This window comes from Cydia fagiglandana, chromosome 16 (assembly GCF_963556715.1).
Source record: "Cydia fagiglandana chromosome 16, ilCydFagi1.1, whole genome shotgun sequence".
Lineage (NCBI taxonomy): Eukaryota > Metazoa > Arthropoda > Insecta > Lepidoptera > Tortricidae > Cydia > Cydia fagiglandana.
In genome coordinates, this window is record NC_085947.1 from 57,326 (window position 1) to 172,568 (window position 115,243).

Below are 115,243 nucleotides of genomic sequence, written 5' to 3' on the forward strand. Positions count from 1 at the left end.
ATTAAGCTCTATTTTTTGGTATCATTTCTATCTGCGTATTTTGTTTGGTTACGGAGATATTAAATTTTTAGTGTTCCTTTAATATTTCTTATTTTAAAAAATTCATAACTCACTCATTTTTCAAGTTTTTCATAGTTTTACTTCACAGTAAAATCTGTCTTTGTTGTATCTATAAAATAGTTTAATACATGTAAATAGTTTTCTTACATCTTCATAGTTTAAATTAATAATTTCTTCGAAATTTAGCGGTGCCTGCAAAAACCATAATAGCAATCATTCTAAAACTTATTTATCTTCATTTCCACTCGTTAGATTTCTCTTGTTTTAAATTCATTTGATAGATCTTTTTGTTTTTAACATTTTCTTTAGATAACCCTTTCTTAAAAACTCTTCGTTGCATTAAAATTAATATTTTTCTTAAAATTTAACCTATTTTGTAATCTCCTTATTTCTCGATATATATAATTACATTAGAAAATGAGTAGCGAAAGTGTAAATAGCCTCAACATGTCAGAGCAGTTTGACAATCTCTTCACCACACCGCCGGGCACACCTGCCCAGCGAGAACGTTCACCGTCGCCTATGCGTGACACTAACATCCATCCGGTGCTTGGATTGCTCGACGAGCTCGCTGGCGATCTCGAGTTCGAATCTAAACAGATACTCGAAAACCTCGAAACTACGACAACCCACCGCAGTATAACTGTTGAGAACAAGAGGCAAATTAAAATCGCCGCCAAAAATATCCCATCTATATTTGCGAGTTATGCAAAGCAGATGCGCGCACAAATCCGGGGCATCTTAACACAAACTCCTACACCTACCGACCGTTCGTCGAAAGGGGTTCAAACAGACCCTAATGTCACACTGCAAGATCAGCCTTCACTGTCGCCGCTGCTGCCGCCGTCGCCGCTGCTGCAGCCGGCGACAAAGAACGGTGGCTCGGCCCAATTGCTTGAAACATCGAATACTTCAAATGATTTGATTAATTTTGACTCCCTCGATGTAAATATAAACATACTGACAAGAGAGAAAGAAACGCAAACGAATGTCTTAGTGCCTCGTAATCTCATAGTGGAAATTAAAGATAGCGTTGAGGACTATCTGCGCAAAATTGAGGCGGAAATCCTAAATATTAACAGAAATCTTATTTCCGATCGCTCGCACAAAAGCGTTACGGTCGAGAACAAGAAGAATATACACACTTCGGGAAGAAAAATATCATCCATATCAAGTTATTGGGCCAAAGAGCATATAGAGAAGTGCAGCGGCTTAGCTAATACTACAATCACAACTGATAACGTCACCATTAATAACAATAACCTAACCACTACAACTCGCAAAGATAACCGCACCATCCAAACGCAGACGGACTTCATGCCCGCACAGCAGCTGCTAACAACACCGCCATCGCCACCACCGCTGCGGGTGCCGCTGCCGTTAACACCACCTAATATTGAAACGCTTATGAATAATATAAAAAATGACACAGCCAACCTAATAAAGAAGGAAATTTTGTCTCTCAAGCGTGACATACGTTCGTTGACCGAAAAACCCACTACAGCATCGACTAAAACTACATACGCTACCGTGACGGGTAGGTCCGCAATACAGGCGCCTGCTGCTGTATCTTCGGAACCTACACAGATGACCACGAATCCGGCGATTGTCATCACTTCTAAGAAGGCCGGCGAAGGTGCTGCCGAAACTTTACAGACATGGAGAAAAGTAGTCTCCTTCCGTGATACGGACTTTGCCCCAACCGCTACAAAGTTTATATCGAATGGCAAAGTCCGTATTGAATTTAACACAAAAGAACAGCGTGACATAGCGTTATCAAAGACTAACGACGTCAATGCGGAGGTTGCCGCTGAAGCTTCAAAGTCACTTCGCCCCATGATTACTTTAAAGGGTATATCCGAAGATGTTCCAACAAAGGATCTTGTTGACATTATAATAAGTCAAAATCAACCGCTCAAAAATGTAATTAATGAAAGCAATAAGATTTCATTCCACTATAAAAAAGGCAACAAAAATCCTCGTTTGTATAATGCTGTACTCATGACGACGCCATCCACTTTTAAGGCCTTTATTCAACTAGGTAAAATCAACATAGATCACCAACGGGTGCATGCAGAGGAGCACGTACCTATCTTGCATTGTTTTAAGTGCATGCAGTATGGCCATACGCGAAAGCATTGTAAGGCTACCACAACCATCTGTTCACATTGTGCATCGTCTGACCATGAATATAAATCATGCCCGAACCAAAAAGATCAGACCAAAACAAAGTGCCACAATTGTGATGCATTTAATAAACAAGTAACTGAGGACCAATACAAGCTAAACACAGCACATAGCGCAACATCAACTTTTTGCCCCCGAATGCGATCTATGTTACAGAGAATAAAATCGCGCATTGATTATCAATCTAATTAATATTTAACATATTAAAATTTCACTCAAATGTAACTTTAATCTTTAACGAATTATATAAGTTTGTAAACAGTAACTCTTTTGTGGTAATGGCTTATTGACGACAACACTTGTAACTTTAGTGTATCCTATCTGTAAAATATCTTTGTTATTGAAACTATTATTATTATTACACCATTTTGCTTTGCATGAGAACTGTAATATTGACTGGCTTACGCTGATCAATATTGCAGTTAATTGTTCATCACATATGTAACATATAAACACTAATTTTGTCAAAAGCTTAGAATTAAACTCTCTAATCTCTTGCAAGGGGGCGGTGGCCGAACGGCCACCCGCACTCACTGACTGTCGTGAGGTGGGTGGTCGGTCGGCACTTAGCGCCCCCCCTTAAAACTATCTATGCATCTATTTCTTTATCACATGAACACTAACTTATCAATTGAAATTACTCGCTTAGTAATATCCAATCTCTTGCAGGGGGACAGTGGCCGGGCGGCCGCCCGCACTCATTGTACTCTGTCATGGGGCGGGCGGTCGGGCGGCAGAACTTGTCCCCCCAAAACTTCTTTTTAGGATAGCTGGTCGCCCGTATTTCTAGCGAGGGCCAGTTATCCCTAAATTAAAATCAAACAAACACTCCAGTTACACTCAACACACATCTAATAAAAACACATTACACTCAACATGAAGTGGGGGAGGTTTTAGTCCGTAGGCGGCTGGGCACCATACCCAGCTGAGTCGGACATAACCGTCGGTACGGGCCGGCGGTATACATGAGTATTTCCTCCCTCACCGCAAAAAAAAAAAAAAAACCTAACCTAACCTAACCTAACCTAACCTAACCTAACCTAACCTAACCTAACCTAACCTAACCTAACCTAACCTAACCTAACCTAACCTAACCTAACCTAACCTAACCTAACCTAACCTAACCTAACCTAACCTAACCTAACCTAACCTAGTCGCGCGCCAAGCGCCAGAGCATACGCATCGTTTCCGCGTCGCTCCGCGCTCTAAAATTCAAAACTCTCGGTTTTTTCTCTCAAACCCTTATGTGTTATACATCAAAACGCGCGCGCTGACTCGGACTATACGATTGTGCAAAATTTGTGAAATCGGACCACTTAGTGAAGCACAGTGAGCAAAATAGTGACAAACTTTCCGTTGCTATAGATCTTAACTCCTGTGAAAAGTGAAATATTAGTGATAGTGACACAGTTTTTATATGTGAGTGATCCCTAGTGAATCTGTCATACGGATATGACTTTGGATTGGATCGGACTAAGTAGGCGTAAGTACAATCAACCCTCAAATCTCTAAGTGTCGGAAGGAAAGTGACTTAATCGCCTATTACTCGCAAAGTAGATCTTTTACATACTATTTTCTATATATTAACCAAAGCGACTATATAAACTCTATAATCTGTGCAAGTTTCATAATTTTCCTGATGAAAACCCCGAAGATTTCGAAGAAAAACTAAAACCACGTGTTTTGGAAAAATCTAGTTCCCGATAAGTGAGGCTAATTTTGATATTAGAATTGGATTTCTGAATCCACTAGGACTGTATAGCAGAAAACAGAACTCAGATTGGTGTAATAGTTCTCGAGATATTCAAGATTTACTAACCTAAACACTTATTTCAAGAAACTTTCAACTTTGACATTTAATTCTTCGAGAATTTGAGTGATGACGCATACTTTTTTTATATAATTTTAATGTAACTGTTATTGGACAATAATCATACAAAATTTCAGAATTTTCTATCTACTAGTTTTAGTGTAAAGTAATATATAGTAGCGCCACTCCTTAAAACAGCGTGGTTTGACGTAAATATCATTTGAAAATTCACTTTTTTGTCTTGCACTTTTTTCCACATTTTTTGATCTTGATTACTTCTACTTCATTAAAAAATAGGTTTAAGAATAGTTTTGATGCTTGTTGTCCAGTTAGATTATCTGTAATTAGAGTGTTAAGATTTTATGATTTCAACTGACTAATTTTGAATCCCGTATAAGTGTGGCTAATTTTGATAATAGGATTTGATTGTTAAACTTATTAGAAACATATAACAGAAAACAAAACTCTGATTGGTGTAATAGTTCTTGAGATATACGAGATTTTGTAACCTTATAACTTATTTTCATGAAACTTGTAAATTTGACATTTAATTTCTCAAAACTTTGAAAGACGACGCACACTTATTTCATACTGCTTTAATATATCTGTTATTGGACAATAATCATACAAAATTTCAGAATTTTCTATAGATTAGTTTCTGTGTAAAGTAATATCTAGTCGCGCCACTCCTTAAAACAGCGTGGTTTTACGTAAATATCATTTGAAAATTCACTTTTTTGTCTTGCACTTTTTGACACATTTTTTGATCTTGATTACTTGACCCCGTTTAAAAAATAGGTTTAAGAATAATTTTGATGCGTTTTGTTCATTTAAATTATCTATAATTAGAGTTTTAAGATTTTATGATTTCAACTGACTAATTTTGAATCCCGTATAAGTGTGGCTAATTTTGATAATAGGATTCGATTTTAAAACTTATTGTTAATATATAACAGCAAACAGAACTCTGATTAGTGTAATAGTTCTTGAGATATTCAAGATTTTGTAACCCAAAAAGCTTACTTCAAGATAATTGTTACTTTGACATTTAATTTCTCAAAACTTTGAAAGACGACGCACACTTATTTCATACTGCTTTGATGTATCTGTTATTGGACAATAATCACACTAAATTTAAGAATTTTCTATAGATTAGTTTCTGTGTAAAGTAATATCTAGTCGCGCCACTCCTTAAAACAGCGTGGTCTTACGTAAATATCATTTGAAAATTCACTTTTTTATCTTGCACTTTTTTCCACATTTTTTGATCTTGATTACTTGTACTCCATTAAAAAATAGTTTAAGAATACTTTTGACGCTTGTTGTCCATATAGATTATCTGTAATTAGAGTTTACAAACTTTATGATTTCAACAGACTTATTTTTAATTCTGTATGAGTGTGGCTTATTTCGACAATAGGATTTGATTCCAAACTTATTAAAAACATATGACAGTAAACAAAAATCTAATTGGTGCAATATTTCTCGTGATATTCAAGATTTTCTAACCTAAACTTATTTTCATGAAAGTAGTAACTTCAACATTTAAATTTTGAATCTTTGAGAGACTACTTGTACTAACTTCATATTTAATTTGCAAATCTATTAATACCATTCAATAAATATCATTCAATACGGTAAATTCTGCCAAAATGTCCGACTTACACTCGTCAACCCACTCCCCCGCGCATACGCGATCACGCACCCGGGCCATAGAAGGTGCAGAAGATGGATCATCACAGAATCGTCAATCACCTCAACCCGGCTGCTCGGAATTGTACAAAGAAAATACACACGCTAAATCGCCTCCAGAGGCCATTGATTCTCCTACTCGATCAAGAACAAGCTCATACAGCTCGGCAACCAACGTCGCAGCGGCACAACGAAATGATGAGCTCACTCCCGAGACGGATCGAGAATTAGATTCGGGTGCCAACAGGACATCCACTGTGACACACACCGCACGAGACACCTCGGAAACAGAACACGAGCCAAACAAGGATTTGTCTCAAGAAATGACACTCCACTATAGTGGTATAGAGTCAGGTACACACTCCTCGCTTGAAGATCCACACGAGCTTACCGACATGATGAAATACTTTGAGAAGGTAACTCAATGGTGTGACGAAATAACCTCCACCCTATTACCAGGTAAAAAATGCAACCAACGGAGCGTCACCAGAGAAGCAAAAGAAAAAGTACTCAGTATAGTAAACTCCATCAAATCACTCACCTGTCAGGTCCGAATGGATAACACGCTGAGGGCATCCTCGTCGGATGCACTCCAAAACAACGGAATACCACCGCCTACTCCCACCAGCCAAGCGAGACGAGATAAAACTATAAGCGGCGTTCAAGAAGAGACCATCACCACACTCATACAAAATACTATCAAAATTGAATTCCAAAAGATCAAGGATGACTGGAGAAATTGCACAGTGAGTGGTACTGCGCGACAAGGTGGAAACGGACAATCATATGCCACTGTGGCAGCAAGCACAGATTTTCGTCCCAAAGTTATCACTCGCACTACCACATCACCACCGGACATTCCTGTAAATAAACCGGCTCTTGTACTTACCGCTAAAGCCGCAGTCAACAGCCCCGTTGAGACCCTGGAGATGTGGAAGAAGAGCATCTCGTTCAGGAACTCTACTTTCGCCCCTGCTAACACAAAACACGTGTCAAATAACAAGGTACGTGTTGAATTTGATACACCGGAGCAGCGCGACAGGGCAATCTCTATGACGAACGACTTAAATTGCGAGGTCATCGCTGAAAAGTCCAAATCCCTGTCGCCTATGATTATCCTAAAGGGCGTATCGGAGAACGTTAAAGCAGATCAGCTAGCGAACGTCATCATCGGACAGAATACTGAACTCGCCGCAGTCATCAAAGATGAGCGAGACTTCACTTTACACTTTCTGAGAGCAAACAGAAACCCAAAGCTGTATAACGCAGTCTTCAAGACAACACCCGAGATCTTCAAGACAGTCATCAAAGTCGCTAAATTAAACGTAGACCACCAGAGGGTGTATGCAGGTGAATACATACCACTACTACAATGTTACCAGTGTCTACAGATTGGACACACCCGCAAACGATGCACTCAAAATGACACTGCCACTTGCTCTCACTGCGCAGTTACTGGGCACGAATACAAGCGTTGCCCAGTAAAAGATGACTACAACCGAATCAGGTGCTATAATTGCGCCTCTCATGCCGCAAAAAACAATCTACAGACCAACACTAAGCATAGTGCCACTTCGGCTTCTTGCCCTTACATATGCTTGATGTCTACAAAAATAAGAGGAAAAATCAATTATGGACCATAGAAACGTTACAAGAAACGGCAATACACTCAAAACAGGAACCTACAACTGCTTACAAATAAACGAAGGACATGGGCGAAACGCCCATCAGGAAGTAGTAGTATACTTACATGACAAAGATACCGTGTGCGACTTTGTGTTCCTCACAGAACCTTACACCGCCAATAAAAAGATCGTCAAGTCTCCTCCAGGATACATCGTGTATCAATTCCCTACTGACGCAACACCTATTAAAGCTGCACTATTAGTAAAGGACTCCAGTATCAGCACCCTGGGTTATACAAAATATTCCGACTCACACATGTCAATAGTGCAAATTAGCGAAAATACAGGCACACAGATATACCTAGTCTCTATATATATTGAACCCAGGACTGATCCGAACAATACTCTAGTTAAACTAGAAGAGTTTCTGCAAGAGACCCGAGGCGCAAAGCACATAATCGGAGGTGATTTCAACGGGTGGCACAGTCTATGGGGAAATCCAAAGAACAACCCCAGAGGCTGCGCAATAGCGGATATTATAGCTGCACATGACCTCAAGACATGCAACATCGGCCGCACCGCCACATTTGAGACCGTCACACATCGGCAACCTAGAACGTCAATTGTGGATGTCACCTTCGTCACTAATAATCAGCATCGCAACCCGATCAAAATAAAAAACTGGAAAGTTGACAAGGGCATATGTCCATCTTCAGATCACAACGCAATCACCTATCAGATCACCACAGCTTTCAACAAAACAGCGAAATGGAACAGAAAGATAAAATTAAGCACCTTCAAATACAACACAACTGGAGTCAAATGGGAAGAATTAACAGAGGACATAAAAAAAGAGCTGGAGGGTAAGATGCCTAGCACTGAGGACATAAATGAAAGTAATGAGGAGGAACTGGATGGCATAATAGCTTCAATTACCGGAGACATACAAAAAATGTGCGATGACCTGCTACCAAGATCCATCAGGCCGCCGCAGAAACCGCCATGGTGGAGCGATGACCTAAACAACATAAAAAAGGAAGTCATCAGAAACCACCATACGTTGAGCAAGGCTGCTCACCGGAAACTTCCGCTTGCTGAAATATTAAAGGAAAGAGAAGAACTACGTAAAAAGTACTCAGATGCATGCAGCGTTGCGTCAACCAACACCTTTAGAGACTTTTGTGAACGACAAACAAAGGAGGACGTATGGTCAGTTACAAACAGGATCATACGAACCAGACCCATGGCACAACCACCGGCAACCATGATCTTACCTGATGGGACGCACACGAGGGATAGCAAGGAGACCGCGAACGCACTGCTCAATAGCTTCCATCCCGACGACACTGAAGACACCAGCCTGCAAAGTAACATAAGAAACCACGTATTAGTACCACCGGATACTCCTAATGAGCCGCCATTCACCATCGGTGAGGTCATTGGAGCCTTAGAAACTATCAATCATAAAAAGGCGCCCGGCTCTGATCACCTCACCGCAGACATATGCCTCCAAGTTACAAAGATGTACCCGGAAACCATATCCGCTATAATGAATCGGTGCCTGCAAACCGGCTATTTCCCTGACTACTGGAAATCTACTACTACCAAAATCATCCCAAAACCCAATAAAGAGGACTACTCTAAGCTCTCCTCCTACAGACCCATAGGACTAGTCAAGGTTTTTGGAAAACTGCTTGAAAAACTCATAATAAACAGACTAGTATACCACATGCACAAACATCAACAAATAGTTAACCGACAATTCGGCTTTAGATTACAAACATCCACCACCCATGCCATCAAACATGCACTTGAAATAATAAATCTGGGAAAGGAAGAGAAAGAGCAGGTATTAGCTGTTTCCTTGGACATTCGAGCCGCCTTCGACAATGCCTGGTGGCCTGCCATCTTCCAGCGTCTCCGGCGCGTCGAATGCCCAAGGAACATATACATGATCTTACAAAACTACGTAACTCACCGAGAGGTACAGCTCGCTTTTGCTGACTATCACGCCCAAAAATTACTTACCCGCGGTTGCATCCAGGGCTCGGTTGTAGGCCCTGTGCTATGGAATTTGGTCCTGGATGATCTCCTTGACATGGAGCTGCCGGCGGGATGTCACTCGCAAGCATATGCGGATGACGTCCTACTGGTCTGCCGTGCGGGGAGCGTCCAGGAACTTGAGACTAACACCAACCTAGCTATCGAAAAAATCACAGCATGGGGGGAAAGCGTAAAGCTTGACTTCGGTAAAGAAAAAACACAGGCAATCGCATTCACTGGTAGGGCTTCGCAGACGAAAATCAACATATACGGACAAACAATACCATTCGTAAAAGATATTAAATATTTGGGAGTAATAATAGATAACAAGCTGGAATTTAAAAAACACGTCATACACACATTAGGTAAAGCCAGGAACCTATACCAGAAAATGCAATTGTTCATACGTCCCACGTGGGGAGTCCATCCTGAAAACATACGGACAATCTACAGACAAGTCATCGAACCCATCATGACATACGCCGCGTCCATATGGCATAAAGCTCTCCAATACCAGTACATAAATAAAAAACTACTCTCGCTACAGCGACTTATAGCAATAAAAATAACACACGCATTTAGAACAATAAACACACCAATTGCAATAACTTTAGCTCGACTCACACCTCTGCCCGCAAAAATTAACTATGTCGCGGAATTAGAAAATACCAAACTGAGAGGCGTGTCTACCCTTTTACCTGAGGACCTACAAATAGATTCACCCGTCCCACCCTCCGATATGTTACATCCAGCTCATAGGGAGGGCATAACTTATCAGGAATTACAGGACCAGATGGAAGTGGAACGGGCCCTTAACGGCCGACCGGATGGTGCGTGGACGTCCTACACTGACGGAAGCCGCCACGACAATAAAGTCGGGGCGGCTTTCGTCACTGTCGGACCAAACCACTCCCACACGATCAAAAAATATAAATTACATGATTGCTGCTCTGTGTACCAGGCTGAATTGCTCGCGATGCTACGGTGTCTCCAGCACCACACCAACACTCTGAAACTACCACTTGACACCACCACTCGCATCACACATATAATCCTAACTGACAGTAAGTCCGCACTACAAGAGTTATCAAATCCATATAGCTACAACTCCATCGCCAACCAAATCCATAAACACATACACACACATAAACAACAGATAGACACACATTTTTACTGGGTGAAGGCACACTGTGGCATCGAGGGCAATGAACAGGCTGATCGGGCGGCCAAAGCGGCCGCAAATCTAAAAAAGACTCCAGACTTCTCCATAATACCCATCTCATACATTAAATACCATCTAAAACAAAAAGCACATAAAGCGACAGTAGAAATGTACGACACACCATCAAATTGCCAATACACAAAAAAGATTTTTCCGAACTACGAATCAATCAATAAATACCTAACAAACAATAGTCTTACCTTCGAGACTACCCAAATATTCACCAATCATGGATACCACAAAGAATACCTAAACGAAAGGAAAATTACAGATAACAATCACTGTCCGTGTGACAATCTCAGTAAACAAACAATCATACATCTAATACAAAGCTGCCCCAAATTTATCCGTAAAAGACTAGACTATGAACTAACATGCCTCCTTCTAAACATTGACCACAACAGACTAACTGACGTATTAGACAACCGAACAACAACTGAAGCCTTTCAAGATTTTATAAAGCACATAGTACGAAACTTAAAGAACTTTAATAACACTTAATGAATAAATGTGACAAATGCCATAACATACCGGATTTGACTAAGATTAACTCTGTAAATACTAGCTGTAAGTACTCTTTGTAAATACTTCTTGAAAAAAATATATGAAAAAGAAACAAATAAAAAAGAATATTTATAAAAACAAAATTAAAATAGAAAAAAAAAAAACAGAAGATTGAAACAAACTATAAGTCTAATCATTTGTATAAGTATTTTAGATTAAGAATTTTAGATTATAAATTACACTATAAATATTACTGTCTGCTGCACCGGGGCTTCACCGATTGTTGCTCTTGCACGGCGGCGAAAATTGTAAATATTTTTATTGTTGATTCTCACTCGTGTTACTTCGCCACAAACCCAAAATCCCTTCCACATTCTCCTACTACCTCTCCACTCACACACTAATACAGACATTAGGTATTCTACACAAAACAACAATGCTACAACATAAATTCACCACACTAAATCATTTAAATTCCCACATAAATCACACCCCATGGACAACGTGTATACCAATAGCACCGCGTTCCTGGTACAACTAAACCGCACAGGGTGAAGGTTTTAGTCCGTAGGCGACTGTCGATGGCATTCCATCCTAGGGCGGAATGCCATCTTCAGTCGAGTCGGGCATGCCACCAGGACCGGCCTGGTGGTATCCAATGAGGATTTCCTTCACCCACGCAAAAAAAAAAAAAAAAAAAAACCTAACCTAACCTAACCTAACCTAACCTAACCTAACCTAACCTAACCTAACCTAACCTAACCTAACCTAACCTAACCTAACCTAACCTAACCTAACCTAACCTAACCTAACCTAACCTAACCTAACCTAACCTAACCTAACCTAACCTAACCTAACCTAACCTAACCTAACCTAACCTAACCTAACCTAACCTAACCTAACCTAACCTAACCTAACCTAACCTAACCTAACCTAACCTAACCTAACCTAACCTAACCTAACCTAACCTAACCTAACCTAACCTAACCTAACCTAACCTAACCTAACCTAACCTAACCTAACCTAACCTAACCTAACCGAGTCGCGCGCCAGCCGTGGTCCGGGACGGTCGAACTGCGCCACGCTCCGCCACTTTGCGCCATAGTAATGCGCCATTCGTGTGCGCCACGGAAATATAAAACTTTAGTGAAGTGTGCGCCACGGTGCTAACAAAATTGCGCCATTGGCGTGCGCCAGTGGTAAATAGTTTCGCGCTGCGGTTCAAACAAATTTGCGCCAATCGTGTGCGCCAGGGAAACATACACAAAGTGCAGTGCGCCACGGTACGACCTAAATTGCGCCATTCGTGTGCGCCAGCGGGAAACATTCTAAGTGTTTGCGCCACGCCACTGCGCCGCGCGCCGCTGCGCCACTCACCGCTGCGCCACTGCGCCGTGTGCCGCTGCGCCACTGCGCCATCGGGCCGCGCGCCGCTGCGCCAACAGCTTTGCGCCGTGCGCCGCTGCACCACTGCGCCGGCTGACGTGCGCCATCTCGACTCCAATTCTACGCACGAAGAAACAAACCAGGGAACACTCATCCTGGACAAATCGCGCCATCTGAAGAACGCCACTGCGCCACTTTTCTGCGCTGCGCCTTTGCGCCAAATTGGAGTGCGCCATTGCGCCAAATACAGCTGACAGGGTCTGTGACTCCCAACATTACATTTAGATTTAAGAGACTAGAGTCTGCGACTCTAAGTAAATACAAAACCAGACCTTTTTCGACCCTACCGGCGAAAAACTACCTTTACTTGTTTATTGTTATCTTATATTTTATTGTCCGTTTTTTGACTAAAATACACTAAACCCCCCCTTTACAGGGGTTCAAGTGATAAGACACTACCTCCAACTAAATGTTCAGGACTCCCCCAAAGAAAATAGAGTCTACGATGTCGCCCACGAAGCCGGAAAAAATAAACCCACGACCATCAGTGAGGAACAGCATCGGGGAATGGGAGCAGGGCAGGACCTTCCACCTGTCACCAAGCCCACAGTTAGTGGAGCCCGCGAGTACGGACGCGACATCAAAACCAGCTCCCGCGACCCTCCCGGCGCCGAGCATGGGTACAAATAGCGCACAAAAACAGTCACAGGCTGGGCCCCCGAAGTTCAAACCATCCATGTCCCCAAAAACCGCGGAGGCTAGACGACTGCTGGAAACAGCAAAGAGTCAAATGGATAAGTCCGGGAACATAAAAAGAGAAATAAAAGCCTCAGTAAATGAGATTATAGAGAAACTATACAGGCTGGTGAAGGAAGTGGAACAGGAGAAGAAACGATTGGAGAAACCGCAACCCTGTTCTACTGAACAGACCTCCAAAAACTCGGCTGGAGCGGACACTGACACCTTCCTGTTAAAGCTCGAAGAACAAACCAAGCTCATAGAAGAGAACGGCAGGAAAATGGAAGAGCTGAGAGCCTCGATGGAGACCCAAAAGGAGACCATAGAAAGGATGGCGACGACCGCGACATACGCGAGCGTAGCGGCGGCGTCCCCAAAGACGACGCAGGGTGCGGCCTCGACCTCAAGAAGAGGCACACTGCACTCAGTGGTCGTAACCTCCACGGACGAACTCGAAACGGGAGACGAGGTCCTAAACAAAATAAGAAAAGCAGTAGACGCAAAGGACGGCTGGATAAAGGTGGAGAGGGTCAGGAAGGCGAAGGACAGGAAAGTTATTATGGGGTTGGAGACTATAGAAGAGAGAGAAAAGATAAAAGAAAGGTTAAGGAAAGAGGGAACGAACCTAGTCGTCGAGGACGCGCAAAACAAGGACCCGCTTTTGATCCTGAAGAGCGTCCTTTCTATAAACTCTGATGAGGATATAGAGAGGGCTCTAAGAAACCAGAATAAGGGCATCTTCCGCGACCTCGACATAAAGGACAGCAAGGTAGAGATCAAATACAGGAGAAGGACGCGGAACCCGCACACCTGTCATGTCGTAATATGCGTCTCACCAAAAATCTGGAAAAGGGCAATGGAGGTGGGAACCGTCCACGTGGACCTTCAAAGAGTAAGGGTCGAAGACCAGACACCGCTGGTGCAGTGTACGCGCTGCCTGGGCTATGGCCACGGCAGGCGGTTCTGCACTGCACCGGCGGACTTATGCAGCCACTGCGGTGGTCCCCACCTGCGCAACGAATGTGAAGACTACATCGCGAAGTTGCCGCCGAAGTGTAGGAATTGTGTGAGGGCCGACATAGACGACACCGAACACAATTCCTTCAGTTCGGCCTGCCCGACGCGGAAGAAGTGGGACGACATAGCGAGGTCGAGCGTGTCATACTGTTAAAGGCACCCCAAAGACCCACTGCCAAGAACTTACGAGCTTGGACCACTCTGTCAAAAATATTAGAACATACCTTCAAAAATTGCAGTTAATTAATAGATATTTTACAACAAACAGACAAAGCACAGTTAATGCAAACTGGGATCAGTTTCTTGGAAAACTGAACCAGGTTTTGTTGAACACACAAGTGATACACAAAAAAGAATACAAATGCAAAGCACAAAACATGACATGGTGGTGTATTGAACTCGATCAAATGGGGAAACTCGTAAACCGCATCTGCGACACAGTGGTGGAGAGAACTGCGACTTATTTAGCCATAGAAAAGAAAACGATTACATGTATACTGATAAATAAAAATGAAAATAGGTATTAAAAGTATGCTTGTTAAATATAATGGGTATATTTTAAAATAAGCATACAACATTAAGTAAAGTAATAACATAAATAACAATAGCCGAATTAAGCACAACTTGTACTGTTAGAAAAATGTAATAGATTGATGTCCCTGTTTCCTGCGCCAATGTAATGCGCCATTAATGTGCCTTAGTCCAGTTAAGAGTAGTGCGCCAATTCGTTGCGCCATTTGTGTGATACCCTAAGTATAAGAGCGTAGGCCTATAGTTTTAAATACCTATAAGAAACCAGCATTGTAAATTTGGAAATAAAAATCAAAAGTTGTTTTTTATTAAAGTTACAACCCCAAAATAACTAGTAGAGTAGTTGTAGCAAGGAACTCCCACCTTGAAAAGATATGAAAGGCGATGAAAGACAGAAAGACAAAGTATGTGGAATGAAAGTACGAGAGGCATGAAAAGCGAGAACTGGTATGTAAGAGTAAAATAGACGAACACAGGCTCCGATCATGTTGGAGGTAGAAGTTAAAAAAAAAAAAAAAAAAAAAAAAAAAAAAAAAAAAAAAAAAAAAAAAAAAAAAAAACCTAACCTAACCTAACCTAACCTAACCTAACCTAACCTAACCTAACCTAACCTAACCTAACCTAACCTAACCTAACCTAACCTAACCTAACCTAACCTAACCTAACCTAACCTAACCTAACCTAACCTAACCTAACCTAACCTAACCTAACCTAACCTAACCTAACCTAACTCAAAACCTAACCTAACTCAAAACCTAACCTAACTCAAAACCTAACCTAACTCAAAACCTAACCTAACTCAAAACCTAACCTAACTCAAAACCTAACCTAACTCAAAACCTAACCTAACTCAAAACCTAACCTAACTCAAAACCTAACCTAACTCAAAACCTAACCTAACTCAAAACCTAACCTAACTCAAAACCTAACCTAACTCAAAACCTAACCTAACTCAAAACCTAACCTAACTCAAAACCTTACCTAACCATTCTATTTGTAAAATCGCCACATGATGCGGTAGAAAATCTTAACAGCGCCATTTAACTTAGACGCTTGTATTGATTAATGCCATCTAGCGGAAACACATTATTAGTACATTTTGAATTATTTATTTCCCGTTGAGTCAGATTTTTAATTTTAATATGTATGTTGTCTGCCCGAGATCTGTAATATGTATATCTCAAAATAGTTATTTGTTTTACAAGGGGGCAAAGTTGTTATTTAACCTCTCGTGTGCTAATATTGATACCCGAGGAAGCAGAAGATTCCAAAATAGAACCACATAGTTTTCCATGGAACACTCTCTGTTAATAATTCTACTCATCAATAGGTGGCAGTAGTAGTCCTTTATTTGTCGCATTCTTTTCATACATTATTAAATTGTAAAATTGGACTTAATCGCGAAAGTAGGTACCGTGAAATGGTGTTACTGTGAATCAAAGTAACCACCCCATTCAACTGTATTTCAATTGCATTCAATTCATTAGAATTACATATAAAACAATAAAATTAACTGTAAATATTATTTAAATGCATTTTATTGCATTCAATTCATTAGAATTACATATAAAACAATAAAATTAACTGTAAATATTATTTAAGTGTGCATATTTACCTCCGACGTTTCGAGGACGGCGTTGTCCCCGTGGTCTAGGAGAAGACTGGCTTAATTTGATATCACACCACGACATCGTTCTTAGAAACGTCGGAGGTAAGCTAAGTCTTAAAACTTAAATAAGTCCTTAGGAGATTAAAGCCCCGTTTTTCAATTTTATAATGTGTAATCGTGAAGGTTTAATTCAGTGTTTCGTTTCATACTTATAGGCTCGTAGTAGATCGAATCCTACTTTATTAATGTGTTGTTTAGATGTAAGATATAGAGAAATATAAAGTACTTAATTAAGTAACCTACCTAATGTATTGTTTGTCCGAATTTTCGTTAGTCATAATATATAGGTACCGGTGGCGTAATAATATTATAGGCGCCAATCAGCCGCCAACATTTGGCCGCTAACTAGTAACTTCACACTCGTAGTCATGATATGGTTTTTCACAGAAACGCGTAGATTTTCAGGATTGACATAAAACAAACCTAACCTAAACTATCTATAGGATAACCGTGCGAAAATCCTAAAAAATTAACGGTTCCAGAATTATGACTAATTAAAATATGACAATGATTACATTATGACTTTCAATAATTATGTCAAACAAAGGGATCCGTTTATCAATATAGGCATTAGGGTAATTTAATTTTATAACATGTATGTTGGTTTTAAGGTCTATCTATGGGCCATTAGTTGCCTGAAAATAAATATTTTCATTTAACAAGAGAATACTAAGTAGGCGGGGTGGAGACATTTATACTCGTACACTGAAACATACTTACCTCAAGAATCACTCTATTTATATGTAAAAAAAAACGCATGAAAATCCGTTCAGTCGTTTTTGAGTTTATCGCGAACATACAGACAGACAAACAGACAGATGCGGCAGGGGACTTTGTTTTATACCATAATGGAGCAATAATATTGATGTTTAGTGTAGTGGCGAGGGATATATCTTGAGGACTTGAAATAATAAAACGTGGGAAGGTACAGAAAGTTATAATAATTAATTAAATATTAACATGGTGTAACGCGAAGCTTACCCAGATAAGTACATCAATAAGCCCGTATAATTAGTTACTATTAAGAAAACTAGATGGCGCTAGTAGTCCTCGATATCAATGTAAACAATAATCAAATTTTACATTTCCCATGTCTTTAAAATTACGAAACCTTGTGTTTAGTGTTGCCTATTATTTGTAACAAATGTGTTAATCGAGTTTAGTAAAACCCAGTCAACCTATGTGTAGTTCATCAATATGTTACTAGCTGTTCAGCCTCTGAAACCTTTGTTTATACAATACGGAAACCATGTAATATGCTGTTAAATAGATTTTGTCCATAATGCGCGAAATTTGCGATGTAGGTACCTGCAGGCGTATTGAGATCGTACGTCGCGATGGATGATTATATTTATTTTGCTGTCATAAGGACCCGATGTAGCTAATATTGTCGACGACGACCGATTTGGCCTAGTCAGTAGTGACCCGGCCTATGAAGCTGATGGTCCTGGGTTCAAATACCGGTAAGGTACCGGCATTTTGCCACGGCGCACTTTTTGGATTTCGGTATGAGCCTTGATCTTCAAATACAAATAACTTATTGAAAAAAGTGGTGGTTGCTCTGAAAGACTAAGAATTGTTATTAGATAAAAGTAGTTTACAAATGCCTAAACTAGAATTTCCCGTGTTTCAGGCAGAAAAAGGGCAATATTTTAATTAATTACTTACTTAATTATAAATTATGACTATTATGAGCATAGTACCTCGGTACCTACATGTAAAATCTTCTCAAATGTTACCAGAATGCGTACCCACTTACTGTATTTTTTTTATGCTAAAACACTGATAAATCCACAGTTAAAGTAAGTAAATGTGTTGTTTTATGGAGCGTCGATTATATTTATACTTACAACTAATACTTTTAATTTTACTAACTAAAAGTACCTAGTTAAATAAATAAGTACAAATTTCTAGCGTTCTTACCATGAGTCGGGTGGGCATATCAGGGGGCCGATTTTTGAAATTCGATCGCTTGATTTCGTCACTCGAAAATAGGTGGAAAACGGTGAAATGCAGATTTTTGAAATACGAGCGACAGAAATTTGGAATTTATTGGTATTGACCACTCGTTTTAAATTCTATTGGTAGAATTTTAATGCCTAGTAGTGGAGATATTATTGAACGAAATACACGAAATCGGGCGGTCGAATTTCAAAAATCGGCCCCCAGGCCCATACACGTGGATCAACACCGGATGTAGCACAACCCATGAACATAGGTCATTTGAACAAAAACGCGTTCAATTTACTCTGCAGATTGTGGTGCGGGCGAGACGGTCTCTCGGTCAGTCGTCAGTCGCACGCGTGTCTCGCGACATGGCGGACGCAGCTCCAGACGCGGCGCCGCCGGCGCTGCGCGCGCTGATCGACGACGTCGCCCGCGGCCAGGAGTACCACGACCACCGCATCGCCGTCACCCCGCTGTCCACCGGCGGCGCGAACTACACCTCCGAGCTCTTCCTCATCACCGTCGCGGCGCCCGGCCGCGACGACCTGCGCCTCTTCGTCAAGGTCGCCAACATCAACGGAAAAATGCGCGACGCCGCGCCCATCACCAAGTTCTACGAGACCGAGAGATTCGTCTACGGGACGCTGGTGGACATCTACCGCAAACTGGAGGAGCGGAACTCGGTGCCGGCCGAGCACCGGCTGTACTTCCCGAAATACTACGGCTGCAATCCGAAAGTGTTCGAGGAGACGATCGTGCTGGAGGACCTGGGCGCGCGCGGGTTCGGCACGCACGACCGGCTCGAGTCGATCGACTGGCCGTACGCGGCCGCCGCCGTGGCCGAGCTGGCCAAGTTCCACGCGCTGTCCTTCGCGTACGAGCGCGACCACCCGGAGGAGTTCGCGCGCGTGCTGCAGGAGCGGAGGTTCGAGTTCGGGTCGGACGAGGAGAAGAGGAAGGGCGTGTGGGAGGGCATGGTGCGCGGCGCGGTGGGCGCGTGCGGCGAGCGGCACCGCGCGCGGCTGGCGCGCTACCTGGCCGAGCACGCGCCCCGCGTGCTCGACTACTACGAGCCGCTGCGGCGGCCCGTGCTAGTGCACGGCGACTACCGCCCCAGCAACCTCATGCACAGACTCAAACCAGTGAGTTTCATTTCACTATGTACATTATTATTATACGTACCTACACCTACTTAATTACTTATAAGACCTATATGCTTGTTTGCAGTAGGAATTATTGTAATTGGCGTGCAGCTAATATTAATTTACTGCCCAAACATTATGTCATTGCTAATAGGCTAGGCTATATATAGGACGACTAATAATTTATATACATACAACAACTCAGCATATCGCCTACTAAACGGAAAAATGTCGCCACCATTTCCGTTTAGTTGATAAAGCAAAAATTTGCAAAATATAAAGAAGACCAAAACTTGGGCAGTCAGTACGACAACAATAGTAATATACCTCACTGATTTATACATAAATTAATTGGTTTATTAGAAAACACGTAACAATTGCCCCAATGAGGGCGCCACTGGACGGTCGACTCCGCGATTTCGTCGCTTTGCTACAGGTAGCTAAAAGTACATCCGTTCCACCCCAATTTTGGGGAAAGCCATGGCCATATATATCTGTGCTGATCGTAACAGACGCGTTTTGTTAGAGAGTGAGTCTTCTGTACTAGCACTATTATTTATTCTGTGACATAACTAATTCATTATAATCCATTACAAATAACTCTAATAATATTATAATTAGGTAATGAATACTAAGTAGGTAGGTAGGTTATTAGGTTCAAAACAAATAAAACAAGAATCGTCAACATTTAGCCAACCACCGACCGGCGGAGGCGGACCATTGCCGAATAACGTAATGAGCCGGACCCGTTCGCTGACGCTGTACGGACAGCGCCATCTATACCAGCATTAGCATCTGACAATTCGAAGCAAGAATTTATGTTAGAAAGTTGCAATTAGTAAAACCCACTGAACATGTTTTATGTTTATTCTAACTTATTTTAAAGACTCAGAACACGTAACAAAAAATAATGATTCCAAAAGCACTGCAATAATAGGAATACTTATGTACTTATACCTAATAAATAAACGTGCACTACCTATATATACGAGTATGTGCAGTACCTATGTTGATTAATATTTTGAATCTCAACAACTTTTCAACGGATTTCCTTCAATCTTCCCAGAATCTAATGTAATGTAGCTTGCATATGTATCGGAACGGAACAGACGTCTAATATCTTAAAATTTTAATTCAAGATGTTAATTTCTTAACACGGAGCTATTGGCTAATAACTTGAGACAAATGTGCAATTTCATTGAACTGTTTTAATTAAATTAGTTTATGTAAGTAATTTCAACGATATTCAAAATTTCTCTCAATTATAGTAAGTACATGACATGAAAAATATTACTTTTTAGCAAGCTATTCGTCTCTAGATGGCGTAAGCTGTTCGATTTATCAGCGGACGGCGGAGTCGGGCGCAGATAACTACGCTAGTAAAGTTCTATGCTATGCTAGTAATGTTGTTGCTATAGAACCAGCCCGGCTGGCCCGCACTCGGACAGATAGTGTCGCCATTATAAACAGTCTGGTTGTAATTGTGTGTAGCGATCGAAGTGTGCAATAATAAGTGAAGACTGGTGATATGTTGGTGCATGATGCAGGAGGGCGCGGTGGAGGTGGTGCCGGTGGACTGGCAGACGGTGCGCGCGGGCCGCGCCGCCACCGACCTGCTGTACCTGGTGTTCGCCGGCTCGGACGCGGCCTTCCGCGCGCAGCACTACACGCGGCTGGTGGACGAGTACTACGCGCAGCTGCAGGCGGCGCTGCGCCGGCTGCGGCTCGACCCCGACCTCCTCTACCCGAGGGCCGACTTTGACTATGAACTTCAACAGGTACCTACATACCCTATAACTACTTATACATGCATCAGCGCCCTATCACAGAGTTACATTGTTTACTCTCTGAGGTTAGGTATTGCTAGAAGTTAGAAGAGCCAGCCTTAGCAGCCACGAATAAGTACATATTGATGATTGGCCTATCTACTCGTAGACGCAGAAAACCGCCTGGCTGACTATATAAGCGGCTTCTGCGCTCCGAATCAGTAGCTGTAGCTGGGGATGTAACCGGGACAAAGAGCTATTAAGAGAGCTGGTTATATGTAGTGGCCCTGTGGTTGGGATTCTTTAGCATTTGTATAATTTACAACGGGTGGGTATTAGACCGCAGACTGGACGCAAGAGGCGCGCCGCGTGCGTCCATCAGTCCGTGGCCAAGCTAGGTACTTAACACCATCGCAGTGATTGGGTCGCGTAGCGAAGAGCAACTATATTATCTAATAATGATAAACGTCACACGGCCACGAATGGTCTCCATTTTCCTCTCGACCTTGATTCGCGAACTCTGCGAATCTGGGCCGATGGCTCAATTGACAGTCAAACCTATAAGTTCAGCCACTCACTATTATTACCTCACCTAACTTGTAATGGCGTGCTTGCTGATGCTTACACAACGCCATTAAATAACTAGGTAGGTACAAACGTAAATATTATTTTCACCTCAGCAGCTCGAACAAGGGTACTTTGCTTCTTAAAAACAGTGAGCAAAATCGCATTTTGCTCACTGTGTCATTTTGTCTCACTCAGTGAGCAAAATCGCATTTCGCTCACTGATTGAGACAAAATGACATTCAAGTGACCTTTATAGTCAAATGTCATTTCAACATGCGGGGTCTAATACAACTTCGATATACTTGGGTTCTATTATCTCTGTCCCTCTAATAGGTATGTTCTCACTGCTTAGGGTGAAAAATTTTGTGTACTACACGAGATCAAAGTTATTTACATCTCGTGCGCTTTTGAATCCCTTACTACGCTCAAGATTCTAAATTAGATTCACTCGCTACGCTCGTGAATCTTTTATAGAATCTTTCGATTGCACGGGACTCAAAATAAGCACTCGAAGAAATATCAAACTTTGATCTCTTGTCTTGTCAGTACAAATAACTATATAATACTGTCTATGTCTATGTCAAATATAGGATAGAAACAGAAGGATAGACTTGTATTGCAAGTATGCCAAGTATTCAAGAATATATTCATTTCAAGAATGCTTAGTAAAGCAAGCTATAGTTAAGTAGCTAATTTAGTCAATAGGGCATAGGAGTCCCAAACCCGGTTTCACCGAAATCGAAAAAACCGGCTAAACCAGGTTTACAGATAATAGCAAAAACCGGGTTTTCACTTCCGCGTTACATCCAAAGCTGTGTTAATGACATTTCTTTATTCTTTATTCTTCCATAATTGCATACATGTAGTAGGTACAAAAGATATTATATATTATATTAGGATCTTACATGCTACCCGATTCGGGTGTTGCAATATTTACACTAATTACTTATTCTAACATTATACACATAAAATATACATATTTACAACTTATACTAAATTTAACTACAACTATCCGCTACAAATTCATCGACAGAATAAAAACATTTTTCTATTAGGTACTTTTTAAGTTTCTTGATAAATATTATTATACTTTCCTCGGACTTAATATAGGCAGGGATTCTATTATATAAAGTAGCCGCAGCATAATTTGGGCTGCTTCGAAACAATTGGGTACTAGATGCTTGTATTACTAGATTAAGTTCTCTTCGGCGACTTTGAATTCGTCTGAATATGTGTGAATTTTTGCGCACGAAAGTTGCTAGTTCTAGAATGTACATGCTAGATAATGTTAGGATTTCATATTCTTTGAAATATGGCCTACAGCTGGCTGGGCACCTAATTTTAGCCAGTATACGGATGCATTTTTTTTGCATAAGAAACAGTTCATTTGCATCAGTGCTGTTCCCCCACATTATGATTCCGTAGCGCAAACAAGAATGCGCGTAGGCGTAGTAGGCTGACATAGCCGTCTTAAAACTTGTTGTTTTTCGTAAAGTATTTAATACAAAAAGAAATTTTGCCATTTTAGTTTTAATTATTGCAATATGATCTTTCCAGTTAAGACAAATTGATTCAAATGAGTGCGTTTAGTGATTGCCAACACGGAAACACAAACCTGCCTGCCCACTCAAACAAACATCACGCTGACAACTGATAATAATGAACCTTAACACGTAGCAATAATGTTTACAAATAGGCAGTTAACTGTGTTGACTGCATGAATACTGCCTCTACTTAATACCTAACACTATTAGATGATGACTAGACGATTATTTACTCGTTAGACAAATGCTCTTGTTGCTTTAGAACGCCGATTGTTGGTATCTACTTACTCACCCAAAGATTTTATATACAGCGTGGATAAATAAGATAAGTCGGGCCCTGGAGGGAAACTACCTTAAATCCTTAAGCTGCCTTAAATCATTTTACTTAAAGGAGACATTCCTTTATTTTTAAAAAGAAACAAAACTGCATTGCAGGTAAAGTAATTTAAGGATGTCTATGAATAAAATATCCTAGCCGGTCGGTACCTCACTGTACATGTGTGGGTCATGGCCACAAGTGACGGTTAAACACAATGAGTCGATGACTGGATAACTTGTTTTCGTGATGAAATACTTGTGAAATACTCGTGTCTGACATCAAAAACGAAAATTTGCTCTGCAGTGTTGACTGAGTAAGTAATAATAACTCAATCAATCAATCTGTCAATCTATCTGTCTGTCTGTGTCTGTTAGTCAATCTGTGTAAGAATGTCCTATAATATTTATTTATTTATTTATTTATTATTTATTTAATAACTTAGGTTTAGGATGGTTTAGAGAAGAATAGCTAGGTATATAGAGTCTACCCAATATAGCAATCCGAGTTTCCTTCTCCACCTGGATCCATGTATTATGTAGACCCTAAATATGACGAAGTAGAATTTTAGGAGGAACCTAGGCTTCTCCAAAAAGATCCCGACAGAAAGAGAACCTACAAAGACTACAACGCTACACTACAACTAGTTACAATTGTTACGTTTGATTTCAGAGCCTGCCGTACGGGCTGCTGATCTGTGTGTTCGTGCTGCCGCTGGTGACGGTGGAGGCGGCCGACGCGCCGCGCATGGACGAGATGGGCCTCGACGCGTGGCAGGTCAAGACCAGCGCGCTCTTCAGCGACCGGCTCAACGGCGTCGTCGACGACTACGTGGCCTGGGGCGTGCTCTAGCGGCGCGGCCGACACTCTCAGACTGCTGACCGACTACCACTTGATAATGTGATTATGTGATCTCACATTAGTTGCTTACTTAAATGACACCGCGATCGATCTGCCGCGAGCAAACAAGAGTACGGTTGGTATAGGTAAAGCCCTTAGAGTAATATAAGTAAAGAAAGAGCGGTACTCCATCCATACATCGACATCTAACGTCAAGTAGTGGAACTATTAGTACCGCTACTTGACACCAAATGTCACAAGTGAGACTGACGAAAAATGTACTACTAAAACAATTCTAGGTAATATTATAAGCAGACGGAGTTGAAAATATACTTCCAGTTACTCCGTTTATAATATTAGCTGAAAATTGATGTTGAGTATTAGAGTTTTCGTTCGCCGCGATAGCTATAGTCAACTAGCAGTACTGATAAATACCGCTACTTGACACTAAATGTCGACTACGAAATAACTCGCGTTTTGGTAAAAAAACTGATGTATGGAGTTACCACACTTTCTTTTCTTATATTATGGGGTTTACCTAAGTTTTCTACCTATAAGTAGGTATACCTAAATCTTTATTTGCGATATTCGCTACTCACAGGCCATCGCCCGTTAAAAATCGTGCACAAAATGTTTAGAGATTATTTTTTATAGGCTTTATTTAGTTTCGCCTGTCCCCATGTCTGCCCTTGTCATTAGGTCTGTGTAATCAATTCATACTAAGAGCCAATTCATACCTATGACCTAATAGTACAAAGTATACCTACTTATGTTACTTCTTAGGTTCCGATCGAGCTAGAGTTAGCTTATCTACCGATATAACTTCTAGGTAATATGGCACCAAATAGAGTCCTGATGGCCGACCGTGGAACCATGGGTGTCGTATAGATAATAGAGAACTTTTTTGTAAATAAAACACAGTATTGATAATATTTTGTCCCTTTTATTATCTCAGGAATTGTTTTGTTTTCATATAATAATATCATAAGTTACAGTGAGTACAGTGTCGGCGGGTATCGGGGCTCGCCGCGGCTGCGCGTTGTACAACATACACACAGTATACATACTGTACTAGTCCGTCCAGCACACGTGACACGGCACGGCTGTCGACACGGGAGGTTACAGAGGTATATCCTTTTATTCCCGATCAATTGCAAGGGCCTCCGCACACCGTCTTTGCGCTGACAAATCATTGGCCCGCAAACTCCGGTGTGAAAGGGCCCGGACAAGTCAATCATTATTGGGTACCGTTCGCTGCCACACGCGTAGACGCTTTTACTCGTGAAGTTGCGCAACGGTCAGCGCTGGAGCCCGACCGCAACCTCAATCGGAGGAAAAGCGCCTGACCTCAGCGTCCCTCCTACCATCGACCGGCCAGCGCCAACAGAGCATGAATACAATGCAATGCAATGACAAGTTTAACAAAAACACAGCCTTTAAACAAAATTGATACGTAACATTATTATAATTAGGTCGTCATTGGTGCAACTACATCCTACACCACGCTCCGTCCGTTGTTCTACAGGCATCGTGCACAGATCCGGCCCGCGGGGCCTACTCTACACCCGCATCCAACAATTGGTCGCACACACTAACGTACACATTATGTATACATATATAAACATTAATTTATCATAGTCAATATCATAAATAGGTATGTAGTATATCTTCTCTAAGTTGCCTCTAGAACGACAGTGCATAAACAATGAACCGTTTGTTATAAAGTATTGATATTGATAGGTTGTCGCGGCGTCTATTACGGCCGACGACAAGGAGTAGGTACAGGTAGAGCAGGTTTAACTAAACAGCATTATATTATTGGCCTCGACGCACGATCGATCCTTAGTAGCGAAAAGGAACGATTTTACATGTATGAAGATAGGTACATGCAGGTGCGGGCCGTTCCCAATTCTAACTGAAAACATAACATTCTTCAAATCCTGGGACAACCCATCACCAGCCTAAAATGACATAAGTACTACTTTTTAAACATTATCTAGCTACTACCCTTACGATTAAGTCTCTTTAGAATCAGTATTGGGAACGGCTCGACAGAACACATCCAGCATGTATGATGCAAAATACAGTCGTTATATACAACCAAATAGTTACAAGTACCAATACGCAAACAAGACTAGGCGATATGGCGAAGGCAGGAGCTCTGTCGACAGCGGTTGTCTAGTGTCCGGCGACAATGACATTGAACCCATCTTAAATATATGGGTCAATTTTTGAAGAGGGTGTTTTTTCGACATTTGTATGGCAATTTTTTATTTTTGAAAAATCTGATTTATAATCATCATTTTAGGAAGGGTTCTTAACAACAAAAAATATACTGTAGGAGGCACCTCTGCACTTTTTATAGTTAGCTAGATATGGACGTTTAAAGATCGACATTTGTATGACACTATTTTGCCATTTGTAAGGTGCTTTTGACATGTATAAGGCATTTTTTCGACATTATATGGCAGTATCAACATGTATATGCCACTATTTATTATTTTTGTTGCATTTATAAGACCCTGACGACATTTTTATAACACCTTCTCGACATCTGTATGGCACTATGTCGACATTTGTATGCCACAATCGACATTTATACGGTCAAAATAGCCGTATAAATGTCGCCATACAAATGTCGCGACATGTCGCCAATAATATTTTTTTGCGATATTTCCTACACAATACAACCGATTCACTTATTTATTTTACTATATATTGTAACACTATATTTGCAACTATTATTATAAAATAAACATTTTTATTCCAACTATGTACCAACGTATTAAGCGTCCATACAAATGTCATTGTAGTCGTACCAAAATATATTGAAAGAGATTTTTATCTGTTTTTAAATAAATTAAACTGTTTCCGGGTCTACATTTGATGTCAATCGATGCCCAACTAACCACACTATTGCGTTGTACATTTAATCTAACCGTTAATCAATAGACAAAGAAGATTATAGGGGGTATATTGAAGTCATAACAAAATAGGTGCCGCGCGGGACAGCGATAAAAAGGCTTCCCTTGTTTTATTAAATAACGCATTAATTTATTAATATGATTAAATCAATTCTCTAGAAAATGCTCTTTATAGAAATACAAAGTTGTTTACAGTACGTTGCCTACATCCAAAGCTATGATTTTTTTTATTGCGCGATGCCGCCACTGGGACACGTGAAAAACGGCAAATTTCGCCGTTTTTGGAACTTTAAATGCGATTTTGTCAGGAACAAATAATATTTTAGATACAGTTGTGCATGATTTTTAAAGCTTATAATACACTGAATAAAAATATATACATACCCAGTCTTTTAGTCCTATGGACTTCGAGTTTTAGCCGTGGGACATCAAAAAATGCCTATTTGAAAATTGACCCATATAGGTATGGTGTCTAATAGGTAGCTAGGTACTCTATCCCTACTTGAACCAACGCCAACAAATTGTGATGAAATGAGGACAATATTTGTCAAGCCACTAACTTGTCAAGTTCTAATTTTAGAGTTTGATTAGTTTATCAGTCAGCTTCGGCCTTCGCGTCAAATTAGGAGTCAGACACTAGATAACCGACGAACTCTATAACATACATTAACATTACACTACATACAACGCTAAATCACAAGATTATACGATAGTTATTGTATCATCAGAACCTCCCAAACCGAGTTGATATGAGATATATTGTACTATAATTTAGCCTCGAGCTTGACACAATAGCTTCTGCCGCCGCCCGCGCCGCGCCGGTGACTCCGCTACCTCGCTCACTTTAACTATAATGGCGACGACGGTGCGGTGAATTTGATAGGTCTCTATAGTCCGCTAGAGAGGTTTTATTAAATTCAGCCGCCCTATCAAATAGGTACCTACCGCAATGTAACGAAACTGCCATGCGAGTTCTCGCGCCGTCACATTGCGGACAATGTAACTAATCTGTGTTACTGACCGATACAGTCGCACGTGTGTATATCAGGCGTTAATCAATGAAGTTTAATAAGGTCATCTAATATAACATTTGTTACTGGTCATTCTGCCGGACATCTCTACGCGAAGTGTTAGCGAAGACCACTTAATATGTCCATATTAAATTATACTGACATAGGATCAGCACAATAGTCATGGAGCAATTACACATTAGGTCTCGTTTACTAACAACGAAACGTTTTCAAAAGAACGGATGCTGTGTTGATATAATAGCGACGCTAACGCGCCGCGCCGATTCGGTTCGGTGTTATCTACAAACAGTTTGTATTCATGCAGGCATTAAGTATCTGCATCGGTATTAACTGCCTCAAACTATTTAGTTCGCGTAATATCGCGTTAAATATTGTTTCTGTTTGTAACTACAAGGAATACCGCGTCTTTGTGAATTGAATTTACTTAACTTATACCTGTAGTTAACATATGAAATATAAAGAAACCAGGCACAGCACGGCGTGGCGGCATCGGCAGAAGTATTTGCTAACTTCCAATTAGAAGCCTTATCGAACAAATTACCGCCTTCTTAACAAGAGCTTTACTTCCTTTGGGTCCCTCTAGGATTCTTTCATAAACTAAAATAATAAGATGAAGAAAAATATACCATACCTCCTGTTTATGTAGAAGTAGATCGACTTTTAAACTTATGTAATCGGAGGATATATCTATAAATAAACCTCGAGTTCAAGTATAGACTTTACTTTATCTTATGAAAGAAGTCTTCAGAATCAATGAAATAATAATAAGAGCAAACTTTTAACTGACCATCGGTAAACCGTATGTTTTACAATAAAGTTTAGAAATGGTCAATTAAAGTTGTGGACAAGGGTAAGTACTCGGCTGTGGGCCTTTTACAACAATCAGTAGGTATATGTATTGCAAGAAACTTCGCTTCACAGAAGCACGAACGGTAAACTTACGATATATATTTCGTTGCATATATAAAAAGCTGCGAATAAGAAACGACGTATTTATAATGTAGGTACTAGTATAATAATAAACATCGATATTGCAAAATGAAGGTTCGGCGCCCCTGGAACTGAGACGGCAGAATTTATAGCCTTATAGCAGTGTCACTGACGCCCAATCTGACGATGAGCGGGCTCAAGGTCAACGAGGCCACGGAACAGGGTTGTCACCTATTCGATGCTACGATATAAACAAGACAACCCTGATATGATACGATTGTAAAATAAAAATATATTTTTTTACTTACAACAAATGTATTTGCTATTGGAAATACATGACGATTTCATTCAATTAGTACACCAATTATATTTTAATTATTAATTGGCTACCTGTCCTAATTAAAGACACTACTACAAGTGGATAGAATAAAATTACCGTCGCAGTTCCTCGGTGCGTTCTGCATTTAACCTAGGACGATAACATTACAACAACGAGGGAATCACTGTGTACTTTACAGGATCAGAGTTAACGTGAAAACATAACACGCTCGCAAGTGCCAGCCCTAGGTATGTGTTCACGCGAACATGTCGGTACTGGGGTCGATATAAGTGCTTACTTTACATTCCTTCTACTCTATAATAACCCATCTATTCTCAACAAGTATCCTCCCGCTCGGCCGCTAGCGAACAAACGTAGTGATGCGGTAATACTGAACGTTGGACTACGCCCGACCGACTCAAGCTTACATTTACCTGTATTTATCAAATTTACTATATCATTTTAGCTTTAAATACACATATACACGTCAACGTCAAGAATTAAAGTTCTGTTCGCTATAAATGAAAGGTACATTGTATACTAGATAACAGACGGGTCGGCGGCGCGTGAACGTACATAGGTACTATAGAAGCAATTGACTATGAAGGCGTCACAAAATATACGCTCTAATTCACAACATACAATAAACGTTTTGAAAATATCGCTCTACAAGTATTATAATATAAATAAACTTTGGAATATCAAGAATATGAAGGAGCCGGCGTCCACGCGGCCGCGACCAAACAACAGCGCCTAAAGAAGAGATAACAACGGTAGGATACACCTTATACATACACTGTATATGTAGGTATAGTTCCAAGTTACACGTTAAACACCTACCACTGCGGAGCGGCCCGTGCATGCCCGTGCGTGCGGTGCAAGCGTTAAAGCTACAGTAAGCGTAACAATTAAACTACCTACTGAGCGCCCGCCGGCCGCCACCTTCTAATACTACCACATACAAACTTCCCACTTGTGATACTGATCATGCTACGAAAACGGGGCCTAGCCAAGATAACAATCGTTGATAGAGCACGCCATTCGAAACTTAAATAATGTGTGGAAACAGTCACTTGATTCTTTTTAGCATTCATCATCCCGATACATTTTGTCTTTTCGTTTGGCGTTTATCAATGAACGACTGTCATATTGACTTAGCCCCCAGCCTAGTCAAGATAACATTGATCGCCAAAGGCTAATCGAAAAATAGAAACGTATCGGGATGACAGATGATGAAAGGATGTTACGTGATCAACTGATCATCTCCATACATTATGTTTCGTGTGGCGTGCTGGCGTAGTGTGTGCGTAGTGAAACGCTGTCTGTAATAACTGCTTTTTGACAATAGCCAGAGCATCTCGTTAAAACTTCTTGGATTGGGTCCCTCATTTGCTGAAAACGAATACCTCTAAACACTATAAAATGTGGTGGGTTTGTATGGGCGGCGGTCGGCGGCGCCCCGGTGAACTCAGCCGATATGTGATCAGAAGCGGGACAACCTCAATTATTGCAACACCCTCTCGCTCACTCAACCGCACCACGGATAGATGAATATACAGCAGGGAGAATTCAATTAATAAACTGTTATAATGTTCATAAAAGGCCTCAATTTCGTTGTAGATTACGCTCCGAGTCCCAAAAACTAAAGCGCAACGTCATTCGTTTTATCTAACTCCGAAATTGGATACTAGATGGCGTTGCGCTGCGATTGCAAGACCAGAAGCCACCGAGCAGCGCCATCTACAATAATAAAAGTTTATTGAATGACTCCTCCCTGATAACGTCGGAAAGGCACTGCAGTAGGTACCTACTGATGTGCCAGCGTCCTAACCGATAAAAACGAGATATCCATCATTAACAATTTATTGAGCATTCGGTGCGATCTTTTGATGCCGAGTACGGTACGAGTACTGCCAACAGTACGAGTACAAGTAATAAATAAACCGGCCGCCTCTCTCTCCACTTTACAGAGAAAACATTTACACGCTATCATAACTTCAAATGCAACCAAGTCTGTACTTTAACAAAATACAAATTATTTTTTACAAGTTATATTCTCATAATCAAATAAAATAAGTATAATAATGTACATCTACCTAAATACTTATATGTTACAAGGTTAAAATTAATTACTCTCAAAAACAATTAAAATACGTAAGTAACTGTATATTTCCATTCCATACAGATACCTATTTTTATTGCTCTTGAGTATATATGTATTACACCGGTACTTTCGCAATATTTCCACTTGAGATGAGAAATGTCAAGAAGAAATACTATGAGGCAGTGATAAAACCAGACAAGATGCCCTCGCCTCGCGGCCGACGGCCACGTTCACCTGAACGTGGCAACAAACATACAAGCGAATAAATCGTAACAATACATGATATACTTCTATGTAAACGGCATACAAGAAAACGCATATAAAACAATATATCTTTACAACGAGACACATTTACAATAACTTTATTTATAAATTATTTAAGCTTGCTCTTTTATACAAAAAACAAATCAGGTGACGCCCGTGAGCACACATCATACACAAGCATAGTCCTCATAAATATGTACACACATCATGATTCTATTTCGTCATAATATTGTACACATATTGACATTGAACAAGTAGTTTAGATACGAGTATATGTATGCTGCGGGTGAAACGGCGTGTTGACATCATAATGATACAGTCAGCAGCACAAGTTGCTGAGCGGGCGAGGTGTTCAAAATTACCTTGACACGCTCTTATTCCCTTAACAATAAAGTCGAGTCAAGATCATTTTAAACACCTCGCCCGCTTGGCAACTTCTGCTGCTGACTGTACAAGTGGAGAAGTTTAGGCCTTAACTATACACAAACATACTTACAACATATCTGAACAGTCTGTACTTACTTGAAAACAATATCTATTTGGTAGAATTTTGAAACTAGCCAATAGTCAAATTACGACTAGTATAGTCAGTAGCAAAAATAGCTGAAGGGACGAGATGTTCAAAATGATCTTGGCATGATTTTATTGTTAAGAAAAAGAGCATGTGTAAATCATTTATGTAGAATCTCGCTCGCTTAGCTACTCCTGCTGTGTAGTACCTAGCTACTCCTGCTGTGTAGTACCTAGCTACTCCTGCTGTGTAGTACCTAGCTACTCCTGCTGTGTAGTACCTAGCTACTCCTGCTGTGTAGTACCTAGCTACTCTACATAATATATCCACTTGTCAATTTGTACAGACCCACGTACAGTACAGACATTTCAGATACGATACATTTGAAACAGATTACGCGATTTTATTTCTATGATCAATAAATCATCATTAAAATCCCATTGCGTGATAGTTTTGTTGGTAAAGGTATCAATGTAATTTATAGATGACATGTTACGTTCATAGAAAGAAAACAGCATAGTCCTAAACAATCAAGTAAATACAAAACACAAGTAAATACAGAACTGGGTTCAAGTGCAAGGAATCTAACGATAAATAAGTGCTCGACGGCCGAAGTGAAGGCAACTCTTATGCGCCAGCATTACGGTTGCTTTCGCTTTGGCCAAGTTGTCCTAACAGCTTCGCATGGGACCCCTAATATAATTTAATGATACATGACTAGCGCGCGGAATTCCTCGTTCAATTGGCCGACATTTCGGGGCAGAGGACCAGTCAAGTGGCGACGACCATTTAGTACATTTGATACTTCTGTCAAATATGCATTCCATCTTGGTACTTAAAATCCTATTCGAGCGTATAATACCTACAAGTCTAAGTAGGAAAAAAGAGCACAATTGGAATATTTCTAAAGTCCCCATTTATTACAGGTTTTAAATACTTTTCCTCCCCATGTTCAAAATTGGAAGGTAAAACCGAGGGGATGTTCCTTATCAGCAAGCATCTCAAGCCGTGTGATGGTTCTATAATGACGAATGACGATAGGACGTATTTTTCAAATCCACAGAACTGGTACGGCGACCGTTAACATTTCCTGAGAATATCATACATGCCGTTCAAATGTCTTATTAGAATCTAATCTAATAATTAGATCAAACAAATTAAATGAGCACTATGTATGTGACCATTTCCCTGAAAGATTTTATCAAGAAGACTAGACACTTAAACGGTAGATGGAGTATGGAGGAGATCGCCAGCTGTTTGATGAATATACCATATGCTGTCTCATTCAATACAATACAGTCAAACGTCAGTTTACCCGTGGCGGGCCTTATTGTATTTACAATAAGGTTTACGAATTCTCAGTAGATGGTACAAGTAAGTATAGTCGAGGGTCAATTTAATCGCGTGAATGATATTCTCAGTAAGTGTTGTATCGCCGCCGCCGCGCCGCGCCGCGCCGGGGACGGCTCGTGTATCCTCGAGCCTCGCCACCGGCACCGGGAGGCGGTCACTTGTCCTGGCGCGAGATGGCGAGCACGCGCTGCAGCTCGGCGTCCTCCCGGCGGCGGCGGCGCTCCGCCTCCTCGGCGAGGCGCGCCGACTCGGCCGCCGCCCACGCCCACTGCTGCTCCTCGCTGGGCGCGCCGCCGGGCCCGGGCCGCACCGTCTCCTCCTTGCCTCGCTTCTTCTGCTTGCTGCGCCCGATCCCGCCTATAGTGTGAACGAGACTCTTGGCGTACTTGACCGGTTTGGGCGACTTCTCCTTCTTGGGCAGCGTGTTCGGCCACGTCTCGTTAAGATTTTTATTCTGGTCGCCGAAATCGGCCGCCCAGTCGTTTTTGGCCCAGTTGTCAGTTTTATTGGCCCAGTTGTCGGTCTTGTTCGCCCAGTTGTCAGTCTTCCGGCTGGAGGCGGCCCAGCTGTCCGTTTTGTTGTCGTTCCACGCGTCGCTGGAGGCGGCGGGCTTGGCCCAGGCGTCGTCGGCGGCCCAGTCGTCGTTCCAGCCCCAGTTGTCGTCGGCGGGAGGGGCGAGCGCGGGCTTGGGGTCCGGCCTGCCGGAGAAGGGGTCGGGCGGGGCGGAGACGCGGCCGCCTCGCTCCGGCTTGGGGAAGCCGTTGAGGCCGCCGCCGAACAGGTCCTCGGGCTGGAAGATGGCGGCGGAGCTGCTGCGCGCGAACGGGTCCTTGCTGTCCGCGGCGTCCTTGAAGGGGTCCTCGATGTTGAAGGGGTCCTCGTAGCGGTAGTCCTTGAAGGGGTCCTCGGCGAAGTCCAAAGTCTGGACGAAACAAGCGGGTGAGCGAGTGTTGTGGTGGCGTCGGGAGGGGGGGTGGGGTGGAGGAAGGGTAAGGGTGGGGTGGGTAAGTGTACGCACGTGTCCGCTCCGGGCTGCGTCCGCTTAGCGCTGCAAGTGGGGACAAGCACGAGCCGAGTTAGCATGTTAGTGCACAGTGTTAATGATCACGCCGCACTCCTGGTTCAAACGGATTAGCATCCTCGACACCCGCCGAGTTGGTATAATGATAACCACTCCCATTGTCTCGACCGGGAGCCAATAATACCACAATTAATCTCATCCTGAAGGGAACTGACTGATTTTAATGGCCATATATTTTCAGCAAGACACCCAAAATCTCAGGTGGAGATGTTTAGCCGATAAAACACCTAGGAGACCATGCTAGAGCAAGACATATCGCAATAATTCTAGAGATTATTAAAAAACCCGACTATGTATAACCAACTACATGTCTTTAAGTGGAAGTCGTTATAATGGTAAGTATCGAGATAACCAATCAAATGATTAGTTAAGTTAAAAGTTTAGTAGGTTAGTCTCCAGGAGTGAAGGCGTGCGCGCAGTACATACCAACAAACACAAGCGACCAATCGTCGACCCTATCTCGTGGGAGTAAGGTCTACAATGGTAGAGTGTTGTTGTCGGTACCTACGGTCAGATATTTACATATAAGACGCAGAAATGAAAATTAGAGAAGATATTAAAATAAATAAAATGGGATGAGGATTAAATATATACATTCAACTACGTTTTATACCATAATATATATATGTACAGTAATTTCGTGCGACTAGATTACAGCAATGACACCTCTATATGATGGCAGAACGGCCAAATAAAATAAACTTATATTATAGTACCTTTGCGGTACGGCTTTTAAGCAGTGTTGGCCGAGTGGCGGATCTCACGTCCGACTTTCAATCCGGAGGTCGTGGGTTCAAATACTTCAAATCCTGGCTCGTACCAATGAGTTTTTCGGAACTTATATACGGAATATCATTTGATATTTACCACTAGCTTTTCGGTGAAGGAAAACATCGTGAGGAAGCCTGCATACATCAGCCGCGAGGAAATTCAATGGTGTATGTGAAGTCCCCAACCCGCATTGGGCCAGCGTGGGGACTATAGCCCAAACCCTCTGGTGCTTGAGAGGAGGCCTGCGCCCAGCAGCAGGACATATACCTATAGACTAAATATTTTTTTATAGTACTTTTAGTATAATGCAAATAAAATATTTCTGATTCTGAGTTTTCTTCTTCCTCGCGTTATCCCGGCATTTTGCCACGGCTCACGGAGCCTGGGGTCCGCTTGACAACTAATCCCAAGAATTGACGTAGGCACTATTTTTTACGAAAGCGACTGTCATCTGACCTTTCAACCCAGAGGGGAAACTAGGCCTTATTGGGATTAGTCCGGTTTCCTCACGATGTTTTCCTTCACCGAAAAACGACTGGAAAATATCAAATAATATTTCGTACATAAGTTCCGAAAAACTCATTGGTACGAGCCGGGTTTGAACTAGACGTGCGCGCCGCCGCGGCGCGCCGCCGCCATAAGGAGTCAGCGCGCCGCCGCCGCCGCCGGTAGTTTAAAATTCGCGCCGAGACAAAGCCCGCAAGAGTACAAATTTAAAATCAATGGACATAAAGCGCGTGCGACGTGCTTAGCTTTAGCGTTCCCACTGTTACGTTTTTTTTTAATTCATTGTATGATTTATTTTAACCCATAAATCGATAACGTCCACTATAATGGACATCCCAAGAAAAAAAATTCTGCAACAAATATTAAAGCATAGCATTACTTTCCTCTGGTAGCGTACTTACACTACCAGGAAACTACTACTACTACTAATACTACTTGAATAATATGTTATTTTTAAGTATGTATGAGTATATAAGAAAATATTGGGAACCAGTGTGAACATAATCTTTTTGTCAAAGTCCTACAGAACGCAGAACTTGCAAGGAAGCATCCGACAGACTGACATTTTACCCATTTTTTTTTTATATGACAGTATTAAGCAGCGTTAATATAAAACGTATAATAGGTTACTAACTGGTCTGTTTATTACGTGGCAATATGATTTACATAACAATGTTTTTTGTTTATGGGTAAAACAAGTGTAAAAAGTGTAATGTCCAGTATTTTGCCCGTTGTAGTTTGTAGTCGACAACACGGCACTTTTGCTAAGTCCAATATGTTAGACGTTGCCAAGTATGCGAAGAGTAAAATTATTAAATTTTCTGGTAGTTTTTGTGATAAATAAATTAAATAGAGGGATGTTAGGTGTTTCAAAACATTTTAAAAAGCCATTACTTGCCGTATTACGTAATGAACCAAATAGATAAAAATATATTTTTATAGATTTTTTCCCTATGGATGTGGTGTGTGTGTGTGTGTGTGTGTGTGTGTGTGTGGATTTGTTTTTATCAAGAGACATACCCGATTTCATTTGAGAAATTTGGTAGGAAATTTTTGATAAAAGTGCATGCATTATTGTAAAACCATTGCTTGGATGTTACTGCTTCCTAGGATAACCCGCTGTTTGATTTAATGTTAAATAAATGACGTTAATGACTGGTAAAATTTTACCACCTACGAGCTATAAAGTTATTCCAAAAATACAAAAATAGTAGGTTTTACTTCAATTCATTACATAAGTTGACATTATCAGTAAGTGTATTTCTAATTAAAAAATGCAATTATTCTATATTTATTTATAAAAAACATGAATTGGACTAAAAAAAACCTTATGCACGTAAAGTAGGTAGTCTATACTCGGCAACGTCCAAAATACTGGACGTATTTTCATTACGCGGCGTGTTTTTTTATTTACACCGATCCTGGCAACGTCCAACATACTGATATATGTTTTTTTCATGATATTTCTACAATAAACCAAAAAAACGATATAACACAGTTTTTTTGAGTTTTTTCCCGTGTTGATTTAAGAGTTAATCTTGGTTTCTCGTTATACGTATATTGAAAAGTTGAAAATCCCACGCCGCCGGCGTTACGCCGCCGCCGTGGATTTTTTCGTGGCGCGCCGCCGCCCGATTTTTTTCGACCGGCGCGCACGTCTAGTTTGAACCCGCGACCTCCGAATTGCAAGTCTTACCGCTAGGCTACCAGCGTTTACTTAATTTCTGATTCTGAGTCTGATTCTGAATGTACGTACATGCGTATTGATTTAACTTTCTATTAGTATTAGAGGTACTATACAGCCAGCTATAAGTATTTTGATCCGACAATATTTGACAATGTCGCTGCTGCGATGAACCTTATAAAATGTTTATGAAGTGAAATATATTTTAAATTCTGTAATTTACATATACGGATACATATACGGATATTACAAATGAAGGCAGGCAGGAAAGTTTAAAGTAATAATGATAATAAATCATACTGACACAAAAATAATAATGAACATACACAGTCGTGCTTCACGTCAAACAACGAGCAAACCAAACGATCAAAGCGACTGAACACCGCAGCAATGGTTCCAGTACAATGAGGTCAATGAGATACGAATGTCGTTCAAAAAGGAAATCCGCGAAATGTCTCAAACCTGCCTTTTTGTTATCACTCAATCAATCCAGTGACTTTTTTTTTATATTTCCATTTTTTTTATAATATAGGAGGCAAACGAGCAGATTTTTATAATATAGGGGTCACCTGATGGTAAGCGATTACCGCCGCCCATGGACACCCACAACACCAGAAGGGTTGCAAGCGCGTTATTGTGATAAATTGCTCATTTTCTATCTAGATTTAGTTATAATATTCAACACGTGTCCACAACCTACATATTCTTTATTATTAGGAATGTTGTTCATATTAAGCATCAAAAAAATTGATCTAATGTTGAAAATGCTAATGAACAGTCCTGTCCTGACTGTTATAGTAACAACGAGTAAGTAGATGTCGAATTTTTTAGAATTCGGGTTGTTTTACGGTACCGGAGACGTTTTAACTAAAAATTCAATTAAATTAGTATATTTGTTAGCTTGCACCTTTAACCACTGTGTTTGCAAATTAAGCCCCAAAATGCATCCAAACAGAGAAAGTAAAATGTATAAATAGCCAAGCGCATCGACATTCAAGAGTGGCATAATCAAATGGCAGTAACACATGAAAAGCGTTGAGACACCACAGCCAGCCAGCCAGTTACGATGATAACCGAGATGTTCGTGCCGCGAACATTATAATTATATTACCTAACTTGCGAACGTTAAGCTTTTTTAACTACATAAAATTTGCACGTGAACAAACGACATTAAAGACATATTTAAGTAACCATTCGTACACCATACTTATTATGTGCAATGGAATAAGGTTTACTAATGATCACTGTGTTGATGTGTCAGTGCGCGTACTTGTAGGTACCCATATGTAGTTACGTACATTTTACTTTCTCTGCCGCACAAACAGTAAGAAAAACAATCAATAATTATTAAATAGATAATAACAAGCGTAGCCGTCGACCGCCGTCCGCATGCCGCTAACTCTATACTAGACTAGGAGGGGAGGGGGGAGGGGAGGGGCAAACATAACAAAATAAACTCTGTAAACAAACTATTAGCGTCAAATTATAAACAATTATCGAAATAGGATAATTCAAAGTGATAATACTTAATGCTGGACTTATATTGAGAACTTACTTGTAAGTAAAAACTGGGTTTATTTATCTAAATTTAGTATGTATTAAATTTATCCGATTTCGAGCATATGGTACGCATAACACATTTTCTAATAAAATAAATTAAAATAGGAAAATTTATCAAAAAATACATTTACCTAATTATAAACAAAGTTAAAATTTTGTTTCACAAAATAAATGTATGTATATTGTTATAAGTTAAATAATGATTTAATGATTTTAAATTTATTTTAATACATCTACATTAACTATGAGTATCTGAACTGATCTGTGATCAGTATGTGTGTACAGTCAGCAACAGAAGTGAGTGCGGGCGCGGTGTTCAATTATGTACTTTACATATATAAAGTGTGTAAACACAGCTGTGTTACATGTAGGTATAGCTTGTGTCGTGCCTTGTGGAAATCTAATAAATAATTTCGGTTTTAGTGCAGATCATAATCAACATTATCAATCAGCATTACATTCATAATCAACATTATTCGCATGCCCTTATCCTTATTGTCATTTTCTTAAGGGCGCCTCATGCCTTTTTCTTCCATGCCTCTTTGTCGCCCGTAATTCTATCATTTATTTACACTTCTTTTCATATTAAGGCTTGGCCACACACAGAGCGCGACTCAGCGCCGCGTCCGCGCCGCGTGATGCCGACGCGAAGCCTGGTCAAACAGGGCGCGCGCCGATCGCGCCGGCCTCACGCTCTCAACACGCCCTCAAGGCGCGCGTGAACGCGGCGCGGCCGCGCGGGAACGCGGCGCACCGCTCGCTGCCTAACGTCCGATCCTACTGATGTGACCTTGCGCGACGCGGCGGGCCGCCGCGTTCGCTCGGCGCAGCGCTGCGCACGCGCCGCGCGGACGCAAGGGGCCGCGCGGCGCGGGGCGCGACAGAAGCGGGGCATGATACCGGCGGGACGCAGTCTGTTTGACGTCGGTAACCTGTTAGCATGTGCCGCGGTCGCGCGGCGTGGACGCGGCGCGGACGCGGCGCTGCGTCGCGCTCTGTATGTGGCCAAGCCTTTAGGTATCTTTCACACAGTTCATCCACCTTTTCGTTCCCTTTCACATTCACACATTCACGTAAGGCTATATTCGCGAATAGTTATGCAAAATTTATGACATTCGTGTTTTTCACATCAAAGGAAGCGAACCACGAATTCGCGGAGTTTAAGCGACCACGCTCAACTGGGAAAATTAATTCGTACGTAAACCACTCGCGCTTCGAACGCGCTAATGAATATTCGATCGCCACTCACACGAGGGCGAACCGCAAACTTTCGCACGGTATACTAAACTTCGTGCAGTACGTCAGCGGTCCAAATAAAATATTTAGAGAACAGTAGTAACTTAGCAAGTAGAAGTTACGCCGCGTAGGGTCACCCGTCACTCTCGATGCTGACTGTACTCGTGTAGTGTGCGCGTGTGTGTGGGGGGGGGGGGGGGGGGGGTGCAGGCGTACCTTGCCGGGCGGGTTGGGGCGGGGCGGCGCGGGGCGGGGCGGCGGGGTCTTGTGCCGCTTGGGCGGCAGCGACGGCGTGGGCGAGCCGCGCGGCGGCAAGTGCAGCACCGCGAACGGGTCCGCCTCCCACGACGCCTGCCGCCACACACGAGTGCGTTACCGAACGTGTCGCTTCAGGTTAACGCGCGTGACGAGGCCCGTTGAGCCCTCGCGGGTGCGATCGCGGCCGGGCGTTGCGATTCCAAAAAGTAGAAAAGCGAGTGGAGCCGCCGGGGCGACGGCCGGCGAGCTCCCGGCGCGCGGCGCGGCGCGGCGAGCGGCAGAACGAGGCCGTTCATACATTTTGTCGAGCGCGACGTATGAATGGCCTTAACTTGCCGCTCGCCGCAAATAAATATTAACGTCTCGATGCATCGGATCGGTATTCGAATCCCTTGACAGTGAACGTAACGCCGGTCGCTCGGCCGCAAAGGACCGTACATTAAATTAGCAATTAATGTTACGGCAGGCCTCGTACCATATGCCGCCGCGATCGCAACCGCAAATGAGTACGGACCATTATTTCAAATCGGCTTTCTATTTCTATTCAGTCGGCGAAAGCCAAATAGCTCCCACAGTAATAAAAACGTGATCAGTAGCAACACATGACGCCACGAGTAGCGAGTACTTACATCGACGGGCTGCTTATTGTCGGCGGCGGCGAAGGAGTCGCCGGCGAAGGGGTCGCCGCCCGACGCCGCGAACGGGTCCCGCCCGAACCCGTCCTGCACAACAATAGGATTTTCACCTCAGCAGATCGAACAAGGGTACTTTGCTTCTTAAAAACAGTGAACAAAATGCGATTTTGCTCACTGAGTTATTTTGTCTCACTCAGTGAGCAAAATCGCATTTTGTTCACTGAGTGAGACAAAATGTCATTCAAGTGACCATTATAGTCAAATGTCATTTCAACATGCGGGGTCTAATACAAGTTCGATATACTTGGGTTCTATTATCTCTGTCCCTCTAGGTCTAGGTATGTTCTCATTGCTTAGGGTGAAAAATTTTGTGTACTACACGAGATCAAAGTTATTTACATCTCGTGCGCTTTTGAATCCCTTACTACGCTCAAGATTCTAAATTAGATTCACTCGCTACGCTCGTGAATCTATTATAGAATCTTTCGCTTGCACGGAACTCAAAATAAGCACTCGAAGAAATATCAAACTTTGATCTCTTGTTGTACAAATAACTATTATCTAATTGAATCGTTACGTAATAGACGTTATCGGTTAGTAAATGTCTCGCACCTGACATAGGCCTGAGGGCCTGCCGCCCCTCTCGCCCGCCGCCGGCGGGCGGGCGGCGCTAGGCCCCGTTATAAAATCTACTCGACCAATTCAAGAAGGCTCCGTTTCCATACATGTTACTAGCGATCGGTCACCATCTCGAGCGAGTCGAACTATCATTCATCACTTAACGAGTGCTACAACATAAAGGAGATATTAATATCTAGGATCGTGAGCCTAAAAGCGGTTCAATAACTTTCACATTACGAGCGAGCGAGCGCCTCACTCGGTGTCGCAACCGCACAGTCTCGCTCGGCGCCCCTCGTTTCCCTTCCCGCGGTGCTCGTCCCTCCCCGCGGTGTACGCACCTGCGCGGCGGCGGCGCGGGGCGCGAAGGGGTCGCGGGGGTCGCGGGGGGGCGGCGCGGCGGCGGGCGCGGGGCGGGCGTCGTCCTTGAAGGGGTCCGCGAAGCCGCCGTTCATGGCCGAGAACGCGCCGCCGGCCGGCTCCTCCTCCTGTCAAAACAGTTTATACGTCTCAGTTGTATACTGGCCCGTTTCACATGTAGCGGAATGTTTAAGGGTCGGTTGCACCAAACTGTTCGTATCGTTAAAGAGTTCGCTAAATTTTTATGTATGAAAGGTGTCATAGTAAAGGGCCGGGGCGCGCCGGCTGACGTTGATCAGTCTGTCAAATGTGGTCGGTGCAACTGGCCCTAAGGCGAGTAGAGTGAACGGCGACCTCCCCGGCGCCGACGAGGCGGTCGAGGCTGGCGCTGTCGATGGCGGGGCGGAGCGCCAGCGCGGCCTGCGCGGCCGCGCCGCCCGCCGCCAGCGCCTCCACGGCCTCCTCGATCATGCGCAACTGCTCCTCCAGGTGCGTTATCTTGATGTTCGCCTGCAAACATTCATACGCGGTCATAACTAATTTATAGTCGGTTACACCGAACCGTCTATCACTGTTAAAGTAAAAATTTTCGCTAAATATTGTTATGTGGAGAGTTTCACTAGCTAAGTGGCTATTAGCGGTGGCTAAGTGGCATGATCATATCCGTGAGTGAGATTGGGCCGTTATTTGCTAAGACCGTTGTGTGGATGCCCCCGCGCAGCGAGGTGAGGAGCATCATTTCGAGCGGCTCACAACTAGCTCGTTGCCCTTCTGTGGGCCGGCGCCCATACTGCAGCTTTAATGCATTTACAACACTTTCTCTTAATTCGCAAAAAGAGTAGAGATTTATAGTTGGTGACGATTAAATACACGAAATCAATGAAAATAGAACTTATACTCGTTGAGTAAGAGTTGGGAAGCTGGCAGAATGGCCACCTGCTCGCTTCGCTTCTCTACCTGGCTGACTTGCAGCACGGTGCGGCTGTGTGTGTGCGTGAGCTCGTCGGCCTGCCGTCTCGCTCGCTCCAGCTCGTCCTGCAGCATGCTCTCTCGCTCGCGCAGGCTGTTGGCGGCCTGTCGTCGCGCCGCCACCTCGGCGGAGGTCTCGTTGGCCGCCGCCTCTTGTGCCGCCACCTGGGACCTCAGCTTCTCTACCTAACGACACAAAAAACACAATACGAGTCAAAACTTCTTATAAAGAAATCACAATGAATTGAATGAAATTTAGTAGTAGTTGTAGTTTATTAAAAAAAAAACTTATTTTGGTCAAATGCCTTGTATATACCAAGGAACACAGGTGTTGTTTTTTTATTGTAACATCCAGTAATATTTATTGGAAGACAATTACAATATTTACAATATAAATATTTTAATAAACTAACCTGTGCCTTGAGATCGTTTAACCTCTTTTGTGCCTCCCCTTTTTGGTTTTCTAACTGTTTCAGCGTTGCCGTCAACGTGTCCAATTCACTCTGAAATGTTTAACCACATTTTTAGAATGACTTTAGATACATTTTAGAACGGTTTGTAGTAGTCTAGTAGTAGTGTGTCAGGCTTGCGTCGGTGTCACGGCCTCGACGCTCCTGACGTGACTCAGCATAAGTCATAACGTGCTTTAAATTTTAAATGAAAATGCCCTTAAGCAGCGCGGTGATAGGTACGCGAATTCAACGCGACGCGGTGCGGTGCGGGTATTCGCTAATGCGACAACACTGACCGTCAATTAACTTCAATATTCTTCCATAGATATCAACTGTTAGTTTCATCTGCGCCGCACTGGTTCGCGTTCGCATCTTCATCGGGCACGCTGGTGAGCTAACACAGTGAGTTACCTGCAGGCCGGTGGCCTCCTGCGTGCTGGCGGCCAGCTCGCGGGTCCTCGTGGCGATCTCGGCCTCCAGCGCGAGCCGCTCGCGCGCCAGCGCGTCCACCTCGCGGGCGATGGCTTCCATCTCCGGCGTGGGCTGCGGGCCCAGCGTCGGCGCCTCCACCGGCTGAAGCAGACAATACAATACTAAACAACTAAGCCATCACAGACCCCTTGACTCCTCCGGACGCGACATCACATCCGAACGGTTCCAAATAACAACCCATGCTCAATTCCTAATATTAACTCTCAAGGTCGTTTTTCGACTGGCAAATTTAGAACCCTGGGACTCCATGGGTTAATGGAGACGATAAAAATTAAAGCATGAAGTTGTAAATCTCAGAACCTCAAAATATGCCGCAAGAAGACTTCAAGTGTATGGTATCAAAGTTTTTTTGCAAAGATAAGCAATATACAGTTCTAAAAATTACCATTTCCAGATTATTCTCAATATCGACCTTGCAATACCTGCATATTTACGCCGCTCTTACACCAAGACTTGTAATACAAATGAACGTATTAATCAAATGACGGCCGTTTTCACGGACTAAATCGCTTTTACGAGCGACGCTATCTCGGTAATCGACGAGCAGACCATTAAAACAATACACTGCGACAAATTAATGAATCCGGAATACTTGTACCGCTTTATTATAGGTTTGGTTTTAACAAGAATCTCTCGCCAGTTTCGCCATAACACCGGTTTTTGTTCTAATGCAGTTTTCGAACATATTGTCGAGTGTCGAGACAGACGTCGATAATCTTGAACACGAGTAGTCGCGGTTCAACCAGATGATCATCGATATCATATCAATCTCCGCCGAGGCGGCTCGGCTCGGTGTCAGGCGATCACTACGAACAGCGACACTCTATTACTGACAATCGGTGGATCTTCCGAGGTGCGGTCCAAATATTGCTGGCTAGAATGATTTGGCCATTAAAAAATATGTCATTTTTATTGTTATTTATCTTTTTTTATTGGATATAGTTTTGAGGTCTCTAATATTGTTTGTGGTTTTTACACAAAACAGATAGGTACAGAAATCAATCTCCATACAAAGTGCGCTCGAGCAACGCACACATAGACACGGCTCACGGACACGATATCTCGGACCGGTTGGGACCACTGCGAGCGCGAGTGCCATTCGCTTGAGACACGCGTCTGTGAACTTTTTTGTGCAATAACAATAATGGAGAAACAAAAAAAATAGTTATTATAACTGTCCAGTGGACGGTTGTTTAAATTCAACATTAAACGGTGAATTGTCGTTTTTTAAGCTACCAGTGGTTTCAGAGAGAAAGCGAATGCGAATTTATTACATTGTACGTGAGAATGCGAATTTATTACACTTTAAAATATAATAATCGTGCATTTCGCCAATCTCGAAATCATCACAAGATATTTTCTGTGGCAAATTTGTAATAATTGTAATATAACAATGACATTAAAATTAAAATACCTATTTGGGTTATTAATGTTATTATTAATTTATATTTCCATTCTTCCCGTTTCATTCTCAATAATAAATCAAACAACTAGATACGAGATACGATACGATAGATACGAGTGCCACTACCAGAATAGTTTTTTGTGCATAAGCCATAGTTCGCAACCCTAGACCGACCGCCGAGCGTAGGTATGAAAAGTAAAGTACATACATGTGATTGACTTCTGTACCTATCTGTTTTGTGGTTTTTATTTCTCGGCGGTTAGAACAAAAAGTAAGTAAGTAACTAGTAAGTGTTAAAAATTTTTTTCAAGCTTACAGCCAAGTTAACGAAAAACGTGCTCTCAGGAAGTTTTAGATGCCTATAAAAAATATGGAAAGAATTTTCTGGAATCAATTGTTACTGGGGACGAAACTAATGTTTTTTACTATGATTCCCTCATGTCGTGGTGAACAGCGGCCTCGAGGCGAAGGTAACGCAATCCACTACAAATACCATGGCTACCATGTTCTGGGATTCTCACGTAATACTGTTGATAGACATATTATATAAGAAAGTAATACCCACAGACTTAAATATACCCTAGATGAAGCAAATATCACGATTTGTATTGAAAGCAAGCGTGCCGACTTTTTACCACCTACTGTGACGTCACAGCCGCAATTTAGTGATGGGAAATCCTAACCGATTCAAAGACACCAATGCCCCTCTGCCCCGCTACGATTCAACTGTCTTGCTCACACTCATAGATTTTATATCTGCGGTCTCGCTCGCTCACTACCCGCTCCCCCGCGAACCACGCCAAAAATCACAAATCGATTGCCGTAAATGACATCGATTTTCTGACAGACGAATGAGAAAGACAGACGAATGATAAAAACAGACGAATGACCTTCTTCCCAACTTTTCCCTTCATTGAAACTGGTATTTTCAAAATCTATGACTGGATCATGTGGAAAACAAAAATAATGAAAGTTTTTTTTAACACAATAGATATTTATAACCCTACTAAAACGATAGGCACATATATAATCGTATGTGGTTAAATTACTCTTCTTTTTACACGACTGCCCAAAAAAAAGAGTCTATTGTTTTCGCCGTTCATGTTTTTGAAGTTGTCGTGTAAAATTAGCACATTTTTTATTTTATTTATTTATTTAATATTTATTGCACAAAAGTAAATCTTATATATAGTACTTAATGCCATAAGGCATTCTCTACCATCTTTACCATCTTTTATCAATAAAACTTCATCATTCATATGTCCGATATCGATTCAAATCGATTATTAGAAGCGATTGGTAGAACGAACAACACTAGTCGCTAAATTTGACAGACGAATGATAAACAGCCTGTACCACGAAGTCGAAGCGATGCGCGACGGTATCGCTAGTCCGATATTCATCGTCTCTTAACTCACGACGTCAGATCAAATGCTCAAAGCAAACGCGCAATGTAATGTAAATATAGTTTTGTAACGTTAATCTATAGTTACTTAGGTACATTATTGGAAAGACAATCTGGAATACTTAAAAAATTGTTTAAAATGAATTCACGCATTAATATCATTTTAAAATTACTTGCCTGTGATAGGAAATATGTCCTTGCCCTTGGGTGCTTGCAATTTTTGGGCTGTTGCAGTTAATTATCACGCAACGAGGCATTTTTTAAAATTTTTCGGACTATCGGCTGCAACAACTGACGTGTGTGGACTGTCAATAGCGACGGCCAACCTCGACGCTTGGTCAGAGTTCGGACACGCGAAGTAGATGCATTTGCGTCATCTAGGGTATATTCAAGTCTGTGGTAATCTGCGATCATATATAACCATGGATACCGCCTTCAGGAACATTATCGTTCAAATTCTCGGGCCAAATTAGCACACATACACAATTACGCCTACATTCAAATAAGACGACGCGTTTACAGAGCCTGTAATCAAAGCTGGTAAACGAAATAATAGTCATCTTTATTACACTAATGGTACATAGCTAAGTGTAGATGAAATGCATATAATGTCAATAACTACCAATCAGAGACATTAATCCGCTAATAACCTTCTTGCTGTACGTACTGGCCGCTGAGAGTTCGCGGTCCATATTTGACTAACTCAACATAAGTAAATATATCATTGTTGTATAAATGTATTCCGCTATAATAAGTATTTTGTATATTTTATTATCAATCTGTATGGCAGTGCCAATTCACGTTCAGGTATAGTCTGTCCGTTTTTCTAAGATTAAGTACGCCATAGTAAATGTATGGCGAACTTGATCTTAGAAATCGGACTGGCTATACAGTCTGCAAAATTTACACGGGTACACGAATCGGGTCAAAAATATTTGAACAGGCGGAGTCACAATAAATCCCCACTTTCAGTTCAGAATATTTTATATGCATATAGCCGGTCAAGCAAGTTTGCCAGTAGAAAAAGGTGCAAAATTAAAATTTTGTATAGGACCACAGCCGTTCGCGCGCTTAAATTTTCTAAATTTGCCGCTCTTATAATATTTTAAACTTTCGCGTTTTGAACACATATTAACTCACATTATACGAAACGAAACTGATTTACGTCGGTAAATCAAGGTAATTGAATATAATTCGCGTTAGACCCGTCTATAATGTGAGTTAATATGTTTGCCGCTCTTTTCTACTGACGGAAATGGCTTGAGAGAGAACCTACATATATGTGACAGTAGAGGGTGGATTCAAATGATCAACATTTTCAGATAATGTGTGTATTTGTTAAATTAATTCAGTGAAAGCATGATAGGAAAAATGTATCTACATATAGGAGACCGGGTATGATTATCTCACGGGTTATATCTCATGAATAGAACATATTCTAGATATCTTGCCAGGCATCCACTCAATTTCATGTCTCTCTAATTGGACAGCTTTTTTCCATAGTTCTCTGCGAATAGCATCTTGTGGGAATCTGAATGGAAAGTAATGTAAAATGACAATACCAAATTTGATTATTAATTTTAAATAACTAGGTAGTTTTTTTATAGCTCCATCTCATGAAATAAAAAAGGAAAATACAAATCTGTAAGAAGGAATTTATTTCTACATTTATAATTATATAGAAAATACCTAAACCAAACACAAGTTAATAAAATAGTCTACTTCATTTAGCATAACACCATCCCTATTATCCTCGCAATTTAAAAAGTCGTATGTTGTTATGAAAGTCGTATGCAGTTGTTACGTTTTAGCTTAGCACGGAGTATTGAAAACAAATCGTCATGTTTTTTCCAAATTCTACTGAAGTTATCTGTTTACTACAAGTGAAAAGTGATTCCACTGTCCTTGGTATGAACTAAAATAACTTCTGCACCACTTCACGAAACATGAATATATTTTTAATTACAAAAAAACGTTGTTTTTATAAATCAATTTAGCTATTTGTCACTGACTGTCATCTCGGTCGTACTGAGATTGCCAATCGAGCAGTTTGTAAGTACCGCCTATCGCGGGGTAGTTTGCGTTGGGTCATAATTGAGCGGACAGAATACTTCCATGTATAGCATTTCGCTGGTGGTAATACCACAGTGACTAGCAATGGCAGCTAGTAGCTGCCAGCTACTACTCATCTCAACCCTTAAACAACAGTTATGAGAGGTGATCAAGAACACACGTGGGAAAACTTAGCAGAGGTGTGCGCCTTCTCTACTACGTGCGCCCATTCACGTTGCTTCAATTACCAAGGCTACCCACCGTATAGGCACGACCTGGCCTCGGTCGGCCTCATGTTGGGGGCCAGGTGCTGGACCGGGGCCTCTACCCGCAGCGGCCTCTTCACGAGCCTCATGTGAACAGTTAGCTAGGTACCTGTGGCACGGCGGCCTCGGGCGGGGGCCTCATGTTGGGGGCCAGGTGCTGGGGCGGGGCCTCCCCCCGCAGCGCCCTCTTCACGAGCCACATGGCGAGCGCGAACTGCCCGCGGTTCAGCTTGCCCACGCCCTCTATGTCGCAGAGCGCCCTGCGAACGATCGGAAACTATCAGACCCTTATTTACAAATTTTGGGTGTCGATTTAAACTTAAAATCCTACTAAATTAATTGTCTCCCAAAAGCTCATAAATACTTAAAGATCTTCAATGTATATGAATACAAATGTAGTCGCTTTTGACACGGTGTTCCTGACTAATTGGGAGTCCTTTTTATAAGCGATTAGATTAGATGTTTTTTGGCAGTAAGACTTCATCAAGTGTGACTTGTCGTGTGGGACAGCCGGACACGAGGAGCACCCCCCACCCCGCGGGGGCGGCAAGTGTGTAGCACCCACCATATGTGCGCGAGCGTCTGCTGGGGCAGCCCGGACTCGAGGAACACGTGTTTGATCTCGAGCCCCGACACGAGCCCGTCGCGGTCCGCGTCGGCCACCGCGAACTGCGCGTCCGAGGCGGCCTTCTCCGCCGCCGACACCACCCAGCCCGAGGGAGCCGGGGACACGAGCGGGGCCGACCCGAGCGGGGCCAGGGGCGGCCCGGCCGCGGACAGGGGCGCGATCAGCGGCGGCTGCGACGATGGCGGCTGCCGGACAAAACTTTACGTCAAATTATGTCTTTCATTGGATCCAAACGGTTAGTAACATTTATTAAGAAATATATACCTAGGCAGTAGTGTAAATAATGCTAGCATTATTATTATAGAAAAGGAGTATTATTGTTATTATTCGTATGTGTCTACGTAGTACGTAAGCTTCTTTATTCTGGGTCCACGACAATGAAAATAAAAATATGACCTTATTATTCTTACTGAGAAAACGGTGCGTCACGGCGGGCGGCCCAGAAACTATCCCAGCGGGGCAGGGAATACTCACACTGGACAGGTCCAGCAGGCCCTCGAGCAGGCTCGCGTTGGTCTGCGCGGGGCCGGCGGCGGGCGGCGCGGGGCGGCCGGGGGAGGGCGGGCGGGAGGGGGGGCGCGACGGCGGGCGGGAGGGCGGCCGCGCCGGCCGCGCGCGCAGCTCGGGCGGCAGCGTCGTCGGCACCGCGTGCTTCTCCAGCGCCTTGTACACCAGGTGCATCGCCTGAGGGGACCGAGACCGTGCTCAACGAGGTGTGTACATATTTATAAACCTTCCCGACACGGGATGATCTTCCTATCTAAGTATTAGGTATAACCGGTTGAAAGTACACTGACGCCGTCGTGGGTAGCGAAACAAAAAAAAATAGCGTCAACCATAAAGCGTCTCTTCCGCTTTGCCCTCAGTTTGGCTGGTAGAGAATTGGCGACAGACTACACTTTATAAATTCTTTATTTAGAAAAACAGCAGTAAGTCATCCTTTAGTATCGTACATAACTTACATAAGTTATATTTTGTGCAATAAAGTTTGGATAAATAAAGCATTACAAAAATCTCTGCTCTCAACTCACCACCAAAAACTCGTGGCGGTCCAGCATGCCGTCGCGGTCCTGATCCGCCAGATCCCAGATCTTGCCGAGAGTATCCAAAGGCAGCTTGGACTCCATCAGCACTCCCTTCACCTGCACACATTACTAATCAGAAATATTTCCTTCACACTATCCGCTACCCGATCATCCGCTACCTTAGAATTCAACATTTTAGAAATCTGCTCCCACGTAGCTGGTTTGTTACTGCACACCGTTGTATGGGGACCTTGCACTTTGAGACTATGCGCTGAAACTTGGCACAGTTGATTGTTAGCTGGTCTTGAGCAGATACAGACCGGGAGCCGAAGAGAGCCACCTCTCATTTAGTGGGGGGGGAGGGGAGAAGTTCGGCGCTGCCGCGCTTCACTTGGAGCAATATTTCTCTAAAACTATACCTATTAGGGCATGTAATATATCATTTTCGGATAAATTAAGGATGAAGAATCTAGTTTTGGAACAAAAACAATGCACTTTCTAACAAAAAAAAAGCATAAAGTAGAAAAGATTAAAAAACGTATTTTTAATTTTTTCATAATTACCAATTTTTTTAAAAGTGTAGCAGGAATCTGAAAACAAAAAATACAGTCGTAAAGCTACACTTATTACGGTTAGGAAAATATATAGTTTACTATACAAAACTGTTAATAAATGGGTGATAAAAAATAATATTAAGCGTGGGTCAGAGTGATCTCAATACAAAATATTATGAATGTGGGAAAGTTACTTATAATTTGTTCTACAATCGTTTATTTTTCTTGTTTTTCGTAAATAACTCGTAAACGGTAGGCCACAGCAAAAAAATATCTTTTACGTAAATAATGTGTTTCAGATTTCCTATTAAATAAGTGCTACTTTTTTTCGCTACGATAAATATTTAAAAAAAATATTGAAGGGAGAAAATAAATACTTAGATCCCCTTTTTTAATAATTCATAAATAACTCGTAAACGATGGCCAATAGCAAAAAATGTTTTATTACATGAATAATTTACATAAAATTTCCTACAAAAAAGGTTATTCAAACGTTTTCGCTATGGTCAATATTTAAAAAGAGGACCTTAGAATTTATTTTCTCTCTTTAATATAGTTTTTAGGGTTCCGTACCCAAAGGGTAAAACGGAACCCTATTACTAAGACTTCGCTGTCCGTCCGTCCGTCCGTCCGTCCGTCTGTTACCAGGCTGTATCTCACTAACCGTGATAGCTAGACAGTTGAAATTTTCACAGATGATGTATTTCTGTTGCCGCTATAACAACAAATACTAAAAACAGAATAAAATAAAGATTTAAATGGGGCTCCCATACAACAAACGTGATTTTTGACCAAAGTTAAGCAACGTCGGGAGTGGTCAGTACTTGGATGGGTGACCGTTTTTTGTTTTGCTTTTTTTTGTTTTTTTTTTGCGTTATTTAATATTGACCCTAGCGAAAAAGTTTAAATAACCTTTTTTGTAGGAAATTTTATGTAAATTATTCATGTAATAAAAAAAATGTGCTATTGGCCATTGTTTACGAGTTATTTACGAATGACTAAAAAAGGGGACCTTACAATTTATTTTCTCCCTTCAATTTTTTTTTAAATACACATCCTAGCGAAAAAAAGTAGCACTTATTTTATAAGAAATCTGAAACAGATTATTTACGTAAAAGATATCCCATCAAAAACATAAATGTAAAAAAGGAGAGCCAAGTTCAATACAAAAATTATGCTTGGCTGTGGGGTTCGCCGCAAAAAAAGTGGAGATCTAAATGAGTGCCAAGTTCTATGCAAAATCCAAATATGTATTTATAGGAACAAAATAAGATTATAAACAAGTATTAAACTCTATTTCTTTGCTTTATTGGATACCTATAACAATTGCTGTTATTTAAAAAAAATGCGAGCTCTTAAAGCAGATTAGATTTGACTTGGCCAGTTTTCATTACATCAGTCATTTTATAAAGTTATTCAACATATATATTTTGTAATTCTGATAAAAACTGGCCAAGCCAAATCTAACCTACTTTAAGATCTCACATTTTTTTAAATAACAGCAATTGTTATAGGTATCCAATAAAGCAAAGAAATAGAGTTTAATACTTGTTTATAATCTTATTTTGTTCCTATAAATACATATTTGGATTTTGCATAGAACTTGGCACTCATTTAGATCTCCACTTTTTTTGCGGCGAACCCCACAGCCAAGCATAATTTTTGTATTGAACTTGGCTCTCCTTTTTTACATTTATGTTTTTGATGGGATATCAACACTTTTTGTAAAGAAAACTAGGCAGGTATTGAGATTTAATGTTTTTTCTTGTGTTTCCGCTGCATGTTTTTTACTTCTTTTCTTTGTATTAATTATGTGGTGCCGCGCGCCGCCAACGACACGCCGTTGGCCGGTTGTTTAGCGCGTATTACAGGTTTTTTGTATGGGGACCCCCCCCTATTTTTTAACTTTTTTATTTTTAGGTTTTTTCCTACGCTTACACACAATAACCGAGCTGGATCCCAAATTTCATCCTTCTAGGCCATCTGGAAGTAGGTTAGGTTTAGGTACTTATATGTCAGTCATAGACGTGTGCGCCGCGCCGGCGCGCCGCCGCCGCCGGGCTTTTTGGCCACACCGCCGCCGCCGATAAATGATCGGCGTGAAATCGGCGTGACCTTGAGTGTTGTTAATTAGCTATTCCAAGTTGGTTTTTGGATTACAAAATGGAGTTTTTGTATTATTTATGTTACAGTTGTCAAATATACATGAATTATTAATTAAATGAAACTAAAAAAATAAAATAGCCAGTTGCAGAAACTATTTGACACACCAATTAAAGTAACTGAGTAGTCCTAAGTATTCACCGTCAACTGTTAACAAACGAACGAAGACTGCTGCTAGTGCTGCTTATACCTTGGATTAGTGATGGGTAGGACATCAATTTAAAATGAGTTTGTATGAGTACCTCATTTTCAAAAATGAGGTGTTACAATGTCTTACTTCAAATGAGGTGAGGTACTGGCATATTTTCAGTATCGGCTACTATATTCTCTGAATTTCTCTGAACTCCATCGGCAAACAAAAACTAGATACAATGGATTTATTTTTATAGTCAAACGCAACTTGTCAGTCAGTAAGAACCAGGAAAGTTATACTCATCCTATTCTTTTGGGTGTATATGATGAATTTCTCTATGTTTGGTATGAGACAGTCCTGGGCCAAACCATATAATATAATTATACTCCTAACATCCTTTACACATAAAAATGTTTAATTTGAATGCAATTCTCGAGGTGAAGAAAAGAACTTGAACAACAGAAGACAGATAAAGTTAAGAAATAAGAATCAAACCAAGGACCTAGCCCCCACATCCTACATAGAAACTTTGATGCTTTTATGAAACTGGTTCTAATTGAGCTGTAAATTATTTTTATTGTTTGTTCAATTAATATAATATAATATATTTCAATTAGAATAGTAACCTTAAAACTGTACGACTGTTTTTTAACAAACTAAGGAGAACAAATTCCATATTTTCTTCTAATTAGATATCATTATATATAAAAATAACTAACTTACCACTTCAGATGATTTAACAGCAAAGTGATGTAAATAAAAGCACACTAACATTCGCGCCGCCGGTAACGCAGGCGGCAATATTTTTCACTACATTTTTGCATGCAAAAGACACCAAGATAGAGCCACGGGTATATTTAAACGTGTAAACAATGTCCCTGTTTAGATATTTCGGTATATATATTAGTATTACCACTATAAGACAAAACTAAATTATCTGAACATCACGATGAACTCGTTGCAAACTTTTGTTATTTGTTCCGTCACTGTCAGCTCAGTCAGCTGTCAGAGGGCCTACCGCGAACCACGTTCGACGTATTGCCTCTCTGTCGCACTTGTAAATTCGTACGTAAGTGTGACAGGGAGGCAACACTTCGAACGTGGTTCCCGGTAGGCCCTCAGCTCACAGCCGCCTATGATTTGCGTTTCGTTTCGCACTATTTCCTGTGAATTCAGTTTTACTTTTATCATGATGAGATTGTTGAGTGAAGAAATAGAATAATTAGGTCTATAAATAAACATGCCAATTAATAATCACTATATTTTTGAATTACAGGCTGGCCCTAACGCAAAAACGACAATCGAAATTGCTTTATCTGCCTCTATTATATTAATATATTAGCTCGATAGTGTGCGGAAGCGATATAGAGACATATATGCCTCTCTATCGCTCTTGCATATTCGAGCTGTAGAATAGAGGTTAACGAAAAAACGCGATAAACAGGGTTTTTATTTCGACGTTGTTTACGAAGAACGGTAACAAAATGTAAAAGTAACAATAACAAGTTCAAATCATTACGTAAAGTACATGTTTATTACACTTAAGTAAATTATACTTACTATTTAATGACTACACTAATGTAAATGATTACATTTTGTATACACCAGCAGCACATTATGGACCGTATTATATTTCAATAATTTAAATAATATTTTGGTCAGTATTAATCCTTTACTGTTTTTAAGCATGCTTCGTAAATGCTCACATGCTCAGTCAGAGGACCTACCGCGAACCACGTTCGACGTGTTGCCGCCCTGTCACACTTACCTACGAATTTACAAGTGCGACAGAGAAGCAACACGCCGAACTACGTTCTAATGACTTACATTTCGCGCGCCATTCGGCCATTTTGACAAGTAAGTCAGGATCAAAAAGGCGTAAGATCTATGAAAGCTTGCAGCGCTTACGCTTGTTATCTTTCGTGTTTAATTTTTAACGTATTTTCGTGGTGACGCGAGGCGATATTGAAGTTAGACGTGCGCGCCGCCGCGGCGCGCCGCCGCCATAAGGAGTCAGCGCGCCGCCGCCGCCGCCGGTAGTTTAAAATTCGCGCCGAGACAAAGCCCGCAAGAGTACAAATTTAAAATCAATGGACATAAAGCGCGTGCGACGTGCCTAGCTTTAGCGTTCCGACTGTTCCGTTTTTTTTAACATTCATTGCTTGATTTATTTTAACCCTTTAATCGATAACGTCCACTATAATGGACATCATTACACATCACATTAAGTATGAGTTTATTAGAAAATATTGGGAACCAGTGTAAACATAATCTTTTTGTAAAAGTCCTACAGAACGCAGAACTTGCAAGGAAGCATCCGACAGACTGACATTTTACCCATATTTCATTTTTTTTATGACAGTATTAAGCAGCGTGAAAATAAAACGTGTAATAGGTTACTAACTGGTCTGTTTATTACGTGGCAATATGATTTACATAAAAATATTTTTTGTTTATGGGTAAAACAAGTTTTAAAAGTGTCCAGTATTTTGCCCGTTGTAATCGACAACACGGCACTTTTGCTAAGTTCAATATGTTAGACGTTGCCAAGTATGGGAAGAGTAAAATTATTAAATTTTCTGGTATGTTAGGTGTTTCAAAACATTTTAAAAAGTCTGTACTAGCCGTATTATGTAATGAACCAAATAGATAAAAAAATTATTTTTATGGATTTTTTCCCTGTGGATCTAATGTGTGTGGGTGTGTTTGTTTCCTGTTTGTGTGTGGATTTGTTTTCATCAAGAGACATATCCGATTTCATTTGATAAATTTGTTAGGAAAATTTTTATAAAAGTGCATGCATTAATGTAAAAACCATTGCTTAGATGTTACAGCTTCCTAGGATAATCCGCTGTTTGATTTAATGTTAAATAAATGACGTCAATGGCTGGTAAAATTTTACCACCTACGAGCTGTAAAGTTATTCCAAAAATATAAAAATAATAGGTTTTACTTCAATTCATTACATAAGTTGACATTATCAGTAAGTGTATTTCTAATTAAAAAATGCAATTATTCTATATTTATTTTAAAAAAACACGAATTGGACTTAAAACCTTATACAGATAAAGTAGGTAGTCTATACTCGGCAACGTCCAAAATACTGGACGTCTTTTCATTACGCCGTATCTTTTTATTTACACCGATCCTGGCAACGTCCAACATACTGACATATGTTTTTTTCATGATATTTCTACAATAAACCAAAAAAACGATGTAACACATTTTTTCAGAGATTTTTCCCGTGTTGATTTAAGGGTTAATCTTGGTTTCTCATTATACGTATATTGAAAAGTTGAAAATTTCACGCCGCCGGCGTTACGCCGCCGCCGTGGGTTTTTTCGTGGCGCGCCGCGCGCCGCCGCCCGATTTTTTTCGACCGGCGCGCACGTCTAATTGAAGTACGGCGCGTGTCTGTCTCACTCCCTCTTTGGGTATTTCTAATTCATTGTTTCATTTTGAAAGAATTTTTGAGGTACACCTCAAACACGTTCATGTCACAAAGAAGCAGTGAGTGGTACAAACTCAACGCATTTCTCGGTGGACCTTTTGTCGTTGCAATAAGGTTTGTAGTTCGGCAGTTGACAGTGTGGGCCATTACTCGTTTCTTCATTTGAGACATTTTGAGTTTTGAAGGTCGGCGAGCATGCGAGCACCTAGCGCCTCGTGCCACTCTTTTGCAAGTTGTGAGGAATGTATGAGTAATTGAGGTTCGCGAGTGAATTTGAAAGGATAAGAGTTTTTTGAAATTTGAAGTGTGTGAATGATTTGTGTGGCAAGAGGTGTTTGTGATGCGCGCGAGTAAATGAGTAAAATGAATAGAGGAGTGAAGTAAGACATTTTTGCGGTATGAAGTACTGCGACAAATTAACAAAATGAGTGGTACAAATGAGGTACCTCGCGAGTGAGCGACTCAACACTACCTTGGATAGCTAGAAGAGCAAACCCTCCATTCTCAAAGAGCTTTATATCGCCACTCATCTCTTCCCAACATGCCATGGGTGAGCCCTTAGATTCTTCGGACATATTATCCAACGCATGACGTGGAGAAACACATGAATTTAAACCCAATGAATGGCAAACGTGCTTGAGTTGCAGCATGTGTGAGATGGTTGAACGCTATGAAGAGGTCGGCTTGCAGCAGTCTGCACTGTGCAGTCCATACCGCTTATGACCGCATGAAATGGAGACAAATTATATGTGGTCGCGAGCATCAGCAATGAGAAAACGAGAAAAAAGATACGTCTCGGTGAGCCTGGTGCTTGTGCGACAAGAAACTACGAAAAACTACGAAAACACAATAGTCTAGCAAATGTCATGGATATGTGGAGTTCTGTTTTGTTAACGTTTTTTATAGGATAAGCCATGGAAAGCTTGAGAAAACGGAGAGTTACAGATCGGATCGAAGGTCATGGGGATCAGGTAACCTCTTAATGCAAGCCAGTTACGAGGGAAAATAAGTTATTATACCTATCGTATATTAATTTAGAAACCCTATTTTACCCACAGCATATTCAAACTAAACGTAGTTAACTGACCAGTAACCTGCATTGATAAAATTTTCAAGAAAAACTACAAATTAATGTATTTTCTTAAGAAACCTGAAAGTCAAGGTCACGCCGAAAACACGCCGCCGCCGCCAATTTTTTGGCAAACGCCGCCGCCGATCATTTTTTAATCGGCGCACACGCCTAGTCAGTCACAATAAAAAATGTTTTTTTTTGTATGGGGACTGGGGACCCCCCCCCCCGACTATTTTTTAACTTTTTTTTTATTTTTAGATTTTTTCCTACGTTTTCACACAATAACCGAGCTGGATTCCAAATTTCATCCTTCTAGGTCACCTGGAAGTAGGTTAGGTTTAGGTACTTATATGTCAGTCACAATAAAAAATGTTTTTTTTGTATGGGGACCCCCCCTATTTTATAACTTTTTTTTATTTTTAGATTTTTTCCTACGCTTTCACACAATACCTGAGCTGGATTCCAAATTTCATCCTTCTAGGTCATCTGGAAGTAGGTTAGGTTTAGGTACTATAAGTCTGTCAGTCAGTCTTAAAATTTACGACTTTTTGACCTTCATATCTTTATAACCGTTTGAGCTAGCTTCATGAAATTTGGGCTTCTAGATGTCCTTATGGATATAATTAAACACACGTAGTTTTATGTGTTTACGTTAAAGATGTTTTGAGTTATAGAAGGGTCAAAAGTGGCACCAAGTGGTTCGTGTAATATTACACTTGGCGCTGGCTAGCCAGTTCCTTTGCTTGAACTTGGCTTGACACGCTGCCGCGTGTCTAGATTTTTTTGCTGTGGGCTACCGTTTACGAGTTATTTATGAAAAACTAAAAAAAAATAAACGATTGTAGAACAAGTTTTAAGTAACTTTCCCACCTTAATAATATTTTGTATTGAGATCACTCTGACCCACGCTTAATATTATTTTTTATCTCCCATTTATCAATAGTTTTGTATAATAAACTATATATTTTCTTAAATGTAATAAGTGTAGCTTTACAACTATATTTTTTGTTTTCAGATTCCTGCTACACTTTAAAAAAAAATTGGTAATTATGAAAAATTCAAAAATACGTTTTTTAGTCTTTTCTACTTTATGCTTTTTTTTTTGTTAGAAAGTGCATTGTTTTTGTTCCAAAACTAGATTCCTCGTCCTTAATTTATCCGAAAATGATATATCACATGCCCTAATAGGTATAGTTTTAGAGAAATGTTGCTCCAAGTGAAGAACGGCGGCGTTGAACTTCCCCCCTCCCCCCCCACTAAATCAGACGTGATTCTCGATGTCTACCGGTCTGTTTCTGCTCAAGACCAGCTAAGAATCAACTGTGCCAAGTTTCAGCGCATAGTCACAAAGTGCAAGGTGTCGTGCACTAACAAACCAGGTACACGAAAACCTTGAAAACGAATACCATGACTTTCAAAAAAGAGCGCATGACGCCATCTTAGATTACAACATCATTTTCGGCATCCATAAGAAGATAAGAGTATTAAAATGGGCCAATCGCAGTGTTCGCATCTCCTTATTCCGTCATGGCTCCGCCTTATTCCACCAGTCGCAGGCCGCGGTTTCAAGTTCCAACTGTTGACACATTCCTACCGCTGTACCCACCTTGTTACCGGCGATGAGCCCGTTACTGGGCTGCAGCGAGTCGAAGAGCGCGTTGTACTTGTCGCGCTCGCCGGGCTTGATGGACCAGTCCGAGGCGGCGGGCGCGGGCGCGGGGGACGGCGCCGCGGGGCGCGGGGGGCCCGCGGCCGGGACGCGCGGCAGCTCGCCCTGAACGGGAACATTCATCTTACTGATACTTTCATAAAATATGGAACAACATATAAGCTAATGTACCTAATGAGTTGCCGACACTTGAAAAATAGCAGCCGTATCGCAGTGGAAGTTCAATAACAGTCCCGTCTCGACGCCATGTGCAGAGAGACTAAGGGTCTCCCCAAATATATCGACGCGCATTCGGCAAAAGCCGATAGGAAAAAGCTTTATGTCCGCGCAATAAGAGCGAAAAACCGGTCGACGCGTCCGGCGTCGTCGGCCGTCGCGAGCCGAGCCAAACGACGACTTTTTCGCTCTTATTGCGCGGACATAAAGCTTTTTCCTATCGTATTTTGCCGATTCCGCGTCGACATATCTAGGGGAACCCTAATAGAATCCGCATTTTTTTATTGTTGGACACGAGTTCAAATCTCGCCCGAACGGTGAAATTATTTAAAAAAATGTTCGGTAATAGAAAGCCCTGCTCGCCACAAAATTACCTTTAAAGTTAAATGACGTCAAAATAGTATAGTGTGAGTTGAGTAGGTAGGACCGTAGGTAGGTATAGTGTACTGACCACTTTGGGCGGCGGCGTGTCGGCGTGGATGTTGCTCATGTTGATGTCGCGGCCCGCCTGCGCCAGCGCCACCAGCTTCAGCGCCACGAACAGCCCCGTCTGCACACAAGTCAATACATGCTGCGTCTTTTGCGAAACAATCATGGAGAAAAATGTAAACTCCTTGTGGATTGGATTAAGAGTCGACATTTAGAGTTTCTACATTTTTAGCAGAATCGTGTAAAAAATCGTTGTTTGAATTGAGAGGAAGTATTTTCCTGAATACGACGACTGGACATAATATTAAAATTAAAAACTCGGCGCTATCTTGAATTTATGTGTAAATTTTTGGTCCGATAGTGTAATAACGATCAAAAAACATTTAATAGTTTGGTTTTATAAGGCTACATAGTAAATAGGCCATTGCGAGTAACCAAATCAGCATAAGGGACCTTTGGCTGTTGAAAGCGTAAATCATAGGAAATATTAAAGTATTGCTGTTAGAAATTTATAACAAGTAAACGATTGACGGATTGTATTTAACTAATATCTATAGTTAATTTGGGTAAAGATGTGTTAATCAAATACACTTGTAGTCGAGCGAAGGCGAAGGGTGAAACGAAAAGCGTCTCGTATTTACGACAATCGATACCCGACACGCAACCGTAGTACAAACAAAACAGTACGAGTACTCTTTGGACTAGTTTGGACTAGTACACGCACATCGCACCGTCGTAGAGACCCCGCACTACAGCACACACACACACAACACAAACATACCTACTCGACACTCACCATCATACACTGCTAAAGTCATCACCCTTTCTTTTGACCTTAAAATGGTTAACGAAGACATTTGTATAATGGTTTGTATAATTCACATATTGTAATATAAATTACTGTTTTCTTTTTACTATGTTGTAGCAAACTGGCGGGACCCTCGAGTCGGGACGTAACAGGACGGGCTATCAGCTGTTTTATGTTGGGTGACGTTCTTTACTACCCACAAACTCCTCAAAAATCCACACTCTCACGTAGATTAGCCAAGCCACTTAGGTACACAGTACACACTACACATTGTATCGTATGCCCTTGTAATATGGTTTACAATATTATAAGCTAACAGAGTCAAATGGTACCTTACAAACTCCACGCTCGGCACTGACAACTTATCACATACGCCCATCATTCAATAAACAAGATTACATTCAACACTATATTATCCAACCAAACTTCACAGCACTTACAAAATTGTTCATACAAAGACTCGGGATTGTTTATTATTTGTTAACCGTATTCATGTCATACTGAAATGTGTGCGAGCGACAAAGCCAATAGGCGGCCAGAGAAATGATATTATGTTATCATTTATCATTATCACTCTGTATGTAATTAGACATCCTCCGACGTCGCTAGCACACGCCGCACGTCCACTCGATATCTGAATTCGATATAAAGATATGTCTCTAATATTTGTGGTTATGTATCAATATCATCATCATGATTCTACGCAGAGGAAGTCACGGGCCTATGTTTGATTTGAAGGGTATGACCACTATTCGCTTAATGAAACGGGGATCTGAAACCGCTGCATTCCAGAACATATGGAAATTAATTGATTTAGATGTAGCGCAATTGAGTAGTGGCGCCATGCTAGCTATCGTATACATATAATCGAGGAGTGATTATTTAGTGAATGCGGAATGCGTGGATATTCGTCACAGTGTCGCCACTCGCCAGACACGGCCTTCAAACTTTGTGCCGAATTACTCCGCAGTGTCGGATTATGCTTTAAACATAGTATACCTACTAGACGTGCGCGCCGCCGCGGCGCGCCGCCGCCATAAGGAGTCAGCGCGCCGCCGCCACCGCCGGTAGTTTAAAATTCGCGCCGAGACAAAGCCCGCAAGAGTACATTTAAAATCAATGGACATAAAGCGCGTGCGACGTGCCTAGCTTTAGCGTTCCGACTGTTCCGTTTTTTTTAACATTCATTGCGTGATTTATTTTAACCCTTTAATCGATAACGTCCACTATAATGGACATCATTACACATCACATTAAGTATGAGTTTATTAGAAAATATTGGGAACCAGTGTAAACATAATCTTTTTGTAAAAGTCCTACAGAACGCAGAACTTGCAAGGAAGCATCCGACAGACTGACATTTTACCCATATTTCATTTTTTTTATGACAGTATTAAGCAGCGTGAAAATAAAACGTGTAATAGGTTACTAATTGGTCTGTTTATTACGTGGCAATATGATTTACATAAAAATATTTTTTGTTTATGGGTAAAACAAGTTTTAAAAGTGTCCAGTATTTTGCCCGTTGTAATCGACAACACGGCACTTTTGCTAAGTTCAATATGTTAGACGTTGCCAAGTATGGGAAGAGTAAAATTATTAATTTTTCTGGTATGTTAGGTGTTTCAAAACATTTTAAAAAGTCTGTACTAGCCGTATTATGTAATGAACCAAATAGATAAAAAAATTATTTTTATGGATTTTTTCCCTGTGGATCTAATGTGTGTGGGTGTGTTTGTTTCCTGTTTGTGTGTGGATTTGTTTTCATCAAGAGACATATCCGATTTCATTTGATAAATTTGTTAGGAAATTTTTTATAAAAGTGCATGCATGAATGTAAAAACCATTGCTTAGATGTTACAGCTTCCTAGGATAATCCGCTGTTTGATTTCATGTTAAATAAATGACGTCAATGGCTGGTAAAATTTTACCACCTACGAGCTATAAAGTTATTCCAAAAATATAAAAATAATAGGTTTTACTTCAATTCATTACATAAGTTGACATTATCAGTAAGTGTATTTCTAATTAAAAAATGCAATTATTCTATATTTATTTTAAAAAAACACGAATTGGACTTAAAACCTTATACAGATAAAGTAGGTAGTCTATACTCGGCAACGTCCAAAATACTGGACGTCTTTTCATTACGCCGTATCTTTTTATTTACACCGATCCTGGCAACGTCCAACATACTGACATATGTTTTTTTCATGATATTTCTACAATAAACCAAAAAAACGATGTAACACATTTTTTCAGAGATTTTTCCCGTGTTGATTTAAGGGTTAATCTTGGTTTCTCATTATACGTATATTGAAAAGTTGAAAATTCCACGCCGCCGGCGTTACGCCGCCGCCGTGGGTTTTTTCGTGGCGCGCCGCCGCCCGATTTTTTTCGACCGGCGCGCACGTCTAATACGTACTCACGTCCCTATGCCCTATAGTATACTTAAAGAGTAGCCAAGTGCCTACTGGATACACAATATCACTGAGCACTCGGCTCTGCTTGTCTCAACTCAATCGATGCTTCATTATCAATACCACCATAGAGGCGCAAATAACTAGGTGTACAAGTAGGTACAGTCAGCCAAGAAAGTGGTCTACCATTTTTCGACTCTATCAATCAGATGATAGAGTCGAAAAGTGGTAGACCACTTTCTTGGCTGACTGTACCTACAGTACTGATACGTCTGTATCTATACTTTCCGCCATTTATTGCCAGATCCGCCAGAGAGAACTGGCTGACACATCTGTATGTAGAAATACACCTGTTTATTGTGGTTCTGCCAACGAAATTTAATCTCCAGATACCAATCTCTATATATACACAGATTCTTACCGTAAACAATGAGGCTGCGTTTCCACCGAAGATGTGCGAGGATGTGGTATCGAGGGAGGCGTTCGTTACAAACCAATAGAAAAGGCTGCGCTGAGCGAGGATAGGTAAATTAAGTGATTCTATAGGTTCTTAATGATTTAACAAACACTCCTCCGATCTCTGGTGGAAACACTGGAAACGCAGCCTAAAAACTGACATTCATGCCATATATATATAGAGCAAGCGCCCGAACGGCGCGGCGAGCAAGGTTCCCGCGGGTACTTCCGGTACTGTTTCCGGTTTCGGTTTCGATATTTCAGCCCAGAACCATCCTCCGTGCCTCTTTGATGGAACGTCAGTTACATTCAGGCCCAACCGACGAACCACCTCCGTTAATATGCCTTTCAGTGGAATGACAGATTTCTGTGAAACGATGTCTATCAATACGTACATTAACAGTTACTATGTTGTTGAATCCTACATCTATTTTCTGGCACTGATCACTTATCGAAGTTTAGTATGTTATTGTCATCTCAACTGACAATAAAAGCCTTTCGACGTCCGTTTGAATCGTTTTCCACCTCTCTCGTCTCTCAGTACGTTATCGTAGACTGATCTATAATGCGTAACGAAAACCGTAAAATTATCTGACAGTCTTTGTACAAGATACACAGACAACCTTCACTAGACAACGCAAAATAATATTGATCCTGTGCATGTAGTTAACTGAAGTGCTTGTAGTTAGTTACCTTGTCGAGGTATCCCTTGCCATTGGGGTCGGAGAGGTCCCATATCTTGGAGAGCACGACGTCGCTGAGGCGGGACTTCTTGAGGAACCGCGCGGCGTCGGGCGCCTGCACCGCGCCCGTCGCGTTCGGGTCCACCTGCAAACACCACACGATACATGGCTCCAAAGATATGAATATGGCGAACATCGAAATGTCATTGCCTCTCTATAACACCTGTGTACCTATTCGACCGATAGACGAACGAATGAAGTGGTTGGCGGCAGGCCCTTGTAGGTACGTGAAGTAGGCCCTTCTAATCCTTCTACGAGTTATACCCAATAGAGGGTATACAAATACAACTATACAAGCATGTATACATATGTATAACAGGAAGCAAAGAAGCATGAAGAAGAATTATTTACAATTTCATATGATTCAAACATGATTACAATAAATTACAAAATATCTGACATGTTTACATGTTCTAGGAAATGACTAAGATATTTGTTGAAAAGACAAGAGATTCAACGTCAAATGATTTCTCCACAGGAGGGTGATCGGTGGTATACTGCGGGTATAACATGTAGATTGTTATGACGGCATTGCTAATTCATTTTTAGGGTTCCGTACCTCAAAAGGACGGAACAAAAACGGAACCCTTATAGGATCACTCGTGCGTCTGTCTGACTGTCTGTCTGTCCGTCTGTCACAGCCGATTTTCTCCGGAATTACTGGACCAATTAAGTTGAAATTTAGCACACATATGTAAGTTTGTGACCCAAATACGGACATGTAACGTAAACAAATGAATTTTAAACATGGGGACCACTTTTGGGGGGTAAATGAGAAAATTAAAAATAAAATTTTTAAACTATATCATGTTACATGTCAAATGAAAGAGCTTATTGTAAGGATCTCAAATATATTTTTATTACAATTTACGAATAAACAGTTTAGAAGTAATTCAAGAGAATAGGCAAAAAATTACCATTCCCCCCCCCCCCCTTTATCTCCGAAACTACTGGGTCTAAATTTTTTTAAATAAATACATAAAATAGGTCTATACCTATAGATGACAGGAAAACCTATTACAAATGTATAGTCAAGCGTGAGTCGGACTTAATTACTTAGTTTTTGATCCGACCCCTACGGATTTTTTAAAGAGATTTCACTCACGTTTCACATAAAAAAATACATTGTTAAAAATTGTGTAATGTACGGAACCCTTGAAACGCGAGTCCGACTCGCACTTGGCCGGTTTTTGAAACATACGAAACGAATACTGAGAATAGTGCCTCCCTCAGTCCCTCAGATGTGCAAAATAATAATAAATCAGGCACTGACCTATTACGATGGAATCTGTGCTGTGGACCTACGTTCGACGTGTTGCCTCCCTGTCACACTTGCGTACAAGTCGATATTGGGAGTTTGTATTTAACAACCCAAAATACTTTGCACATTTAATAACACATCACCTAGGTCCTGTGCCACAGCCAGGTGAACATGATGCTTGTATTAGAATTATTAATTCCAGATAATTCCCGATTACACTCTAGCTATAGTTCGTTTTTTTAGCATTAGATAGAACTTGAAAGAAGGTAAGCGATCTTGACATGTCTTTTAATTGAAAAGCGGATTTTAAAAATCAATAACTATTACTTATGCAAGCAGAAGAATATAAATGATCATTTTAGATTCATAAATGTTACATATTTGCCGTAACTTATTTTTAAAATGTGTTTTTCTATTAAGGGCCCCCCCACATCTAGCGTCTTTCGAGCGCCGGCGTCTGTCGGCGTCTGGTCAGCGCTATGGAAAATGACGTCGCTGCGCATTTGCGTCGACGCTATTGTAGACGCCGACGCTCGAAAGACGCCAGATGTGGGGGGGGGCCCTTAGGCACATCAAGATTGGTTACCTTATTTCTAATGCTAAAAAAACGAACTATAGAGGTTCACAGAATCAGAAATGCTTAACTTTTTCTGTGAAGTTGTACAGTAAATAATTTTGATTTTGGTATATTCACCATCAGATATATCATAGCAGTCAGTTCACAATATCTGAACACGCACTCTAGCGCCTTGACAATAGACGTGTGTTCAGATATTTGTGAGCGCGTTAGCCACTCCGATATATCTGATGTAGGTCAGGAAATGAATGCTCAAAAAACGTTGTAGAGGGAAATGCTAGGAACACAATTTTTGACTCCGTAACTTTGTTTGGACTAGTTAGGAGGTGAACATATCAAAAGTCCCCGGCTGTAGCCCCGGTGCTGGGGGGTAAAGTGGGGTAAGAAGGTCGAATTTTTCGGTTTTTCATTGATATCTTGGAAACTTTGCGTCTTAGCGACATGACTACTAAGACAAACTGAAAGCTGATAAAATTAGTTACAAGTTTTATCCAGTGAATTTTTCGATATCTTGAATAGTTTTTGAGATACCCGCTCTTGAAAGTTTATTTAGGGATTTTAATTTTATCTTGATATCTACATCAGTGAAGCTGTTAGGCCATGTTTGGTATCATTTTCGTATAAATCGGGGGTGCCGAATTCATTTACGGTATCACATTGACACTATTCCGAAGTAAAACCAAAATTTTAAAAAATATATTTTTTTTAATCCCTCTTCACGCTTAAACTGCTGAACCAATTTCGTTGAAATTTGGTATAGAAATAGTTTTAGTCTCGACACAGGACATATGATAGTTTTTATAACCAAAAGCATCTTTTGAGGGTGTGAAAAGTGGGGTGGAAGTTTGTATGGGGAGTCAATAACCGCTGAACCGGTTTAGATGAAATTTAGGATGGTATACATCTGTGATTTAGATGAAAATGATACCAAACATGACTTCAAACCTTACCTCAAGCAGTATTAACCTCAGGAATTCAGTTTCGTCGACGAAGTTGAATTCCCCCCATACTCCATTTCACAAGTTTAAAGGATAATTATTGAGATAAAAAGTATCTTATGTCCTGTCTTGGGACTCAAAATATCTGTATAACGAATTTCAATTAAATCGGTTGAGCAGTTTAAGCGTGAAGAGGAATTAAAAAAAAGGTATTTGTTTAAAGTTAATTTGTTTTTTCTTAGGAATGGTGTCAATGTGATACCAAAAATGAATTCAGCACCCCCGATTTATACGAAAATGATACCAAACTCGGCCTAGCAGCTTCACTAATGTAGATATCAAGATAAAATTGAAAGCCCTAAATAAACTCTCAAGAGCGGATATCTCAAAAACTATTCAAGATATCGAAAAACTTGACTGAATAAAACTTGTAAAAAAAATTATCAGCTTTTGGTTTGTCTTAAATTAATAGGCATGTCGCTAAGACGCAAAGTTTCCAAGATATAAGTGAAAAACCGAAAAATTCGACCTTCTTACCCCCCTCTACCCCCCAGCACCGGGGCTACGGCCGGGGACTTTTGATATGTTCACCTCCTAACTAGTCCAAACAAAGTTACGGAGTCAAAAATTGTGTTCCTAGCTTTTCCCTCTATAACTTCTTATTGCTTGGCCTAATGGCGACTGTACAACATGAACAAATATAAATTGTAGGGCCTATACAGACAGACTGCAACTCGACTGCAATTTGTATGGAAACTGCATGCTGACTACACGCCAACTGCAACGTTGTTCCCATACATGTTGCAGTAGTGTTGTAGCCCGTCTGTACCGGCCCTAACGTTGATTTATACTAAAGTGGATGTTTAATTCCTACAGTAACAGGGTGTTTTAGTATTTAGAGCATGTCGGCCAATAATTCAAAGCCACTTGATAACACAAAATAGGTAGTTTCTTATATGAATCATACTTGACTGTATTAATAGTTCTGTATTGATTGGGAGCCATTAGAACTTCAAGGTCAACATTTTATAATAAAACTGTTTCAAAATAACACAAGCTTGTATTATAAAGACTGTATCGTTAAGTATAAATACAACTTTAAAGAGGTCTAATTCGATTAAAACATATACGTTCTGAATTCAAACTGATGTCAATTTATACTCTTGAATATCGGCTTTGACTTATGATATTTCATTTTCCTATTAGTCGCTCTAATCTGAACATGCGAGGACTTTCAGCAGAAAAACGGAAATCAATAGTGGACAAATGGTATTCTATAAAAGGGATCACTTACAGGAAGCTAGCTAAACTGGAAAACGTTAGTGTTGGTGCAGTCCAAAATGCGATCAAAAAGTTCGGCGAAGAGTATACTTTCGCCGATAAACCGAAATCAGGCCGGAAACCAGGACCTTCAAACCGCGATTTGGATAGAAAGATTGTAAAGGCATACAAAACCAATAAGGAGGTGTCTGTACGTGATTTAGCAAAAAAAATAGGTACGTCTGTTGGTATGGTCCAACGTGCCAAGCAAAGAAACAATTTAAAGACTTACAAAAAGCAAAGGCAGCCTAAACGAAGCCAAAAACAAGAAAGCTCAGTAAAATCAAGAGTCCGAAAATTATATGATACTATTCTGTCCAAGAAAAATATGTGTGTTATAATGGATGATGAAACATACGTGAAGTTAGATTATAAATCACTGCCGGGACCACAGTATTACACAGTTCGTGATAGATCTGTTATTAGTGACTCTGAGAAGTCAATTTTCACGGAAAAATTTGGCAAAAAAGTTATGGTTTGGCAGGCGATCTGCGAGTGTGGCCTAAAATCGACGCCATTTTTTACAACCTCTACGATGACGGCAGATATCTACGTAAAGGAATGCCTTAACAAACGTCTTCTACCTATGATTAAAAAGCACAGTGATCGAACTCTATTTTGGCCCGATTTGGCATCTTGCCACTATGGGTCCAAGGCTATGCAGTGGTACAAAGAGAATAATATCAACTTTGTACCTAAAACTAAGAACCCACCGAATTGCCCAAATCTCAGGCCTATTGAACGTTTTTGGGCTATAATTAAGGCTAAACTGCGAAAATATGGCCGATCTACAGAATCAGAAACAAAATTTCGTCGAGATTGGAATAGGTTGACAAAAACGTTTAACCAAGACGCTGTCCGATCCCTGATGTCGACGTTCAGACAAAAAGTCAGAAAATTGGCTAAAAATCAATAATTCTATTGTGCTAAAACAAGTTAATTTAGTTATGGCATTATACAACGCAGTTTAGCACTTTTATTTTATTTATAAATATATGCAATTATAAAAAAAAACCCTGGTTTCTTTGTATTTATACTTAACGATACAGTCTTTAATATAATATTGTGGTCATCCATACACATTTACACAGATAGTGTAATTCCATCATCAATAGTATCTGTTGACAACTTGTGAACCTTATCACAGAGGCATAAGGTTCAAGTGGAGGTAACCACAAAATTTAAATGGTACCACAAATTTACTACAGTTTTCAACTGTTTGTTAACCAATCAATAGATTTGTTATCTAGAAAAGTAGCTGCCTGGCCCCAATTTCACATCGTGACAGGTGCGAGAATTGTAAAACATCACTGTTGCTGACGTCACAGGCATCCATGGGCTACGATTACCACTTACCATCGGGCGGGCCGTATTCCTGTTTGCCACCATCACTATTATTTTAAAAAACTTTATTGTATTGGAAAAAAACAGATATTTCTCTTGCAAAGTTTCTGACAATTGTTAAGACTTAGATTAGAAGAATTGTAGGTAATTCTTGACAGGTAATGAGTTATATGTCGGAATTTTGTGACAATTGTAGTGTTTCTTGTGACAATTGTCATAAACTTAGCAAGAGAAATATCTGCCTCTACATTTAATCAATTGTACTTTTCTTTTGTATCTTTTTACTGAGGTGTGCCAATAAAGAGTATTCTATCTATCTGTTTTTTTTTTCGATATGATAAGGTTTTTTTTAATATTACAATGATGGTGGCAAACGGCAATACGGCCCGCCCGATGGTAAGCGGTAACCGTAGCCCATGGATGCCTGTGATGGATGCCATGTCTGCCATGGATGTCAGTAACAGTGATATTTTACAATTGTCGCACCTCTCACCGTGGTGAAATTGGGGCCTGGTAGCCACTTGCTAGTATGCATTGTTATAGGTTGTGTTACATATTTCATGACTGCCATTTCTCTTCTTGCCTCGCGTTAGCACAATCAACACTTTTCAACTATGTTCTCACATTAAAAAAATATTGATTGACTGATTGATTTAGATAACGCTATCAATAAGGGTGGTATTCCACCTGTCCAATTTCATTTTACCAAGGTGTATTTTGTAAAGATGTATTCGGTTACTATCCGGTATCCGGCCTATCCGGCCATGATTTTTTTCATCCGGACAGATGGAATGGCACCTGAAACTCTTACTTATTAAATGAAAGATATAATTTGTGTATCAGTGTTTGGTTCTCTTTCTCTTCATTATTTGAATTGTTTTAATATGTTATTAAAATGATCCAAATAACATGCTTCATTCATACACACACAGGTACTTGAGATCATTATTGTCTAGCATCAAATATGTGGCTCTCACTATCAAGATGAATAATAATAACCTTAGTTAGGATTTCCTGATAACAGCAGAGTCAATAAGAATTCGAAAAACATTTTTAACATCTTTTATCTTAGATAAGGAAGCATGATAGTATTATTAAATTCAGAAACTACTGTGAGATATTCATATAGAGGCCATTCTAATTTATCATTTCATTCCGGTAGCAAGAATATCCAAAAGAATCCCATTATTTATAAAAATCACATCGATTTCGAAGGACACAAGACGCGGTGGTGGTTATTCCATAATCAATACCCCGCTATCAACCGTAAAGCAGTGTTTATAACGAGAAACATGCAAGACTGCCTGTATCCACTAGTACTTAACTTAAAATATCTCTCATACCTGATGATAATACGCTTCGTATATAGCGCTGTGGTTCCCGGCCACCTGCAACGGTTCAAGCCACATTTTGAAACACTAAACTCCCGGCGTGATAACTCTTAAAACAAGTATTTTCAATCACACGAAGGGTGTGACATTTGGTCAGTTCGTGACATTCAGCTGAAACCGAAATAATTACGGAACTACTGATTGGTTTAGGTTTTAAACTGTATATTACACCACGTATATTCACTACACTGTATAACAAAGATAACTATTAAACACGGACTGCTTAAAGCAGTCAATTTCAATATTATTTGAAGCAGCGTAAATCAACTAAGTTCACGAAACTTTGTCACTGAATATCTCAGAACATTTCTCTTCTTCGCGCAAAGTTTACTAGTCGATATTGTAGATCACTTAATAAATTGTCTTCTGTGCTATAACTCTGTTTAATTTGCACAACACGGGCTATTTAATTTTAATTAATTCTACCTGAGTAGGAGAATGCAAGGCAGCCATTTTTTACATCTCCTCATTGACCAATCAATAGAGTCCATAGGCAACAGAGTTTTGACGTTTCGCTTGAATGTTGCCAACACCAATAAAAACATTCGGAATCGACTTTCGACTTCTCACAAGTACACTCGAGAAGACAATTTTTTTTACCACACCAGCTCGGAAAGGCGGAGGCAAAAGTACAATCGAGAAGACAATTTTTTTTACCACACCAGCTCGGAAAGGCTTACTTTGCGCTACAAAAACTGATGGCAAAGTTGCATTTTATTCACATGTGAGGCAAATTAATCAAATGCAAATTTTGAGTTGTTTTCTTGTTTGCTGGTAAAATTGACTTTTAAATGATGATTTTGGATGATAAATATTTAATAACATTCATTTGGATTTGATTTGGTTTGATTTTGTTTGATATTTAACATTCAATTTTTGCTTCGGGTTGGTGTGGTGAAAAATTTTGTGTTTCACTCGGGGCAACTTTTCTTTAACCCTCGTGCTTTGAAACCCTCGCAACGCTCAAGATTCCATTTTCGAACCACTGGCTGCGCTCGTGGTTCAAGTTTGGAATCTTTCGCTTGCTCGGGTATCAATATTCGCACGAGCGGTTAAACAACAACTTTGCCCCCTTGTAAAACAAATAACTATTCCTTGTTTTTGCGGTAGGTATTGTCAAATAGGATATTATACTGTAGTTAAAATAAATTATTTTACACCATGCATAAAATAAAGCACCAGATAATTATTAGAAAAACACAGATGGGAGTGATTTTTAAACACAAGTTCTATTTAATAAATCGAATAGAAATTTCAAAAATAGGTGAGTTGATCGTGACGTCACGTCACGATATATACTTTTATTAATCGAATATTTATTCTAAACTACAAATACAACTTTTCAGTCGCTCTAATCCACGTAAATTTATTTCATAGCAAGAGAGCTTTTGAAACCTGTCTAACCATTGCTTAACTTTAACATGTCGGTCCAACATAGGGGGTAACAATAGTTGTAGCGAGCTTACTGTTGTTGCACAGCACAAATCAGCAAGTGTAACCTGAAAATAAAATATCGTGAATATCGTGATGTAATCCATAAATGTGCTATACGCGTGCGTCCGTGACGTGAGGGACAATAATTTATTCTAATTTATAGTTTGTCAAAGGACTGTCTCATTTCAATCATAGACTACTACTAGCTACTAGCACCCAAAAGAAAAGGATGAGTTTAGTTTTCCTGGTTCTTACTGACTGACAATTTGGTTTGACAAACTATAATATAATTACAGGTGATTTTCAATTTACCCTACAACTGAAGCATTCGGAATAAACCAAATTATTAACAAATTTCTATATTCTAAATATAAACAATTAAATTAGTTTATTTAACACAAAAATGCAACTTCATATTACCGTGTCACAAGCCAACCACATCTGATTGACCAAAAGATGCTCTAAACGATCCACCGCAGAGTGCCACTCCTGAATCTTCACATCATTGGCAGGCCACTTGCCTCGAAAATAATCCGTCTAAAAAAAGTAAACACGGTAAGTGATATAGATGGTCAAGCAAATCTTGTCAGTAGAAAAAGGCGCGAAATTCAAATGTTCTATGAGAAGATATCCCTTCGCGCCTACATTTTTCATATATGCCGCCTTTTTCTACTGACAAGATCTGCTTGACCAACTATAATTATTTAATTGTTTTACAAGGAGGCAAAGTTGTTGTTTAACTCGTAGTACGAGTATAAAAAACCGCTGTAGACTTTTCTTGGTTAAACAACTTTTCCCGTCATAATATCATAGACTTTAGACGTTTAAAATATGTAACACTTGCACTGCGCGGGCTATCAAAATCACTGCAGACTTTTCTTGGTCTAACTCTATCAGTACTCGCCTGGAAAGCTCTCCATTATATCAAGATTCTAAATAAAATTCTATTTCGTTCCTTCGCAGACTTATTATTTGAAACGTAATGGAGTCTAATTTTAATTTTAGATGTGTATGACTGTGACACTGACATAATGTGGAGCAGAATGAATTTGAATAGGTAAGATTATCTACACGGACTGGATCAAGGGATCAAGACCAAAGAATATAATACTCACTGATCAAGACCTGGAGTTGTACTTTTGGCCCCCTAACCTTGACACTGGCAAAATTGTCCCAACGGACAGAAGCCATAAGAACTAAAAACTGAACTGAACTGAACTATTCCAATTATTCTGGAAACCCGCGAATAACTCTGACAAATAAGGCTTAGAAGTAATTTATGACCAAGCTAGAATGTGCCTAGAATATTGGTAGGTATATACCTACCTACCAACTACCTACCTAATATATTCTAGGTCCTAAATGTAGGTAGGCGATTACTCGATTAGACCTCTGGTCCGGGTGTCGTCTATCTATAGTTTAATTTATTTGTATTTGTATTTATTTATCTGCTGAATATGGGTTTATATGCCTTATTAGTTTATAACTCTATAGTTACTGTTTCTTTGGTATTGTATTGTATACATAATACATTCATAATACTCACAAATATATAGCTGTCAATCGGAAACAACGTGCCAGAGTTGAAGAACATGGTCTGGTCGACTTTTGCTCTTGTAATGGGGTTTGTTGGGTACAGTCGCCGTCCCTCTCCGATGCGGCATAGGTACAATGCAATGGCATGACTGTCACAAATGACGTCATCGCCGATTTGCAACGCGGGTACTTTTTGTAGTTGGTTAATCTATAAAGTAAAAGAATGCGTACTTAATACTAAATAATATCAACTGAAAGATACTATCAACGCTCTGCGATTGTTGAGCCGTTTAGGGCCGTAGCTAAATTGGTTGTTTAATACTTACGACCATCTTATGACTATATAGAATGTCCAAATTAGCTAGAACCCTAATCATTTTGGGTCATAACAATCACAGAGCGTGACTATACGTACATGTAAATCTTAGAGCGGATACGTATAAATATAAAGTAGGTATATATATTTATGTAAGCGCCAATAATTTACATTACCTTTGTATAAAATGGAGATTTATTCTCTGCCTTAAAAAGGTCTACGTGTTGGTAATCTAACTTGATCTCCAACACGGATGCAACCATCAGGGCGAACCGAACGGGAGGGGATACTTCATCCCCATACAAGATTAATTTGTTATTCATAGTTTTGTTCCTACAAAAAATACCAATTCACAAGTAAGTTGCATAATTTATATAGTGTGTTCAAAGTAACTAAATCAACTTAATTTGTGTTAATAACCAAAAACTACGCAAAGCAATAAACACAAAGGGGAGTACAATACAATTACCATAAATAATGAATACACGTTTTTACCTTTATTCCGTGTCATATAAGGGTCAAACTTGAATCGATGCTCATATCGCAATTTTGACGTTTAAATAACACTTGCACAGTCTGAGCTATCAAAATCGCTGCCAACTTAGCTTGGTCTAACTATCTATGTTTGAAATGAGACAGTCCCTGGCCATGCATAGTGCATATGATACAAAGTAAAAAGCTTTGTTAATGTTTAAACATAATTAACAACAAATTACTTACACTATCGAGTTCGTACTGCAGCATCTGGTTATCACTCGGAACAAGTTATGGAAATTATTAAAATAAGCCATTTTACCAAAAGATAACGCAACGCAATGTTCCCTCCTCCGAGGTCAACTGACCAATGACGATGATGATCAATGACGCCTCTTGAAAACAAAAAGAGCTCTTTCATCCATATGTAACCTTATGCTTAGTTTGCATATTATGTTGATAAAGGAAGTATGCGCTTCAAATCGCCGAGAGCGGTCTACAATGGTGCAAAACAAATATGGGTCTTACAATATCATTACTTAAGGACACTATTATTACTTATATTACGGTAGGTATAAGGGTTTAATTAAATGCTAACATTGCTTACTATTCTTACTAATCGAATCAGCTACCTAGCTGAAAAGAAGAGTACCTCTCTTTATGAAATGTTGAAGCGATTTGTTACTATGAATCCACCCGTTTTGATGAGTGTTATTTACATAATTACATAAAATGCGAGAGTTCAAAGTGCGTTAGACCTTAGACCCGTTTGTAACATTAATTATGTGTACAAAATGAGAGAGTTTAAAGTGTTATGTTGAATTAATTGTGTATTAACTAACATTTCAGTTCATGCCCGCTGTGAAAGAAAAGCTTTTTGGGCATCGCACATGCATTCCTCTAATGTCATACTACTTCTTCCTCTTTTTTTGTAGTTTCATAAAAACTGTAGAGAACATTGTAGAACGTATCACGTTTCATGCCATGCGTGGCCGACCCATTTGTTTTTTGTAGGCATCGGTAGGTATACCACATAAATCTATTATAGTAGTATCCTACCTTCTATGGTAGACGGTATTCTTTTGGTATTTTTCTGTAAAGCGCCATCTATCGGCAAATAAACTCACTAATGGTATTTTTTTTTAAATTTTCTTTTTTACTTGTGAGCATTACATTACATTACAAAACGTAGTTAGCAACTTAGCAGATAGGCTATCTTGTTATAAACTTAGCACTAAAGCCTGCCTACAAATAAGTCCAATCCGATTGTATTATGTAGGTACGTACTTTTTAATGTATGTTCCAAAGATCCTTCTTGAAGAACGGCAGCCTGTCAGCATATGATGTGAAAAATATATGATTATGACATGTCTATCTATGGTTTCACGACATTGTGATGTATGGAGGGTAGAAAAATTACATCTAAATTAAATCATAAAATATTAAAATGTAACCCCAGCTGAAATTAAAAATGATAAATAATTTTAATTACTTTTGTAATTAAGCCATCTGCAATGATTAAAATGGGGGGTTCACCTAGTAGGCCTCTAATGACTAGTTTAAAGTTAGCGAATTTTTAATTTCTGTGACTGGCAGTACTTCTGAATGGTAGGTACATACTTCTATATACATACTATATTTTTCAGGCACTGCACTCTGTGGAAAGCAGACCGCAGCCCTGCGTGTCGTGCAGTCTTGATGGCGTTGGATGCTATGAACATGGATATCCATGAAGTAGATATCAACATGGATAGAGAAGAACATAAAAGTCCAGGAATAGTTTCTGTTTGTAGTATTTTTTTGTGTTAAATCGATCGATTACGTTGAATTATGTACATCACTACATAAGTGGCGCCAGTGCAAATTTTATTACAATGTCTCGTGTTCTTATGCTTACACTCTTTAAAAGGGAAAACTGTACCTATATAATACTTACAATATTTCAGATGAACCCTCTTCAAACATTGCCAATTTTAAAGGATAGAGATTTGATACTAAGCGATAGGTATATTTATCATGACATTTTAAATTAAATTACTGTAAGAAATTTTGTGGTATGCACTAGTTTTTAGGTATAGTATATGATTAAAATTTATTTAGATACTAAATAAAAACTACGCAACTGTAATTTAGTAAGTAGCGATAAATAAACGTACACTATACAAGTATACATACTTTATTACATCTAACTATACAGGGCGTCCCACGGCTATGCCACATGGAGGGAAAGTACCCTAAATATTGTAGATGGAACATTTTACTGAAAGAAGACATTATTTTAATTTAAAAAACAATTTAAACTGCATTCATAGATTTTTAAATAATTACATGGTTGAACCGGGAATCGAACCCGCCGTACGAGAAAAAAAAATCACCCTGTAGCTTTATCATACCGATCGAAAGGCTTGATCATAAGGATTATTTTTTGCTAAATAACATAGTGTCGGAAATAAAAGGAAGCCCATGAATTTTAACATTTTTAATTCAAAATTAATGAATTTAATTTATCAAATGCTCAAAATGTAGTCTCATTCTGTTGAATACAAAGCCGTACTCTTGATTATTTCGCTAAATTTCACATCAAATGTTAAAATTCATGGCCTTCCTTTTGTTTCTGACACTATGTTCTTTAGCAAAAAATAATCCTTATGATCAAGCCTTTCGATCGGCATGATAAAACTACAGGGTGATTTTTTTTCTCGTGCGGCGGGTTCGATTCCCGGTTCAACCATGTAATTATTTAAAAATCTATGAATGCAGTTTAAATTGTTTTTTAAATTAAAATAATGTCTTCTTTCAGTAAAATGTTCCATCTACAATATTTAGGGTACTTTCCCTCCATGTGGCATAGCCGTGGGACGCCCTGTATATAGGGACCGTGCGCGTTGGAGGGTCTGCCATCTTGTGGCCTGAATCGGAATACGAATTTACGCCTCGTGCCGAACATCTGACGGCTCCTATGCAGAGGGGTTACCGCGAAAACCGAAATTCGCAAATTGCGGGGATCTTTCTCTTTTACTCCAATGAAGGCGTAATTAGAGTGATAGAGAAAAATGCCCGCAATTTGCGAACTTCGATGTTCGCGGTTATAGGCCAGCCCTCTATACTCGTAGTTCATGCACGGGGCCTATACCACCACCGCACCGGACACATTTTGTAGCAAAATCTGTCAACGGATGCTACCATTCTACAATAGTTAAGGCCTCTACAAATGTCACCGATTTGCATTGCGGCATTTGATCGATCGATTGAACACGTTGCTCCAACAGCCAGCAACTTGGAGGATATAACCAAATAGAGGCGCCTTGTCTCCTCCCTCCCCCCCCTCCACTATTTCGTGAAACGGAAAGCTCACTCGCCATCGGAAATCCTTTATTTGTTAGGTACACCTACACCCTACACCGGTCTACTATAGAAAGTCTACTAGAAAAAGGATAAATGTAATTAAGCTTTAAACCATGGTGTCGCAGCCACGCCATCACGACGTACCTGGCCTCCCGCTGCTGCACGGAGACGAGCAAGTTCCTGCTGCCGCCGGATCCCGGCAGCCGCGCCCTTGTCGACCAATTCCTGCACTTTAACAGCTGCGTGCTTTACCCGCAGTACAAGGCGGCATCTGTAAGATTTTTACCATTTAAGGATCTTTAACTTCCTGGCTATTTTTTAACCAAGTTCGAAATCTCAAAAGGAGAAGGTTATTTATAATTCGGTTGTGTTTTTTTTTATGTGTGTTATGTGTGTTTGTTTTTTTAATTCCCGTCATTACTACTGGACCGATTTTGAAAATTCTTTTTTTGATTGTACGAGTATGTATATAGATTGGTTCCGTTTTTGTCAAAACCCAGTTCTAATGATAGGATCCATAAGGAATCGAGGGAACTCCTCAAATCTGAAAGGCATACTTATAGTAACTTTTGTGATTTTATCTACTAATCAAGCCTTAATCAAGTAATCTGATATTATCTACAGGATGTCCCAGAATTCGACGTCAAGCCGTAAACGGATGATAGACCAAGTCATAACAGTTATAATAAAAATACAAAAAAAAATACAACTGATGTTCTTTAAAAATTATGGTCACTTCAAAAATTCACTAAAAAATCCACACCCTGTAATTATTCAAGATTACACAATAATAAAAAAATTAGAATAAATTATGGAATTTGTAGTAACAAGAGTTAAAGAACCATTACAGGGTGTGGATTAGGGTGGAGCGAAATTATTTTTTTTGGATTTTGGTTTTCTAATAATGACAAAAAGTTGCCTTTAGGGTTTAAGGTAAGAAGTTATTATGACGACTTTACTATCAAAAGGGAGTAAGTGCCTCCGCAAGGTCAATGAACTTTTGTATGAAAAATGTTTATCCTGTATACATATAGCACCAACTTTGTTTAAGGATTATTTGGATTTAAAATGACAAATTTAGCTTTTTTACTTATTAGTTATTCTTTTTTATTTTAAGTTATTATTTGAGGTGAATAAAAAGTTCTCTCAGGCATTCACTTCTATAGTATTATTGATTATACCAGTAGTCAAATATGGGCCGTATTCACTACAATGACGTATATTTGAAATATAGTCAAATTGACCCAGTAGAGGTAAAAATGTATGTTTTATGTCTTCATTATATCAGCGATGAAAGTGAATCCATGCTATTGCAAAATATCAATACCAATTTGACGAAATTTCCTGTGAATTCCAGTTTTCTATCTGATGATTAAGCGGAGGAGGGATACATATCGCTTTAGCCTTAAATATTGATTATCTATCTATCTATATATATAAATGCAAGTGTCCTGACTGACTGACTGATTCATCAACGCAGAGCCGAAACTACAAAGGCCAGAAAGTTGAAATTTGCACACCAGATTGCATTTATAAAGTGTACAAGAGATAAGAAGCGATTTTGAGAAATTCAACCCCTAAGAGGGTTAAAAAGGGGATGAAAGTTTGTATGGGGTTAACATTTTCTTTTAAGCTAGGAATTTGAAATTTCGTAAAAAGATATATTATTAAAATACAAGAAAACTAATTTCAGCGTTTTTTCAAATTCATCCCCTAAGGTGGTGAAAAAGGGGTTGAAAATTTGTATGGATATCAAAAAAATTTTCAAGTGGTGAACTTGAATCTTTGTATTTAGGGATATTATTAGAAGACAGAAAAAGTAATTTCAGCGTTTTGTAAAATTCATCCCCTAACAGGGTTAAAAAGGGGTTGAAAATTTTATTCCATTACAAAATGCTTTGAAACTTCTTAGAAAGGCATAATAGCCGATTACAAAAAAAAGTGATTGCAACGTTCTTGGAAATTCAACCCCTAAGGGGGCTAAAAAGGGGATGAAAGTTCGTCTTCAGGTGCAAATTTTATTTGAAGCTAGGAACTTGAAACTTTGTAAAAATGTTATTATATAAAAATACAAGAGAACTAATTTCAGCGTTTTTGAAAATTCATCCCTATTGTGGTGAAAACGGGGTTGAAAGTTTGTATGGATATCATGCATTTTTTCGAGCGCGGGATTTGAATCTTTGTATTTGGGGATATTATTAGAAGACAATGAAAGTGATTTCAGCGATTTGTGAAATTCATCCCCTAACAGGGTTAAAATGGGGTTCATAGTTTAAATCCATTACAAATGCTTTGAAACTTCTTAGAAAGACATAATAGCCGATTACAAAAAAAAAGTAATTGCAACGTTTTTGGATATTCAATCCCTAAGGGGGCTAAAAAGGGGATGTAAATTCGTCTTGGGGTGTAAATTTAATTTTAAGCTAGGAACTTTAACTTTTTGGAAAAAAGGTAATAAATAAAAAAAACATGCAAACTAATTCAAGCATTTTTGAAAATTATCCCCCAAGGTGGTGAGAAAGGGGTTGGAAATTTGTATGGAGATCAGATATTTTGTGAGTGCGGAATGCGGAACTTGAATCTTTGTATAAGGGCATAGGTACCTATTATGAGAATACAAGAAAAGTAATTTCAGCAACCAACATCACAATCCACTTGACTTAAAACTTCATACAACTTGCTAAAAAAGAAAAGTACTTAATTTCAACATTGCTTGGATATGAAAATTATAGGTACTAAAGATGTAAAATGTTGAAGATAAGATTCCACACGGACGAAGTCGCGGGCAACAGCTAGTAATATTATAAATACACAATTAAATTTTTTTAAATATAATTTTTCTGAATTATTTATCAAAGTTGATTATTTTTGTTTCAGAAGACACTTAGTTTGTCGTTGTATATACTTTTATTGTAATTAATCACGTTTAATAACTTGTCGTCCTGAAGTGGGTTATACGGTGAGAAGAGTGTAGTCTTCAAATATATTGCAAAACTTTTTATGAAGTCAAAATAAAAGAAAAAACTCTTTTAACATCTCAATGTATTCCAATCTACATATTTATCTAAAATAATAACCTTTTAATAACAAAGGAAAACAATATTTAAGATATACGTATGAGAGTAAAAGTTGCTAGCACTCAGGTAGTGTTCGTGGTTTCTTCTTAGGTATTTGAAACCATTTATTATGGTTTATTTAACTGGAAAATGGATAATATCGAAGAAGGAAAACATATTTTTATGATATACAATAATCAATACATACACATCATGTTTTATTTTTTAATTTCGGTTATTTTCACTTAAGCGATGTTGATGCTGCCCGTATGGATTTTCAAGGCCCATTTCATCAAGCAATATTTTTTTTTATAAATTGGTACTTACGCTACGTCTTACGTAGGCGAACAACGCGCGAACGCGGCGCGGCGCGGCGCGGCGAAATCAATCCTTTGATGCCCATAGAAGTGTCCTACGTAAGCGATCTCGTTGCGAACGCGGTGCGGCGCGATTTGCACGCGAATGTCAGGCGGCGCGGCGCGGCGCGGCGCGGCGGCGGCCGCTTTCGCCGCGCCGCGCCGCGCCGCGTTCGCGCGTTGTTCGCCTACGTAAAGCCCCCTCCAGACTATGTGCGTGAATCGCGGCGCGACGTCGCGGAGCGAACATATCGCGAAGTTGACGTATGACTCCACACTCGCACACTTCACGACGATTTCGCAGTTTGGTTTGCGGCAAGATGGCGGAAAAGCATCAGCTGATCGAGTTTAACTGTTAGTTATCTATGGCATCATTCGTGATTTAGCTGTTTTTCCATTTTGATTTCTTGTGAAACCGTAAAATATAGCTGCTTAATGTAATATAATCATAATATAATTAATATTTATCTGGCCACAGAAGAGCCAAAATAGTGTGTAATGTGGAGTCTTGCAAGTTCGCGCTTCGCGTCTCCTTTGACGCGGGCCGAAATACCGACAAAAAACGGAGAACAAGGCGCGAAGACGTGAACAATCTGCGAAATCGACGCCACACTTGCGTTCGCGGCTTCGCCCGCGATTCACGCGCATAGTCTGGAGGAGGCTTAAGACGTAGCGTTATATTTAAATAAATATTTGTTTACTTAGGTGCTTACAATAACTGTATAATTAAATATTTAGGCAGGAAATAAAGCTTTATATCATTTTTGATGGTTACACACGTGTCACGTTTTTCCACTTCTTTAAATATTTTGAAGGCGATGCGGAGACACAAGATGACGTCATAAAAAATTATAAAAAATCACACAATTTACTCTCACCCTAAGACAACTTTTCCGCACTATTAGAATTGAATCTACGAAAAAAAAAATTTTCCATACAAGCGCTCTGTGGATTTTTTAGTGAATTTTTAAAGTGACCATAATTTTTAAAAAACATGAGTTGGATTTTTTTTTGTATTTTTATGATAACTGTTATGACTTGGTCTATCATCCGTTTACGGCTTGACGTCGAATTCTGGGACATCCTGTATATACAATTATACATTCAAAAAAGTGGCATTTGATCAAGTGGAATTGCTGATGATGATCAAAACAGAACTCTTCAACGACGCATAGTTTGGCGATTTCGATTTTGTGGGTTAGGTAAATAAGGATAGAACTGCGACCTGTAGAGAAACGAAATATGCTACCAGAAAAAGGTGACGAAGTGGATTACTATATCTGGTGATCAGTTAAATACCAGCCAGTAATTTATTTGAGAAGTCGGTTTTTTCTAACGTAAAGGAGCGATCATCATCACCAATAAGTGGTTAATATAATTTCGTGTAAAATTTCAGAACCCAATTCTGCGTGGCACGCTGCGCCATGTAGACAAGAAGACGAACGACGAGATCCAATGTGCGTACGCTGACATGGAGCAGATGCTAGCAAAGCGACCGTGGTTCAGCAGCGGCAACTGGCCTTCGCTCGGCGACATCTCGCTCGCCGCCACCGTCAGCACTCTCAACATACTCGTGCCCATCGATGTCTGCAAGTTCGTGATCATAAAATATTTCCAGATATAAGATCGTAGGAAACCGTTAGATAAGGGCCGAGTAAATGAACATTTTAAACAAAAAGGGATATTGCCTAGTAGAAGTAGATGTCCTTCGGTCGACACGATAATGTTGATGATGCAAGTGTTGAAACTCAAACCAATTTGTCAAAAAAGTTAGCAAGCATCCCAAAATAGGTATTGTACATATAAGCTCGTATACTTCGGTGCTTTGTACTTGTAAGCTTCTTTTTAAATATTTTCCTTCCAGTTTTCCTAAGTTATCATGTTGGCTGCATCGCATGGCCGAGGAGAAGTTCTACTGCACTGCCAACAAGAAAGGACTCTCAGAGTTCTCGAGAACAATAGGCGAGTTGAGTTGATTAGTATAAAGATTTTTATTGTATTTCACAATGAGTGATGTAATATACTATCAACTTTCTAATGATTCGATTTTCACGATTACGCCTCTGCTCTATTACCGCAAAAATTGAAGTTCACAAATGGCAGGCGTCTTTCTCTGTCACTCTATTTTCACCTTCCTTAGAGTAAAAGAGAAAGATCCCTGCAATTTGCAAATTTCGGTTTTTGCGATAGGTCTCCTGCTAAGAGCCTACCATAAACAAGCTAGATCCGCTTAAGGTGAATCCTCAAACCCTCAAAACTAGGTGTATGCTATGCTATATAATATTTTAAACTTTCGCGTTTTGAATACATATTAACTCACATTATAGACGGGTCTAACGCGAATTATATTCAATTACCTTTATTGACCACGACCAGTGAAACCTGTGTCGAAACGTCGGTAAATAAAGGTAATTGAATATAATTCGCGTTAGACCCGTCTATAATGTGAGTTAATATGTATGCTATGCTGTTGGCCAAAATTACTACCGCAAGTTTTAAAGTAAAATAATAGCGTTTTACGTCCTTTATTCAAACTGTTATTATAACATATTTCGACATAGTTTTTCTGCTGTACACAGTAATTTGATGTAGTTTTTCTTCTATTATTAAATTGCACAGCGGGACTTAATCGCGTATTTACTTAAGTTTTAAGATTTACCTCCGTTCCGACATTATTTCGAGGACGGCGTTGTCCATATTGTGGTCTCGGAGAAGATTGGCTAAAGTTGACAACATCTTCTGCCCCGCGAGTTTTTCGAACTACCCGCGCACTAGGTCTTTGTTTATCAGTTTCGAACGTTTTGCGCACTGGGAATGTTAGGCCAAGCGCGCACCACGACTTTTTGTCGCGCGATAATTTAGTCGCAGAAATGTAACGTATGTGTTTATATGGCAGTGCGCGCATATGCGAAAAAAAATCGCAGCGATTTTAAATTTGTGATTTGTTAAATTTTTCAGCGACTGCTCGCGACGCGATTGTCGCAAAAGTGAATTGCAGCATACGAAGTTGTATGGCCCCGCGCGCACTGCGATAATAAAATCGCACCCCGGACCTCAGTCGGCATTTCGATCTCTCCACTCAAAGAACACTATTATATAACAAACAATTTAAATATGGACTAGATTCTAACCTGATTTCGAGTACGTAATTTGTTGCCAGGGGCCTATGTTTCACCCCTCCCCAATTTATCGATATCGAAACAAAAAGGGTATATAAAATACGCAAGCATGCAGCATACTACACTATTTAATTTAAGTCTGTTATGTTGGTACTATTGCTCTTTGACAGGTGTTTGTCATACATGTTGGTAATGATTGGATAACCAAACATACACACAGACTAATCAAATCGCTAGTACGGAAGTCCCGTCTCTTAAAACGTAGTGATTATATTCTCTTTGCACAACACTAACGATATTCGATTTATCGACTATCGATATTCGCTTCCGCTATCATTTACTAATGACTCGATTCCATGTGGATGAAACCTTTTAAATCCCTCGTCCCGATTGAAATTGCAATGTTTTTTTTAGTCTTCTCTGAGACCACGGGGACAATGCCGTCCTCGAAACGTCGGAGGTAAATCTAAACTTAAATAGATACGCGATTATGTCCGGTTGTGCAATTAAATAATGTTGAAAAATCGTGAAAGTTTAAATCAGTAGTTTTTCTTCTTTTTAGAAATTGGCAATTGTTTCAATCCCAATGAACCCAAATATCCACGGAACTCTGAAGCTCGTAGGAACGAAATTTCAATTACGGAACCTACAACCACATAGCGTAAAAAATACTACAAAGGACCTTTTTTATAATTGTTTTTTTGTACTTTGAATAACTAGCGTATAATAAAAACTTTATTTATATATGAATGCCAACGTTTTTATGAAGAATGGTCATAAAAGGTACAAATACACATACAAAGGTACAAAAAGGTGAACACAGTAAACGTCATATTTTCAATGGTGACATTTCCACACAACCATCTACGTTGTAATTGATAATATGATAACATTGATAACAGACGTTTTCATACGGCCACACTGGGATTATTGCAATAATTCAGCGGGTGGCCCAAGGCCTTAAGCCCCCTCCAGACTATGCGCGTGAATCGCGGGATAAGCCGTGAACGCGAGTGTGGAGTCGATTTCGCTGTCTGCGAAAATCGACGCCACACTCACGTTCGCGGCTTCGCGCCGCGATTCGCGCACGAGTGTGGAGGAGGCTTTATAATAAGTGCACGGCGGCGACCGTGTAGATGTATATAAAACCGGCCAAGTGCGAGTCGGACTCGCGTTCCAAGGGTTCCGTACATTACTAAATTTTTAACAATATATTTTTTTTATATATGTGAAACGCGAGTGAATTGCCTTTAAAAAACCCGTAGGGGTCGGATGAAAAACTAAGTAATTGGTCCGACTCACGCTTGACTACATATTTCTAATAGGTTTTCCTGTCATCTATAGGTAAAGACCTATTTTATGTATTTTTTTCAAAATTTTAGACACAGTAGTTTCGGAGATAAAGGAGGGGAATAGTAATTTTTTGTCTATTTTCTTGAATTACTTCTAAACTGTTTATTCTAAAATTATAAAAAAAATATGTTTGCGTTAGAGCGAGCAAGTGATATTGCTATCTCATTCTACCGCATGACTGCGTCCCTTGGACCGGCAATGGCCCATTGTGTACTGGGGCCTTAAAAAGGTGATGACTCGGCAAGGAAGGAGGGCTTGGTCACTTTTTCTTTAGTATAATGAACTCTTCGAGCAACACCGGCTTCCGACACGTCGGAAGGGAGGGGCCCAAGCGATATCTCACCGTACAAATCTTTCTGCCATTTTTCGCGGGGGGAAGGTGCACACAGTCGCACTTCTCGCACACTTACATACAAAATCCAATCAGAGGCCCTAACGCGAACCACGTTCGACGTGTTGCCTCTCTATGGCACTTGTAAATTCATACGTAAGTGTGACAGGGAGGCAACACGTCAAACGTGGTTCGCGGCATAGACTTATAATATAAAAAGACGGTGTCAGCGAGCTGTCACTGTTGCCACTTTTGTTTAGTGTACGATTAACAATGAGGCCCACGTTGCTGTAGCCATGTCGATAAAGTCATATCGATAAACTATCGACATTTCTTGCAATTTTAATTTTACTTCAAAGGCTTAACGATACCTAAAATGACCAAAAACGCTTTTATTCTTTATTGTGGTTATCAGATCACAATTTTATAGTCACGCCCCAGCAGGGAACCAAGGGAAAGTTCAGATATTTAATTAAAATACATAAATACCTCCTAAAATAGGTGTTCCGCAATATTTTTTTTTATTATGAATGGGCTTACTCATGGCCACAGACTAGCCGAGGCGTAGACGTGGCCTACGATGGAGCGAGCTCGCCCAGAAGGTGCCTGTTCACTCTTGATTTGAATATTTGAATTATATTATTATATTATAAATATTCATTATCCATTAGCATTTCAATTATGTTTATGTTTAACGAAGATATTGAAGCTTCAATTAATCGCTATTTCGTTCCGCTGTGTAGCGTTTATCGATATATAACATGATTAAAATCGACTTTTCACATCCCTAAAAGAGCACACATATACGCTTTTACGCACACATACACAGCCTGGGCGCATCAAGAAAGGCAACACTTGATTTGAAGTCCACCTTGTCAACAGTATGGTTGTCCTTTTTTGACAAACGGCATTTTAAAAGAGCGAGGAGAGAGAAATGATACTAGTTGCTGCGTCGTGAAAGAGAACAGAAAACGTTGGGCCCTTGGTTCGCGGCAGGCCCTCTGTAATGACGACACAAATACATAGAATATGACACACGTCAAAGACAAATCTTGCAAACCTCGTTCTCTTTTTGTGTACGGACGAGTGACTAGTGTCACAACACGCACACTAACACATTTTCGTTGAAGTATGTATTCTGAGAGATGAGAAGTCGGATTTGTCGCTCGACCGATCCGCAATTTGTACTGAGCGAGCAAAATCGATAAATCCAACAATTACTTGAGACTAAAATATAATAATTGTATTTAAATGTAATTAAACGTATGATATGTAAAAAAAAATATTGCATGTGAAATGTAACACTTTCTTTTTGTAAATTTGATGTCCCCGACCTCTTTTTATAGCAAAAAACTGAGCAAACAGGCATTTTTGTGCAGCAGTGTTCACGCGCGCGTCTGGACTCGGTCTAGTGAAAAATCCAAGTGCAACTAGTTTTATTACCCGCGCTAGATTAGATTGACGCGCTAATCTTGTACCTCGGCAGAGGGGAAATAGTGCGAATGCCGCCTCCCTTCCGTGTTGCTCGAAGAATGACATAGATATATTTCAATTTGACATTCCACACTTTGTTTTTGCAAAGTCAGGCCATAGTTTGGCCTGACTTTACTGACTACATCACTTCGTATGTTGTTAGGGCGAGGTTAAAGGCCCCAGTACACAATGGGCCATCGCCGGCCACTCCAAGGGACGCATTTATGCGTTAGAGGGAGCAAGTTATATTGCTATCTCATTCTACCGCAAGGCTGCGTCCCTTGGAGTGGCCGGCGATGGCCCATTGTGTACTGGGGCCTTAATATATTATTTATTTATCTAATACCTTTAAACGAGCTATTCGTGTATATACATATTTCGGGGATTACGGAAACGGCTCTAACGATTTCGATCAAATTTGCTATATGGGTTTTCGGGGGCGATAACTCGATCGAGCTAGGTTTATTTCTGGGTAAACGCGCATTTTTAAGTTTTTAAGTAAGCAAAACTCGGTCTCCCAGATATTTATTTTTAACTTAGATTCGTAAAATAAAACAATCGGTCGATTGTATCAAAATGTACTTTGTGACTCACATCACTAGCTGGAATTCACCTGTCATACAGGAATTTGTTATGAAGTGGGGACAGAGGGAAGCGGGGGGAGCTCGTTCGCGACTGCTTGCTCGTGCGTTGCACAGTTCTGTAATTTAATTATTATGTAGATTATCAAAACTTACCCCATTGTTCTCGGTTCACATAAAATGTAAAAAGCCACCGCTTATTCTCACGGAACGAAGAAAGTTGAGCAAGAAAAGTATCAGACAGTATTGTGGATTTTATAGTGATTGGACGAATTGTTTGTTCGTGCCATGGCGAGCTAGTTAATCAATAAACAACTCGGAAACTTAGTGAAATCTAGTTTTCAATACTGAAGTTTGGTGAAGTTATACTTGATGGCGGGTTTTCAAGCGAGCGACACGATGCCGAAACTCGGTCATGTGGGGGACCTGCGCGAGCAGTGGCTCGTGCGCGCGGACGGCGCGCTGGCGCACCGCCTGCAGGACCGAGAGATCTCCTCACACCTCTGCGAGAACAGGTTCCGCAACCAGCAGATCCGCGAGGACTTCCCGGTGGCGCTGAGCGAACAGCAGGGGCTCGAGCAAGAGGCGCGCCTGCGCGAGCTCGCGCGCCGCCGCCAGGCCGACGTGGACGCCGAGATCGCGCGAGAGATGGCCGAGATCAACCTTCGCCGCCAGCGCCGCCAGCACACCGACCTCATCCAGCCCAGCTCCTCGGGCACTCCGCCCGAGCCGGCCCGGGCGGCTCCCGTCAAATCTCCGCCTAAGCTCTTAGGCGGCATAGCGCCGGAGGAGCTGGGGCTGTCGCCGGCGGAACTTGAAGAGCTGAGGCTGAGGTTGGAGCAGGAGGAGCGAGACGCTCGGCTCGCGAGACAGCTGAGCAGCGAGGTGCAGCAACAGGATGTGCTGCTGGCGGACATGCGGTGCGCTGTGGAGGCACAGGACGGCGAACTGGCGCGCCTGCTGCAGGAGCGCGAGTACAAGAAGCTCCAGCGGGCCAAGGAGAAGGCTCGCCAGAAGGCCCTCCTCAAGAAACAGCAGCGCTTGACTGCCCAGCAGATAGACACGCCTGACACCAGCCAGGCCACACTCTGCGATGCCTACAGCAACCCCAGGGACATAATACGTGACAATAGATTAAGGCTTTGCAAATCTGTGGATTCAGATCTGAACTACGTAGAGCCTTTCGAAAAGGAACATATCCAATCGAAAGCCAGTGCCCTACAGTCCAAGGAGATATCCAAACAGTACTACAACGACCAACCCGGCACATCCACTGTCAATATAAACAATGTGACACATGTGCACACCAGGTCTTTTGAATCGGATCGCTCCGCCTCCAATTCTGGGACGTCATCACTTCAGCACAGGCAGCCCCCACCTCCACCTACATCAGGCAAGAAGCCCCGCTTCCCTGACCCGGTGAGTATCCGACCAGCTTCCCACTATGCCGTAGAGACTGGTGACAGTCCTCCACAGGCGATCCCGCACAGCTACAGTGAGAACAACAACCTGTACAGCTCCACGTTCCCCCCGGACCTGGCGGGCCCCCCGCACATGGACCGGCACCAGGACAACTCCAAGAGGTTGTCGGTGATATCTGACATCACGGCCGAGGGCCTGGCCAAGAAGAAGAGCAAGCAAGCTGAGATGCACAAGAAGAGAAAGGGATGCAAGATACAGTAGAAGTATTTACATGTTTAGTCTTGCAGGTTTGCTGATTTCTTTTTGGTTAGAAGATTGTTTTTATGTATGTCGGCCTGATGCTTAATTGCAAAAGTGTTACAAAGCTTTATGAAAGTTAGTGACTTTAGTGAGCATGACGATTATTCCAATGATGAATCTCAAACAAAGGCTCAAAATATTCCTGGCTATTCCTAGATTTTTCCACACTACACACCATAAACTCGTTATACGAGTAAGGCTGTATTTCCACTTGTGTGTGGATGAGAGGAGCATGCAGGTATCAACCAATAGCATTGGTTGAAATCCAGCAGGGCAGTGAAGAGAACTAATTCTATTGGTTAGTCCCGATGTTCCTACACGTCTCTCATCTCTGCCTCAGTGGAAAAGCAGCCTAAAGTTCTCAGATGGTGTAAATTGTGTTCAAATAAAATACTTAGTCCCAAAACTACTTTTTGTAACTATAATTTATGTTGTAGTATTATAAGATGTAAGGCAATAACTATGTAACCTAATCTAAAGTATATTTATTATTCTCTGGCAGGGACCTGCAGAACCAAATAATGAACGAGCCATTTTTATAACTTTAATAACCATGTGCCTTGTAGGATTAGGGGAAAATTACATTCCAATTTAATAATTATTTTATAAGTGTTATACGAAATTGCAGCTTTGTCACGTTTATTCTCTGATAAGCTGTGAACACACTATTGTATACTTAAATATGAAAACGTGATCTATTGCAATGTAATATTATTCTAATTATCAAAGTAACATTTCATACTTAGCTCTCGCTATATTTACTCCACTATAACAATACAATATATCCAGTGGTCCGAGCCTATTGCCTGTGGACTAGAATCTCTTGACATTGATACTCATGCCATGCTAGTACTCTATCCTAATTGTCTCTCTATTTTTTTTCCATGTTTTAATGTTTACCCCTTTGTTAAAGCAATAAAAATTATATGATTGCTCAAAACTTCTCAATTGTAATCTCAATTATTTAGATTTAATTGATTTAATATTATTACCTATAGGAGCATATAGGTATTTGATCTGGAATAACGCAATTGTACTTATTTCAATAGAGGATAAATTATTTAGACTGAAAAGAAGATCTAAATGTACGTAGTAATGGTAGATTTTATTGGATTTGGTGTATTGACACTTTGACACAGATTATATAATAGTTAGAATTAAATGGCCACCACAAACCACTATGTGAGAATTGTTCAATGGATAATGATTATCAAAAGTAATTACAATTATCATTAAGAACCTAAGTACTTTGATAATAACTAATATGCCATTACCATTCATTAGGATACAGTCATCATTCCTTTTTACCCAACTGCGCGATGCATATGTCATTCCATGCTGTCTAATGTCTAACCTTCTATTATAAATGGTGCTCATTTCTCACAAAATGTTAATAATGTTAAAATATATGTATCAGTATTTATATTCTCTTCAGTCGGTCCCTCAATACTGAGGATCGTGACATCATATCCTTCTGTTGAAGACCAGGTTCCTCCATAGGGTTCTATTCCCCGCCATGCGCATGGCCTCGTGCAGTTTTAATTGCATAGGTGCCGTAATTTGAGCACACCATCTAGCAGGAGGAGGGCCCTGAGGTCTCGTGCCTTCAACTTTGCCCGTCATTATTACTCTTTCCAGGCTATCCGGAGAGCGACGTGAGAGGTGTCCGAAGTATGAAAGCATTTGGTCCTGGCATATCGTTGACAACCTGCGTTTTATGCGTAGCTCCTCCGTTATGGACTGATTGGTACGCATTGCCGTCCACGGAATTCGTAAAAGTCGGCGCCAACACCACATCTCAAACGCGTTTATACGCTTTATCATATTGGCTCGTATGGTCCATGTCTCCGAACCATACAGAAAGATTGGGAAAACCAGAGAGCGTACAAGTCTAACCTTTGTCTGTCTTAATATACTACGATCCCTCCAAATCTTATCTAGCCGAGCCATAGCTCCCTTCGATATTTGAATCCTCCGAATAATTTCCCCGTCACAGCTACCATCGCTAGATATAAGTGAGCCGAGGTAGGTGAAGGCACCGACACAATCGAGATCTTTTAGTTGTAAGCTTCGTGGAGGAGCGTTTTTCCGATACACAAACATCAGCTTGGTCTTTGCATGGTTGACATGAAGTCCTAATTTGATGCTTTCGGCTTCTATTCGTTTGAACAATCGACTCATCTCCTCCTCATCGGAAGCCAAGAGCGTTGTGTCATCAGCATATCGTCTGTCCGCCAATCGATATGCCGCCGTCCCAGTTCTCGATGGCCTTGCGTACAATGTATTCGCCGTAGATATTGAAGAGCTTAGGAGACAATATACAGCCCTGTCTCACTCCTCTTTCCGGCTTGAACTGACCTGACAACGTATTCTCGATGCGGACTCTGGCAGTACTTTCGGCGTATAGATTTTCTATGAGATGTGCTAAATGAGCGGGGACGCCCATCTCAGAGAGCACGTTCAGCATGTTTTCCCATCTGACACAGTCAAATGCTTTGGCATAGTCTATGAAGCATAAGACGAGCGGTTTGTTCCATTCACGGCATCTCTCGATGATCTGGCGCACGTTAAAGATCTGCTCCCGTGTCCCCCGCCCAGGTACGAATCCAGCTTGCTCAGCAGGTATTTGCCGATCCAAGAACTTCGCTAATCGCGAGTTTATAATGTTCAGAAACACCTTACTGGCATGGGATATGATAGACAAAGTTCTATAGTTGTCACACTTGAGCGTTGAGCCTTTTTTATGAAGAGGTATTACCAACGATTCAGTCCAGTCTCTTGGCCACTGACCAGTCCTCCACACTTTCTGACAGATCTGGTGTAAGAACTGCGTTCCCTCACTGCCTAGATTTTTAAAGGAGACTAGCACATATACCGTCAGTTCCTACGGCATTTATCTTCAGGCGCTTGATGGATTCTTCCACTTCGGAGAGGAGGATGTCCGGTTCCAGAGCATGCTCAGCGTCCCTTCGTACCAGAAGATGTTCAGGACTATCTCTATAGAGTTGTTCCGAGTACTCTTTCCATCTTTCCAACACTTTGCCCAGATCTGATAAAGTTTGTCCATCATTGTCGGCTATGTGCCAATTTCTGGGTTTATAGTCGCGAGTAAGGATTTTGACTTTCTGGAACATGTCTTTGGTATGGGCAGTTGCAGCATGGCTTTCAATTTCCTCAACTTAGCTATTTTATATTATGTTATAGTACTTTGAAGTGACCAAATATTCACATCGCCTTATTTATGTCTAAATATGGACAGTATTATAAAACAAGTAATGGGTATTTAATATGCATATATATGTATATGGCTTATGCATACTGTATAGCGTTACGATTGTGTAATGTCTAGAGGGCGGAGTACCGGTGGCAAATTTCACACTAAATGTATGGAGTCGCCTAAGTATTCTTATGATTAAATAAATAACGAATAAATGATTAATTTTGCATAATAATTTTTAGGAACTTATAGAAATTATCTTACGAGCATACAAATATAATGTAATATGTTGTTAATATCTATAATACATAATAATATGTTTTCTTATCAAAACATTATCATTAGGTACTAAATACTAGACTAAGAAGTTATACCTGCCAAACGATATATTATTTTCAAGACCATTCAATTACAATTGAGGACTGGAATTATGTGTTCGAGGTCCTCCTCACAATCTACACTTAAGTGCGTATCCATGTTATAAAATGACTGGACTATGGCCTGACGGACATGTTCCTGGTTTTTCGGAGTGAATCGTTTTCTTAATTTATTGAAGATCCATTTATGAGTGGAAAACGATCGCTCTACATCTACCGATGTCATGGTTGCATGTTTAAGGACTTGTTTATAATTTTCCATTGTAATCATATTCCTTAATTCGTCAGCATCTGGGTTTCTATCTAGAACCAATTCGAGTTTATTTCGCACGGTTTCACTTCCTTGGAGGCTTAAAATAGTCCTAACTATATCTATTACCAGAAAACTTTCTTCTATCGGAATTTTAGTGCATAGTGTTAAGTACTTACTTCCAATTTACGAGTAGGTACCATACTAAGTACATTAGGTAAATGAATAATTTTATTATTCAAGCCTAAAATAATAATTATAAAAACGACTCCATACCTTTTGTGTGAAATTTGCCACCGGCACTCCGCCCTCTAGTAATGTCAATACGGTTACTTAACATGCGAATGTCGTTTACGGAAGTTCTAGAGATATTCAATCAAAATGCTATTAACACAAAAACCTAGATATCTAGATAAACTTTTACTGATTTAGGGCACTGGTTACGTGCCGGCAATCTTTGGGATCATCCATTAATTACGTCACACGAATTTCTAGGTTTTTTTACCTCTCCCCCCCTCCTTGTCACACTTGGTCACATTTGGTAAAACCCTAGTGTGACGTCACAGTTTTTTCTACGAAATCGCCAAATCGAATTAAGTAAGTACCTAAGTAATATTAATATTTTATCAAAATATTTTTGACGATATAAATATTAGTGATTTTATAACCTAAAACTGCTTAGGAAAGAAAATTAAACGAATAAAAACGATTATCGTTTTAAAAACTTGTTATTTAAATGTACAGGGAATAAAATAATATAAATAAATTTTCGGTTGCTGATGAAGTTAAAGTGACGTCACAAAGTTTGTGTCTCCCCCCTCCCCCATGTCACAATATGTCACATTTTCTTGACCCCTCCCTCCCCCTAAACGTGTGATGTAATTAATGGATGACCCCTTTGTGGTCAGTCAGTGAAAAATCAAGTGTTAAAATCTATTAGGTTGCTTGAAGGTAATTCAAATAGGTAGTAGCGGTTTGCCTACCCCTGCCATGTAACATCTTATATTCATACTAGAGCAACCACTGTACTATACATTTCTCTAGAAATTATTTGTGTTCATACTATAATATATAATCCCCACTAGAGTTCCCATGCATACAAGCTGTAGCCGGGGTACATTCAACTACCTAGTTCGTCTGTGTCGCCCCTAGAGTTTGCCAAAATAGGTATAGGCGTAGACGTAGATACCTATTGGAAACTGAAGATATCTCCTGTGCGGTGTCTGAACTTAATAATTCCGGTAACTAATCGAGGGCCGGGGGGGGGGGGGGGGTTACACTAACTGACCATCGGAGGATCTTTATGTCTTTGTGATTAAGTTCTAATTTGATCAGTCAATTGTCGACGGTGGTACGGCTTCGGTCATCCCAGATCGGATGTCTGCAACGCGATCTAACTATACATAAATCACATGTAAAACTCTATCTGTACTTACCTCTCTCGTCTCTCAACGGAATAGAGTGCTTCATTGTTAGGTACCTATATGGTATATTTTTTTCTCTTTGCATTATAACGTATAAATACCATATCTGCCTCTCTATCGCTCTGGGATTTTCTAGCGCTAGAGAAGAGAGGCAATATCTCCATGTTAGCGGTATGATGATGATTAAATCAGTGGTAGTTATGACTTTGTTTGTAACATAAGTTAATCAGCTAGTCTTCGTCTTCGTATGTTTTGGAAGTTATTTCCTCCCATTTGGATTTTTGTAATGATCATAAGAAGTAGGTAACATATCTGTTTGAATTGATTCTTTTCGTATTTTATTGTAATGTGGAACATATGACAGTTTAGTTTTTGTCTTTTAGAACTTGTATTAAGTTGTAAACAATTTTCAAGTATTTTAAGAATTGTAATAGATAATGAATGTACCTCGTGTGACGAAATGAGACGGTTAAAAGTACATTTCTTGTACCCACCAATTTTTATTACTTATACTTAATTATAAGTTTTCGCAAAATGCACATTGTGAATGACGCATTTTGTGAGAATTTACATATTGTTAGTCATATTTACAAAATCTGCTGACGCACAGACAGACAGACAGACGGACATCGGATACCTTCATACGGAACCCTTCGTTTGTTGTCTGCAGTGATCCATCCGACAAACAGGTAGATTGCCTAGAGTGTAGGTACACGCGCCCTAACCTGCGTCCAAGACCGTCTCATTTCGCTGACGCGACGATTGATTAACGACTAAGCTTTAATTGCAATCTTTGGCCTTGAATGTGCCTTCACGGAACGGAACCAAACTCGATTATTTATTACTTACTCGATAATTAGCAATAAGGTTTACATTATTTTAAGGGGTTTATTGGGTACTGCGGTACCTGTCATGCGTACAGTCGGTCTTCAAAGTCGATAGTAGGTACAGTCGTCTATCATAATGTCATGCACAACGAAAGCTCGAATAAAGTGTGCAAAAATCTGGTGACTTTTTAAACCTGACCAGGCGTGGCTCACTCCGCGATTTCGTCGCTTTGCTACAGGTAGCTAAAACTCCATCCGTTCGACCCCAATTTTGGGGTTTGCCATAAGCCGCGCGTGGTGCTGTCGCCACCTAACGGCCATATCTGTGCTGATCGTGACAGACGCGTTTTGTTAGTGAGTGAGTCTTCTGTACCTAGTACTATTATTTATTCTGTGACCTGACTGTGATTAAAGTCAATGCGGACATATCCGTCTGTGGGAAATAACGTAAGTACCTACACATACAAGCTTTTTTTTTTAATCTAACAATAATAAGTAGGTATTACACGATTATTGTTAACTTCATCGACAAAGCAGCAATTGTTTTTAGTTTCAGCATTCAAAAGCCAATCGGCTCTATATATTTCCCATAGTCGAAAAGAAATATAGGTACCTACTTACCTAGCTACGCTCGTGTACGGCATTTTCCGCAGACGGATTTGTCCGCATTGCATGACCCTACCCTACCCTACCTACTAAGCCACTCTATTAAGGTATTTATAAGATGAAAACGTTCTGATTAACACACAGGGTGATATTTTAATTTAGCATATTTTCGAAATTCGAATAAAACTTCACAAGCGGTGTTTATTTACTTTATTTACTCAACTTTTGTATTTTTCCTAATGAATGTTCATTTTTAGAGATTGTAGTTTTAGTTATTTTATACAATTGATTATTAAAACTGTTTTAATAGAAGGATTTCGTTTTATTGATCCATTTCTATAGACGTAAGGTCCTAGGAATTATCATCAGCTTAATCAGCTATGTGTTTTCCCAAGACTAACACGTAGCTACTTATTTATATAATCTAATCGTTTATCATTTTGACTTCGGTATGGTACTTACTTGCAAGAAAGGGATAAAACTTTAATTAACTAACTGAGAAGTAGGGAAGTAGGTAATGCGTTTATGGATAACGGGGCAATATTATAATTCTAGGAAGTATATTATATGCTTACGAGTAGGTACATATATATATGTATCTAGTAATAGTTACAGTTTTGGATTGCGCAACCAATCTTCAAATTGCGAGCTCGGAAATCTGCCAGTAATTAAGGTAATCCGCGGACGACTCGCCGAATCACGCGGAACTGGCGCGGCCGAGACGCACTTTCTCTACCATTGTGCATCGATCCATCATTGATCTCAGATTATGTCTTTGGTAATATCCGTCTGCATCGCGTTAACACGTAGCACGTAGAAACCTAGCTCTGTCACATAGATTTTCCACCTAGGTAGTGTGGCGTTCAAGAGTGCATGGATAGATGTCGACCGTAATGCCTTAATATTACGGTTGAAACATCTCCATGCACTTTTGGACGCCAGTGTACATTACCTACTTATTATAAACTTCTCACAATTTCTTTAGCGTGGTGTGCGGCACATACTGACACACGTTTACATCTTCAGTTGGACAACCTCACTCCCAGAACTTGTATTTTATCATCGGTTGGTTTGGTTGAAGGTGGACTATTTCGTGTCAATGATTCTCGGAGTTATTATATCAGTAAGTAAGTTGACTTAATCCCAATCGCCATCAGATTCAGAGTATTACGTGATCGTGTGGTAGATTCTTTAGTCAGCAACGACAGACGCCACAGACGGAGAAAAAGATTGACCCACATAGGTACCTCCTAACTAAGAAGAAAATTATTTTCTATTTACCACTCTATCACTCTTGGCATATTCGATAGATAGAGTCTTAGAGATAGGCAAATAACGAGAAGTGTCACGCTTTAGCCCAGCGAATTCTCTATCAATTTTTAGAGACAAAAACATTAAGTACCCTAATTCTGTCTGCCTTCATCATTGCGTTGTTCATCCAGGATGAAAATAAAATAAACATACCTATAGCTAGAAAGTGGACAAATACAGTACACGGTGGTCGCGGGGCTATTACCGCGACCTTGATAACTCGCGCCACTGTGGTAAACGACTCGTGTCGGCGCCAAACAACGTGCTGCTAAATTATACCATCCTCAATACATCATTATATTTGACCATAAGTAGACCTTATTGTAACGAGCTAAGTTCTACCGATAGTCAGCTGACTGTTTTGGTATGAGTTAGTACGTAGTTTTATTTTAAGAAGAAGTAGCGCGTAGCGTCTGATGGAGGTAATATAGGTATATGGGGTTCTTCGAGAAGTGAGTAGGCATGTTTAGTTAGGATTCTCAAAAGTTGGCAATGTTTAGTCAAGGAGTCCCGTCCCCGTTTCAGTTCAGGTCTAATTCATCTACTTACCTACTTAACACAGACGGACACTCAGCGAATATTATATACGGATATTACCTAGGAGCTCTATTGCAGGTCAGGGAAAAACAATATCTACATTTATCTGCTATAGTACTTCTATTCTATGTCTAGCTCGCGATAATTGACAACTACCTACTCAGCCGCTTTTTCGCCGGCAGTGGGACAGTGCTTTTGCCGATGCCCCGTTCCCATGATGGCGAGTCCTGCGCGGCGACCTTCGACCCCTGACGACCCTCTTTTTAGACATCCATCAGGCAGCCTACTAACAACTTACTAGCCATGGGTGAGCTTTATATATTTGTAATAAGATTCATAATAATCATAATCATTTATTCGTGTTGTTAGCTAACAACGTGGACGATCGTTGGCGCTACGAATACACTGACACGGTTGTGTGCTTATCGCCCTAAACGCAACTAATGCCGTAGTATGTTTGTATATTAGTTGGTAATTGTACTGCCAGGGTCAAACAAAAGTTGCTAAGCACTTGTTCCACCAGCTGGTGAATGCATGAGATTGATGGGATTCTCGATTATTTTTTTCAATACTTTTCCTGTGAAATGAAAGGTCTGATGTAGATTAAGAAATGCAAAATAGCTTAACAATAAAATTCCTTGACTGTACCCATCTGTTGTTGGCCATTATGAACGTTATTACAGTACCATAAATACCACAGTATTATGAATATGATGGACTGTCTACTCGTATCATAGCGAATGATTCATTGTGCAATGCTTCAAGGGCATGAACTTTATCTACTGTTTAACAAAGCAGTATTGTGTAATGCAATCAACTATGTATATAGTATTATTATTTTCAAGTATGTAGGTACCAATATCAAAGTTATTTTGTGCTTATAGATATGTAGTTATTATGTAAGCATAATAATATGCCTACCTATATTTTAAAACACGGTTTCAAATCATATAGTGCAAGGGTTCTCAAACTCTGCGCCGCGACGCCCTGTTGCGCCCACAAGTGTAGGTACCGAATATAATGTATAAATAAATTATCTGCAATGCACAAATAACATTATAGCAATGCACAAATAACATTATATGATTATTTAATATCCAAAAATGTCGGGCATACGCCAACCTCATTAGGTTACTTTATCAACGCACGCTATAACGTATGGCTCCTCTACAAGATGAGCCAGCGCCGGCCACTCTAGGGACGCATTTATGCGTTAGAGGGAGCAAGTGATATTGCTATCTCATTCTACCGCATGGCTGCGTCCCTTGGAGTGGCCGGCGCTGGCCCATCGTGTAGAGGAGCCATTATAAGCGTTCTTGTCGACAACTATTATTCCCGTTAAAGTGACGTTAAAAGGGTTAATATAATAAACTAGAGCTTCTTTGCTTGGTAACAAAATCATTTATTAAAAGAATAGTACCTACATTAAGATATTATTCAAAATTGTTACTGCAACGCTAAGAGGTGTCCCATGAGCGCTGACGTCCGATCAAGGCATATTGAAGGACACACACAGCGTTAGTATATTAATAGCTCAAAGGACAAATTCAGGACTTTCGTTGTAAAAAAAAGCACATCCAAAGGAATTTTGTAAAGATATTTCTTTCCAGTTTGTGTGCCGATACTAAGTAGACATTTACGTAAAACAATGTTCGTTAATTCAGCGGCAGAAGTAACTATAGCAGCGAGGTGTTCAAAATGATGTTTCAAAATGAACTGCACGCGTCTAATAAATATGTGTTTCATTTTGATCATTGCATCTTGAGCTACTTTTGTTATGCTAGTACCTATAACAAAATTAACAAACTAAAATTTAATTAAGGAATAAAATTGTCATCTATTAAACAATTGAATTATACATTGAAGTCACTTTCTCGTTAGAACTTAAACTTTAGATTTAGAAAAAAAATACGACCACAGACTTTAGGGGAACTTTAAATTCTAAAATCACTTCAATCCCATAAAAATATGTATTTTACAATTTGATACAGAACTAGGCGTCATTTAATGTTATTTAGCTAAGTTGGAGGCTTGCTTCTTTGCCTTCACTAATTCTACTAGTTCCTTGTATCTCTTCATGCAGTCCTTCTTGGACCGGTTGGGGAGGCAGTCTGCAATCTTGTCCCATCTCTCCGGAGTGCTCACCGGGAAGGTCTTGATGGCCTGTTCAAGTAGCTCCTGCTCAGTTTTCGTCCAGGGTACTTCTTTGACTTCTTTAGGTACGTCTCCGTTCATTTTAGGCTTGGCTGTTCCGTTGACTAGCTTGGATCCACTGTCGCTCTTTGATATGCTGTTGTCATCAACGCTGACCGCTTTCTTCTTGTCCTTCTCAAATGTGTCAAATGCTTCTTCGTTAGCAGCCTTTTTAAGGCTACTCTTAGAGAAGTCCGAGCTCTGGAGGTCCTTGGCTTTGGCGAGTACTTCTTTAGCGTTGAAGCGTCTATCATCTATGAAGGTTCCGTGTTGGTTGAGGAAGTTGGCTACCACGTCCCAGCGCTGGCTGGTGCCGGCGGGGAATAAGTTCACAGCTTTGATGAGCAACTGTGTCATGTCGGCGGACCATTCAATGGGTAATTTAGATGCTAGTTCCTTCTTGACTTTCTGTTCTTGTTCTTTCTTAGTTTCAAAGAGTGACTGGCGCTCTTCCTCGAGCCTGTCCTCTGCCTCCTTGACGGTCTGCAGGAAGGCGTCGCGGCCGGCGGCCTCGAGCCTCTTGCCGAGCTCCTGCAGCTCGAGCACCTTCATCATCTCGCAGATCTTCTCGACGGCCGCCATGTGCGCGACCGTCTCCTCCTCCGTCTGCGCGTAGTAGTTGTTGGCCTTACACAAGTCTCGTAAGGCTTTACGTTCCTGTGTAAAAGGGAAGTTGTTGTAAGAACAAGGCAAAAATAACGAGTTCCAATAATAGTTATTCATTTTTTGGGTTCCAGAGGGTAAAACCCTAAACACGGGACATTATTACTAAAACTCCGCTGTCCGTCGGCCGTTTTTATTGGTACGGAACCCTTCATACGCGAGTCCCAGTAGCACTTGGCCGGTTTTGATATACTTAAGATAAGTAAAACATGAATTTACCTTCCTTAGCAGTTTCTTGACCTGCTCCCGCTCAGCGCGGGCGGCCTCGATGCGCGCGCGCTCGGCTTCCTCGGCCTTCTGCTTGGCCGCCAGCGCCTCCTTCATCAGCCTCTCTTCTTCCGCTTTCTTCGCTTGCACGGCATCCTGGAATGTACAAAACAAAAATATATTTTTCTGCTGTTATTACATTACTTACGTACTCACTGTTATTTCTCATTCATAATTATATTTTTTTTATGAAACTATTTGTTTTATATGTATACTGGCTGTATAGAGTAAGCGTGTATGTTCGATGGTTTTCCGCGCGATATGGAGACGAGGCTTAACTCTTTTCGTCCTGGTGGCCATCTATACCAACCACCTATTTGCATACATCCCCTTCAAAATGGACTAAAAATTTTGAAGGTGATGTATGTAAATAGGTGGTTGGTATAGATTCTATACCAACCACCTATTTACATACATAGATGATCTATACTATAGATGATCACCAGGACGAAAAGAGTTAAGGTGCATTGGTGTAATTTAGAATTCAGGGTAAATTTGAAATTTGCAAATAACTACAAGCAATGTCTATGGTAGCACGAGGAAGCGCAATGGAAAAGTGTTGCATTGCAGTAGTGTATGTTTTGCCAAAGTACGGTTTACTAACACACCGTGTTTTTTTTGATTTCCGTTAATTTCAAGGGTGCATTCCTGAGCTTAAATCAAGTAACTTTCTCAAAGACACAGATATTCTAATATTTCTAATTAACTCCATTGCAGAGATAATCAATAATTATTTTTTTTCCTATAAGGCCTCTACAAGCGTGTACATTTGCCTTAGGGCCGGTTTACGTATTGATTAGTGTTTAGAATGAGTACATACATTTGCTACTAAATTTAAGTACAATCTCGTTCGATCGATATTCCAAATGACATTGATGTGACAACAGATTTCAATTGTTTGGTTGAGTTAAATGTAATGCCCGTGTTACAACAACGCTATATGCTACATTTAATTACTTTTTAACTCAAATTTTATTTTCAAAAACAAGCAAAAAAAATTTTTTTTTGATAATTATCAATGCCATTTAGTTCTCTTAAACGTACTTAACCATACCACGAAGTTAACGGAATTCAATAAAAACACGGTGTATATAATTAACAATTTATAAATTATCCTACTTCAAAGTTATTTTATCCAATTCACCATATATGTTATTTAAATTAAATAAGAAATTATTATATCAGATGTTTGTTTGCCAATCAGCAAATATACTTGTCTTATGAAGATATGACTAATTCCGTGATGAATTAATTATAGAGTATCACCAAGACAACCCTGCAGCGATTTTTATAGCTCAGATGTGCAAGTGCTAAGTGTATACAACGTCTGTGCTATAAAAATAGCTAGAGTTATCTTGATTTGACTCTATGAATAACATTTTTGCTCTTACTTGATACCTACTTTATGATGTGAAAAGTATCATGCAAGAGCAAACATTTTGGTGTAACATGTCCAAATATTTGAAAATTAAGGAAGTAATAATCAGTGTTGGCTTTGGCCAATTATCTATATAGTAAGTAAGTATAACAATATAATATCTTTCACATATTGTTCTGGGAATTGCCTCATCACAAGTGAGTCATCAATTTAAGTAACATGATCAATGAAATGCATCCTTATGACAACACCGTATTAATTACATGTTGACAATTTTCATGTGACGATGCACAAAAGAATCAGAAACATGCTGCTGTTTTGACTATCTCTTATGGGGGTCCCATAAGAGATAGTCAAAACACCAATATGAAGGTGGTTGCTGGTAGATTGAACTGCCCAAATGGACCAGATCAGAACTTATCTCAAGTAGAGGCTAAATAGGGTTCTGCCTGGCTGTAGACATAGACATTTTATTTTAGTACATAATTAAGTATAGTAAATAACTTTAAATAAAATATTTTCATTTGACTGGAGTAATTGAGTTGTGGTTTCTCATAGCATGCATGTAATACAGAAGAATTGGGATTTTGTTCCAGTCCCAAAAATCTTATCAGTCTTGCAATGACTCCCATTAGGAAAGGGTAATACGGTCTCTGGGGAAGCAAACCATCACAACACTGGAATTTGATGTAAGAAATTATTGGCAAATAAAATCAGGTATGAGTTTTGGAATAAAGAATGATGTAAAATGATTTCTAATTTATTACATAAAATGCAGCTAAGACACTCAACAACCCAATCCTGCAAACGGTTTTAGTTTGACATGGAAGTAATTTACTTGTGCATGTTTATTTAGTTAGTTAAACAGAAGTTGATGGTACTGGCAGGTTTACCTGTCGGGCGCGCTTGGCGGCGAGCTTCTTGTCCTTGTCGTCCTGCTTGAAGCGCTGCACGCGCGGGTCGTGCGCGTACGCCAGGTCGACCAGCGAGCGGATGCGCGCCATCTCCTCCTTCTTGAGCTTGGCGCGCGCCGCCTTGTTCTGCTTCTCGATCCAGCGGCGCTCCTCGCGGTCTTGCCCGCGCTCCTTCTCCTCCTCGTCGAGGTACGAGAACTCGCGCCACGACTCGAACTCGTACCAGAACGCGTAGAAGCGCTCGACGGCCTCGCGCGGGCTGTCCTCGTCGCCCAGCAGCGGCACGTGGCGCTTCTCCGACCAGCGCGCGTTCTGCTCGAACAGCTTGGTGAACGTCTTGTAGAAGCCCTCCTTCTTGACGTCGCCGGCCGTGGGCACGGAGTCGTCGAACTCCGGGTCCACGGAGTCGTAGGAGCGGCGCTTGGCGGGCGTGCCCAGCGTCTCGTACGCCTTGGTGATGCAGGTGAAGTAGTCGTCGTCGCTGCGCACGTCCTCGCCCTGCGCCTTGCGCTTGTCCGGGTGGTGGCGCAGCACTTTCTGTCTGTACGCGCGTTTAATATCATCGTCCGTAGCTCTGTAGCGCAGCTGTTTCATACCCAACACCGCGTAGTGGTCCTGCTGTTTCCATTCTTTAGGGTCGAGGCTCCGCAGGTACTCCACGTCGTCGTCGAACACCACCTCCTCCGATTTCTCGTTCGCCGTGGACGTTTCGAACAAAGCATCCTCGCCGTGGCATTTGATATTGAAGTATCTCAGAAACGCCGCTCCCACGCATTCCACTTTCCTCTTCACGAACGGGCACGGCACCGCCACCGTCCGCGTACTGTTACTAGTCTCGCCCTCCGTCATTATAAATAAGGTCTCTTTATAAAATATGGATTCGACCCTAACATAACCTATAACTGAGTAAACACTGCGGCATTAAATTGCCTACTGCCAATTTGGTAATAGTACTACGGATAACTAAAACTGTATTTACAACTACAATAAATTAATAATTTTAATGTTAACTTATAGAGCACATCATTTATTAAAAATTAAAACGCGCCATGAAAATATCAAGGACTACGTTTAGTTCTTTTAAAAATGAACGAATGAATGATACAATGTTGAAACTTGAATGACAGGTTGAAGGACCGAGACTGTTCCACATAGTGTTGTAACCAAAACAGTATTATTTCAGCGAATTTCGATAGCGATCATGTACAATGCCCCTATATGTTTTCGTGTGGCAACAATTGCTCAACAGTGCAGTGCCGCCAACCTACTAACACTACTTATCACCTGACAATGACATTCTTATCATTAGCCGTCAAAACATTGTGAAACAAAAAGCAATATTTCAGTCCTATTTGCGCATTGTGCATTAAACAATTGAGATAATCACAGAGAGGTGTTGTGTACGGTTAACATGTGCAACGACTTGGAGTTGTTTTTCAAGCCGATAGTGTTGGTGACGGGGTTCGGGCCGTTCGTGGGGCACCCCGTGAACGCGAGCTGGGAGGCGGTGAAGCTGATGGACAAGGCGGCGCTGGAGCAGCAGCACAACATCGAGCTGGTGACGCTGGAGCTGCCCGTCACCTACAGCAACGTCGACGAGTTCGTGCCCGCGCTCTGGGACACGCACGAGCCTAAGGTACCTACTTCTATGCTTTACACGCGTTTTGTCACTTAAATGTCCTAATCCTGAATAATACTTAAGTTTTTGAATTAATGATTTACTGCGTATATGTACCTATAGTATTAATGTATGTGCATTTCTAGTGATTTTTAGGGTGCCGTCCGTACCTCAAAAGAATAAAACGGAACTTTTATAAGAGTCCTATCCTATCCTATAGGATCACTTTGTTGACCGTTCGTCTGTCTGTCTTTCCCTTTATGTCGGGAACGCGTGGAGGTATGCAGTTGAAATTAAAACCATATACTTAGGTAGGGTCATTGTGCTAGTTTTCGTCCGGTGTCAGTTTCCGTCCACTTGACGAAATTTGAGTATAAACCTTCATTGCTGCACAATTTTGGACTTATTGCATCCATAATATCTAAACAATTTATCTATCCACATAAAAATTATATTTCGCAAGTAGCAAATTATAAATCAAATGTGTTATTTACCAATCCGTCAAGTGGACGGAAACTGACACCGGACGGAAAACTGACGCAATTACCCTATATGGTCCCTTGAAGCTGTGAAAAATCAAACTACTAAGTTAATGTGAAAAACCGGCCAAGTGCAAGTCGGACTCGCGTTCCAAGGGTTCCGTACATTACACAATTATTAACAGTGTATTTTTTTATGTGAAACGTGAGTGAAATCTCTTTAAAAAATCTGTAGGGGTCGGATCGAAAACTAAGTAATTAAGTCCGACTCACGCTTGACTGTACATTTCTAATAGGTTTTCCTGTCATCTATAGGTATAGACTTATTTTATGTATTTTTTTCAAAATTTTAGACCCAGTAGTTTCGGAGATAAGGGGTGGGGGAATGGTCATTTTTTGCCTATTTTCTTGAATTACAGTGGATTTCGGATATAACGACGATGAAGGGACCACCGAAATTTCGTCGTAATATCCGGAAGTCGTTATAGGCAAAGGTAAAAAGATAAAGACATATTGTATAGATTTAAATCCGAAACGTTAGTACCATCGTTCCATGTTAGTACCATGTTAACTGTGCATACGTGGACCTTATGCCTTTTGTAAGTGTTGCTGTCTGTACGTTTCGAACGAGTGAATCTAAATATGTAGTTAATATCTACCGATAAACAAAAGGTCACCACATTTGCTAACCATCTGTTGATGTAAACAAAAGATAAGAAAGTAAAGCTCTATTGTCCTTTGACGACCGACTCCGGTCGCAATATCTGCATGGGATTTCTAAGAACTTGTTACAAATGGTTCATTAAAAACCGTCGCTAAACCCGAATTCGGCGCTACAGCCGAAGTTGCTATATCCACATGAATCTTGTACTAAAATATGCTTTAAATTCATGGGACTTGGATTTTACGTCGCTATAGCCGAATGGTCGCTACAACCAAGGTCGTAATAAATGAAATCCACTGTACTTCTAAACTGTTTATTTTAAAAATATATTTGAGATCCTTACAATAAGCTCTTTCATTTTACGGTTAAAGATTCTTTATTCTCATAATAATTATGGCCCCCATGTTTAAAATTCATTTGTTTACGTTACATGTCCGTATTTGGGTCACAAACTTACGTATGTGTACCAAATTTCAACTTAATTGGTCCAGTAGTTCCAGAGAAAATCGGCTGTGACAGACGGACAGACAGACAGACAGACGAACGAGTGATCCTATAAGGGTTCCGTTTTTTTCCTTTTGAGGTATGGAACCCTAAAAAAGGTTTGGTTATTGCCTCTGCTTCTCATAAATTGCTGAAGTAATTTATTTTGATTTTGTAACAACTTGTATGTACTATATTCATTTAAAATTTTATTTCTAATTGCTAGTAAAGTCAAGTCTAAAGCCCTTGATTTCAGCAAAAATAAAACAATTATCTAATAAAATATAAAATTTAAACGTTTAAGCTGATGGTCCACGTAGGCGTGTCTCGAGTGGCGGAGTGCCTCACGCTGGAGACGCAGGCGCACCGCAAGGGCTACCAGCGGCAGGACTACCTCGAGCAGTGTCCCGCCAACCACTGCTGCGCGGCGCCCGGCGGCGGAGCCGTCAGGCTGCACACCAAGCTGGACGTCTCCAGGATATGCGCCGAGCTCAACCAGGACGAGGAGCTGACTGCCGTCGAGTCCAAGGACGCGGGCCGGTGAGTGCAGGCCTCGCTGCTGGTGTGTCTAGTGGGGTCATGATGCACGAGAGGGTGCGTGCAGGTTTCACCAGGATATAAGCATAACCAGAACGAGGACCTTTAGTTTTACTGGACACAGTTTTACACAAATTAATAGCATTTGTGCCTAATTAGCGTGATCTGGACGGACAGGTATAAATGAAGGACTATGTATTAGTGCTGCCAACTAACCATCGCTATTCAGCCCCCCCCCCCCCCCTGTAAGCCAACCAGCCGGTTTAGGTACCTTAAATCGCCATAGGTAACAATATCATCCACTTATAGTGGTTAAAACTCATGCAGAAGCGGAATCACATGTCATGAAGTAAGTATGCTAGATTCAGTAATGTGTAATTGAATCATTGACGTCATGAAGATTTATCTGCTATTGTATCAAATGATCGTTGACTTTGCAAATAAGATGTAAAACAATACCATATAAATAATTCATAACTGACAATAAAATGACGACACGACACGAGGCAATGAACTTATCAGCATCAGCCATACCACCAGAGATCTTATCACTCTTATCAGTTATAGTTTACCGACAAATGCAGATGATGTTATGCCGAAGTACATTCTTGACACGGAACGATATAATTATGGCAATAGTTTTTTTTATGATAGGTATAGAAGGCAAACGAGCACTGACTGACAGATGGTAAGCAATCACCATCGTCTATGGACCGCCGGAATATCATTTTGGTTGCAAGTGCGTTAGCGGCATTTAAGATGGAGGCACGCTCTTTTTTCGAAGATTAGAAGGTCGTGTCGCCCCGAACATACCGCAGCCCGCAGGCGACAGTTCATGTAAAATGATCTAACATAAATTTTGGCTTTACATGATCGATTTAGGTGACATATTGACGGTCTGTCCTTGTATTGTTGCCAGATACCTATGCGAGTACATCTACTACACATCGCTCGCCGCCGACAGCGCGCGCACCCTGTTCGTGCACGTCCCCGACACGGACGTGTGGGACACGGCGCGCGTCACCCGGGGCCTCGAGCGCATCGTCTCACTCTGTCTCACGCAGCTGCGCGAGCGGGACAGCCTCGACGACACCGCCGGAAAGATGGCTGAAGTTACCTTACAAGATACTAACGAGGTTTAACCCTGACACATTCCTGCCTTGTACAACAAATCAACCAGTTCACAGTCAGTTTACGACTTGTATGAGTGACTTGCTCAGTGGTTTTCTATATATATGCACTCCATTTTGACTCAGATACTCGTTGCTGATAGGGCTTTGTTTATAAACGCAATATAGGTAAGCCTCAATTAGCTATTAAACGTTTGTCGTGATCTTTAATTTGGACTTACTAGCATGTATTTGTTGCTGTTGGGGCTTGTAAAGTTTTATGAATAGGTAACTGTATATAAATAGAAGAACTCTAGTGGCTTCCGAAGCCGAAATAAAGCGAGTGACTTGCTTTAATGTCTCCATCTCTCTCGCCCTCGCATTAATCGAGTGACAGATGTTACAGATGAATTTCGAAAAACGTAGTTCGCGATAGAATAGAAGTCGTGGTCAATAGTGTCGCCCAGTGGCGTAACTAGGGGGGGGTTGGAGGGGGCACGTGCCCCGGGCGCCGTCCAAGGGGGGGCGCCAAAATGGGCAAAAGACTACCTCTATGCCAGAAACTATGAAGCAGAGGGATATTCGGCGGGAGTTGCTATGCTTTCATTTTATAAGGCGAGCGGACCGAGTGCTTCAGAGTTGTGTCCCGTGTTAGCGCGTCTTTTCCGTCAGGGGTCTCCTGTCGGGAAGTTACCATCTTATGGACTGTCCAAGAGACTACCTGCAAATGGATCGCTACTATCGCTAGCCCTTTGTCCGGCAGGCGCATATGAGCCGTAGTAGACGGAATCTACTCCAATAGCTGCTGCTGCATATCTGTCGGACGACAGTAGGTACTGGGGGTTCCTATACAGGATGGTTAAAAATAACTACATTCCCGTTGCTAGGGAGGTTATGGGATTGTACTGAGCAACTTTTACTACGGGACCAACCCAAAAATCGCGAAACAAAAAGTTTACCTTATAAAGAAAATGGACCAGCCAAAATGTAGTAAACAGCCAAATTTTTTTTTCGCTACTATAATCACAAACCCTCCCTGGCAACGGGAATGCAGTTATTTTTTTAGCTATCCTGTATACAGGGTGTTAGGTAATCATAATCATAATCATCATTTATTAATAATATAAAATTACATGTCAAATAGGTACTACAATATGTAGGAAGGTATTACATAATATTATTAAAGTTAATATTGTTTAAGAGAAGAGGTAGGTAGGTAGGTAGGTAAAGTACAATAAGCTGTTGTCTGAAAAATTGTTTGACATGCTGCCTAACTAGGCAACTGCCAACGGTTACAGCTAGGGCTTGCATTCCGGAATTCCGGAATCTCGAAATTCCGGAATCTCGGACAAATTTCCCGATATTACAATTCCGGAATTGATACAACTGAATATCGAAAATTCCGGAATTGGATTTAAGTACTTTTTTCAGGTTTTAATACGTTTATTATTGAAAATTGTTAAGAAACTACTCTATACTGATGTTTTTGTTGTTAATAAGTGCCATTCAGTGACCTATAGTATGGGTATATTTTACTTTTCGGTTTGATAAAGCAGTGGGACAATATGGGCTCATAAAAAAAAGCAAAGTGATTTACTTGCTTAGAATAGTCAGAATAGTCTCAATCCTACATGAGCGAATCTTCGATTTAGATAGAAGGTTTTCTCTATCAACGATTTCGGATCCTGTAGAACAGTGGTTCCTAACCTGGGGGTAATTACCCCCGTGGGGGTAAAACTGGTTTTTTATGGGGGTAATAAGCTAACCTATTATTACAATACAATAAACGTACACGTTTTATTTTTTATTACAATTGGGAGGAGGGGTAAAATCAGGTTCCCCAGTTAGTCATAGGGGTGACCGGACTGAAAAGGTTAGGAACCACTGCTGTAGAAGCATATAATATATGATATTCTGAATCATAATTAGGATCTAGGAAAGAAAAAGCCAAATTTCGACCTTCAACTTCTTAAACAACACCACTACGTACTATGTTACGAAGAATAGGCTGGTTATATTTAACTATTTTATAAAATTATCCATTGAATAGTTTGCTAGCAACTAAATTTTCCCCGAATAAATACCGCGTATCATAGAATTGAATAAAAGTAACCATTTTAATAAGGTGGTAAAAATGAGATGAAATTATCTGTAGTACTTCAAATTAAATTTCTCTTAAACAATATTAACTTTAATAAACGTAAAGTATCAGAATTTCACATTTGTTGTTGGATTTTACAAAAAAAATTAAGTAAAATACGATAACCCCTAATTCCGGAACCAGTTCCGGAATTCCGGAATTCGAATCCAATATCGAAAATCAGTTCCGGAATTGGAGACCATCCGATATTGCAAGCCCTAGTTACAGCTTGCCATCACTGCACCGCTCGCCGTAGGCAGAGTGTTTATCCTCACACCCTAGAATCTAAATGGTCGCGCTCTGTGCGGTTTAAGAGGAATTCCCTTCCCTTCACAGCGGGCGGGAGGAAAATCGTCGAGAAAAGGGAGCTCATTCCACAATAAGTTGAATAAAGGCCAGCGCAAACCGGCGGAGCGCAGCGCAGATCACTGAGGAAGGATTTACGCCGCGCAGCGCACACCGGCGAGGTAAAATCCCCCGCGATACCGCGAGCGCCCGCCAGCCCGAGCGCTGGCGGCCGGCGCACCAGGGAGCACTTCGGCGCAGACCGGGGGATGCCGCGGCAACTCTTTCACAAGGGATTCGTTACTAGTGTGCACAAGTTCTCCCCCGTCGTCCCGGCGCTACTCCGGCTCACTCGGGACTCTCGGGAGGCCTCGGCGCATGCCGGGGGATGCCGAGGAATGCTCCGGCCTACCGCGAGGTCGGTCTCAGAACTCTCAGAGCATTTAAATTTATGCCTGAAGGTAAATGAAACAGGGAAGAAAATACATTGATAATTTTAAAGTGATCTGCGCTGCGCTCCGCCGGTTTGCGCAGGCCTTAAGTTCCCTTTTCTCGAGAGGCATGGTGACCTCCAAAAAGAAGTGTATAAGTTTTAAAATGGTTGGCAACGCGCATGTAATATAACACCCCTGGAGTGTAGACGTCCATACGATGCGGTGACCGCCTACCATCAGGTGGGTCGTAAGCTTGTTAGTACCCTCTAGCTACGCCACTGGTGTCGCCATCTACAATCTACAATAGACAAATTTTACCTAAAAATAAAATTTATATTAAGTTACTTACCTTGTTCCAAGCCTTCAAATTGAGATGGCGACATTCGTTTCATACTGGCAACACCACAGTTCCGATGACGTCAGGCGCAATACCGGCTTTTATAACGGGTTTTTTCCATGCTTTTTCGAATCCAGCTGGCAGGCTGCGCGCCAATGCTCAGGTCATTGGACTCTCAATTTGATTATCTTGACCTACCGTCCAATAGTATGACGGTGGACGGTAGGTAACCACTGTAGATAGACAGGTGGCAAAATAGCCACTGTGGGTAGACAGGTGGCGAAGTTTTGTTATGTAAACAAACAGTATTCAGAGTTGCTGAAGATACTTGTTTTGTTTACATAGGTAGCACGGTATTTCATTGACATACCCGTAGCTGAAAAAACAAGCTTAAGACTAAACCCTACTGCTGAAATAAAAGCTTTAATAAATAATACTTACTCTCGCTGAAATATAAGTATTATAATTATGATAAAATGCGTATCTGAATGAAATTAATCGTGTAGTATAAAATAAAATCTAAAATTTTACAAAATGCCAGCAGGCAGCAATGAAATCAGGCTTGGAACAAGGTAAGTAACTTAATATAAATTTTATTTTTAGGTAAAATTTGTCTATTAAGTTGACTGTACCTTGTTCCAAGCCTTCAAATTGAGAAGTGTTTGTTATCGACTGCTGGATGAGAAAGGATTGTTAGTATTCAAAAGATCGCCAATGTGAATAAAAGACTAGATAGATTTATAAGTAAACCTGTATTGTATTACTATAAAAATCACTAACACCTGATTGGTATGACCTTATATTAATATTGATTAGAATACGTGTATTATATCGTATCAAAACATCTATCTAAAGGATTAGAATGTGAATTAAGAGTACTAACAGTTTTTCTATAAAACTTATGAAATGTAGTCGCACTTTGCCAATTGCCTCTTTCTAAGATATCATTAATATTATGATTATCAAGCCAGCCTGACGAAGCAACTGCGGAACGGACACTGCCCGCACTACTGTTTATATTAGCGTCTTTGAGGACTGCCTTTACCCATCCACCAATGATGGTTCGTGAAGCTGGCTTTACAGGACCACATATAGAAATAAATAGGTTATTTATATTCCCTCTTCGGTTCTGAGACAAGGAAATTAATAATTTTATCCAATAAACGGGATCTATATTTTTATTGTAATCACACGTTAACAATTTCCAACCAGATTGCCTGCGCGATGAACTGTCCGTCTTGGAACCGAACTCGGGCCGAAATATAATACAGTCAGAATCAATCTTACAACTGGAATCATTTATACTCAACAACGTCAGGTCGTGTACGCGTCGCCCTGAACAAAGCAATAACAAAATCGCACATCTCTTAGACACCTCAAATAAACTGGTTTGTAAAGGTTCGTTATTCTCCAAATAAGTACACAAATCTCTCACATCCCATATACTCTCCTTACGAGACATTGGTCTACTCAAAGCTATAGCTTTCAAAGCCTGGCGAACAACTATATGCGAGCTCAGCGGTGGGCCTGAACGTACGGGACAAAAAGTTGAAACAACAGATTTGTGTAGGCAAATCGTACTATGCGATAACTTTTCTATTAAGTGTAAGTCTGTAAGAAATCTGGCCAAATCTTGCGGTTCTGGATTGTCTCTGGCGACATTATGGGCAGTAGGTACACCACCTGCACCACCTTAGCCACGCTGG

At 40.5% G+C, this 115,243-nt stretch overlaps 7 protein-coding genes and 1 long non-coding RNA gene across 8 annotated transcripts; 4 read left to right on the forward strand and 4 right to left on the reverse strand.

The window, feature by feature from the left end:
• Nucleotides 1–18,780: 18,780 nt before the first annotated feature.
• LOC134672174 (uncharacterized) lies at nt 18,781–24,618 on the forward strand. Its single transcript, XM_063530074.1, has 3 exons — nt 18,781–19,573; nt 21,121–21,351; nt 24,439–24,618. Exons 1-3 carry the CDS (start codon nt 18,800–18,802, stop codon nt 24,616–24,618), a joined length of 1,185 nt encoding a protein of 394 aa, XP_063386144.1. The 5' UTR covers nt 18,781–18,799.
• Nucleotides 24,619–28,744: 4,126 nt separating this feature from the next.
• Nucleotides 28,745–34,132, reverse strand: LOC134671668 (uncharacterized). The gene is made up of 2 exons (XR_010099248.1): nt 32,994–34,132; nt 28,745–32,897 (listed from the first exon to the last, which is right to left on the reverse strand). It is a non-coding gene; the product is annotated as an uncharacterized LOC134671668 (long non-coding RNA).
• Nucleotides 34,133–34,194: 62 nt separating this feature from the next.
• Nucleotides 34,195–72,957, reverse strand: LOC134672175 (epidermal growth factor receptor substrate 15-like 1). The gene is made up of 17 exons (XM_063530075.1): nt 72,818–72,957; nt 72,344–72,388; nt 65,511–65,645; nt 61,156–61,254; nt 60,426–60,593; nt 51,453–51,563; nt 50,844–51,105; nt 50,359–50,506; nt 49,903–50,053; nt 44,585–44,746; nt 44,135–44,224; nt 43,710–43,907; nt 43,107–43,262; nt 42,652–42,880; nt 41,769–41,884; nt 41,098–41,232; nt 34,195–34,964 (listed from the first exon to the last, which is right to left on the reverse strand). Exons 1-17 carry the CDS (start codon nt 72,842–72,844, stop codon nt 34,197–34,199), a joined length of 3,000 nt encoding a protein of 999 aa, XP_063386145.1. The 5' UTR covers nt 72,845–72,957; the 3' UTR covers nt 34,195–34,196.
• Nucleotides 72,958–73,690: 733 nt separating this feature from the next.
• Nucleotides 73,691–76,580, reverse strand: LOC134671670 (glutathione S-transferase E14-like). Its single transcript, XM_063529495.1, has 5 exons — nt 76,398–76,580; nt 75,854–76,010; nt 75,372–75,569; nt 74,246–74,362; nt 73,691–73,890 (listed from the first exon to the last, which is right to left on the reverse strand). The coding sequence occupies exons 1-5, from the start codon at nt 76,466–76,468 to the stop codon at nt 73,708–73,710; spliced, it is 726 nt and encodes a 241-aa protein (XP_063385565.1). The 5' UTR covers nt 76,469–76,580; the 3' UTR covers nt 73,691–73,707.
• A 1,058-nt stretch (nt 76,581–77,638) lies between these two features.
• LOC134671671 (glutathione S-transferase 1-like) lies at nt 77,639–84,884 on the forward strand. Its single transcript, XM_063529496.1, has 6 exons — nt 77,639–77,715; nt 77,798–77,936; nt 78,098–78,156; nt 79,622–79,769; nt 84,305–84,501; nt 84,773–84,884. Exons 1-6 carry the CDS (start codon nt 77,666–77,668, stop codon nt 84,882–84,884), a joined length of 705 nt encoding a protein of 234 aa, XP_063385566.1. The 5' UTR covers nt 77,639–77,665.
• A 4,928-nt stretch (nt 84,885–89,812) lies between these two features.
• LOC134671669 (uncharacterized) lies at nt 89,813–91,549 on the forward strand. The gene has a single exon (XM_063529494.1). The coding sequence runs from the start codon at nt 90,138–90,140 to the stop codon at nt 91,446–91,448; it is 1,311 nt and encodes a 436-aa protein (XP_063385564.1). The 5' UTR covers nt 89,813–90,137; the 3' UTR covers nt 91,449–91,549.
• A 10,443-nt stretch (nt 91,550–101,992) lies between these two features.
• Nucleotides 101,993–106,531, reverse strand: LOC134671672 (dnaJ homolog subfamily C member 2). The gene is made up of 3 exons (XM_063529497.1): nt 105,431–106,531; nt 103,112–103,255; nt 101,993–102,886 (listed from the first exon to the last, which is right to left on the reverse strand). The coding sequence occupies exons 1-3, from the start codon at nt 106,298–106,300 to the stop codon at nt 102,047–102,049; spliced, it is 1,854 nt and encodes a 617-aa protein (XP_063385567.1). The 5' UTR covers nt 106,301–106,531; the 3' UTR covers nt 101,993–102,046.
• A 179-nt stretch (nt 106,532–106,710) lies between these two features.
• LOC134671673 (pyroglutamyl-peptidase 1) lies at nt 106,711–110,380 on the forward strand. The gene is made up of 3 exons (XM_063529498.1): nt 106,711–107,087; nt 109,000–109,235; nt 110,152–110,380. Exons 1-3 carry the CDS (start codon nt 106,863–106,865, stop codon nt 110,372–110,374), a joined length of 684 nt encoding a protein of 227 aa, XP_063385568.1. The 5' UTR covers nt 106,711–106,862; the 3' UTR covers nt 110,375–110,380.
• Nucleotides 110,381–115,243: the final 4,863 nt, after the last annotated feature.

What these genes read in the sequence shown, in the direction of transcription:
- LOC134672174 (XM_063530074.1), top strand. Translation starts at nt 18,800, where the DNA reads ATGGCGGACGCAGCTCCAGACGCGGCGCCGCCGGCGCTGCGCGCGCTG. An exon ending in TCATGCACAGACTCAAACCA is followed by an intron (nt 19,574 to 21,120) that starts GTGAGTTTCATT and finishes TGCATGATGCAG; the next exon opens with GAGGGCGCGGTGGAGGTGGT. An exon ending in TTGACTATGAACTTCAACAG is followed by an intron (nt 21,352 to 24,438) that starts GTACCTACATAC and finishes GTTTGATTTCAG; the next exon opens with AGCCTGCCGTACGGGCTGCT.
- LOC134672175 (XM_063530075.1), bottom strand. Translation starts at nt 72,844, where the DNA reads ATGGCTGCCTTGCATTCTCCTACTCAG. An exon ending in ACACGCCGCCGCCCAAAGTG is followed by an intron (nt 60,594 to 61,155) that starts GTCAGTACACTA and finishes GTTCCCGTTCAG; the next exon opens with GGCGAGCTGCCGCGCGTCCC. An exon ending in AGGAGGCCACCGGCCTGCAG is followed by an intron (nt 44,225 to 44,584) that starts GTAACTCACTGT and finishes TAAACATTTCAG; the next exon opens with AGTGAATTGGACACGTTGAC.
- LOC134671670 (XM_063529495.1), bottom strand. Translation starts at nt 76,468, where the DNA reads ATGGCTTATTTTAATAATTTCCATAACTTGTTCCGAGTGATAACCAGA. An exon ending in AATCTCCATTTTATACAAAG is followed by an intron (nt 75,570 to 75,853) that starts GTAATGTAAATT and finishes TTTACTTTATAG; the next exon opens with ATTAACCAACTACAAAAAGT. An exon ending in CGATTGACAGCTATATATTT is followed by an intron (nt 74,363 to 75,371) that starts GTGAGTATTATG and finishes TACTTTTTTTAG; the next exon opens with ACGGATTATTTTCGAGGCAA.
- LOC134671671 (XM_063529496.1), top strand. Translation starts at nt 77,666, where the DNA reads ATGATTAAAATGGGGGGTTCACCTAGTAGGCCTCTAATGACTAGTTTA. An exon ending in GATTTGATACTAAGCGATAG is followed by an intron (nt 78,157 to 79,621) that starts GTATATTTATCA and finishes ATGGTGTCGCAG; the next exon opens with CCACGCCATCACGACGTACC. An exon ending in CGCAGTACAAGGCGGCATCT is followed by an intron (nt 79,770 to 84,304) that starts GTAAGATTTTTA and finishes GTAAAATTTCAG; the next exon opens with AACCCAATTCTGCGTGGCAC.
- LOC134671669 (XM_063529494.1), top strand. Translation starts at nt 90,138, where the DNA reads ATGGCGGGTTTTCAAGCGAGCGACACGATGCCGAAACTCGGTCATGTG.
- LOC134671672 (XM_063529497.1), bottom strand. Translation starts at nt 106,300, where the DNA reads ATGACGGAGGGCGAGACTAGTAACAGTACGCGGACGGTGGCGGTGCCG. An exon ending in CCGCCAAGCGCGCCCGACAG is followed by an intron (nt 103,256 to 105,430) that starts GTAAACCTGCCA and finishes TGTACATTCCAG; the next exon opens with GATGCCGTGCAAGCGAAGAA. An exon ending in TCAAGAAACTGCTAAGGAAG is followed by an intron (nt 102,887 to 103,111) that starts GTAAATTCATGT and finishes CCTTTTACACAG; the next exon opens with GAACGTAAAGCCTTACGAGA.
- LOC134671673 (XM_063529498.1), top strand. Translation starts at nt 106,863, where the DNA reads ATGTGCAACGACTTGGAGTTGTTTTTCAAGCCGATAGTGTTGGTGACG. An exon ending in GGGACACGCACGAGCCTAAG is followed by an intron (nt 107,088 to 108,999) that starts GTACCTACTTCT and finishes TAAACGTTTAAG; the next exon opens with CTGATGGTCCACGTAGGCGT. An exon ending in GAGTCCAAGGACGCGGGCCG is followed by an intron (nt 109,236 to 110,151) that starts GTGAGTGCAGGC and finishes TATTGTTGCCAG; the next exon opens with ATACCTATGCGAGTACATCT.